We start from the raw sequence: 126038 nt of genomic DNA, 5'->3' as shown, positions 1-126038 counted from the left end.
TGTAAGGTGCAGACCATATGTAACATTAGAATAAGAGAAGTTAATGCAAATACTCCGAGTAAACAAGCTGTGTAAGCACGGAAGACTTAGATTCGCATCCTTGTGGACTAATTCTGGTGTAGGTCTGGAGACACTCTGAGGTCATCAGCAAGGAGTCCTTCTGGAAGCCTGGCAGGTGTCTCACTGCCTGAACTGTACACAGGACATAGCAGAGCCCTTGTGAATATACCAGTCAGTGATAAACTAAGAAACTGCTAATCTAAAGGAGTTTGCTAGTTAACATGGTCCTGTCCACATTTAAGTATGCTGAGGTGAGACATTTAAGTGTACTTCTTGAGAGAGAAGTTATATTAATGCCCAAAATACTAGTATTTTTCCATTTTAATAAATTTCTCCTTCCTCAGCTGTCACTGCAGCTAAGGTGAAGAATGAAGGTGAAGGAATCAATGTGATGATGAACTGCTGTATGATAAATTTCCATGTAGAAGCTTCCTTCTGTGTAGGACTGCTTCAGAGCCTGAAGATCTGAATAGTGCAGGTTATTAGGATGAAGTAATCTGGGAACAGATGGAGCAGGCTTTGGGACCCTACACCTGCAGTATTAGGGGAAAGACCCTCTCAGATGCTCAGAGTGCTTTTTGAGCTTGTCTGCTCCTTCTGAAGTATGCCTCGCCCTCCCCTTGGTTGTCCGTGGCTGCTCCAGAGTCTAAAAAGCCCCAGTGAGAAGCAAAGACAATATTCATATAGTCTCGGGCATTTGCACAGCTCAGTACTGGAGTTCACGTAGGCAGCTTTGTGTGGGGGTAAAACAGTGCACCATCTCCATGCGGTGAGTCATTTTATGCACTCATTGAGCATACATCCAACCCCAAGTTAGTAACACAAGGCTGCGTTCAGTTTATATGCTGTACCCAGAGGCGGCATTGTCTCTTTGTCCTCACACCCACTACCCCCTACCACCCCTGTCCTAACTAGCTCCATTACTGGTGCGTTACACTACAGGTGCTGTGCCGCTAGTTACTGACTATCCTGCTTCTGGCTAGGATATTGTTAATAAACTGTTTCAGCTAAAACCAGCACATTTAGCTACTGTCTCTTTACACCCTCTGGGATTTTAGTGGCAGAGCTATGCTTTTACACCTGCTTTTAATGTTAGTTTCTCACCTGGCTGACCAGCCTGTAAGTTTCTGATAGATTTGTTACCTGCTAAGGCTCTTTGAGTATATTTTGTGCTCTGGCTTTGAAAAATGTGCAGAAAGTGTTGGCTGTACACCAGTATCGAACACTTTGAGTTTGCTGAGGTTTGTAATCTGTGAAGTAGTTAGTATAATTAGCAGTGCTAGGAAGCATTAGACCTGCCTGCTCTGTGCAAGTTGTGAATTCACACAAAATGCTGTGTGGTTTTTAACTTCAGTTTTAATGCATTTGGGAGTGGGTTTGAATGGTTTCTCTGCTGTCATGAATGCATGGCACCTCACCAGGGGTGCTTCCAGTGTCTGAATTACATCTTCATGTGGTCTTTCCATTTCAACAGCTGTTGCAAAGGCCTCCCCAGGAGCCCTGCATGCAGTTCTGGGTGCTGTCATAAAAGAAAGATGTGGATTAATTTTAGAGAGACCAAATAAAAGCAAGAACAATGAAATTCTAGAAAAACTGCCTTAAATTAGATGATTCTGGGTAGGAGAAGGCTAAGGAGGGGAACACTTTCAGAAGGTTTCACTGATAAAGAATCTGGGTTTATATGTAGGGAAAATAGGACACCTAAGGGTTTGAGTTGCCTGGAAATTCACTGGAACTCCAGTTTCATTATAAATGCCAAAACCAGGCAGGATGTATCTGTAGAAACCCACCTAATCCTCCCTTGGATGTGGAGATGGAATGCATAATTTTTGGAACCCCATCCAAGATAGAAGAAGAGAAGGCAGCATTGTTAGATGTGTCTTGTGGATTGCTGTGAATTTTATAAACTGGAAAATGAGCATTTGTTACCTAGGGGAAACAGACAACGCTGACATAGTTGAAAAAACTAAGCAGATCTCTTGCATTCCCAAGGCTGTGAAGAATAGGCTCTTTCAAACCATCTCATCTCTGTTTATTCTGTCTCAGCTGTATTTGTTAGGGTTACGAAGTTCAAGTTTACCTGTTTTCATCTCCAGTGTTTTTATGCTACATCATTTTGAAGAACTCTGTCAGAGAACACAGAATCACAGAATTGTTCTGGTTGGAAGGGACCTCTGGGGAAATGCAAGAATGCTCTTTTCCATCCCAAAATGAGTTCCTGTCACCAACATTACCCCTCCCAGACTACTCTTTTCCCATTCTGGTAGACTTTTGTTGCAAAGCTCTCTTGTACGTGTGTCCTTTGTTCTCACAGTTGCTGTGCATCAGGCAAAACTTCGAGAGTCTAGATTCTCATGTGGTGATTGTGTTAGACAAGTGAAGTCAAAAAGAATCATGCAATAAAGGACCCTTACTTTAAATGTTTGTAATGCCTGGAAGCTTCCTTTTGTGTCCATTTGTTCATTGCTGGTATTTTCAGACTGGAAGTCTTGAACAGAGTTGTCCTGCTCTGTGAGGTTAGAACATGGCATGGGCAGGAGAGGCTTCTGACCTGAGTGGACATGTTTCCTGTGTGCTGAGCTGATGCCCTTTCTTGAGAGCTGTTTTGAAGAGAGGCTGAGGTGTAGTTGGAGTTAGCAATACTAGGTGTCTTGTGAACAGCAATGCAAGGTATGTTATTTGCAGCATTCGTAACTACTGTGTGTTATGGTAGGCAGCTAGAAAAGAAGCCTCACTGCACTGAAAACAAATGCGCTGAGAACCTGGGTTAGTATCTTGCCTGGTGGAGACAGGCTCTGTGCATCCTAAGGGGAGTGCAGCACTCACCTTGCATGAAATTCTGATGCCCACAAAGCTAGACCTGATCAGCAGACAGATGGGATAAAAATGAAGTGTCTTCTGCATATCTCAGAGAGCAATGCCAACATGGGCATGTAGGGAAGCTTAGTGGTGCTGGTGGAACCCTTCCAGAGCTGGTCACAGCTTCCACACCCTTGAGAAAGACAGTTGGCAAGCAGGTAGTGTAGATAGTGGCATCTGGGTTTGTCTGATCTGGTATCCATTGGGCTTCTTCAGCCTTAAGTGACTTAGACATTTGTGCCAGTCAGTGGGTGAATTAGGTGGCTCCAAGTGCCCTTTTCACTCCTGCTGGAAGCTGGGATAATGCCAGTGTCCAGAGCTCATATCTGCCAGGCACGCACCGAATCCAGTGCTCAGGAGGGTCCCCATTTGTATCCTTCATTTGGCCCAGCCGTGAGTGGTATTTCCAGGGTTAACCACATATTGTGCTCCAAACACCACTGACAAGGAATCTCAGTGCCAGGCAGGTCAGCAGTATGACAAGCTGTGGAAAAAACCCAAGTACCATCTCATGGAGACCGGGGCCATTTTGGATGAACGGCATTACTGGGCCTGGGAAGTGGGAAGTGTTCATGTGGACTGACAGGTCTGGGACCCTCTCTGCTATTGGTGTGTGGCTGCTGGTGGAGAACAGGCAGCAGGCAGCAGAGAGAAGGAGAAGCTTGGGATTGACGCTTTATGGGAGAGTTATTAAAAAAAGATTATAGGACAAATCCAGGAGGCCTTATGGTTACTGAAAGGTGAGAAAGGGGACAGGACATTTAGCAGCAACGTTGCTAAAACTGTTGACACCATGAGGTTGGAAGGCTGATGGCAGGCTTGGAGTTGCCCTCGTGGGTGGCTGTCACTGAATGTATGAGGCAAACTGACAAGGAGTAAACTAAGATGTGGAATTAGTAGGTGCATTGATACAGGTGGCATCTGTGGGCAAGCAGCTTTATAAAGTGCCTCAGTGCTGCAGCAGCGAGGGTGACTGGGCTTGGTGTGGCTGAGCCCCGAGACCCCAGTGGTGCGAGGAAGGAGCCCCAGGATGCTCGCATCAGCCCCAGGGTGCTCTCAGGAGCCCGTGTCACCACGAACCGAGGCGCGCACGCCCTAAGGCGCTTTGTGAGGCACCTGGCTCGGCGCTCTGAAGGAAGCTGCTGTGGGACAAGGGGCAGGCGGCGGCGTTAGCACGGTTAAGAGCAGCGCAGACCCTCTGGAAGCTGACGCTGCCAGCGCCCTGAGGGGTCGCCTGCGCTCACTGCGCCCTGCGCCGGTCGCTCCGAGCGCGCTGTGCAGGCGCGGGGTCAGCACCCGCTGTGGGGGCCGAGACGGGCACAGCTGTCGGCGGCCGGGAGGGGCGGCGGGGCAGGGCCCCGCTGAGTGACGGCCGGGACGGGGCTGGGGCTGGGGCCGCGGCCGGCCCCCCGCCCCCCGCAGCGGCGCAGGAGGACGCGCCGCCCGGGCTCGGCTCGGCTCGGCTCGGCTCGGCTCACGAGTGCGGTAAGCGCGCGGAGGGGTGGTGGGCCCGTCCCGGCCCGGCCCTTATCTGGGCACGGTTATTTGGCCGGCACCGGGCTGCACCGGCCCGACATAAATAGCGGCCGCCTCCGCGCTGCGAGCGACCGGCAGCGCGCACTGTGCGCGGCTGCCGTGCGTGTCTGTCCGTCTAGCTATGTGTCTGTCTGTCCGCCTGCCTGCCTGCCGGGTGGCCGTGCAGGGTCGGGGCGCTGCGCTCCCCGGGGATGCGCGGAGCCGCCGGTGCGGCTGTGCCCCGGTGCAGCCGCCGGCACCCCGCCGGGACGCGGTCACGCGGAGCGGGTCGGGGATTCCGCGGGCAGTGCCGGGAGCTGCGGGACGTCCCGGAGCCTGTTGCGGAGGGCGCCGGTAGTCGCGTTTTGTCGCTGTTACGTTTGTAACCCTGTGAGCCCTGGTGGGAAGTAGTTCTCCAGGGCATGGATCAGTAGAAAGCTGCTCTGCTTTTGTATGGGAAAGGTGGAAATCAGTGGGGAGGGGAAAAGATTCCTTGAGTCCTTGTGGCGTGTTTTCTATGGGTCGGGCTCTGTCCATCTTGAGTTAGTCACTTACTTGCTTTGGAAGGTGCTGCCTATCTCAAAGATAACTTTCCTTCACTCTGCTGGACGCAGTGTCTGCCCCCAGTCACGAGCCATCCTGATGTACTCATCTGATGGCTTCTGCTTCTGAAGCCATCGTGCATGGTTTGTGGGGCAGAACCCGTTGCCCACTGCCCCCTGCTCTGGACCCCTAGGCAGAGGTCCTGTCTCTTGTTGCTTTACATCTTTCCTTGAGAATTGGGCTTTGAGCCAGAAAGGTGCTCAGCCACGTGGCTGCAGCTATTTTTAGGTCTATGTAAAATCCCTTCTTAGAGTGTGACTCGCCAGCTCACGTGGGAATGCATTCCTCCCTTCTCATCAAAGAGACAAGATCTGTGCTGAGAGGTGGCACCTTCTCTCAGCCTGTCTGATAGAGGAAAAAATAGTGAACAGCCTTCTGAGCAAGCCAGCCCTGCTTCAGGTTATGGTAGTGAGCCCTTCCTCTTTTGTCTGCTTGGAAGGACGAGCTGGGGTACAACATTAAAGCCAAGCACTGCCTTGCCAGCACCGTGGTGCCCGGAGCCAAATGCCTTTAGCAGTGGTGTAGAAGAGCCTGCACCGTTAGCTATTGCACACTTTCTACCTATTGTATCCTAGTGTACATGTATGTGGGCATTCTGACAGATGTGCTGCATTGTATGCTTGCTGCTGCTCATTTCAAGATCTCTGTTTTTCTCCCATCAGGGCTCTCTATTTGTACTATTGTTGCTTTTCCCCTTTCAGCATTGCTTTGTTTTGCAGCCTGGCCCGTCTTGTTCTTTTCTCCACGTTTTTCAGCTGTGGTAGAAGAGTCTGCTAGCTTTTCTCCAGATAACGTGGTTTTGCACAGTATTAGGCATATATTGCTGCCTCCCATCCTGCTTGTTAATTTGGGAAGATCAACCCAGATGTGGAGATAGCCTGGTCTGTCTCATTCCTTATTTCCTTTGCTCATGTTTTACTTTCATTCACTGTAAGGATAGTTTGATTTACCTTTTCAGGAGATCCTGAATGATCTCTTTGTAAGAAGCATCTGTCCCGTTGCCTGGTGTGTAACTGCACCCCTCAGAGCGATGTGCTGCTGAATGTGATGTTTGTAGATGAATTGTTTTTACTTTCCTGTTTTCCAAGCATGTGGAGCTGTTGTGAAAGCCCAAGGGGCAGAGGCTGGCATCTGCTTTCTGGCTTTTTTCCTCTGTAGGTGATGACCATTTGTGAATTGTGAATGAGGAAGACTCTGTCTTCACCTCTCTATTCCAGGCGAGGCTTTGTAGTCAAAGTTTACTTTGACTCTTAGAAGAAACAGGAGATAAAGACTGTGTTCCATAGCTCCATGCTCTTGAGCGGCCACATGTGTTTTGTCACAGAACTGCACTGCTGCTGGTGGCTCAGTAGTTCTCTGGTCCACTCGCAGCTCACAGGAGATCTCTCCTCGGCCATGGAGGTTGTGGCTCCATATGGCCTACGTTTAGAAACCCACAGAGGTGGAAACCCCACTTCCCCAGTGCCCTGTCTAAGAGCTTCATCGCCTTCCTGGGAGGGCATTCTTCCTACTTGTTGATGGTGAATGAGATAAACATATATCAGAGGCTGTCCTGGGTCAGACCAAAGTGGGTCCAATCCAGGATACTCTCTGGCTGGCAGCAGTGGGTAGCAGATGTGCTGGGAGATGTGTGGAAAAGCAGGAATGCCTCTCCAGTGCTCTGCCCCATCACAGCACTGTGCTATTTAATAGCTCTCATAGCTGGAGGTGGTATCTTTGTTTCTTCAAGCATTGAAGGGCTGAGTAAGGGTCTCACCTCTGTTAAATGTCTCATTCAGATTTGGTGCATAGTGTACAGCACGTGCTCATTGCTGCTGGAACCATACTTGTTTTGTTCCAGTGTTCATTAAGCATCAACATGTCTAGGGCATATTAGTGGCACCTTGAGAAAGCATTTAACTTTCAATTCCTCTGCCTCAGCCGCACTAGCAGTGAGGTGGGATCAGGAATATGCAGATGTAGGTGTGTTACTAACACGTCATTGTGCTTTGCTTTGGGTTGTCTGCCAGGGCCTTTGATTTACAGGACATTGCCATCGCCTGTGGAAGTGTCCAACTGCCTGCTCAGTGCAAGACAGAAGCCTTTCTGCTCCTGTGTTCACATGGCATCCTTAGGTTCAGCTGCTCCCTTCAGCTGGAGTGTGCCAAAGAGGCAGGAGTCCATCTGAGGAGTAACAGAAGTTCAGGCAAGGAACCCAAGGATCCCTTTTCAGAGAAGGCTGGCTGTGATGTTTCCAAGTGGAAGGGATCAGTTACAGAGCAAGAACTGGTGTCACTAATGACTCAAGTGTACCCACACCTCTTTTATAGAGATTAGTAGTTAACCAAATAAGTACATCAGAGGTGCATCAGAGAACCTCACACCAAATAGGAGAACCCATAACTGTATTTACAAGTGTGTCCCTTAAAAGTATGCATGTGTTTCTACACGGAAGGTGCAGCTGGGATGGCTTGTGTTTGCACTTAGGCAGGGTTTGATGCCGTTACATGTGGCCTGGTCACCAGACATCCAGGTGGTTTTCTGGATGGCCCTGATAAGATAGGCCATGTGGTAAGAGCAGCACTGAGTTGTGTGACTGCAGGGGCGTTGAGGAGAGGAGGGCCAGGAGAGTGCAACCAGTGTAAGACTTCCCTCAGCATCAGAGGGTGAAGGGAGAGATCACAGAATCATTGGGGTTGGAAGGGACCTCTGGAGATCATTTAGTCCACTCCCCACCAAGGCAGTGCCAAGCCATTGGTCAAGCACAGGGAGCTTTCCCTACTGCATGGATGACCTTGGAGAACAACCTGTTTGCTGTGAGACTGTCAAGTGCAAGGATGGGAATGTCCACACTGGCATGGGAATGAGGCTGCAGCATCAGTAAGTGTTGTCTACAGCATATTGATCTTCATTGTTTCAGGCTTCTGGGTGGTGACAGTGACTCCAGATAGCATTACGTGTTTTGCATGCTGACATGTCATCTAGAGAGGCAGAAGTCACAGTGTGCTTTGATACATCCAAGATGTCTCATTTGAGACGTTTCTTTTCAAATAGAAATTCCATAGTGTCTTAGGTTGCTGGTTGTGAGATTTTTAACAAACCAGAGGAAATCCAGATCTTCCTTGGGAAAGTCGTGAGTTTCCTGAAGGGGCAGCGGATTCCCTGTTAGAATTCACTAGGCAGGAGCCTCTTGCAAGGAGCCAAGATGGCCTCAGTCTTTCTAGTTGATGGCTGGCTTGCCTGGCCCAATGAGGATGAGTGCTGAGCTCTGTTTTCTGCATCTGGTGTCAGAGCTTCTCATTGTTTGGAGCAGTCTTTTCTCTGTCCACTCTTCTCATCCAGGGCATGCATGTGCTGGCACTGCCCAGCTCTGCAGGGGAAAGGCTAAAGGACAAAGGTACACCTGATGGGTGCTGCTTGCTGAGCAGGGGATGCAGACATCAGCCACCTCCTGTGCTCTGTTGTATTGATGCTTGTCTATTCCACAAACTGCACAAGGGCTTCTCAGTGTGAGAAAACTGCAGAGCAAAGTATTATTGTGGTCTGGAGGTTGAGTGACTCACTCTCATGCTGAAAAAGCCAGGGGCTTAGCCAAGGTGACCTTCAGCCGTGTCTGAGCTCATGATGGTTTAACAACAGTTTGCTTCAGGGGAAGGCAGTTAAAACCCCTTGTGTTGAACTAGAATTGGGATTCAAACTTGAATCACAGCAGTGAGGACTTTGCTTCAGTTGGGTAAATGAAGTGAGTGCAGAAACCAAGTGTTTGAGAAATGCAGGGGATCAGCTTGGAGCCAGTTCCCATCCTGTGAGATCACCTCCGGGCATCCAGAGGAGGAGCCTGCAGTTGGACAGACCTGTGCATTCTTCTGGTACCACATCACAGAAAGTTTAGATGGGCAAGGACTTCTGGAAGCTTGTGGTCCAGTGCTCTCCTCTGAGCAGGAGGAGAACCTGACCCAGCCCCAGAGCTAGGTCAGGTTGCCCAGTGCATTTCCCAGTTGAGCATCAAATACAAAGGATGGAGATTCCACCACCACTGTGGCCCCTGTACCAGGGTTACACCACTCTCACAAAAGGCAGTTTTCCTCTTGCCACAGCTTGCTCTCATTGCTCATTCCCTTCTCCAGTGCACCTCTGAGGAAAGCCTGATTCTGTCTTCTCTCAAAATCCTTTCCCTTTAGGCAGTGGATGATTGCAATTAGATCCCACTGCATCCTTCTTCAGGCTGAAGAAGTCCAGTTGCCTCCATTTCTCCTTGCAACTTCTGTGTCCCTGCCTCCTTGCCCATCCTGACAGCCCTGCACTGGAGCCTCTTCAGCATTGTCAAGACCTATCTTCTTCTGGGGGGCATCAAACTGGACTTCAGTGGCGCTAAGCAGAGGAGCATGCCCTATGTGGACCTCCTGACTGTATGCCTTCCAGTGCAGCTTGGACTGCGAATCCAGTGCAGAGTGTAGGATGTCTCTTGTAGCTTTAACAAGACATTTCAACATCTTGTACATTCAAGGTGGTGATGCAGAGTGCAAGTAGACCACTGGTGCTTGACACTGCAGCCTGGTCTGCATTTATGGCTTGTTAAAAAGACTATTTCCTCTCTGGCTGAGAAAATGAGATCAGCCTAACAAATAATCTACAAAAAAATGAGAAGGACGCCATTCCCTTAAAAGTACTGTGTTTAGGTATTTATCTTCCTCTTATTTCTCCAAGCTGAAGATTCGACATTCACCAAGAGCAAAGTGTGTCAATGTGCAGTGGGGTAAACTTCTGAATGCCTGTACTGCAGGTATGCAGTATGTGGTCACCTGGAAGGCTTGTGCTGGGCTCTGGTTGTGTCTTCAGAGAAGGAATCTGTGTGCTGGGGGGGGGAGCATTCCTGTACCAGCACACCTGCATTCGCTTCCCTTGTGACCAGGGAAACTAGCGGTAAGAAGCACCAGCGGTTAAGCCTTTGTATGTGTAAGGCTGTGTGATGACACTGGGGACAGATTTAGGTCTTCCTGTACCCTGCTCTGGTTTCCTACTGGGTTTTGCAGAATTGGCGTAGACTCACATGTTTAGATATGGCTGCAGAAGGGACCAATGTGCAGCTTTCCCTCTGTTGTCATTGGATCTGGCTGTAGTTTGTTGGTCCCTTCTTGGAACTCCTGGGAGCTGGGGATGTTGGAGTGCTCAATGACTCAAACAGCAGGGCAGCTGTGGAGAGCTCAGACTCTTGCACACCAGCACACAAATATGCTGGGGTGCAAGCCCAGGGTTTGCAAGTTGTCCCATGAGCAGCAGAACCACCAGAGACTCACTTTTTGGTGCATTAATGTCCTTCCTCCCTACATCCCCACTGTATCTGCCCCAGCACCAACACTTGCGATGAATCTCCCTTCCCCAGGTGCTTCTTGTACTCCCTGCCCACACAGCTCCCTGCAAATGGGCCAGCTCCCTCCATTCACTGTCAGATAAAGGAGGTGCTTAGGCTTGCTCCACATCACACCTCTGCTGATGGACCCTTTGCACACATGTGCACCTTGACAAGAAATCATGGTTTGAGTCCTGCATCAGATATTATTGGAGTTAGCCGATGGCTTTGAGGTTTATGAGAGGACTGAAAGGCCATGTAAAAATACAGTCTGCATTCAAGAAACCAGCTGCAGCTGATTTGCTTCTCCTACCTGCACAGCATGTGTCTTGGATTTACACCGGGGTGATTCACTGTGGTATAAGTGTACACACAGACAGTACTTAACTTCTCTTGAGCTAACAGGAGATGGTCACTTGGGGGATGTGTAGTTTCTCAAAAAAAGCCCTGATGTTTGTCTTAGAAGTAAAAAAAATAAAGAAAAAATAAAAAGTAGAAAGAAATTATGGAGCTGCAGAGGGGTTGATAGAAGTTAGTTTGTTATTTTCATCCTGTAAAATAATAGCTCTGAAATTTGATTGAGATTTATACTTCAGCTATGAAAAAATCTCATACATAAATCTCATAAATCAAAACCCTGCATGAGTCAAATAGGAGCTCTTCTTGAGCTGGTATATTCTCACAAGATTAACTCCTGCATCTGAGGCTGCTGAAGGAGAGCTTCCATCCTGAATGCACTTTTGTCTTCAGACTCGGCAGAAGAATCATTGATACCTGTGCTGGTGATGCTGCTTGGCTGCCTCCTTGTCTGAGACACCAAGCCCTCAGCTTGCTTTCCAAATTCAAAGCACTTAAAAAGCTTCCCAGTGGATTTGAGGGTTGGCTGGCGATGTGCATTTCTTTAGCTGTGGCTTTCACTGGGGGCAGAGTACCCAGGGTTCCCATCCTTTATGCCTTTTGCTGGCAATTCAGTGTGGCTGGTGTCTTGTGATGCACCAAGCCCTCCTCCTGATGCTGAAGCCTGCTACAAAACACTGAAGCTAGGGCTTGGCTTGGACTGATAACAGAATTTATTGCCAAAAAGCCCTGTATCTTGGCTGAGATTTGTTGCTCTTCTTCCCTCTGCATATATGGAAAAGGGTTTCTGTAGTTTCCGTGCTGGTGCACATTGGAGATTGTGCAGGTAGAGGCTGGGCTTCCCAGCAGGAACACATGTGAGCCCATCATCACATTACACAGCACCCAGGGGAAATCAGGCTTCATGTTTCCTCTGTGACACCTTTGTGTTTCCTTGGACTCTGCCTTGCTTGCTGCTTGTACCTATTGCTTTACCCAGTTCTGCTTTCTCATTTGTTCTTTTCCCTGGGGTTACCAGAGCACTGGGGGATGATCCTGCCCATCTCCTGACCTGGCAATACCTGTGCAGCTCTGCAGCCTCCCCCCACAGCCTGTTGCAGCCTGAGCCTGTTGCTGCCCTGTGCTGGCCCTCCCTGCATGCACACCTGAGAACTGTGAGCATGGATGTGAGGAAAAACTCCTTATGACAAGGGTGGTGAAACACGGTCACAGGCTGCCCAGAGAGGTGGTGGATGTGCCATCCCTGGAGACATTCAGGGCCAGGCTGGATGTGGTTCTGGGTAACCTTATCTAGTGTACAATGTCCCTGCTCATTGCAGGGGAGTTGGACTAGATGAGCTTTGAAGGTCTTTTCCAGACCAAACCGTTCCATGATTCTCTGACCATGTCCCTGTGCCTGTTCTGTGCTGTGGATGGGACACTCTGATCCCATGTGGATCACCTTCCCACGTCTCCACTGGTTCCCTACAGGGGGGTCGGTGCTACTCTCAGTGTCCCAGAAAGGCATATTGCTGTAGGGGGTTGTACAGCTGTAGAGCAGTGAAAGGAGTATTTCCAGTGTCATATGGGATGCTTTTCATTTTCACTTGTTCTACAACACCCATTTGTTCAGTGGGTTTGGATCATTCAGAAAGAAACTGTCCCACACCCATCATAATCCCAAATGTTGTCTTTTTTTTTTTTTTTTTGCTGTTGTTGATTTATTTTGTCTTCCTATATTCATTATAGGAACAGTCTTCCGTGTAGATGACCTATGGTGTATGTTCATCTCCCACATGATTTAATTTTCCTCCTTGAGCCTTTTTATTGATCTTCATGTGTACCAACTTGTGTTCTCTTCAGTCTTACCAAGTGCAAGTGTTTGGGCTGTCTTCTCATGTGTCTGATGAAAACTTTGGACAATGAGACCAAATACATTGTTGTCTTTGTAGTCAATATGAATTTCAATTTTTGGAGGAGTTAAAGTTGTAATAACATCAGTTCTGTGCAGCTCCTGTGTGCTACATATATATTTTGCTGTGCTGCTTCCCTCATTGATTGAATCAAAAGTGTTGAGGTAGGTTTAATGAAAATAGCAAGAAATACAAGCTGCTGTCTTAGGAAGGCATTGATAGTAGACTTGATGGAACAGATTTGTCGTGACAGGGTTAACTCTTATGGATGTGCTGGATTTCACATTTGGGTGTGATATTGAGTTGTGCTGCAGGTTTTGGGTTGCTTTGGAGTGCAAGTGGGGGCAACCTTTGTTAAACAATGTCTGAAGCCTAGCAGGGGTCAGGAAGAGCTGTTTGTGGCGGTGGCTGTTCCAGCACATTGTATAAGTGAAAACAGTTATGCTCAGGCAGAATTTACCCACTTTATTATTTCTGGCAGTACAAAGCCCTCTGGCCATTTACAGCAGATCATAGAATTGCAGAATACCAAGTTGGAAGGGACCTCAAGGATCCTTGGCAAAAGCACAGCCTGGACAAGATAGCCCAGCACCCTTTCCCACTAAATCTTAGAAGCACTCAACAATGAGGAGTCCACCACTTCCCTGTGGAGATTATTCCAATGGCTGATTGTTCTCATTGTGACACATTTCCAAGATAAAGACTCTGGACTATTTTGCTGACAAAAACTAGAAGAGGAATAAAACTGTCACATGAAAGATGGGCTATTTTGTGTTTTATCCCAGGACTCCTTAGCATGAGAGGGTAGGAGAGGCCAGGGATGTGGAGGTAAGGGGGAGCAAGTAAACCTGCTGATGCTGGAGGCTGCAGCCAGCAGGTTTGGTCCAGTGGCATGGAGCGGTACCCAGTACCCTGCACCATGGCGTGATGTGCTCGCTGCAGCAGCTCTGGGGTTGTTGGTACTGTGTGGCTGCACCAGTGAGTCTGAGAACCCTGTCCCATCCCAACAGCTCTGCTTGGGGTACATAGGGAACAGAACTCTCCCCATGGGGATTTGGGCCATGCTTCAACAGGCTCTGCACCTGTCCTCACCCCTCAGGGCCTTTGCTATATGCAGCCCGGGCTTCATATCTCTGCAGGATGCTTTGAAACCCGAAGCGCTTTCCAGAAGCGTTCCCTGTGCGCACTGACATCCGACGTCTGTCCTGCCTTTCGCCTCTCGGTGCTGAAAGTCTCCGTCCTTCTGGCAGGAGGCAACAAGGTCAGTACTGCTGAGCTCCATCCCAGCTGAGCCGCCATGGCTAGAAAGGGGCTGGGACTTCCTCAGGAGTGGTTGTCCACACGTCACCAAGATGGAGGTTGCCATGTGCGTGGCAGCTGTGGGTATTTTAAGCTGTTAGAGGGAATTTATCAGCACAGGGTGGGTTATCCACTGCCATCCTGCCTGCTCTTAGCTCTGTCTGCTTCCACAGCAAGGGAGTCAAAACTAAGACTTGAATATGAACTACAGGCTAGTAGTGGTTTGTGTGCTTTAAGCTAAGGTTGCAGTGGGATGGCACACCTCCAAATCCAAGTCCAGGCTGCTTTTCTAGGGTCTCTCTCATCAGAATAATAAATTGCTGTAATGACAAGCATTTGTTCCATTTGTTCTTCATAGAATCAGAGAATGATTTGGGCTGGAAAGGACCTTAAGATCATCCAGTTCCAACACCCCTGCCATTGGCAGGGACACCTTCCACTCGACTATGTTGCTCAAAGCCCCATCTAACCTGGCCTGGCCTCGCTGGATGATCGTGATAAAGGTTCTGTTTCTCTCTGTGCCCACCAGAAGGGTAGCCCTGCTGGGGCTGAGCTGCTGGAAGTGACTCCTAGCCTGACCCATGCACGGTTACATGGCTGCTGCACATCAGTCCTGCGGCTCAAGGTGCCTTGCACTACCTGCTGCAGGGATTGGTAAAGCGCAGGAGTGCTGGAGTCCCCGCTGCCTTGCTTATCCAAACCCACCATTGCTTCTGCTTCCTCCTTCACCCTCTGCTACCCTTGACCCTGGTGCCTGCAGGTTGACTGTATGGAGCAAATCATCCACAAAAAGCTGGTTTTTACCCTCTGCAGCAGCCTCGGGGACTGTTCCTCCCATCCAGGAGGCAATGTTTCCTGGTGCTCCACCTCCTAAGCGGTGAGTGGTAGGAATGTGAGTGATGCAAGAATTGCCATCAGACCAGCAGGACACCAAAGGTCTGACCAAATGACAGCTCTAAATTTAAGGGCTTGCTGGGAGGCCATGTGTGTGTTAGTGTGCCCTTTTGTGACCAAGCTAAAGATAATTCTCCTATCTGGATCAGCAGCTGCACATAAAGAGACTTCTCCGCTAATGAAGAGTGATCATGAAAACATGGAACTGTCCTAAGAGTATGGGCAAAGCTGGAGAGATGTGACTTGGGGTAGGGCCCTGAAACTCTGCAGAAGCTGAAAAGAGGCCATTTATTGAAACTCAGTTTGGCTCCTTGAGAAAATGAGCAGGCCTTGCTGTTATCTTAATGTAAATGCCACTTGAGAGAATAACAGGACTTCTGTAACCTGTAGGAAAAGCCAGTTTAAATTACCCAGAGTTCAATACCCTCTGCAAAAATGGAGTCAAAGACCCCTATATGTGCAGACTGTTTATGGAAATTTCAGCAAAAAAGCAGGATCGAACACATTTTTGTGTGTTGTAGTGAGTGTATGTTTAACCCATTTGCGTATTTTAAACACATTGACCTTTGTAGATCTACTACAGTCTTTCAGAGCTGGCAGAGGTCCAGTTTCATGCATGTGATTGTGTATGGCATTTTATAGTAGGAGACATGGGATGAACCCCTGGGTCAGAAGGGCTTATCCAGATAGGTCAGTTAGTACATTACTCCTGCTACTCGTCTTGAAGGGTTGGTTTAGATGTGCAGTAACGCTCGGGTCAGCTGCTTAGCTTACAGCAGCACAAACACGTGTTCTCTTGGGGAAGGTGGGTCACTAAACAGCATGTTCAACTGGCAGCTTCCTGAACACAAGTGGATAATACTTCCTGATCTCCTTCTGGCCTTAAAACATGAGGAGGAGTGCTGCACTGCAGCCTTGTGGAGGCTTGCAGGGCTCAGAGGTACTCAGTGATGCCACTGAGTACGATATGTTTTCACATCTGGTGACTAGTTATCTCTAGTGCCATGTGCAGAGAGTTGTTTCTGGGGGCTTGTGAAGGCATGAGAGCTGCAGTCTATGGTTTTTCATTTATTGTCTTTCAAGGAAATAAATGCCCAGGACACTTTGTTAATATTTGGTATCATTTGACAACTGTAGCCAGGATCCTGTACAAAGTACTTCCTAAGTGCTGCCCTGTAAGCCTGTGGTGGGGCAATGTGCTAGTGAAGTTGTGCCACTCTCAGGAGCATGGGCTGTTACTTGCATGTAGGATATGGACGGGGGGGGTCTGAGCAATCTTGGCTTTGAAGTCAGCCACGCTTTAGGCATAAATCTTCTGCAACTCTGTGGTATTTGGCATTCCCCAGCCAGACGGGCCACCGTGTCGTGTTTCGTGTGCTCAGTGTTATGCTTCTTGATGTCTTTTCAGGTCCTCTTTCAGCGTAAAAGTGAGATTCACGAGACTCCTCTAAGATGTCGTACAGAAAGGAGCTAGAAAAATACCGAGACCTGGATGAGGACAAGATCCTTGGAGCTTTGACAGAGGAGGAGCTCAGGAAGTTAGAAGATGAACTGGAAGAGCTGGATCCTGATGTAAGTAATCTTTACATGGGATTTCTAGGTGATACATCTCTGTATTTGCAGGGGAATGGGCTGAACTAGTAATCTGTATCTAAGTGGGATCCTGTGCAAAGCCTGTACTCAGTGCAAGGGTGGAGGAGACTGGCCACGGGTGAGCAGCAGTTTTGCTACCACAAGCACGTGCGACTTTGTTTCTGTGATACTCCTCTGCCTTTGCCCCAGTGTGCACACTCCGCTGTGATTTACAGCACCAGTGTAAGCCAGTACTGGTGCAGCATGGTAAACTTGCAGAAACAGGATCTCTTGCTTCTGATCAGGCCACCTTGGAAGGAATGTTTTGAGATTTGTGGATTGTTTGGAGGTTATTTTCATAGCAAACTTCAAACAGTCTGTATTTTTCTCCATTTAGGCAGAAATCCAAATCCCAGAGTTTTACTTAAAGGAACAATTGCTTTTTATCAATCTCCCAATATTAGCAAGAGCTACACATGTGCAAACACTGGGGCTGCTGATGCCAAGCAATGAAAGCCGTTTGGAGGCAGCAGTCCTGTGGCCCCAGCAGGGGATGCGCAGAGCCAACTGGCAGGCCGCTGCATTACGGCAGCATTAGATGATGAGGCTGAGCACTGCCAAGTGAGAGATTGTTCCTGCCACAAGCAGTTAGTGTTCCTGGGGGAAATGATGGGCAGTGGTGATTGCATGATCAGTATTTTTAATTGCAGTGCAGGAAAATAATTAAGGGGAGCAGGCTGGCTCCCAGGACGAAGCATATGTGTGGGCTGATGGGTTGGTTACAGCTGACGTGGGAGACGCAGTCAGGCAGTGTGCAGTGAAGGGTGCATAAAGGTAAAAACATCTGCCACTGTAGGTGTAGCTTGAATACAGGAGTTAGAGTACAGATATTGCATGTTCATCCCTCGCAGCATGAAGCCTGAGGAAGCAAGCTGTTTCCTACACCTCCTTCCTTGTGCATTAGCGCAGTTCTCCTCTCTTGCCTCCCAAGGTTGCGCAAGCCTAATTGCTTCCTATTAGTCATTGTCCTTCCCAGGATTTTCACTGATAAAAATTTTAATTATAATGAATTACTTTTATTAGGCAGGCATGGAAATATCAGTGTGGTGTTCAAAATCACCTTGGATGTCTTAAAAAGTAAATGTTGACTTCTATCCAGCAAAGCTTTAAAGAACATACTTAGTGCCAAATCTGGGAATAGTCTTACTTACTGCATTAAGGCTGTTCTATATTTACACATAAGCAGGTGCTTACGTGCCGCATGTGTCAAGAACAAAGTAACTTCCCATGGTGGCTAATGTGACTGAATAATGAGGCAGTTTTCAGAAGGGCTGAGGTTTGCAGGGGGTTTATTCTGAATGGAGGTACCTTCTCTGTAGTTTTGTGATGGACATGGAGGAGAACACCTCAGCTCTCCGCTTTGCTCTGTGAAAGACCATGGATTTCCCTGAACTGTTTTTTGTTTGGACACATGGGGCATGTGGGCTCTTTGGCATGCACATATAGGGAGAAGATCACTTGAGTTTAGCAGCTTGGTTCTGATGCTGTAACTGTTGTGAAGAGGCAGCAGAAATGGTGAGGGTGGGGAAGAGGCTAGGAATAGCAGGAGGTGATGACTGAGAGCTCCCAGAGAAAGCTGCTGTTGTGGAGAAACGCCCACTTGGCAGCATGGAGATCTTGCAGAGGAGCCAGAATTTGAAATGGTAGGGGGAAGGAGCATTACATGTCGTACATTAAGTGGGAATTGGTTAGATCAAGTTAACATTCCACAGAAAGACAAGGAAATTGGAGAGGGGAGAGGTTTGATGGATGAAGCCTGCAGAGATAACCTGTGTTTCTCCCCTTTCTGCCCAGAACGCACTGCTGCCAGCAGGGCTCAGGCAGCGGGATCAGACACGAAAGCCACCAACTGGCCCATTCAAAAGGGAGGAACTCATGGCCCACCTAGAAAAGCAGGCAAAGGACGTTAAAGACAGAGAAGACTTGGTTCCTTTCACGGGTGAAAAGAGAGGTACGGTCAACCTTTGCACCACACTCTGTGTGTTGTGATGAAGGGACAGCACATGCACAACAAAAGGGCTGTGCCTGACCAGCATGGCTAAGCACGACTTCATTTTGACAGCACTGGGGTGGTGGATCTGCTGTCTAGCTCCAGCCCACGCTGGCTGATAAACTGGGGTGTGCCCAAGAGGTTGATATGCTTGCTGATTTGGGTACCATCTGGTAAGTGAAGGACAAAGGCTGTACCACTGTGCAGCCTCTTTCCATCCCCATCCCACTGCAGCTGTATCAAACTCTGGGGTAGACATCGTCTTCTGTCCTCTCTTGTTCCTCCTTTGCCCTGTGAGCTCTGGAGGCTGCACTCTGTCTTCCAACACTACCTTTCATCCCCCATCCTTACATTCTGAACTTCATCTTGTTATAGAGACACCCCACAGTTCCCCTCAGCTGTGAGGATCTCAACAGTTCCTATCTAGTCTTCATCACCTCTTGACAAACCCAGCCCCATTTCCCAGTCTTTTGCAGTTTGTGTGTTTCTGTCTCCCTGCATCATATGCTGTACCTCTACTCTGTGGTCCTGGGGCTTTTGAGAAAATGGTTTGCTCTGCCTCTTCTCTTGCCTCTCCTTCTGGCATCTTTTTCTGTTCTCCTGGGACGTGTTGTATTATCCAAAGGACTTTCCTGCTCCTGTTAGCCCTCTGAATATCACCTGATGTGAGACATGGTCCAGTCTAACCCTTGCCTCTGGATTTCAGCTGCTTCTCAGCAGCTTTTTTCTGGTGTTGTCTCCCCCTGTACCATGATCCCCCTGCAGCAGATTTGGTTGCGTGCTGCTCTCACTACTGGTTGCCTCATGTCAAAAAGAGGTGTATGAAAATTTTAGCATGTGAACATGCTTCCCAGTTGTGGTGTTTCTCAAAGCTGCCTCCTTACTGATCCACATAGCTTGCTGTGAAAGACCTTGTGTTAAATCTGTCCATTTAATAAAACTGGAGGTAGTAATTGTACAAAAAAAGGCAAGAATAAAAAAAAAGTGCTTTCCTTGAAAGAAGTAATTGAAAAGAGTAAATTGGGTGCTATCAGGAAGAGTGATTTAGCAACTTGAAGTGTACCCTAGCCCAGCAGGTAATAGCAGCGTTCAGCAGGAGGTGAAAGTATTTCATGCATTTTCAGCCTTCAGCTGCTGGTCTGAGCTAATCATATTTCAATCTGATGTGATCTCAAACACATTAAATATATTTTACTTGTAACACACAGCTAAGTGAAGACATTACTTACAGTGACTGTGAGACAGAGGTACTAAATTATATATTCACAGGTGTGGAAATAAATCACTGCATTTGCAGTTCAGAGGGTGATTTACTAGCTTGTGGGAGGTGATCTCCCTGGCCATGCTGCTGGACAGAGTAGGGGTTGATGCGTGCATACACGCTGCGATATGATATATAATTCTATGTTTGAAGGCACCTATCAATTTAAAGTTCAAACTAGTAATGAAGCATGACTGAGATATGAAACTTTCTACAGTTAAACACCGTAAGTTTCAATGGCACTGAGATGTCAAGAGGAGTTGCTGCGTGATGGCAGAATTAAGCTGCCCTGTTTTTCCTGTTCCCTGCTGAACTGACCAGATGGTGTGCAGTTTGCTGAGCCACATGTCCAGTGGGACAGTGGCTCCAGGTTCCCACACCACAGCAGAGCTGCGGGTAGCAGCCCTCCACAGGCAGGGTACCAAGAAGGTGCCTGGCGGTGCAGGCACACATGACACTGCCTATTTTTGTGAGAGCAGCTATGTCCCAGGAGACAGATTCCTGCCCTCTTCATCAGGGTGGCAGTGCGCAGGCAGGAGATGGGCTGTTTTGAATAAGGCTGTTTATAGCAGCCTCTATTTCAAACCAGGGGAGCCTGAAGCGCAGTTGCTTTTTCCTTGAGTCTAAATTTAGCCCCTTCTGCTTCTGCACATCCCTGAGCAGCAGGATCTTTTTTTCTCCCTTTTGGTGCTGCTGACTCTGGTTTCAGAGGGTGACAGAAATAGTCCTGGCTGGTATGCCAGGCTGAGAGCTTTGCACTCGCTATCTCCCTGCACTGATCCTGGATTATCTCAGGGGAGGGGACTGCTCTGGGATCCCTCCTCCCACCCTGCAGCAGCAATGGGTTTACCCAGCAGACTGCTCCCTGCTGTGGTGGTATGAAACACCACAAGCTTCATCCTGTGTGTTCTTCAGTGGCAGCACGGGCAGCACAGGTAGGTGCCCTGCTGTGAAATCCCAGACCTTCACAAATAGATCTGCCCACCCCCTGGCGCTGCGAGCAGTGGGAGCTGGGAGCATTGCATTCAGTGCTGTGAACCCTTCCCGATGCCCACTGCTCATTGGGATGCAGCCAGCTTTGGCAGAGAAGGCATTGTGGCTTGCCTGGTGATCATCCTGGGCCTGGGGTCTGACAGGAGCCTACGGCATTCAGAGATGGACTGGAGCTGTGCCACTTGCTGCACAGCCCCTTATCCATATGGGCAGGCCTTCATAGGAAAGGGCCTCAAACAAGCATCTGAGTTGGCAACTTTAAGTTACAAGCTGTACCTGTTGCTTTGCACCTCTGACCTGTTACTGTCCTGGAAGATAGAGCATTGAGGTCTCCATCTGGCATGCCCTCTGTGTTTCTCTCCCTCCCAGCCCTAATGTTGAGCTCAATGAGCTGCCCCAAACCTGCTTCTCTTTGGACCCCATGTAGCAGCAGGAGCTGTCTCCCTGGCAGCTGCACAGTGCTGGACCCAGGATCCTGGCCCCTCTGGTCCATGTGAGTGCTGGCAAATCTCCATCCCTTTCATGCAGCCTTCAAAGAAGTGAAGTCCAGGGTCCAGCATAGCTTTCTGACTGCTGTGTGTTGGACCATCATTGTCCTGTACAAACAGGCTTTTGTAGGTGCAGCCTCTGTGCTGGTGAAAGAGCCCAGCTCCACAGTTGGAGGTATCTGGCATGTGCTTCCTGGCTCACACCACAGCATAACTCAGGCCAGCCTAATGGGAAGGGATTCAGCATCTGCTCCAGTTTTTCTCTAGATCTTTGTGTCCCCATGTCCTTTCCACTGTACAGATCTCACCCATGGAAATGCATCTGCACCACTAATTGTAAGTCAGGTGCTATAGCTATACTGAGAGTGACCTTGTTTTGCATTTATAGGAAAAGCTTGGATCCCCAAGCAGAAGCCGATGGATCCTGTTTTGGAAAGTGTGACTCTGGAGCCAGAACTGGAGGAAGCCCTTGCTAATGCCTCTGATGCAGAGCTCTGTGACATTGCTGGTAAAATAGTTTCACCTGAATCGAAAAGTTGTTTGACTACTAGTTTCTTTTTGTTTGTTCTTTCATGGTAAATGGGCTGTTCAACGTTTTGCCATTAATCTGGATGCTGGCAAGTTTGGACAGGATTTGTTTCTTCATTAAAAATGAGAAGTGTATGTTTAAAGTTACTCTCAGCTCTTGTAATTTAATCAGCAGCATAGACCAAAGCTGAGGAGAGAGAAGAATCGTAGAATCAGCTAGGTTGGAAAAGACCTTTAATGTCATCCAGTCCAACCTTTAACCCAGGACTGCCAAGTCACTAAACCATATCACTGAGGGCCTCATCTACACGGTTTTTGAACACTTCCAGGGAGAGTGATTCCACCCCTGCCCTGGGCAGCCTGTTCCAGTGCCCGATCAACCTCTCTGTGAGGAAATGTTTCCTAATATCCAATCTAAACCTTCCCTGGCACAGCTTGAGGCTGTTACCTCTTGTCCTATCAACATCCTTTCAGGCAGGTGTAGAGAACAATAAGGTCCCCCGTGAGTCTTCTCCAGACAGGCCATCCAACCAGTTTCCAACCCAGTAAAGTTTGGAAAGAGTTCTCCTATCCAGGCCATGAGCAGCCAGTTTCTCCAGGAGACTGCTGTGGGAGGCAGTGTCAAATGTGCTATTAAAGTCCAAACAGACAATGTCCACAGCCTTCCCCTAATCAACCAGGCATTTATCAAGGGAGCAGAGTGTGCTCTTTAATCGCTTTTGCTGACTGTGTCACTGAATCTTGCAAATTGCAGCCTGTCACCTTCAGGAGTGTAGGTTTTTTCAAGTCAAATCTCTGGAAACAATCAAGCAGACCAAGTGAGAATGTGGATTTCTTGTGTAATATAACAGCTGTCTCGTTAGAGTCAACTTGCAATGGATGTGCAGGGATGTGATTTGTTAAGAAGCTTTTCCAGCTCGTTGTAAAGCCATGGTTTCATAGCAATTTGTGCGGTCAGTCAGTTTTGTGAGTGTTAGTTCACAGCTGGGAGAATCCAGCACTGAAAGGTTGGTGCACTTGATGACTGAGAAGCAGGTTGCAAGCTGGAGATGGTGGCAGAGCAATTTCAGGTGCCCCGTTCAAGCCCTGACAGTGAGCTCTCCACCAGGAGGCTCAGTGAGCCGAGGATGGGCATGGTCCCTACCTACGTGAGGGGCTTACACCTCCATGCTAGGCAGGTTTAAGCAGTGTCCCATTGCTGCTTTTCTGGCACTGTTGTCTGAATGGATGTGACCTGCAAGCCTCTTTGCTCTGCCACTTCAGAGGTGACAGTATTGATATCTTGCCGAAGCCAGTAACGTGGACTTAGCTCTGTGACTGGGATCATATATATCTTGGCCAAAGGAGCATGTGAACATCCCTGTCATTGTTCAGTGTTATTCTCAGACTAACACCGAAGCACAGCACTGTACCAGCTGCTAGGGAGAAAATTAACTCTGTCCCAGCTGAGACCAGGACAACCTCTTGGTAATTTACTGAGCTCACACATCCTTTCTGGTGCAGCAGTCAATGAGTATTTCAGTGCTACTGGTTCTTCTTCCAGTTCCATTTCCTTCAGACTTCCATACTCCCTAGCAGTATCCTCCTTGCCGGAAGTCTGTAAGATAGCCTGTACAGTAACCACCCCAACTAGACATCTTCTGCATAATAATACCATATTCCGCCTTAGAAATGTGTTTCTGCATTAAGGACTCCAGCATACATACCCTGGCCACGCACTGCATCCCTGGGTTTTGCTCTGTACTTCTAGAGCCCTATGAAGCCCTGTCCTATAAAATTTGCCTTTCTAAATTCCAGATCTGTGCAGCACTTATTTTCACAGAGAAATGCTGTTTTGGGGCACCTTGTTCTACAGTTGTTGGAAGAATGCACTTGAAGTGGCAGCAGGAGAACTGATGAGATACGAGCTGTGCTGAAACCTCAATATTGACAGTGGCAGTGTTGCTTCTGCCTGTTTAGCAAGGCTCACTTATAGGAACTCCTTTTGCTCCTGCCCATTTAGCAGGGCTCATTGTCAGCCATGATGTATTGGATCCCTTCCTTGGCAAGGCCAGTTGGCTAGCTCTTGTGGGTGGCTCCCATTAGGACCTGGAAGGTCTCCTGGGTCTTTGGTCAGCTGGGGGAGGCAGAAATTCTTCTTGAGCTCTTTTGGATAATACACAGCAAGCACCAGATTTTCAAACAGCAGGTCCCTTTTGTCTACCAGCACAGGCTCTAGCCCACAAAACCCTGCATGGTCGTAACAGCAGATCCTTCCCTCTGTTCACAGCCCTGGCTGGTGGAGAGATTCTGTTGTCAGAGTAAGCTGTGTTTGGGGCATATGTGTGTCCCCAAAATGCTGAGCCTGCAATTTATTCCTGTGAACTGTTTTGTACTTCTGAAAGTTCCAACTGTGAGTACATGGCAGAGAAGGGGTCCAGCTAAAATACAAACAGCAAACCCAGAGTGCCCAGCCTCACTCAGACTTTGAGATGGAGGCTGCTGGACTCTATGAAATCCAGTTAGGGATGTGCTAAGGAGTGGATGGTGGTGTTTGTTCACATCCTTTGCTGCAGGCTGTTCTGCTTGTGCAACCCAGACCTGGAGTTACAGTGAGCTGACACCATAGTAGATGTTATTCATGTTATGGACCTCAAGAATAGCCTTCTCCTGCAACTCCTGGCCCTTCTTGGCCAAGCACTGAGAAAATGGTGGTAGACTGATGTCAACCAAGCATCAGAGGAGCCGCTCATAGGAAAGCAAAGTGCCTTTGTGGTGGCATGTTTGAATTTTGGGGAGTTATGTCCTTTATTTATTTTAGCCACTGTGCACATCTGGAGGCCAAGATTTCTTCAAATGTGTCTGTTTATAGCAAGTGTTCACATGTCTGCATTTTTCTTTAGAAAGTCACATAATTGTAAAAGAAAGGTTGATTAAAAAGCCAGTTTATTTTCAAACACAAGCTTCCTGTGAGTAGCAGAATTATTTTTAAAACAGAACCTTTGCCCAAATGTTTCTAAGCCATTGGCTTCCCACTGCTCATTTGCAGCTGGCACGAATGTCAGCAGATCCCCTTGGGCATGTTTCAGTGTGCATTTGCATATTGGTTTTGCAGCTATGAGCCTGAGGTACACAAACTGGCAGAAGTTCAGCTTTCAGTCTCCTACAATCTTTGACTTTTGTTCATACCATCACTTTCTGCATTTTGTCTGAGCCAGCAGAGCTCTAGCTTCTTTAGCTTCTTACACTGTCAGCTTCCAAGCTTACACAGATCAATTCAAAGCACACCACCACCACTGCCCTGCTCATTGTTGAGTAAAAACATAGAGTGCATTGCTCTGCTTCAGGTGGCAGTCACCACCTTGTATGTTGCTGCCTGAGGGGTCAGTTTGGCTCTGCATGGGAAGCAGCACATCTCACACACTGACTGTCACAGTGAGTGGCACGTGCCCAAAGGGGACAAGGATGTGCGGGCTCCTGCTGGACTGGACCCTTTAGGTTAAATCCTGCCAATGGCAATTTTAGTGTTTTATTGTCTTCCCCTCACTATTTTTGTGTGACACTGAATCAAGTTGGCTGCTAAGAAGCCTTGGCTGTTTGTCTGTTGTTCACAAGATCCTCTTCTCCTATGAATTGTGCTACATTGGAATAAACAAGGGAGCATTTCTGAGCCCTGTTGTGTATCTATGACAGCTGGAAGGCTTGGTTGCTCCTTTGTATGTTGGTCTGTGCTTGTCCAGGGAAAGGTGATGTGCTAAAGACCCTCATCCCAGGAAGCACAGCGTGTATGCATCTTTTTCTGGCTTTGGAGCCTGTAGTAACTCATGTTCTTCTCTTTTTCTGTAGCCATCCTTGGTATGCACACCTTGATGAGTAATCAGCAGTACTATGAGGCACTGGGGAGCACCACCATTGTGAACAAAGAGGGGCTCAACAGTAAGTGATTTAGAGTGTCAGCAGCTACAGCATTTGGCTTTGAAGCTGCTAGCAGAGGCAAAGTGGGAATTATTTTTAGGCTGAATGCCCTCCATCACCCTGGTTTGGAGCCGGAGAGCACTTAGCAGCAGGCACCCTGTCCTGTGCCAGCTGGCCCCAGTGATAGGCAGCATTAGTGTATATACATGAGCACAGGTGGAGGTGATGAATGCTTGTTCAGTCTCTCATTTTGAACCTGTGTGTCCAGTCATGCTTCCCTCTCCCAACACTGCTTCTGGAAGAGACCATACTGCTGCTCAGGGTGCTTTCTGTTTCACATGTCTTGCTTGTCACTTGCAGGTGTTATTAAGCCCACACAGTACAAACCAGTTCCTGATGAGGAACCAAACTCAACGGATGTGGAAGAAACTCTGAAGCGAATACAAAGCAATGATCCTGACCTTGAGGAAGTCAACCTTAATAATATTATGGTATTTGCTCCTTTCTACTCTCCTTAGTAACAGAACCAAATATTTGATACACAGAAGGCAGAAACCAAGTCTATTTTGCTGCACAGTGATACCGTAACATTGTGTGTAGCCAGACAAGGAATGCCAGTGCCTTCTATCTCTGTTTTGGGCGACAGGGATTGTTACCTGCTGTGGAGCAATGGTGTGGGGTTGGTAGCAGGAGGACTTCTATAGGTGCCTGAAAGAGACGAGCTGTGTTTAGGGTAGTGTGGGAGACCCATCTCCAGCCTATCTGGCTAAAAGCATTCTAGGTTGCTTTAAGGGTTTAGTCAGGCACATTTTGGGGGCAGGGGGCTCTTTCTGTTCAGATAAAATGGTGTGAGGAAGAAGGAAAAATCCCAACACTTCCAATGACAATATGAAGAAACCTCCTTTCTTGCAGATAGCCCCCTCTGCCTCCCACCCATCCCTTCTCTGGGACACCTTTACCTCCTGTAGAAAGCAAATCAGGGCACCAGTTCTCAGTTGGCTGTGGGACACATACACTTATTTCCATCTGTCCCCCTGACTCCAGGATCACCATCCCATGGGCTCTGTTGAATGGTGATCACATATTCAAATAGCAAGAATGCGATTAATTGCACATGCACGTTAAAAACACTTGTGCCATGCCACCTGCACCTTTCTGTAAGGAAAAGATTTTTACTGTTGTGTACTTGATTCTGGCTAGTGACCCTGTAGGTCCCTTGAGGACAGCAGGCTGAGGATCTGGCAGGCAGGCACTTCTGTGTATGTTGGACTCCTGACTTTGGGACATGGTTTGGAGAACTGGGTAGCAGTGGAAATGGTAAACTGCTGGCCTCTGTGTTATGGCTTTGACTATAGGTGACTCCACACAGTGAGATCCCGATGGTGTGGCAAGAACTCCAAGGTGAGGATGCCACTTAAAATTTTAGTCAGGGAAAAACCTCTGCATCTGAAAAGGGCATCTGGAGTGCTGGATAAGTGAAAAATACTCACTTTGCAGGAACCAAAATAAGCAGCGTAGATACATTAGCCTGAAAGAAGTTGTGTAAAGCAATCAACCAGAGTTGTCTGTGGTTTGTACTACAAGGAGATGGTTTCATATCTTTCTGGATCAAGCCCCATAAGTGGAAATTTTCCTGAACATGACATTAATATTGCTCAGTGCTGTCATTTGTATTAAAAAGTGCAGGAGCAGCACTTTGTAGGCTCATGGATCTTAGTTACATACATCCCTGCAGCACCTGTGCTCCTAAGTAGATGAGTTTCTGGGAAATTAAATTAAACAGCAGGGACACTGTAGCTTCAGATCAAAGCAGTGAGCTATCAGCAGAGTGGGAAATTGAATTGTAGAATCACAGACTGGTTTGGGTTGGAAAGGACCTTAAATCTCACCCAGTTCCAACCCCCTGCCATGGGCAGGGACACCTTGCACTACACCAGGTTGCTCCAAGCCCCATCCAACCCGGCCTTGAACACTGCCAGGGATGAAGCAGCCACAGCTTCTCTGGGCACCCTGTGCCAGCGCCTCAGCACCCTCACAGGGAAGAGCTTCTGCCTGAGAGCTCAGTCTCCCCTCTGTCAGTTAAAAGTCATCCCCCTTGTGCTGTCACTACCTACCCTTGTAAAAAGTCCCTCGTCAGATTTCTTGTCAGCCCCTTTAGGCACTGGGAGCTGCTCTAAGGTATCCCTGGATCCTTCTCCTCTCCTGGCTGAACAAGCCCAGCTCTCTCAGCCTTTTTTTGTTGGAGAGGGGAAGAAGTTGCCATGCTCCTTAAGCAACACTGAATATAGGAATAGAATTTGCAAGAACATTTATCAACCCCTTCTTAAATTACTTCTGTGCATTTGGTGATTTGACTTGGGTAAGAAATTTAAGTATCACCTAAGCGTATCACATGTTTCTTCCTATGGCTAATGGCCTAACAGGTTTTCTGCACTGCTTTTCACAGAATATTCCCATACCAACTCTAAAAGCTTTTGCGGAAGCTCTGAAAAATAACACCTATGTGAAGAAGTTCACTATAGTTGGGACACGGAGCAACGATCCTGTTGCTTTTGTAAGTACTGTTGGCTCATTGCCTTGACGTTGTGACAGTATCTTTGGAGTGACTGAGTGACTGCTTTTGCACCTCATGTCACGTCTGGCATACTCTGTGCCTCTGGTGTTTGGTGCTAGTGAAAGCCAGCAACAGACAGGACATTTGTGGAGATTTGGGACAGATGTGTGGAGGTTTCAGGGCGCAATTCTTTAATCCCATTTGGTCTCGTATTTGTCCTCAAGGATCTCCCAGAAAGCAGGTGGGAGACAAAAACTGACTTTCTAGCAGCACTTTGTAAAAGCAGTACGTCTCTTATCCTACCCTCTTAGCCACCCCTATGGTTTCTGTTGGTACAAAGACATGCACTGCTGTGTGCACACCATCTTTACCCTCACATGCGTCTGCTCCAGCTCTTTCATATATTCCTTTGTGCAGACCCATGCAAAAGCAGGACTGCATTTCTTTTGTGGGTAATAAAGGGTCTTTCTGGCTGCTGCAAGTTGTCTTTCTAAAATATCAGTAGGGATGCAGGGAGGTGCTCAGCCTGTCCCTCTTACTGCCATCCAAGCTGCATCCTTGCACACGCCTCCAGCACCACCGCAACTGATTTTTGCTCTTCTTCACCCTGCCTACCTACACACACACACGTGCACACATGTTGCCTGTTAGGAAAAACCCTTCGTTTTGGAGGGCAGGTGTAACCCTCACAGTATTTCAGGCACTCTGGACTGGGGAAGATGCTTGTGCAGGCAGCACTGGTGCTGTTTGAGGGCCCTTGGAACACTGTGCAGGAGCCAAGTGCTGTGTGAACATGTACGGGCCAGCCCAGCTACTTGGACATTGCCTGCTGGTCCTTCTGCTTCATGGCATAGATGGGTGCTCCCATGCAGCTTATGAAATGAGATTGTCAGATCAGAACAGGGTGGGCTGGGAGTGTGCCAGCCCTCTTCTGATCTTACTTGCTGAGGGAAGCAGAAGTGATTAATATGGTTGTGATGCTACTTGGGAAGATACCTTGGATGTGGGGAATCCCTTGTTGTTCAAGACAGATGCTCTTCTCTGTGCCTGCTGTGATAGAAAGTATCTCAGCCCATGCAGAAGGAGCAGTGCAGAAAGGAGGCAGTGATGAAGCTGGACAGCATCCCTGCCATCACCATACTGGCTTTAGAGGTGAAGCTGTCACAGGGCATTCATAGGTGTGGACTGCTTCTTTTTGGGGTGGCCCTAAGGGTTTGTCCATACAAGGTTTCGCTGTGGCCTCCCACATGCTCATGTTCAGGAATCCCTTTCACCCTACACAGAGCTCTCCCATCTGGTGGTGGTGAAACTGCACAGCACGCGGGGTCCTCACAATGCCCTCTGGAGGCAAGGTGAGCTGAACCCCTGCTGCTGAACCCCTGAACTCTCACTGCCAGCTCTTCCTGCTCCCCTCTGCCCGCAGGCACTGGCAGAAATGCTGAAGGTCAACAACACGCTGAAGAGCCTGAACGTGGAGTCCAACTTCATTTCTGGGTCCGGGATCCTGGCTGTTGTGGAAGCACTCCAGGGCAACACCTCTCTGGTAGAGCTGCGCATCGACAACCAGGTAAAGCCTGTGCCAGCAGGAGCTGTGACCAAATGAACGTGTCCTGGGTACAGCAAACTGAGTGGCTGGTCAAGGTGGAGGGTGGCAGCCCACCACCACTGCCAGGCTGCACTGAAGATGTTTCAGCCCCTTGTTCCTGCTGCAGTTCCTCAGCAGCATCTGCTACTACACAGTTATTAGCTTCCTGTGGTGCTTGCGTTGCCCTGGAGGGTGTTAATGCAGCTGTCCACACCTCTCCATTATCACAGCTTGTTCTGAGCTCTTGCAGAGACTTAACTAATAATATCTGTTTAATAAAACTGGAAAGTACAATGGAAAGGAAAGAGCTCCAGTGTGTTGCAGTGAGCAGGTGCTGTGGCAGGTTTAGGTCCCCCAGGGACTATGGGGTGGTAGCAAACCCATGGTGTGGTAGTAAAGCAGCTGAGCTACAGGGAGCCAAGGGGCAGGTAACAGGGAGTTCAAAATCAGTTTCTCCAGACATCTCTTAGCTGCAGATCTGTCCAAGTCTTTGGGCAAGAGGACTTATGGTAATGTCTGCTGTGGCAGTTGAAGCCACTTGATTGTACAAGGAATAGGCCAGTGGTTTGTTTCACCAGCTCCAAGTCAAGAATGCCAGATGGACCATCAGGTCTAAAGAGGGAGGAAAAGGATGGGAGATGGCAGATAAAAGTGCTCATTCTGAATTGCCTTCTGACCTGACCAGCTTGCTTTTCTGTTTTCAAAAGAGCCAGCCTTTGGGCAACAAAGTAGAAATGGAGATTGCAAGCATGTTGGAAAAGAACACCTCCCTGCTGAAGTTTGGGTACCATTTCACTCAGCAAGGTCCCCGGCTCCGCGCCTCCAATGCCATGATGAATAACAATGACCTAGGTGAGTTGGGCTGCAAGCCAGGGGCCACAGGAAGGTCCTGTGGGCAGTTCCTGGCAGGACAAGGGCAAAACTGCTTGCTTGAAAGCTCTGGTGGATGCGCTTGAATTAGGAACCATCTCTTGAAGGTGTGACAATGCCTTGCCTCTCAACAAGGGAAGCAGCCTTCACTGACTGGTTCCCTAATGCAGCTGCTGTTGGAAAGGGTTGTAGTCCAAACCTGGAGACACTGGACAGCTAGACCTCCCAGAGGCAGTGTTTTTGGCAGTAACAGTGGGTCTTGTTGGGAAGGAGTGAGAGCTGCTAACATGCTTCGGCACAGCACGTGATACAGCATATGGCACATGGATTATGAGCTGCCAGCACTTGTGATTCCTGCCAACTGCTTGTCTTCCTGTAGCTTCATTCCCACTTTAACAAGGAGATGAAAAGTAATAGAGCTGAACTTTGAAGGTAGCGGGCCTTGGCCCGCCCCCTTCGGCAAAACAAATTGGAAGTGTTTCTAAGGAGAGGTGGGAAGCCACATGGCTTTGAATTATCTTTATACCCTCAATGAAGTGATGGGAACTGCTTATGAAGCAAAATGTGGGCAAGTCTGCAAACTGCCATTTCAGCCGATGCATGCAGCAGGGGCTTTCCACGAGCTGCTGTAGAGCACTGGGAATCAGTCCCGCAGAGCAGTACTGAATGAAGCCAATATTCAGTACCAGCCATGCTGTTTACAGACTTGACAGCACCAAACTCCTTCTCAGCAGTGGCAGACAATGTATTTGGGAGAAATCAGCAGAAGTTTGCAGATACCCTTTTTGTACATGGGGAAGAATTGTGCTCCTAGGAAGCATGGCCAAACATAGGAGTATGTGCCAATTCTTCAGGGACCACACTGAATACTCAGAATTATGGTTCACTGCACATTTATTCTGCCTGTGGCTGCATTCCTGATCACTAGAGAGCTGCACCAGGAAAGGATGGCTATTTTTTGTCCTTTTGAAGAGAGCGAGGTTTTTAATGACCATGCAGCACCTGGCATTCAAAGTAATCAGCTGGATGATTTGAATCCAGTTCCTGCTGTTTATTGTTTTATTGCTCCTGCTGTTAAAGGGAAGAATTCACAAGTTGCCTTCCAGGTAAGAGTTGTGAAATTTGTCTTTATTTTTATTAAGATCTGCATTTTTTTGTCTGATCTGGTTCTTGTTTGCAGCTTGTACTCATTGGTCTGATGGTCTCTGGCAATAGCATCTCAGCTCCACACCTGAACAATGTATAAGTATAGAAAAACTTTATTTTCCTCCCTATCATCAATAGCTCCCTGCTTGTGTTCCACTCCAGTGCTCTTGCCTACTGTCACCTGATACTGGCAGAACTTGGTTTTGGTCTCACAGCTTCTGTTCTCTAAGATGCTCTGTATGAACCAACTGCGAAGGCTTTGACATTCATCCTCATGAGCTAACTTCTCCATCCCTTTATACCTTTTTTCCCCTTTTCCTTACACATTTCTTGAAAAGTAATGAGTGTAGCTCTCAGAGCTGTACATCAGCTTTAGAAGTACATATGAGGCTGCAGTGACTGTATTAACTGTGATCAAAGGGCTGGAGGCTGAAGGCTTAGGATAAGAAAAGAGGATACTTTTAATTTTTTTTTATTATTTGAAAAGGCAATTGAGAAAAACTAGCGATGGAAGAACTGTGACATCCATCTCTTGGTTTTACATCAGTTACCATCAGGTGATGCTTTGGCCAAAGTCACATTACAAACTTTGTGAACTATAATTGACTGTAGAATAAGGGAGGTAAGGCTGAAAGTAGCTTCTGGCCCTAAGAATTCATAGGGATGGAAACTTCATCTTACCTTCCTTGATTTTAAACTGTGTGAGGCTGTGTCTGCTGCTTAATGCAGGAATTCAGAAGCTGATGCTATCCTGTTTCTTTCCTGGCAGAAAGTAGGTCTCTCGGCTCCTTTCCACAGCGGGTAAGCCAAGCCTGCCATCCACGTCTTCCTGTCACTGTGACTGATTCCTCTTCTTCTTTTTCAGTGAGGAAGCGAAGACTTGAAGAGTTGAACGGGCCTATTTTTCCCAAGTGCAGAACTGGAGTGTAATTCCTGGCTGTGGAGGTCATTCCCGGTGATCTGTTCTACACTGTGGAAATCTAAAGGCAATAAGTGCCTTGACAGAGTATTTGTGGTGCCTCAGTTCTGTTTTATGCACTATCAATCAGTTTAAATTAACTAGTGGCTGTAGTTGAAGATTTTACCCAGTAGGACTGTTGATGTTTTCTGTAGAGTTGGAAACTATTCAAGCCAATTTTATGCAGTCTCAGTTTTGAGTACATCCCAGTGTAAAAGTTATTCTTAATTAACCTAGGACCTAATTTTCCTATAAACTTCCTGCACAGTGTTTCATACAGTCAGGATGCGGTATGCATGAGTGAAACAAACAACTGCTCCACACTAATTACAGAAGTGTTAAAAAAATACTTTATTTTTTCCCCCCCAAATTGATCTCAACCAACTATGGAGGAACAATTAGTTTAACAAGCACTTCTACTACCTGGAAACATGGCTAATTTAAAGAATTGTGAATTACAGGTTTTTACTGACCTTTGCTGAGGCAATTTGTTGGAGGTGCTGTTTCAAGCACATCCTCATGTTTCATTTTCTCCACCCCCTTATTATAAGGAACTTAAGGCCACCAATTATAAAAAGAAAAGTCTCAAAATTGAGTGGTTTAGGATTGGCTAATAACCCTTCTACCCTATCAATGTCTTCTACCCTATCCATGCCTGAAGAAAACAGTCACCTTTAGAGAAGTGACGCAAATCCTAAGCCCACAGAGATGGCCAAACTAATTATCTAATTCTTACTTGTTCAGTTTCCTCATGTTAAAAGTGTGTGTCTAAATACTCACTGGAAACAAGTCACATTCTTTCTCTTCGCTGTTTTGTCTGAATGACCATGTCCACTAAATTTTGTTCTGATGGGGATTTTCTTTTACTGCCATTCCTAATGTCTGCCTAAGTGCAACAATAAATGTACCCTAGAAGAGCTGGTCAATGAAATAGCCCAACTCTGAACTTACACTGCATACAGTCTGATAGCTTTCTGTCAGACAGTCTACCACCCACCATCTAGCCTGGGAGGAATTCACCAGACATGCAGTGGACCCAGCCCTATCCCATCCAAAACTCCTGCTATTAACCTGGGTGGGATCCTGCTCTGTAGGAAGAGTCTCCTGTTAGAAGCACTGCCATACTAAAGCCTTATTCCTGGTCTGATGACATGTCCTAGAAAATGTTTTCACTTGCTAGGTATCTGTCTGTATGCATCTGCTAAGAGTGAAGTTTTGCAGCCTTTGACGCATACCCCTGCAAAGTCCCACAGATTCCTTTAGGCCTTGTGCACAAATACCACCTGTGATTTAGCTCTGACCAGTGAAACAGAGCAACACTATACCTTCAGCAGTGTGGGAAACGTGTTTGTTGCTCTTCAAAGCTTAATAAATGCACCCATGGTGTCAAATAAAGTGCTTCACCGTAGCTTTTTCCCCCTACCCTGAAAGTTCCTATCAGAAAATGAAAAGAATACAAGAGAAAAATACTTGAAAACATATTGAAGATTAAAGAAAAATAAACTAAACTGGTGGACAGCCTCTTTCTTCCATATGCACTGCAAAGACTTCAAAATGGTCAACTAATTCATCAAACCTGAGCCACAATTTCAGTGGAGCCATCTACTTAGATCTGCATGGTACAGGCTCAGTTCTTCCATGGGCTTCTGACAAATATAAATGCTATCTTATCCTGGGAAATCCTGACAGTGCTAAGACATGCAAGGAGACTCATCTGCAGAGCAAGGAGCACTACATGGATACTACAATAGCATTTTTTCCCTAAGTGAAAAAACCCTTGAGGAGGAAAAAAAAAGCAAGAACCTTGTCCTGTGTTTCACAATAGTAGCACCTAAATTAACCATGCAGCCCAAACCTATAGTAAGGTGGCAGGAATCCTGAGCTGATTAATTCCTATAGAGCCACTTTGCTGAAAAATGCATGCGAGAGCTGTGTGGAGATGAGCTGTGCTGAGAAGCATCAGGTTTTGTGGTGAAAGGCATCAAGCTGTGCAGTGATGGAGCTACAAAATGGTGATGCTTGGGAGCAAATGGGTCACTGAGCCAGGAGCTCTCCAAGAAAAGGGAAAAGAAGCATCCTGCTGACTGCAGTATCTGGCAGTCACAGCCAATGCTGCTTAACTCTCACCTCTCCTGGAGCTAATGTGCCTTCTCTCAGGCACTACCCCTGAGTTGCTTGGCATCCACCACACAGCATTTCGTATGGCAAGTTCTTATTTGTATTAATCTGACAAAACTAATTCAAAAGCATGATAGAGAAGCTGCTCATGGGCTCACAAGAGGGAAGCTAGGGATTTCTCTTACCCCACTTCTTCCCTCTCTGCAACAGATGGAACCTGGCTTTACGAGCCTCCATCTGTACACCTCAGACCCTTCCCCCCCCTTGCCTTAAGTGCAGCAAGGACCAGAAGAGGCCCCATGGTTCCCCTCTGACTTTGAGGTAGACTCGGCAGCTGCCAGGAACTCTCAGAATTGTACCTTATAGCCAGGTCTACCAAATGGCAGACAGCTAGGTAGGTTTCAGCATTTATTTCTGCAAAATCAAGCACCTCCAACATACCAGTTGAAATATATTTGTGCAGTACTTTAAAAATTACAGTGGAAGCACTAAAGGTTATTTAGCATCACAGGAGTTTACATATAAAATATAGTTGTTGCCATTCTGTACTGACAAAAGGTATACAAACAGCCTTCCAAACAGATTACAGTGTTCCAGCCTTGCTGACAGACTGAGTTATAATCTTGTGTTCTTTTCAGCTTACTATACGAAGAGAGTACAGTATGCAAGCCAGGCACTCCCAGCAGTGCTCTAGACCAGGCCTGCATGTACAGTTTGCATATTTTCCCACAAGTATTCCAGTCCTCAAAAACACAGAGGTTAACTGGCCAGCAAAGCTTGGCAAGGAAGATCCAAGGAGACCTGCTTAGACTTCTGCTGAAGGTGTCGACTAAGGGAATTTTCCAGTTTCTTCTCCAGTATGGCTTGTGCACACATTTACTATTAAATACCACCCTAGAAAGCTCTCCAGAGGAGATATTCATAAGTTTCAGCTTTGCTTCATGAAGGGAAGGGTCATAAAAGCAGTTGCTGAACCACTGATTTCTTGGTAACAATACTGGAAGTCAGAAGAAATGCTTGCTATGGCTTTAATGGAACCAATGGCCCTGCCTGTAAGTTGCCAGCTGAGACAACAACAAGGCTGAATTAATAGCACTGAGGGAAAGGTTACAATCTGCATGAAAATAACCTTGCCCTAATTGTGATTAAGGAACTGCAGAAACCTGAGTAAACTGTTTTCTTGCTTTGAAAAGCAGTTGCAAGTAAAAAACCCCCCAAAAAACCCAGCAGTGTGATTTCACTTCCTAACGACTAACTACTATTCAGTACCATGAATGACAGTAAGTTTCTAAGAAATTTTTCAGTCCAGACATATCTTCTAAACTATTAATAAAACCTTTCTGTACATTCTACGGCATGAGGCACACAAAGCAGCAGCTGGACAAGTACTTTGAGCTCATATGCTGTGGATCCCTTCAAAGACAATTTCTTCACTCATAGGAGCTGGAAATCGCAGACATCTCTATAGGTTGTGTTTTTCAAAAGCTTAATTACAAAGCACAGATGCTCCCCAAATCTTGAATTATTTAACTCGAATAAAGGATCCTGTATTCTCCTTATAGTCGCTAGTGACATTTATGCACACGTCAGCATCACTGCTAGTGTCACAGTGCTGGTATTTTGACAGTCTCTGTGCTCCTTTCTTTGTGTGTCTCGGTTCCAACATGCTTCAAGCTGTTGTTTTTTTCTAGTGCAAGCAGAGCTGTGCCCTGGATATTTGATGTACAGACAAATTGAGGAAAACAACAATTCCTGGAGAAACAGAACACTGGAATGAGGATTGCTTTTGCTGCTCATCCTACAGATCACACCCAAGAAGTATGATGGGACAAGACATGTGGGCCTTTGCTCCAGCTACCAGAAGGATCCTTACTCTGCCTTCAGCCAGTTTTAGGCGGGAGTTAAGTCAGACTTCGTGTAACTACTCCTTGCTTCTCACTGGTATAAAGCAAGGGAGGCAGGCAGATGGTGTGTACATGGAAATATCTTCAGCTCCAATCCAGTCATGTACCCACACCAAACTGACACATCTGCTGTTTTCACACCCTAACTACTGAAGCAAATGCATGATCAATGGAGAGGTGGGACAGATCAATCTCCATGCAGGAGGAAAAGAATAGAATTCTTCTCATGTCCTTTCAGTTTCTTTTGAATTGTGAGCATCTGTGTCCCATCACACAAACTCCACTCCAAAATCCCCGTGATAGAGGCCACACTACAAGGCCCAAGAAAGGGAATCTTGTAGTGCTAGTGGTGGGTTGGGCACACTGGTAATTTATGGTCAAGTAATGGATGGTTTCAGCACATACTCTAAGTTTAAAGGCAGCACATGAACAAGACTTTCCAAGCCAACATATTTTCATGATTTCCAAACCTAACTGAGTAACAGGGATCTGGTTATTGAAGCCCTTTGCATTAACACGTGTCAGATTAGCTAATGAAATGGCTTAATTTTTTCCTGCCACCAGTGTCCTTTGAGAGACGTCTTCAATAGGCACCCTTAGCCTTCTCCTTGTACAATCACATTCCTCTTTAAGTATCTGTCCTGAAGCTTTTGAAGTCAATTTGAGCTCTTTCTCTTGACAAACAGGACAGCAGGCTGTAAGACCTTTGTTTCGACAACTTGGACATGCCAGGACAAGCTGCCGGCAGTGCTGGCTGGAACAAAGTTTATACTGGTCCCACAGCTCCCCACAGTATCTGCATGCTGGAAGGAGGAGGAAAAGAAGAAGTTAACACCCATACTGCCCTATCTGTCCCCCTTGCAGAGGGTTCTCCATGGCACACAGGGCTGCCAACTCTCATCTGAGTGGTTATCTATTATCTTCCAGGCTTTTAATTCCTGGTTAGCTTGATCTGCTAGAACCTAGCTCATTTTTAGACTTCTGATTTTCTGGTAAGGTCCTTGTTGCCAAGAAGAAGAAAAATATATTGGTGGTAATTAAGCCAGCATGCAGGAATGTTGACTGCTTGGGAAGGCGATACCATGGGACTTTCTTCCACCTAAAAGCAATGACTTGTGCAAATGTGGTGTCATTTGGAGTCCTGGTAGTATCCTTCCAAAACATCCCAGGTTTTAAGCCTTTCACTGAAAGCTGCAGCCCAGTTTAGCTGTACCATCAAGAAGGTGCCTACCCCAACACTTCCCCTTGAAATTTTCGTAGGGATGGCTGTGATGTATGCAGAGAGCATTCTGTTTCTACACCAAGCCAGGCACCTTCAAGATATATACGGTAACTGCAGAGGAGGAATGGGAGGTTAGGCTCAAGAAGCTACCCACTCAAAAGAAAAACAGCACTGCTTTATAAAAGGGGTTGGGGCAAATTCCATCTACATGTACATAGCAACTGAGAAGAAAAAAAAAACAGGTAATTCATCTGCAGTATCTGAAAAGTGATCCCAGCCAGAAGTCCAGGCAAAGATCTTAACAGCTTCAACTAGAGGTCACTAATTCTACAGGGTACAGAAACCTTTAAGACATGAAAAAAAAAGTGCTGTAGAGCTTAGTGCCCCCACTCTTGAAGTGCCTGGCAATCAGTGCTGATGTTCAGTAAGATTACAGAGAACAGAGGAGCAGAAAACAGCTGACACCAGGAGAACTACTTAATGCTTCAGTCCCTTGGCCAACCACAGGCTGATCAGCACCGTGGGGATCAAGTGGGTAACAACAGTAGTAGTGCTTGATGTACGCCTCCATTGCTGCAGGTGGCTTGTTACAGCATCTGTTCTACAGGGGATGCTCCTTTTTACTGCTCCAGTTTTAGGGAACTCTGTTTAGTGAACCCCTTTTCTCTCATTTCTGTTTTATGTGTTAAAGCCATAGAGTTGGTAGTTATCATGAAAAGAGATAGCACTAAAACAAGAAATCAAGTATCAAGAAGAACTACACAGGCTACTACTACAGGCTGTCCCATCCTGCACATCTCTGTGGGAACCACTGACATAGCTTCCCTGCCTTCTGCACTTACATTATCTAGTCCTACCTGAGATGATATCTTCATTGGAACAAATGGCATAACGATCATCAAATACAAACAGCTTCCCCCTGTAGAATCCATCTGGGAACTCTTCCAGGTATTTGTGAATTCCACCTTTTAGCTGGTAAACCTCTCTGCACACTGCCTGTTTAAAGCATATTAGCAGAAAAGCTGAAGGACAGATCACTGATGGTGTGGCACCATTCCCAAAGCAAATGTTTTAAATGCCAGGGATCAACCAATAGCAGCAGCTTCTCAGTCATCATCAGATGATCCGTACCACATGCACCCACAGCTCTAGGCAGTGCCACCAGAGATTACATGGCAGCTCCACAATGCTGAATTGTTCACATGAACCCAAATGTGCATTTAAAGTTCCAGTTAAAAAAAGACCTGTAACCTCCTCAGTTGAAGGAGGTTTAATGCATCACAGATCAAATACTTTTGAAACTCTGAATCTCTGCTTATTCTGCTTTTACGTGGCAAGCTGTCAGCTGGAGCAGTATTTCTCAGAGTTCACACTGATGCAGCAGAATTAAAAAAAAAAAAAAAAAAAGGAAAAAAGTCAAGGTTTAAATCTCCAGAGAACACTGGAACAATCTCTGGAGCTGTTCCCTTGCTCCTTGAGGGAAGGATCCAGGAGAAGAGTGGGATGTAAAGTGCAATTAGAACAATGTAATGTGCTGGATTTAGTTCCACAGCACTGCAAAAGCCCTGACGGGCAGATTTTCACCACTCTGAGGTGCCCAAGCTGTGCAGTAATGACCACAGAACATAACCACGTAAGACAGAGCTTGTGGAAGCTCTGCAGAATGCTCTTAAGCTCTCCTTAAACACCGCTACAATGGTTAGGGCAGACTTAACATCTTCTCACCAAATGGGTTATATAATTATTTTCACAGATCAATCACTGCCGTGACACTAGTCCATGCAAATCATCCTGAGCTGCATTAAGCTACCCATGTCCTTGAGAGACAGCATGAAGCAAATGTGCGTCAGAGGCATTTATCTCCTCACCTGCTCACTGAGCAGTTTGTGCTCATTAAGAATTTACCAGCAAAAGAAAAGACAGCTGCTCTTAAAGCAGTCTCAACTTGACACCTGTGCCCTCAGAACAGCTTCTCACCTTGCTCCGTAGGTAAGCAGAGCCTCTTTCACAACGAATCCCTCCCGTGCAGTACATCAGGACACGCTTGTCTTTGAAAAGCTCCAGGTTTTCATCTACATAGCTGGGAAAATAGCTGAACTTCCTGATATCTGGAGCCAGGCAGCCCTGGAAATGCCCCTGCAATAACACCCAATGGCCATGTGACTTGTTATAAAGCAGACTTGCATGGTAAGGTCTATGCCTTGAACTAGAGAAGTAACATACATCTGGGCCACAACATTTGGCTCCCTGCAGGTGCTTTAGGTTGCATTCATGTAGAAAAATACCTGTTGAATCTGTAAGAAGATTCCAGGGACAGCATGTCTCTTCATTCAAACATGAAAGAGGGTGCTAAGCAGAGCAGAACTGTCAGAGAGAGGATAAGCCACAACACTGCAAGAGGGTTGGTGGGTGTGACAGGATGCCCCTATTTTTTTTGATGTATGGGGCAAGACAAAATTGCTGAGAAGCATCTTTACATGTTATTCTAGTTTTAGTTCAAACTGTATGATATTCACTGCTAATGTTGTATATACTGCTTTGTCTTCTTCCAGCTCCAAGCTGTATAAGCACTTAGCCAGGCAATCTCTGTAAGTGGCTGAGCAGGTCCTCTGCTGCTTGTTTCAAATACTCATTAGTGAACTGAACTTTGCACATATTACAGCCAATCCGGAATCCAGTGATTCCCCGACAATGTGAAATGCTTCTCACCAGTTGCTGTAACACACTCCAAGAAGCAGGCAAACAATACTTACTATTTTACTTTCATAGAAGTTCCTACAGTCCAGCAAGATGGTATCACTTTGTCCTAGACTGGCCTGAGACAAATAATGTTCAACTTCTTTATGAAATTCCTGAGGGGATAAATGGATTCCTTAAAAAAGGAAAGGAAAAAAAGGGGGAGAAAGGAAGGAAGAGAAAAGGATGTGAGAAGCGGAACTACGAAACACTGTTATGTACAATCTTGCTGATACATACTCTCCTCAGATTTCCAAACAAAAATTTTCTATGACAGTTTACAGGCTTTTCATCCCAACTCAACCAGCCAAGGTTACCCGTATTTGGCTTCCTATTGGCAAATGAAAGAAAACACAACACTGTTCCACATTACAGAAGCAGCAGCAGACAGGCTCCTGTCTTTATGATCTTTGTTACATCCCCCTGGCAACTCTTACAGTTGCAAGAGTGAAAAATGTCTCCCTTCCCTTTGCTCATCTTTTGTTACATTTGGAGGCACAGAAGCATACAGAAATGCATTTTTTTCAAATAAACTCTGTTGATAAAAATAGAAAATTTTCATAAGAATGTATTAAGGTTTCTCAGCTTTCAGGATGCTTAGACTTAAAACTCCCAACCTACTGAAAACCAAAAAACCTCACCCACCAAATCCTTTATTAAAAAAAACCCTACAAGCAACCTGACAAAGTAGGGAACCATCTCCATAAACCACTCTAAAATATGAAGAAAAAAAGGGAAAAAAGAAAAAAAAAGAAATATGCAAACATACATCCCACAAACTGCCAAAAAAGGGGAAAAATAATCTTCTGCTAAAACCAAAGAAAGACACTGTTGAAATTTACCACCAACAAAACCTGTTGGTGGAAAAAAGGCCAAATCTGCTCTGTTAATTGCTATTTACTGTGCTCACGCTTACCACCTACGTAAGTGCCCTCATACCATAGCCCTCATGCTTACCACCTCATAGCTTACCACCTATGTAAGTGCCCTCATACATAGATGTTACTACATCTTACTGGGCGTAATCCATACTAAGCAGCTACAAGTAGCAGAAAACAAATGTGGCTTCTGTTAGGGGGATGGCATGAACCTGACACAGGAGATCAAGTTCCTTTTTACTCTAACAGGCAGGAATATGGCTGTTAACTCTAACTCAAGTAAAGCAGTCAAGTCAGCCGTAACATAACATATGTTATGTCCTTAGCATAGGAACATGGATCCACTATAAGACTCCAAGGAGACCTCTTCCTATACAACTTGGTTCTCACTGCAACCTAACTACAATGAAAGAAGCATTGAGGCTCTTTATATGGTGTCAATTCTGAGCAGCCTAAGCACCCACAGAACGTTTAAAATAAACATAAATATATTCAAGCATTGAAATGTCTTTCCTAAGCATCACATAGCTTCACTTTACACCTTGCCTTTAGGAAGAGCCCAATTACTTATTCCCTGACTAAAGTACAAGGTATGTCTCTATCCCAAAACGAAGTAACTGCTTGACATGCATTAAAACTATTACTTTTTTCAACAAAAAAGAAAGTTAATTCCAACATTCTTCATGGCAGCTCACCTGGCAAACCAAAACCTGGGCCAGCAAATTCCCTGGACCAGTAACTTTTGACTACTAGTAAGAAATCCACTTCTTTATTTGCTTCTCCTGTGTCCTGACCACTGCAGAAGGCAATGTCTCTGATGAAGGTATTTTATTCTTCATTTACCTCTCACTTGGATGAGAGGGTTTATTTTTCAATAAATGAACTTACCAGTTTCTTTGTAAGACACTATCTTTGGATCAATGCCCATAGGTACAATTTCTTTGAATACTCCAACTCGAAGGTCCGTGAAACAGTGAGCTCCTCCTGCACTGCTCTAGGAAATTAAACACAAAAATAAACCACCAAACCTTGTCAGGTGTTAAGATTAAAATTGCCCATTCATTTAAGTTCTACAACTCACTAGAATACGAGTGTGTCTTGGTGGCTGAGGGCAAGAAAAGTCTCTCCTACTGAAATCCACACTCTAAATCCTGAGGTTTAGGCAATGGACCCCTATCACGGACTGCAGACAGGTGTCTTAGGCTATACCGCAGGTGAGACAGGCACCATTTGGCATGAGGTGCAGACTTACTGTGGAGTTGGAAGTAGAAGACATCTTAGTCAGAAATAATGTCACAAGCACTGTTACAAGACAGTCAAGGCCCTTGCAGAGCATGCTGCAAATAGAACTGTGTGGAGAAGAAAAATGCTGTACGAGCAGAGACCAGTACCTACAGTGCTGAGGCAGCAAAAGCCTACCAGAATGCCGTCTGGTGCCAGCCACAGCTGCCATCACCATCTGAAGACAGCAGTATGCACATATGCTTAGGCTTAAGCAGAAGTTAGCACTTCTCCCTCCAGTCAGGCACTAACTGAGAAACTCTTGACTCTGCCTGTGTATTTTCTCTAGAAGACATCCAATTCATGGAACACCTAAGTGTACATAAAGGCCTGCATGACCTTAAAGCAGTAGGCTTCTAGGCAAGCATCTCAAAATAGGGCAAAGAGGAAAGTGTGGAAATACTTTGTGCAGATAAGCATACATTGTGATGGTTTTGGTAGTCAAGCTGGAGTAAATGCTTGTTGAAGGATGATGGAGATGAAGGACACTCCCTCATGCACCTGTACGGGGTCTTTGCAGCTGCACCCACAGCTGCCAAAGCTTGTAGCTGGTTCTATCACTGCTCATGCTAACTGCTACTGCTGGTGAAAACTGGCAAAGATACCTAAACTAAACAAGGTTAGGAACCCTAAACTTAGATCAATGCTGGGAGATATAAGTAGAAGTAAGGCTATCATGAAGCAATGTGCTTATTCATCAAAAATTAAATGTCCTACATTAACAGTGCCTACGTAGGAATTATTTTTTCATACCTTGAAATCCTCTTGGCACAAAATGTCTCTGAACAGAGGATGAGAAAGCATAGCTTCAACGTAGAGATTAGTAGCTGCTTTGCTTCCACCAACTGTCCCATTAATCCCTTCCGAAGCAACTCGTACCTGGGAGGCAAGAGGAGAAGCGGCAGCTAAGGCTTGGTAACAGCAAAAAAGAGATCACAGTGAAATTAGCAAAATCTGCCTGGGTGACGAAAGGCAGACACAGAAGTATGCTCTGAAAAGAGACTACTGAGGAGGGGGGAAAAAAAGATGGTTATACTGGAGCTGAACATTAAAAAAGACAGTAAATAAAACAAGAATAGAAACTTATCAATCACTTTTGAGTCATTTCAAAAGAATCACGTTAAGACAGCCAGATGACCTTGTGCAATAAACAGCTAAATGCTAACTGGTTGATAGGCAAACCCTGCAGTCAGCATTAAAATCCCCACTGGAGGTCTGTCTCAGGAAGAACAATAGGACTGTGCCCAATGACTCACACAGTTCACAGGAAAATGTGAATACGCATAATATTGCATGTAATATTAAATTTCAGTGAGTCATTTTATCTCCTGCACTGACAAATGAACAAAAACTCCAAATTGGTAAAAAACCCAAAAAGGTTGAATATAAAAGACAAGCTAAAAACCAACTGATTGATAAGGCAAATGCTGTACCAGTCTTGGAGATGAGAAAAAAAAAAGCCCACTGATATTGAGAAAAATACCAACCACCAGATAGCATAGCTGAGCAAAAATACAGAAGTGAATGAGTCAAGACACTTCACCCTCAGACCTGTGCTGGTATAGAGCAGGGTATGTGCCTGCTCTTGGCAAAGAATAAAGAAAACTACTTAGGAAGACAAGACACAGATAAAACTAATCTCCTGCTTTGAGTTGCCCCTGAAAAAAAATTCTCCTTTCCACTGACAGTTTTGTGAGGCTGAAATTCACCTTTGCACACATCTTCAAAATGCCAGCTAGATGGAGCCAACTACCTTCTTTAGTCTGCCAGAAAAGAACAGACTGTGAGGGAGGAGCACTGCTATACTACAATGTGGTCTTAGGTGTCAGCTGCTTTTCTCTCGCTCCTGAGAGTATGGATTACAGCTTGGTGTAGCGATTCTGACTGGAAGACGCACTGAGGAGTTAGTGATACACATAACATGCAGCCAGCACAGACCTGTGCTGTATGGCACTGCACCTTCAGCTTGACCTTCAGGCTGCATTGTGCTGCACGTATACTTTAGCCACAGGACAAACACAGCCCAATAATCCTAACGAAGACACACACATGCAGCTCCCTGTTGATACACTGGTGATTATGCCACCTGTGTGTCCTTGCTTTTATCTGAAAGTGCATCAAGAAGTTATCTTGTGTTTGTCCTTTCTGTTTTGACAGTATGAGTGATGTTTAAAAAGTCTTTGACAGTTTAAACTATGGAAATGGGATAACACTTGCACGGAGAGGTCTGCACAATGTCCTGTATGTGGATCAGAGGTTCACTCAGTGCTGCACAACCTGGGGCTCTCAGCATCAAAAGGTATCATAGAATTATTTATGTTGTTAAAGCTCATCCAGTTCCAGCCCTCCTGTCACAGGCAGGGAAACCTTCCACAGGCAGGTACACCTTACACTAGAACAGGTTGCTCCAAGCCCTGTCCAACCTGGCCTTGAACACTGTCAGCGATGGGCCAGCCACAGCTTCTCTGGGCACCCTGTGCCAGTGTCTCACCACCCTCACAGGGTAGGATTTTTTCTTAACACCTCATCTAAATCTCCCTTGTCAGTTTAAAGCCATTTCCCCTTGTCCTGTCACTACAAGCTTTTGTAAAAAATCCTTCTCCAGATTTCTTGTAGGTCCCTTTAGGCACTGGAAGCTGCTCTAAGGTCTCCCCTGAGCCTTCTCCAGGCAGAACAAGCCCAACTCTCTCAGCCTGTCTCCATAGGAGACATGCTTCAGTCCTCTGGTCATCTTCATGGTCCCCCTCTGGGATCGCTCTTACAGGTCCATATTCCCTCTTGTGTCAAGAAGCCCAGAGCTAGACACAGTAAGACTGTTTGCATTACTTTCTTTATCTTTGTAGCATTAGCTCTTAAATAGTTAATAATAGTGTAATTTCAAATTATACTTTACAGAGCCTGAGTGCCTTTCTTAATGGATTATAACAGACCAACACCTTCTACTGCAAAATACTTGGTTCTCCACATCACATTGCCCTGAACTCAGCAAAGAAGATGTTTCTTTAATAAGAACACAACGGTTGCTTAAAACATTACCTTGCCAGTGAGATGCAGATGCTGGCACAGAGCCTTTTGCCAAGCACAGAGTTCCTCTGGATCCTTCACCTCACAGTAACAGTAGTACAGAAGTACTTCTCCCACCTTGCTGTCCACAGCATGGCAAAAATGAACGAATAGAAAAAATAATGTTAGGGTTGAAAACCAGGAAAATATACTATTAGCAGCAACCATTCAAAAAAAACAGTTTTCTTCTAGCAGACGGAGAGAGAGAAACAAAGCACTAAGTAAACATTAGAGGAATTAGCTCTGCTGGGTTTGATTTCAGGACTGCTTACAAAATTAACTCATCATGGCCAGTGGCCTACTCAAGTTTCTCTCAACACAGGAAACAGAAACTGCTTGTTTTCTGTGTACACAAGTGTCCCATTAAATGCTCAATTTGCAAACTTGCAACTGACAATTTAAGCCCTTGCACTACCTGACTTTAAAACCCCAAAACTTTTCGTGCTCATGATTCTGAGTATCAGAAACTGAATTCTCTCCCAGTCCGAAACATCTTTGTGAACCTACTTATCAGTAATAAATGAGCTCTTAAAGCACGTCAATGAAGGACCCGCAATTCTGCTCTTTTCTGTTACGGTCTTTCCTTACTGGTAGACCCTAAGCCATCAAGTAACCTGCACAAGTTTGCTTTAACAACCCGGGATGATATGGCTCTGATAGCTCACTCTTCTGAAGCTCCTGCCTTTACCCCTTTCCCATGAAAAGAAAAATGCAGTGTATCTACTTCTTTATGAGCACAGCAGTAATTTGTATGTTTTGTATAGGACTGAGCAGTTGTTGCGGTTTAAGCCCAGCTGATAACTCAGCACCACGCTGCTGCTCCTTCCCTATCCTCCCCCCTACTCCAGGTGGGATGTGGAGGAGAATCAAAAGAATGTAAACTCCACAGGTTGAGATAAGAACAGTCCAGTAGCTAAAGTATAATACAAAACTACTACTGCTACTACTAGTAAGGGAAATAACAAGGAGAATATAAAACTGGAAAGGAAAAAAAAAAACAACAAAATAAAAATAAACACAAGTGACGGATACACAATACAATTGCGCACTACCCAGCCCGACCTGAGCAGCAATCTGCCCTTCTGGGTGACTCCCCCCAGTTTATATACTGAGCATGGTGTGCTGTGGTATGGAATAGCCCTTTGGCTAGTCTGGGTCAGGTGTCCTATCTCTGCTCCCTCACGGCTTCTTGTGCTTCTCATTGGCAGAGTGTGAGACTAACAAGTCCTTGATCAGAGTAAACATCATTTAGCAAAAACCAAACCATCTGCATGTTATCAGCAAAAACACTGTGCCACCTACTAAGGAGAAAAAATACTGTTACAGCTGAATCCAGGACAGCAGTTGTGAAATGAATTCAAGTCAAGTGACTCCTAGAGTCACCTACACCTGCTGATTTAACGAACTATCTCAGGAAGGTATCCAAAACATATGTTGATCTGAAAAAGTATCAGGGAAGACTCTGTATCTTATACTGAACTTCATAAAAAGTAGTACTGGCAGAAGAGCACATAAAGGTCTTTACAGCTGCCTGAAAGGAGGTTGTAATGAGATGGGGACTGTTCTCTCAGGTAACAAGTGACAGAACAAGAGGTAAAACTCAAGCTGCATCACGGGAGGTTTAGACTAGACATCAGGAACAATCTCTTCACAGAGAGGGGATCAGGCACTGGAACACGCTGCCCGGGGAAGTGGCAGAGTCACTGTCCCTGGAAGTGCTTCATACCCCGTGTAGATGAGGCCCCTCAGTGACATGGTTTAATGGTGGTCTCGGCAGTCCTGGGTTTGACTTGATCATCTTAAAGCTCTTTTCCAACCTAGCTCATTCTACGACTAACTCTCTGATTTTAAACCGTAAGCAGCCCAACACCCCGCTCCCGGCCAGTCTCCAAACGGCGGCGGGCTTTTTTACCTCGTCAGATCATCGTGGCCAACGTGGCTGGTGTCTGGCAGCGCCCAGGAGATCTCGGGCGCTCCCCGGCAGTGCCCCTGTGTCCCGTCCGCGCTGTCAGCGGGGCTCCCTTCAGCCGCTGCGCGCTGCCCGACGTCCCCGCCATGCTGCAGAGCCACATGTCGGTGAATACCGGACAGCTCCTCAAAGCCCTGCCGGCAGCACCGCCACCGCACGCCCTCTCCGCCGGGAGCATACCGGGCTGCGACCGGCACCTCCTTCGCTTTGACGAACAGGGAGAACGCCTGGAAGGCACGGCAAGCGGAGACCACCCGTTAACAGCGCTGCCCAGCGCCAGGCCCCCAGCCCCGGTCCCTCCGAGCATGACCCACCTTCCTGCGGGCGAACGCGCGCTGCTTCCTGGCGGCGGCGCCGTCGGGCGGAGGGGCAGCGCCGGCAGCGGAGCCCTCGAGCGGCACCATCTCCGCCTCGGGACGGGGGGGGCGGCGCCCCGCCGAACGGGAGGCGCCCGCGAAGTTTCTGGTTCGCACCGCCCCAACCCCCCCGGAAGTCCCGCGGCCCGGCGCGCGCACCGCCGCGCGGGCCTGGTCCCGGAAGAAGAGGGGCGGTGGGCCGGAAGCGGGCGGTGCGAGGGGAGCGTGCTGGAAGCCGCCCGCGCGTGGTGTCCCGCGCCGCTCCTCCCGTCCGGTCTCCTCGCGTCCCCCGCCCGCCGCCATGTCGCGGCGGCGGCACAGCGATGATAGCGATGGTGAGCGCCGCCGCAGTGCCGCCGGCCCCGTCTGAGGCGGCGCGGGTTGGGCAGGGCCGTCCCGCCTTGGGAGCGGGCTTTTGGGCGGGATGGAGGGCGGCCGGGAACGGGGGCTCTCCGGCCATAATGGTGTGTTCGGTGTGTTGGAGCAGGGCAGCCGCACAAAAGGCGGAGGACGTCTGAGCCGTCAGAGATCGAGGAGAGGCTCGAGTCACTCATCTGCAGGGTCGGGGAGAAGGTAGGTGGTTGGTAGGGGCCAGGAGGCAGGCAGAGTTAAAGCGGTTTTGGGGTGGGGATATCGGCGGGGAGGTACGGCTGGTGGTGCGTCGCAGTCGTCGTCATGCTGTGTGTCTGTGCTTCCCCCCCTCCGCCCCGTGTGTTCCGTGCGAGCGGTTTGAGTGCTCACCCCCCAGAATTAAAAGAATTGTTTTATAAGATCGTTGGAACGTTGTGAACTCTTGCAAAAACGTGCTTTAAAACGGACGCTCATCTGCCGAACAGCGATAAAAAGCCAGCGAATAGTTAATTGTTTCGCGTCTGCGGTATGTTGGAGCTCCTTTTAGCGTACCAGAGACATGGAGGAGTTAAACTTGGACTCCATGGGCTTCGCGGTTCAAGCGCTGGCGGGATCTGAGGGTAGTACAAAGGGCATTAAACGCATGATGACAAAAATGATGGAGTGCTGAAAAACAAACGGCAAAAGTGCTTTGTTTCGTGCTGTATTGTTCGTTGAGTCTCGGTCACCTTACCGTGGTGACCCTAAGGTATGTTAGATCTTGATTCCCGGGAGCGCCCTGGGAGCGTGGGGAGCTGGGTGATCGGGTGCAGCCCGTCACAGGAGTGGCTGTTCCTTCTTTCTGGCACGGCAGCACAGTTCTTCCCTGCTAACAGACTGAATCGTCGCTCTGAAAAAAGTGACATAAAAGAATGCTCTTGCTCAACAACCTTATTTTCCACGTGAGAGTCAGGGGCTGTGTTTTATTGCCGGGGGGATGATGAAAATTCGTTTTAATACTTTTTTTATTTTATTATTTTAGAGTAATTCATCTTTGGAGAGCAACTTGGAGGGTCTAGCTGGTGTTTTGGAAGCTGATCTGCCAAATTACAAAAGCAAGATACTAAGAATACTATGTACTGTGTACGTATGCAGGGTCTGGGCATGTGGGAGGTCCCTTTTTGGTTGTGCATAAGTTTGAGTGTTTAAGGTAGTTTAAATGCCAGGAGTGGCTTTAGTTCCTGAGTGTTATTATAGGGTAGAGTTTGTTTTACTACAAACGAAAAAAAATAGAAGAAAAAGTTTATTATGTAGCATATGTAATTGAATAAAATGCCTCTTTGCATCATTTTGACTTGACATGTATACAAAGGCTCAAAGCAGGTAGAAGAAATGTAGAGCTGCTCTTCAGTAACAGTGAGAGTGCAGTGGTGCTGGGCAATGTCCTGTTTCCCAACGAAATGCATAAGAACACCAAAGCTGTTGCTGCTAACATTTAGTCTTATATGTGCTATTTTCCTTGCCTATTTCTCTTCTCTGGCATTGAGATGATCTTGTCTTATGAGCCCACTGGCTCAGGAAGGGGAGCTGGGAACACAAAGAACTAAAAGCAGGTTCTCTGGCAGCTGACAGCTGATAGCTTTCCTTCCTCCTTAGCAAAGTGCAGAAGCAGAGATGCCCTGTGTCAGGGTCACTGAGCAGTGTCTGAGGGAGAAATTATGCAGGTAGTAGGGAAGAGAGGTCTGAAGTAGTGGTGTGAAGAGAGAGAGTGTTCCAGCCTTGTCCTGTGTTATGGTTTTGCACATTCCTTAAATCTGTTTTGTAGCAATGTTTACTATAACACAGTGTGGGGTTTTTTCCTATTACAGTAAGACACTTCTGAAATTTTAGGGTTAGCTTATATACATGCAGAAATGGTAGTGGAATATGAGGGGTTTATAGCAGGACCTGGCCTTTCCTATGCTGTGCTTAAAATTGGTTACTTTGACTTGAGAAACTTGGAATCAAAATTAGTAGTCTAAAATGTGTGCGCCTTTTGTGTAATTTGTTGATGCTGTATAATAAATGCATTTCCAAATTACAGACTTAAAGCAACTTTTTACATCCTTGCCTAAGTTCTGTCAGTTACTATTTGGTCAACCCTCTGAAATACTCAGCAATTAGTTATAAATAAAAAGCAAATACCTTAAATGTACTTGAAAGTGGCACCTGCCACTTCTACATTACTGTAGTTAGCAAAATACTGTAACATATTAACCACTTGGCAGAATTTCAAGATCACATTAGCAATTTTTTTCTTAACTTCCTCATGAGGCAAGTTTAACTTAGTAGAATTGTAGAATGGTTTGGGTTGGAAGGGCCTTTAAAGTTCACCCAGTTCCAGCCCCCTGTCTAGGGCAGGGACACCTTCCACTAGAGCAGGTTGCTTAAAGCCCCATCCAACCTGGCCTTGAGCACTGCCAGGGATGGGGCAGCCAAAGCTTCTCTGGGCAACCTGTGTCAGCGCCTCAGCACCCTCACAGGGAAGAATTTCTTCTTCATATCTGGTCTTAATCTGTCCTTTTTCAGCTTAAAGGCATTTCCCCATGTCCTATCAGTCCATGCTCTTGTAAGAAGTCCGTCTCCAGATCTCTTGTAGCCCTCCTTTAGGTGCTGGTGGCTGCTCTAAGGTCTCCCTGGAGCCTTCTCCAGGTTTAACAATCCCAGATCTCTCAGCTTGCCTTCATAGCAGAGGTGCTTTAGCTCTCTGACCATCTTTGTGCCTTTGTATATGCTTTTGGTATATATATCTATATCTATATCTATATATATATATATATATATGTATATGCTGTGTAAACTAGCACATTCTTTTCTTTTCTCTCCTGCAAAGTAAACTCTTTATTTCAGATGCTAGTTATGCTGTCACTTATTATGACCTAGGGATTTTCCTTAAAATTTTGGCAATTTTGGCCACTACACTGTTACAGCAACTGGCTTGATAGAACTGTCTTGCTGTTCAACTTCATTAAGACTTACCAACAGAAACACAATTGCTCTCTAACTGAAGTACACCCCACACCCCCTCCAATGCAGCACAGGCTTCATTCCCCCACTTAGGGAATTCTTTTTTCCTTAAATAGCTTACACACTTTTAATATTTCCTTCATATCACTAAAACTCCTTGTTGCAGATTTTTTCAGGAAAGCTAATGCAAGCTGCCTCGTAATCTAGAAATATTACCTATATTTTATTCACTGTGTTTGCATTGTAGATGGGATTTTTTCTGGCTGAGGGCTGGGGAGATGGGGTGTGGAATATTGAATTTATTTGGAAAATTTTACCATTCCTTTGGTTCCTTGTCAGTCTGGCTTCTACCACAGAAAAAAATACCTTCTTTTTCCTTACTTTTTTTTGTTTGATTGATTGGTTTTGTTTTTTTTATAAACAAAAGATACTACTGGGTTTCCTACTGGTACTGCTGTCTCCCTAAAATTATTTAAAACAGTACTGTTAGTTCAGCTCTATTACAAATCATAGGATAGAATCACAGAATGGTTTGGGTTGGAAAGGGCATTAAGATCATCTAGCTCCAAACCCCTGCCATGGGCAGGGACACCTCACCCTAAACCATATCACACAAGGCTCTGTCCAACCTGGCCTTGAACACTGCCAGGGATGGAGCATTCACTACCTCCCTGGGCAACCCATTCCAGTGCCTCACCACACTAACAGGAAAGAATTTCTTCCTTATATCCAGTCTAAACTTCCCCTGTTTCAGTTTGAACCCGTTACCCCTTGTCCTACTGCTACAGTCCCTGATGAAGAGTCCTTCCCCAGTATCCTTATAGGCCCCCTTCAGATACTGGAAGGCTGCTATGGGGTCTCCACGCAGCCTTCTCTTCTCCAGGCTGAACAGCCCCAGCTTTCTCAGCCTGTCTTCATACGGGAGGTGCTCCAGTCCCCTGATCATCCTCGTGGCCCTCCTCTGGACTTGTTCCAACAGTTCCATGTCCTTTTTATGTTGAGGACACCAGAACTGCACACAATGCTCCAAGTGAGGTCTCACGAGAGCAGAGTAGAGGGGCAGGATCACCTCCTTTGACCTGCTGGTCACGCTCCTTTTGATGCAGCCCAGAATACGGTTGGCTATCTGGGCTGTGAGTGCACACTGCAGCCAGCTCATGTTCATTTTCTCATCAACCAACACCCCCAAGTGCTTATCCTCAGGGCTGCTCTGAATCTCTTCTCTGCCCAACCTGTAGCTGTGCCTGGGATTGCTCTGACCCAGGTGTAGGACACACTTGGCTTGGTTGAACTTAAAGTACGCAGATTCAAAGATGCCAATTAATGTGATGAAAAAACTAACACCGTATCTTTTTCTTTCTGTGTCAGCGCACGTCTGTTACCAGAAAAGCTTACTGTTTACACAACACTGGTTGGGTTGCTGAATGCCAGGAACTACAATTTTGGTGGAGAGTTTGTAGAAGCCATGATTCGTCAGCTTAAAGAATGTCTGAAAGTCAATATGTATAACCAAGCTGTGCATTTGGTAAGTGTTTTTTTGTTTCTTTGATTATTTTGCATTTTTCCTTTTTTCTCTCTCTTACTCCTTTTCATCACTTGTTTCATCTTTTTGTTCTGGAAGAGCTGGGCCTGTCAGTATGTATTACAACCCCTTTTGGCATCAACTTGCACTGCACTGTAGATATACCAAGAGGAAATGTATGTTATGTGAGCAGTATTTATTTCCTCAGGGGAGAGAAATCATATTACAGTTGCAGAATTGACTTCCAATGGTGTGTTTTCCCAATGATGAATTAAATCTGCAGTAAACTGACTGTCCTACAGTCATGTAAAAGACAGATGAAAGTCCTGCACTTCTGTTGTGTTCAGAGGCTCCCTTGGAAAAATATAAAATAATATTAAAAAAAGAACAATCTGGTTCTTAAAAGCTGATTTTGATGGCTCTTATCAGGTCTGTGTTTTCAGTCTGCTAAGGAGGGATGGAGATCAAGCAGGGAGTTTTTAAGTGCTGTTTGAAACCATTATTACAGCTCTTGCTGCTTACAGATTTTGTTTGTAAAAATATAGTAAGACTTCAGAGGTGTCTGATTTGGAAGCCCAGTCCCAACCTCCCCAGCTTCTTTTGAAGCCCACTGGTGAAAATAAAGATTGTAACATTTCAGTGTATTTTGTCAAGAGAATGCTGTTCAGCTGTGGGATGCTTTTACTATTAAAATCCTCAGTAGAACTCTTGAGTGTGCTGTCCCTTGTCTTTAGTTTCACCTTTGGTCACGCTTATATACTCTCACATGACTTGTGAGAGTAACAGCTAAGGGAGTGGCAGTGGAAATCTTTCCTCAGCTTTGTCAAAGACTTTTCAAAGGCTCTTCACAGCAATGAACATCTGAAGTCTTTTGCTGTTCTCTGCTACAGTTGCTGTTTAGTACTGAGCTGTCTGCTTAGCCCAAATTGCTTTACCAAGACTTCTTCCCAATGATCTGCCTTCAGATCAAAATACCTTTTTTGGTTTTTTGAAACACTTTTGATGAATGTACCCTTAAAAAGAAAAGAGCCTTTAAGAAACAATATGCAGTATTTTAATTGCTCAAATTTCAGCCTATGTTGTCTGTTAAGGTTTTGGTGATACTGGGAAAGCTTGGGTCCTACTAGAGCCTTGTTTTAAGTCTGCAGGCAGAATATAAATCAAAACAGAGGGGAGAGGGAAAAAGAAAAAAAAGGGCATCTGCTTTTCCTCAGGTGTTTTCTACTTAAATTCCCATTTCTGTCAGCCTGCATTTCTTACTAGAGTGTGGCCAAATCAAAGATGTATTCCTGTCATGGAGATTCTTCCCAGGTGATTAAGTCCATTTGATTCCCAGCATGCCATCAGTCTGTCACATTTCTGAAACCTGAAAAAGCCAGCAGTTTTTAGATAAACTCTCTGTATAAATAAGTATTTATGAATAAATAATTACAGAAATTAATCATCTGTAATTGCATGCAGATTTGGCACCACTGTTTCCTGGTGCACATCTGGACTCATGAAGCAATGGATCAGTCCATCTTCAGCTTTTAGGAAGTTTTTTCCACCCACTTCTGTACTTTTAGTGTAGATAGAAGCACAAGGGTTTTTTTCTGTAGTATCAGTTCACATGTCTTTGAATCCATACTGGTGTTTCCCACCCTTCCTTAATTAGAAATATTAATCCTTTCAGTGTTAATGCAAGGAAACAGACTACAGGCATTATAACTAGTATGTTAGGCAGCACTTACGATACTTGTTTCCCAGGGTTGGAAAGTGGATCTGTACCAGTGTCCAATATTTCTCCCTTTGTAGTACTGAATGAATATCATGCTTATATTGATGATTAGTTTTAGTTATTAAAGTAATGCTTATTTGTTCATGTGCTGTCAGTTTAAGAAGTATTCATTTAAACTTTTTTTTCTTGGCCTTTTTAGGTTCGTTTTCTATCTGATCTTGTGAACTGTCATGTAATAGCTGCACCTTCAATGGTGGCTATGTTTGAGAACTTTGTGAGTGTGACACAGGAGGAAGATGTACCCCAAGTAAGCTGAAGAGCTATAGACTTTTCTAGTGCTGTTTTCACTGTTGTTCACATCATTGCTCCTGTATTTATGCCTAGAACAGGGAAGCTTCAGAGAGAGCCCAACTAAATGGACTGCCATGTGCGGTTTCCTTAATGACAGTAAAAGTAGCCTGTGGCAGTTAGAAAAAAACATGCATACACCAAGAAAATGCCATCTTTTTATACTGAGGTAGCTGAAGTGGATATATTTACTTTGGCAAGTGCATAATGCCTGGTTTGTTCTGCTGTATCAACAATCTGCAGAAGAACTGTGAAAGTGATTCTGTTATTTAAGTCTGCTTGTCACTGTCCAAGTTAAAAATGATACATTTCAAGCAAGATTTTTTTTTTCTGGCTTGTCAGTTAGTCTTTAACTTTTGGTATTTACATCCCCGAAATAATAATTTTGCTAATGTTATAATATAAATTAAAATAGGGTCTGTGTTCAGAAACTTTAGGAACTTTCTTGTCTACTTAGATTTCAGTGTATTTCTTCCCTGTAGGTACGATGTGACTGGTATGTATTTGCATTTCTGTCGTCTTTGCCATGGGTTGGAAAGGAGTTATATGAGAAAAAGGATTCTGAAATGGATCGTCTCCTGTCTCAGACTGAAAGCTATTTGAAGTAAGTTGTAATCCATTAAAAGTACTCTAAGTGGTATCTATTCAATTAGGGACTAATAGGTTTGATTATTGCTCACTTAAAAGTATTCCAAAGTCTTAGGACTGAACCATCCTGTGGGGGTTAAAGTCCTTGAAAACAGAATAGGTGGAGAGAGTTTTGAAAAGTTTCATTGACTTGTCTAGTTCTAGAGTATGTTGATGGTCTTGTTCTGCTCATGCTGGAGCAGGTACAGTTGTAAGTGTGCTGTGAATACAGATAGGTTGTTGCATCACCACTCTGCAGTGTGACTGTTTTCTATCTAGATGCTTCAGTTTAACAAGGCTGTCCAGATATGATAATAGATATATCTTAAGTAATCACAAACCTGATTTTTCTATGCTGCAGTCTTCATCATCTGAAGAGATCAAATAGTATGCTTGTAGTAAAGAAAAAAAATGTTCCCCTAAATTAGTCTTTTAAAAGTCAGGTTTTCTTTCCTGTGTAAACAGGCGCCGGCTGAAGACTCACGTACCCATGCTACAAGTTTGGACTGCTGACAAGCCACATCCACAAGAGGAAGTGAGTGGACTTTGCATTCTTTATGGAAATTTGAAAGTTTTTGTTAAGATGTTCTTTTACTGTGAAATTAAAAAGAAGTCCTGCATGAGAAATTCTCTTTTAACTTTTGGGTCTAAATATAAGCTTGTAAGGGGTGAGTATTTTGTTATTTGGTGAAAAACCCTTGAGGAAATCTTTTGACATGAGGAATGGTTGTAGATAGTACTGTTTATTTTGGAGCTGCAGATACAGAGCTTCATATTAAAAAGACCTTTGTGAGAAGCAAAATGTAATTCCTTACTTATCCCTCAGTGTTCTCCCTCTTCAAGAAAGAGGGCTTTGTAGTGGCTTTGGTTTCTCAGCTCTGGGAAGTGCTAAACAAACACATAGAAACTGTGTACAGTAGTCACTCTACCGCTGTTCACAACTGAGCCAAAAAAATGGAGGGGAGAGGTGGCATCTGGCTGATTTGGGGGGGAATTTGCCTTTTCAGATATTCCTGTTTTTTTTTTCTTTCCCCTAAGTTTGAGGACGAACTTAGTTGCAAAGTGAGATCTAAATTGATCTGAAAGTTTTGGAACATGGCCCTTTGTGTTGTTCACTGTTCACATTAAATCACAGTCTTAACAATTGTCTTGTTAATCATAATTTGGGGAGATTTTGCCTGATTTGTCAACATGGGTATTCTGCCTGCCCAATATCTGAATTTCCTTATTTCGTTTAGTAGAGATTAGCAGAGTGCATTTGAGACCATGTGTTACCCAGAGTACTGCGAGGATGACTGTTCACTTCAGGTGCCAGTTGCAACTAGTTTTGTTCCCATCTTGTAGAGCAATAATTTCAGTAGATGCAAAGCAGTTCTTGTGTCAGTTATAACTTGAAACTTGTGTGCAGTAAAGGCCACGGGCCTCCAGAGTTCTTGGACTGCCTCTAGTGAGAGAGTAATTAAACAGAGCAAAACCATTGCCAGTTTTCACAGGTGTCTGTGCCATCTCTGGGAGAATGCCGGGACTCAGAATTGTGTAGAAAACCATGGCAAATATATTTGTTAGCATTATATGTGGCTTGAATATGCTGGTAGTTTTGTTTGTTCTGGGAAAAGCATATCAGTCCTGTGGAATAACTTTCCAATGTAGATGTTGGTATTATGTCTGTTTTAACACCACCTATGAGCAGTGATTGAAGTGATGTTCACTGCTGCAGTTTCGCTGGAAGATTCAAAGGATGGCCATCATGCTAGAACTCCTGGGTGCTTGGTGTTTAAAAACCTGCCAGTGGTTGCGTGGAACTCGAAGCAGCTATAGTGTTTAGAGTCCTTAAGTTATTGGTTTACTTAATCAGCAGCTTAAGACTTGAGCTTTTTTCTGAATAGAATACTGAATTTAAGAAAAACGTTTCTGATAGTTCATGAGGCTCCCAGCTTGGTTACACAATTCGTCACATCTGATGTTTCTCACCTTTCTCCTTCAGTATTTAGACTGCCTTTGGTCTCAGATCCAGAAGTTGAAAAAAGACCGCTGGCAAGAGCGACACATTCTGAGGCCCTACTTGGCTTTTGACAGTATTCTTTGTGAAGCGCTGCAGCACAATCTGCCTCCGTTTACCCCTCCGCCTCACACCGAAGATTCAGTGTATCCCATGCCACGGGTTATTTTTAGAATGTTTGACTACACAGATGACCCTGAGGTATATGATTGCTGTGGGGTTGGTGAGTGGATCTCACAGTCAGGTTCCTAGGCTGATACTGGTCAAAATGTGACGTCCTGTCTCCCAGGATAGTGAGTTGTTTGAAGACATGCAGCTGTTCTGCTTTAATACTTCTGCGGAAGTGAACTAAGAGACCAAGTTACTGTACAAAGTAAATCTGTGGGGAGCAGAATTTAGGGAGTGGGGTGCTTTGATGCTTTCATTTAGAATGACAACGTTGATTGAATTCTCTAATGTCTGTAGTAAAACTATTGAGTGAGACTTTCCTTCCGTACAAATTGCTGCCTTTTCCAGGCTTGGTATTTATTGTAATGTTTAAAGATTGCTGTTTACTCATCTGTTAAAATTTGTTGATGCATACTGTGGAACAAAGTAGTGCTTAATTGGGATGGGTGAAAGATCTATCTTGTCAGTCTGTCTCCAGCATTGGTCAGGGCAGATACATAGAAGTGTACAGGAACAGGAGAAGAATATATGCTGCTTTCCCTGAGTGCTTTTATACCTCCCTTTAAGTCTGTTGCCTTTTACCTTCATTTATTTGCCTGTTTTTTGGTTTGTTGGGGGGGGTTTGTTGTTTTTGGTCTTTTTTTGGGGGGGGGGGGGGGCGTGTTTGTTTTGGGTTTTTTTTGCAATGAACAAAACTATGACTGTTTATTCTTTCCACTCTGTTCTGGCCATTCCTAGCTTTATGTCGCCATCGTACTCAACTGTGATTTTGTTCTTTTTCAGGCTGCATTGTGGTAGCCTTCTTGATGGCTCTACAGAACAAACAAAAGAGTGGATTATCCATGAACTTATGTTCTCTAATTTTGACACATTCCTTTTTGTAATGAGTCCTAGTAGTCATTTTATTTTAAACAACAGTCTGAGGTTTGTGTAGGTTTCAGTCCTCAGCTGAGACCTCACTGTATTTATGTGGGGCTGTTTTTAATACCTTTAGATGTATGTAGGATAGCTTGCTACCTGTAGTACCACTGTATTTGCAGTGATCTTCCTTGAGTTTTAATTCTTTCTTACCAGGGCCCTGTCATGCCTGGCAGCCACTCTGTTGAACGATTTGTGATAGAAGAGAACCTTCACTGCATCATCAAATCCCACTGGAAAGAGAGAAAGACTTGGTATGAACAGCTTAGTGCTATGGGGCCTTGGCACTTTTCATATGCTACCATGGATTTGGTGCCATCAGGGATATGCAGAATCCTGCACTGGTTAGACAGGGGCTCAAGCGTAAAAGTTTTCTGGAACATTTGATGAATCTTGATTCACTGCATTCAACTATATTAAAAATGTTATCTGTAATATCCAGTAATATCCAGATAATGGGAAGTTTGTATGATGACAGTGGCTGCTTGAGAAGGGGTTCCTTGACAATACAGGTTGTGCTGAAAAAAATACGCAGACATACCTTATTCATGGGAGCACTGTGGAGAGTGTGACTGTATTATGCTTCATGGAATTGTGAATCAGCTCATCTGTTGGGGCACAGCAAGCCTTGAGGTGGTGCCTTGCAGCTGACTGCACTGGTGTTTATGAACACACTTCTGCTTCCTACTCTTCCTCTTTCATTCATCAGTTTGGGGTTACACAGCAGACATAATTGAGTGCTCTCTAGGGAGTCATTGCAGGACCAGCAAATTTTGTTAGTTTAAATTCAGCCATGTCAGGGACCAGGCAGGGCACTTCATTTCTGCCTCAGCAATATCTGGTTTGGGTAATCAATAACTGAGGTGGTTTGCCATAGGTAATTGGCAGGGTCATGCTTCCAAATAAAAACCACCAGACTTCTTGTAGTATAACAAAAAATGGGCAGAAACAATGATTTTGGTCATGGCATATGATAGGGTTTTTGTTATAGCTGGCTGATTTGGCAGAAATGAGAAATTGAGGATTGTTGAAGTTACTGGGATAGCCTTTGTTAGTTCTCAGAAGAGAGTAGAAGTCTAGAAGAAGATTTGCCAGAGGTAGCAGTAAAATCAAGGAAGTAACATTTGTTTGCTTTGTAATAATGATAGGTGATAATGAGCTGATTAAAAAGGTGAATCACTTGAAGCCTGTGAATTTCTTTTATAATCTATTAGCTTAATTGTGCTTTCAAGTCATTCAGAGCATCAGTTGTTTGGGGTTTGTTTTATTTTTCCTTTTAATATATCCATGTCATGATTGCAGATCACCATGACAATGCAAAACTATTTTGCATAGCAGAACAGTGTTCAAGTGATGTAACTGCACAGAGATAAAATACATCATTACAAATCATACTTAAGGCGATGCTCATTGTGCTACTTGTAGTGTTCTTATGTTGCTTCTAAGTGTTCTGTGGATTGATGAATAGAAAGATTTGAATTTGTGCTGCTTTTGTCTCGCCTTTTGCCCAGGATTATGCATTTTATGTAACTTTGTTACTCCATCTTTACATCACATTGCTGCATTATGTTCTGAGCTAACTTAGTATCTATGGTTTTGCAGTGCTGCACAGCTGTTGAGCTATCCAGGCAATAACAAGATCCCCTTGAACTACCACATCGTAGAGGTATGGGTTTTATACATAACCTCTTCTGTAGCTCAGTTATTTCACAAGTAATGTGTCCCAGTTAGTTCCTTGATAAGTCCCTTAAATTGCAGTTTGACTTGGGAGTCAACAGAACCTTTGTTAAATTCAACAAATGTGGGCTGTATGCAGTTGAAAGTTGGAAGTCTTTTGTTGCAGCTTTAACTCAGTGCATGGGAGATTTGGTCGAGTACAAGGTTGTGACATTTCTCATACTTGTAAAGCTTTACATGTGATGGTTCTAATGTATGGTGCAATCTAAGAGATGGCTACATTTAATTCACTTTAGTTAAAAAAAAAAGAAACAAAACCACAGTTAAAATACAAGAGAAAATGGACACAAATCAAAATACTCGAAACTCCATTTAAACCTAGTGTTGTGGTTTAAGCCAAGCTGGTAACTCAGAACCACGCAGATGCTTGCTCACTTCCCCACTTCTTTACCCCCAGCCTCTGGGGGGATGGTGAGGAGAAGCAGAAAAATGTAAACCCCACAGGCTGAGATAAGAGCTGTCCAGTAACTAAGGTACAACACAAAACCACTACTACCACCAACAATAATAATAATGATAAGGGAAAGGACAAGGGGAAAGGAAAAGAAAAACAATAACCAGCAGTGATGCACAATGCAATTGCTCCCCACCCACCAACTGATACCAGGCGTGACCCACGCAGTGATCTGGGACTACTGGGTAACTTCCCCCAGTTTATATACTGGGCATGACGTGCTGTGGTATAGAATACCCCTTTGGCTAGTTTGGGCCAGGTGTCCTGTCTCTGCTTCCTCCCAGCTTGCTGTGCTCCTCCTCACTGGCAGAGCATAAGAGACTGAAAAGTCCTCGACTGGGGTAAGCATTATTTAGCAACAACTAAAGCATTGGTGTGTTATCAGCATTGGTCTCAAACTAAAGCCACAGCACTGCACTAGCTACTAGGGAGGAGAAGAGTAACCGTTACGGCTGAACCCAGGACACACAGGAAAAATCTTTTTTTACTGAGATGATTAAACACTGGAAGAGTTTTGCTGGAGAAGTTGTAGAGACTCTACCTGTGGAGAAGTTCAGAACTCAAGAGGACAGAGCCCTGAACAGCCTACGCTTGGTGATGCTGCTTTATGTGGGAGCTGTTGACTAAATGATCTCCAGCCAGACTCAGCAGTTCTCCATGGTTTTATGTTTGGATCTTCTAAATTATATTGTTCTGCTGACCCTGAAAAGAACCTGCTGTGAAATATTGGTGTTTCCTCTCAGGCATTTTCCATATTAGAGAGTTTTAGATACCTGTAATGTGTATCAGAATTGCAGCATAGGTGTTCCTTTGCTGCCTCCTTTGAAGGGGCTTGTTTCTAGCATGCAGAGCTGTACAAAATTTCATTAATTTCCATCAAAAGTTGAAAGGGATAAGAGATTTCAGTGATGATGACAGCTTGTCATATAAATGCTTTTTGAAGAAGTAACTAAGTAGGTATTTCAGAGCTAATAATAACAAGAAATAACCTTATGTGGAAGATTTATCTTGATAAAAGTGGAATTGAGAATGCCTCTTGGCACCAAAATGTCAAATATTCTGAACGCTGTAAAGTTTTGTTACCTCGGATCAACTTGTTCTTTTTGTGCTTTCAGAGCAGAGGAATCTTAAGATTAACAAAAAAAATCTGCTTTAAGATTGAAGTATATTCATTGGTCTTATCTTCAGTATCTTAAGGTGCTGTGTATTCCTATGTGTCTGTGTGCTTTATGCTCAGCTGTACACTAATACCAACAAACAGTTGCTGCAATTCCTGATTAAATAAATTACCTGGGGCCCCTGGAAATTCTTTAGAAACTTGAAGGATGTAAAATAGCAAAGGTTTGTATAGGTGAAATTACTGTAAAGAAGGGCAAGATGGTCTCTACCTATGGTTTCCAACCCAAACCATTCTATGATACTATGGCCGTACAAGTTCTTTGACTATTAATGGAATGATTTCCCTTTTCTTGCAATTTTGAGGTATTTTAGAATATTAATTTCGTTACTTGTCTATGACTGCTTACTTTTAATGAAGCTCCACAGTTTTTTAGGCTTAGCATGCTTTCTTCCGGCTTCTGTTCATGTTACTTCTCTTAACAGACAAGTTGGTGATATGTTGCTTTCAACCAGTTTATCAGTTTAATCTGAAATTTCATGAGCTTTTCAGTAAGTCTAGAACTGTGGAAACAATATGGTCTAACAAATAAATGATACGTAAAGTGTTACATAAGGTTCAGAACCATACCACTTAGGTAGAAGTAATGTAGCCTGAAAGTGATTGTCAGTCCCTTCCCAAGGGTGCCTACTTTTAAGGTCCCTGAGGCTCCACATTGTAGTTTGTCAAGCTGAGCACAGAATACTCCATTGTGACCTGGAACCTGTGTGAAACACTGAAATGCGGTGCCTTCCCCTCCGTTGCTTCTTGTCAGTGGGAATGTGGTTATTTCTGGTAGCTGTGAACAAAGAATGTCTGGGCAGAACCATTGGGTTGTTGTGCTCCTACAGCTTTTGGTACAACTTGCATTTATCAGAGCTCAAACATTCAGCTCACCAGTGTTACAGTCTTTCTTTGGCCTTGTTCTTTTCACAAACTATGGTGTGCCAGTTTGAATACTTAGTCTGAACATTAGATAATGAATGTGATGAATATCATAAATACACTTTTATGATATACATAGATACATTTTTATGTATCTCAAACAGATAATGACTACTCAACCAGTTGTTATTTCTTATCTTGAGAAAAGGAGCAGGTTTCTACCTAGTATTCTACTTAAGAGGCCCTCCCCTGTTTGTCTTAATGGTATGTCATACTGTCATGGAAAGGTTCTCCATCTTCTTATAGTCTCTTCATGCTTGTAAGTCCTTCCTTAAAATAACAAGTTCCAGTCAATATGTTTTCATGTGCTGTTTGTCAAGTCTATAAATGCCAAGTAATACTGTCATGGAAAGGTTCTCCAGCTTCTTATAGTCCCTTCATGCTTGTAAGTCTTTCCTTAAAATAACAACTTCCAGTCAATGTGTTTCCATGTGCTTTTTGTGGAGTCTATAAATGGATGTCGATTTCTTACAGTAAGATCTACTGAAGCTTACTTATTTAAACGTCAGTTCTTCTGTGTTTATTTAGAAGTTTAAGGAGAAAATTGACCAACCATAATGAAATCCTTTGTTGTATTTTAAATCTAGTTAAGAATGGCATGCAAAATAAAATGAACTCAGAGATGGATGTTGTACAGTGATATTGAGGGCTATTTCCATAGCCCTCAAAGATTGGCATGCTGTTATTACAGGCAAACTTGAAAATAAAACCACAAATGCTGACTGCAGGATTGTTTTCAGTTTTCTTAGAAGGATCCTCTACCAAAGGGTACTGAGCATAAATTTTTGTTGTGCGAAATGCTGGTTGTAGTTTACAGTTGAGAGTTGTGGCTTTATTTATATAAGGTTTTATGTAGGAGAAAAGAGAATATGATAGAAAAGGTAGAGATGTAATTTCAATGTAAACAGTCTTTCATACTACATGCTTAGCTTCATTTGATATGCTTGTATTTGTTACTTACTGAGATCAGATGATTTCTGCTTTTCTCAGATAGTGGTAGCACTGCAGTAGGTCATATTATAACTGCCCATTTCTACAGTTACGTGGTTTATTTGTTAGACATATGTATAATGCTAGTGTTGTGTTAGTATGAAATGATAAGGGCCATTAGAGTGGATGGCATTAGTACAGTGAAGGGTTACCACTATGTTTACAAGTTTCTCTCCCTTCTTCCTGGAACATGCATTTGACAGAATATATTGGGGGTATGTAATTGTTTGATGGCCAAAGTTGATGGTTGTGCTAGCTGCATTGAGCCATGTTATGATTCTATGCCTTTCTCTCCTACAGGTGATATTTGCAGAGTTGTTTCAACTTCCATCTCCACCACACATTGAAGTCATGTACACAACGCTCCTGATTGAACTTTGCAAGCTTCAGCCTGGCTCTTTGCCACAGGTTGTATCCTTTCTGTGCTGCTGGAGAGCATTTATGAAATGCAGTCTTTTGTTTGTTCCGTAGATGATGGGATAGCAACAAATACTGGCAGTGTTAATATTTTACAGCAGCAGCATGAAACTCTGCCTGTAACACCCAGGTGAAAGAATAGCACATCCCACATAGCATAGGACTAGACTTGCCAAGTGGGCAAGACTCTTCAGCTTTCTGGATGGTGTTCTGGTACTTCTGAGATTTCTAAGAAGTGCTATCTTGGTCAGGGGATAAAATACAATACAATACTCCTGTTCATCCCTGCGGCCTAGATAGGTCTGGGCAGTGTATGGCATGGTCACAGACACATGAAAATCTGAGAAAGAAGGGAAGTGACCAGCTTGATCTTTTGTTCTAAAAACTATGTGAATATTTGTCTTCTTTTAGTAAGAAGAGTAGCAGGTGACTTAAAGGAACTTGCCAAGTTCCCACTCAAGTGTTCTTGCTAGGGAGTATTCAAAAGGTCAGTAATCATCTGTCAGCTTAGGGTGGCCAAATGCTGAGGAAGGAGGCATGACTCTCATTTATTTCTGGCTATTACATTGTCTCTACTTTGCTGCCATTTTAGATCATGTCAGATCATTGTCTTGGATCAAGTGGCAGACGGAGAATGGAGGGCAGTTAACAGATGCCTGTCCACTGGTAGTTTCTTGCCTAAATTTCATTCTACTTCATAATACCACTCACAAAATCTCAGTGATTAGAGTAAGTCTCTTTGCAGAGTTGGGCAGACATCCATGCAGCAAGTTTTTTATCTTAATAGGGACACCATAAGAAAGGTAAAGGCCTTGCTGGATAAAGTCATTGTAGATGTACTCTCTGAAGCCTTTAGTGATGATCACAATTGTCTGTGGATAAGCATCAACAGCAGCCCGTGAAGATGAGATCACAGAAGTACTCCATAAGGACATTGATGTCTTTTTGTATCTGTGTGGTGCAAATTCTGGCTTTCTGTGGAAAAAGCCAACAGTCTCATTGCAATAATGGAATTAAAGCAGACTGGGATTAGAGGGTGGAACTCACAATATGCTGCTTCCCTCTTTTTCCACCACTGTGGATTTACTGTGACTTACCTGATTTTGGAGTTGACACAGGAAGCTTCCAGTAAAATAAAAAAAAAGTATTTAAAAAACGAACATCTGTCTCATCTGCTTCTTTTCTGTGAACCTTAATAAGAAATTTCCAGCTTGCACAAGCCACTGAAATGCTGTACATGCGTTTGGATACGATGAATACAACATGTGTGGACAGGTAAGTGTGTTCTGGAGACAGTGGAATCAATATCCAATATTCAGGGTATTGAAAGGCTAGGAAAAGATTAGTCAGAAATTCTTGTTTGATTGGTCCTATTCAGAATTATTTCCTGGCTCTGGCTTTGAGAAATCTGAAGAGAAGGGTGGAGGACTGAGTGCTTGCCTCTCCTTCCCAGCAGCGCAGCCCCAAGAGGTCGCAAGTCTAGCTGTCTGTACAGGACAGTTTTGATTAGTGACACCTTCTCTGTGTTCAAGGTTGTTTATAGTTCCATAGTACTCCTGTCTGGTAGTATGCCTCCTCTGTAGTGATCTGGGAGGAGCTTTGGAGTGCAGTTAATGGTGCATGTGCCACCAGAAGAGGAGAGTAGTGATAATTTTTCCCTTTAAGTGAGGTCAGCATTGTGTAGGAAGGCTGCTAATTACTCATTAAAAAAGTGAAAGTAGCATGTTCACAGTAGGTTTACCCTTTAATTGTTAGTTTAATAGGTCATATTTTTGTATGAAACAGGACATGACAGGCTATTTACCCATAAAAGCTGCTTTCTGACTCTCTGAACCCAGTTTTTTGATTCTGCCAACATAAATGCTTGTTTAATGTTGTAATAGCTTTAGAGTTTATGTTTGCCTTTGAAAAGTAGAATGCATTTGTAAGAAAATCTCGAAAGGCTTTCTTGCTCTTCTTAAGTTTAATAGGGCTTTCTTTTTTTCTTTTAATGAAGATTTATTAACTGGTTTTCTCACCACTTGAGCAACTTTCAGTTCCGTTGGAGCTGGGAAGATTGGTAAGTTTCTCTTCTTTTGATTCGAACCTAATACTGCAAAAACCTTGAAATGTTAAGCTTATTCAGGAAGTCTCCCAGCACAGTGGCCCTGTTGCTTTCCTGCAGCTCTTCAGCAGATACCTTTCTTAATCTGCTCACCACTGCTCAGTGGTAGAGTATCTTGATAATGTCTTTAGTCACTGTATTGTCCCTGGTGAACTTTGTGATAAATCATATAAAAGTTCCCTAAGTAGGGGAGGCAGGAATGTTATTTCTCTAATTTGTCCTACAACCTTAGTCAGTTGCCAACAATTCTAAAATGACTCCCCAGCTTACATTCAATAGTTTGCCCAAACTCCTGTTTCCTATATTCATACTGTAATCTTGCTCCCTGTCCTACCCTAAATCTTCATTATAATTTTTATCCTTGAGACCTTGTGATCTCTTTCCCTCCTGCCAAATTCTAGCACCTGAAATTCTGTCAGAGCTGGCCCTACCATCCATTCTTACCATACCAGATCATGAACTTGCATCTCTAGCAGGAGCTCCCTGGACTCCATCACTGTCTAACCAGAGGTTCCCCTGAGCTTTCCATTGCAGGCACCATGTAGAAAGAAATGTCACCTTGGAGTTAAGTACTTCCTACTTCCGCAGCCTGCTACCATTCATGCTTTCTGTAGCTTATCTGCCAAAGTGTCCTGCTGGAGGGGGAGTGTAACTCTTCATGATAACATTTTTGTGGCTTTACTTCAGTTTCTTGTCTTGTCTTCTTGTGGAGTTAAGTGCTTGCTGGCTGTCCTAGTATATATCCATGTTGACTGACCAGGCAGCAGTCTTCAAAGAACTGAATTTTCTTTGCCTGGATGTTCCTTGGTGGCAGTGCTTCTGTAGGTCTCACTCGCTCACAAGCTGCCATTTTCCACAAATCTCACAAGTGACTGTATTTGAGACTTTTCTTCATCTGAAATGTGTTTGCAATCATCCATAAGTTCAAAAACTCTTGTGAGGGAGAAACAGGGTATGAAATCACATGAGCTTTCTTTCCTAAGAAGAGGGGAAGCCAGGTAACCATAAGTGCAAATTATTTTTTAGATTAAGGGAGAAGGGAAGCCATTTAAAAATCCTTCCACAGAGATGAGATTCCAAGAATGCTAACAGCCAATAGGAAAATAGTGATAAACTTACCTCATTGTCTTAAAATTGCCTATGCTTTAAAACTGTCAAGCACTGCAGTTGGCCTTACACCATGATTGGATTGTACCTATTGGAAAATTACTAGCCAAAAAGAGATGAAAGTAGAATTGTTTTGCTAAAAGCGATCACATTCTGTCTTTCGATAGGTCAGATTGTCTTACTCAGGACCTTGAGAAGCCCAAACCCAAATTTGTGAGAGAGGTTTTGGAAAAATGCATGCGGTAAGTAAGATGTCTTGATATTTGGATTCAAGGCAGATTGATTTTTATTGTTTGTTTATTTCTGAATAGTGAGAGGACAAGGGGTAACAGTTTCAAACTTAAACAGGGTAAGTACAGGTTAGATATAAGTTAGAAGTTCTTTACTGTGAGGCTGGTGAGGCACTGGAACAAGCTGCCCAAGGAAGTGGTAAATGCTCCATCCCTGGCAGTGTTCAAGTGTTGGATAGGGGTTTGAGCAACATGTTCAAGAAAACCTATGCTGTTCAGCATTGTACATGAAAATATTAATCCAGTTCTCAGTGAATTCAGCATAGAAAGTGTGAAAGTCTTGTGCTGCAAAACAAATGCATTTTTTCTGTGGCACTCTTCCATTAAAGATCCTGGTAGCAAAATTAAGCCTTTGTGGAAGTGAAATAATCTGAAAAGTAAAATGAAGATATCCAGTTTAGTATTTTTCTGCCTTGAATACCAATGTCTTACTAAGTTTTCTGCATCGCATCTTCGACTTTTGCATAAAGCATCCTACCAGGCAGCCTCTAAATCTTTTCACAAGCGAAATTAAGTGTATGAGGTTGAAACTCTAGCATCACAGGCTTAAAATAGAAAGCATCTACTCGTAAGTTTGGTTTACCTAAGCTCCTGCTACCCAGCAGAATCTACCATTCTGTTACTGATCTATGAAAGTGAGATACAGGGAAAGTATTTTAACAGTCACTTTAGAATTAGCCCTGATGTTATTCCCATTTTAATTCTACTGCTGTGGAACTTGTTATTTTCAGACTCTCCTACCACCAGCGAATAATAGACCTTGTTCCTGCAAGTTTTTCTGTCCTCAGTCCTGCTAATCCAGTGTGCATGTACAAATATGCAGATGAAAGTAATAGTAAGTATGAAGGTTATTGAGGGATCAAGTTGAAAATAGTGTTTCAGAGCAAGATAGTGCACTATGTTGACACTAGTATCAATTGCCATAAGGAAGGATACAGCTGAAGTAAATATGCATGATTTCTATATGGGTAAATATGCTTCACATGAGCAATTAATATATATTAAGCCTGAATCTCTGTAATAAAATCATCCTGGTTACTTCGTGAAGAAAAGAAAATCCAGATACATGAAGTTACTGTGGCTGAGGTGGTTGTGTTTAGTGTACAGCATTGTTTGTGAGAAGTCTAAAACTGGAAAATCGATCTGTTTCCCCTGTTTGGGCACAATGCAGAAGTCAGCATATGAAGTAGTAATGTGAGTTTATTTTTTGAACTTTGTGTAATAGTAGAAGATTTTACCAGTAAACTTGGTTTAATGAAGTATACAGAGGCAGTAGATGATGTTAAGCTTGAGGTAGATACCTTATTACTTCTTTTATTACTCAGTGTAAAGACAATCCTAAGTGTTACCAAAGATACAGTGAGAACAACCAAGAAAGTATTGTATTTTTAGGAAATAGGTGACATATGGAGTAGAGATTTAGAGTGATTAGCTGAGCTCAGCTGTAAATACTCTGCTCAAGGTTATGTATTAAATGTGAATTAAATTGTGCAGACAAGGAAATGTGTTGAGTGATGTGGACAATGATACTGAACACAGCTAATCTTAGGTGTAGGTGGGAAGTGTACTTGTTTCTCTGAGGTGCAAGCTGATGTTAAAAACAGTCGCTTGCCTTCTACATGTTTTTGACCTCTTTGCTTTTGTTTAGGGTCTCTTCCTGGATATACTGTGGCACTCTGTCTAACAATTGCCATAAAAAATAAGGCCAGTAATGATGAAATCTTCGGCATTTTAAAAGATGTGCCTAATCCAAACCAGGAGGATGATGATGGTAAGGTATATGCTGCTAGGCTTTGGCAGGTTGTAATTTATTTTGTGTGTAGACTCTCTGCCATCCTTTGGGGAGCTATGTATGTGGTAGTTAACAGAACTGTATGCTTTTACTTCTAATAGTTTGTTTAAATTTATCAGTAAATAGAAATAATGCACAATTGTTAGGGGGTTTTGTATAAATCTTGCACCTAGGGTCAGCCCTGTTTTTTCTTAACATAGGCAACATGATGATTGAGGTGTGTTTTCTTGTGATCATTTACAGAGATAGCATGAAAGAATTTTAATGTTTCCTTTGCCTTCAGCAGCAGAGGGCAGTTTATGCTGTTATCCCAGATTCAGTGCTTGTACCCCATCCTAAGAGCTTCCCTCCCTTGGTGTAGACCCACAATGGATAAGATAGCCAACCTGCTGGCTGTAGCCTTCTGTGGATATAAACTTACAATGGGACTCCACTCATGTCCTTTCTAGCTTTGCAGCCACAGGCAGCACTGATGCCTAAAACCCATGTGGTTTAGGGAGTGGGGAGTGCAGAATGTAGAATTCTGAGGTGACTGGAACGGATTACCCAAAGAAGTGGTAAATTCTCCATCCCTGGTAGTGTTGAAGGCCAGGTTGGTTTAGAGTGAGGGGTCCCTGTCCATGGCAGGGGAGTTGAAACTGGATGATCTTAAGGTCCTTTCCAAGCCAAACCATTTTGTGATTCTGTGGTCTATATAATGGGGATGGCTTAGATATTTCTGTAATATTTGCACGTGTTCTGTTAATGCAAGCAGAAAGCAGCAACAGTCTGGGTTTGTTGGTTTTTTTTTTTTTCCCCTGGGATCCACTGTCACATTTCCTGATTTGCTTTAGACATTGCCCACTAAAGCATGCTATCCCTCCTGCCAGGTAGCTGCAGCTATGGAAGGGGACTTGCCACCACTCACCCTAGTATCCATATTTGCTATTCACGCTTGCTGGACCCTTCTCCGATGTCATAAATAGACAAACCTCTGTATTCTAATCATCCTTACCTTCCCCTCTCCTCACCCACTCTCCCTTTTATATGGTTTGCCAGGCCTTCAGCTTGATGCAAAACTCTGCAGTTTCCTTTTCTGTCTTTTCTCTGCTGCTGTCCATCAGTGCTATTACACCTTGATAGGCTAGCTGCATCTCTGATAGTTTCTTCACTGACCTGGAATTCTTTCTGTGTGTTTTCTCCATGGCAAAATAGGAGCCTGAACATCTGCACATTTTGGAATCTGTACTAGCCTCCTGCTCAGGGTTGCAAAACCCTGCTGATGAAACTTTTTTGTAAAATGAGTTAAAGCCGTAAGTTATCTCTACAGGTAACTTATGCTTTCCTTGAAGTACTTAAAGTTTTAATTTTAATTTGCAGATGAAGGATTTTCCTTCAACCCTCTGAAAATAGAAGTTTTTGTTCAGACGCTACTCCATCTAGCTGCAAAGTCTTTCAGCCATTCTTTCAGTGCCCTGGCAAAGTAAGTGTAATATGTACTTTATTTTGGGGCTGTTTAATTCTGACAGCATGAGAAAAGAACTGGAATGCAGCCTTCAGCAATGTTTTAGGTGCTCCACAATGCAAATGATTAGGAGAAGAATGATACTGCGTACTGAAGGATGGTAGTATAACTCCTAAGTCGTAGATGTGAATGGAATCAACAGAAATGCATGCCTTACAGACACATGATGTAAATCAAACAAATGAGACAGGTTTGGAACATTACTTCATTTTAGAATTACTTATTTGCTGATTATGGTGAGGAACAAAGGTTTCTCCTTACATTCAAATGACTGGGTAGCTCCCACCACAATACCTTGTACTGTGAATATGACTCTAGAACCATTACTTCTGTATAAAGAATTAAGAAAGAACAAGGAAACGTAAAACTTTAAAGCAGTCTGCTGTAAACTTCTGTCTACCAAAGCACAGAGAGTGCATCCCTTAAAGCCTATCTTTAACTTCTAAAGAATTTACTGCAAGAATTTTGCTACCCTTTTTTAGCAAAATGGCATTAATACATGAAAGGTAGTCACATGCATCTTAATTATTTTTCTGTCTCTCCTTAAAGATACATAAAACTATTACAAAACTTGTATTTGGGAGCTTTATAGAGGCCATGTTGATAAAAAGCTGTAGGTAGTAAGCTTCAATCAGTAGAATAAGAGGCAGGGTAATATGAATACTTAAAGCCACAGTATTTTCACCGTTGCATGCCAACAGTAGCAGCCCTGAGATCAAAAAGAGCCTCTTGCACTTTGTATGACAGTAATCTGGGTTATGAATGCTGTATAGCAGTCAGTGTAACTGCTAAAATAGAGGCTTTTAGAAGCATTTCCTTCAGAAAGAGGCAGACTGGATAAGTGTATAAAGTTACAGAAACACATATCAAGAGGAAGGTCTAAGGCTGAAAAGGCAGCAAATTTTGCTCCAGCTGTGTATAGATAAGCACACGGAGCATGAAAGTGCATCCTGCTTCTAAGAGTATGAGAAATGTAGCCCAGCCTCAGGGAGTAGGTTCACCACTTAGATTTATTTAAGTTGCCTTTAGGAGTGGAGCTGTCACATCTTTGTACCCTGTTTTAGCTCATGGTAGTTAAATTTTCAAGGAATAGTTGTTCAAGAATTGCTGCAGGTAGCCCAGGATAAGTTTTGTTTGCTGTCTGAACCACTTGGGTTGTGTCTGCTGCTCTTCTGACCTGATCCCAACCCCTCCACTGACTACTTGCATCTATTAAAAGGTTTCATGAAGTCTTCAAAACACTTGCAGAAAGTGATGAGGGCAAACTCCATGTACTGAGGGTTGTATATGAGGTTTGGAAGAATCATCCACAGGTAAGAAGTTACAGTGTCAAGAATCTTGGTAAGTTCCAACTGACAGTGGTCATATTTAATAAAACCCATTACGTTTTGCTTAATAGCCTTTAAAAATAACTAGTCTGTTGTCACCCTATTTGAGGGAAAGTTCAGATTTTATTTAAATAGACAAACTGGGTTGCCCGAGGAAGCTGTGAATGCTCCATCCCTGGCGGTGCTCAAGGCCAGGTTAGACAGAGCCTTGGGTGACATGGTTTAGTCTGAGGTGTCCTGCCCATGGCAAGGGGGTTGGAACTTGGTGATCTTAAGGTCATTTCCAACCCAACTATTCTGTGATTCTATGAACTGTATTTACTGTTGTTTCTGGTGCCTGAAATGAAGGCTGGACATAAAGTACACCCATCACTGAGGCCACCTTGTCCTCAGAGTTCATTGTGGGAGGGCAAAGGCTGTCAGTCTAACTTGGATTTTTATGGCACTGTTACTGTTTGTCATACAAGAGTATAACTTCTGCTAAAATCATGTTTCTGTTCAAGATTGGGAAACAGTGTAGATGCGTAGATCGAAATAAGATGTAGATCTCATATCAAAAGTAGGTAACATTCTTAGAAATGTGGAAAGCTGGGGAGGGTGTAGGGATTTTATGGTGGGGTTTTTTTGTCCTTTTAATTGCTGGTGAAAGCCATACAGTTACTGCACAAAGCTCATGTTGGAGTCACTGTTGTGTGTGAGCAGGGGGAGTGGAGCTGCAGTCATTGGCTGTTCAGAACAGATCTGTCTGACAGTGCCATGATTATGTTCATTCTTGAGCCAGAAGAAATAATGCCCTGAAAGGCTGGTGAAAAATGCGTCGATTGTTTAAGCTGTTCAGCTTCTTCACAGCATTTGTTTTCTGCCTCAGCTGTCATTCTTCTATAAATAGAAATCGATAAGGCACTCAAGATGAATTTGACTGCATTCATTATTTCATGTATTCCTTACTGGTGTGTTGTGTTGCACGTTACTGTGCTTGAAAGTGGCCTGTACCTCACAGATACCTATGTGAGGCTTTTGCAGGTGATGCTGCTGAGGACAGGGGGTAGTCCTTGCATCTGCTACTGGACCTATGATTCATTCCCTATGGGAAAAAAATGAGCACTAGAATATAGCTATATAAGATGTCACCTCTCTTCTAAGTACACTGAAAATACTGAAAAAGCGGGATTTTTTAAAATACGTTAAACTTTCTGCCCAATTTACTGACCTTGAAAATGTGACAGTTACAGTCTGGCCTACTTTTTACTGCCATTTAACTGGATCAGAAGAAATTACATTACTGCAATCAGATATCCATATCATCTTCCTTTTTGTTCCTTTGTATTGCAGCATGACCAAACAGATGGAGGTTTCAAACTCAGATAAACAGCCATATTAGATTTTTATGAATAAATGAAGATAGCTTTAAAAAATACCAAGTGCAGAAGTTGTGAAGGCTGTTCCACTTGATCATGGAACTTAAAATTTTCCTCCCTTTCATTTATTGCAGTTCAGTCTTTTGCTTCTGCTCAAGCCTTTTACTTTTGAGTCCACAACCTCCCTAGCACACAGAAAAAATGGTGCCTGGACAGCAGGACACTTGTCCAGAGCCTGCTTTCATGCTACTCATCTTGCTGCCATGTCTGTGGGAATGTCCTCTGATGTGGTTCAGAGTATCAGAAGTATTCACATGGCATATAGTGCTAATGCATGATGTATGTTGCAGGTAGTGATTTAGCAATAGGAGTTGCTAGTCCCTGGACCAGCAAGGTTGTGAGGGTGACTTCATAAAGAGAAGCTTTTAACATTGAGGTGTTTTCTCAGAATCCTGGGTCTGTGTGTGTTGGAAGATGAGGATAGGTAATCAGAAAATCTTCCTGGCAATACAGAAAGAAAAATAGAGCATAGGATGCTATCCTGGGACTTGAAAGTCGAGTGCTGAGTCTTCTGTATGATTCATTCAGTTATTTTAATTTTCTTTCCTTAAAAGGAGCTTTGTTACACTTCCTTATTTGACAATGGGTGGTTGTAAGGATAAATACAGTGCAGGCTGTGGTTCTTAGATACCGTGGCATTCAATCCCATCAGTAACCAAGATAAGCCTTTTTCTTGAACAGCTTGCAACAGCTTTAGTCAGTAACTCCCCTCTGCAGTTACCTGCTAGATGGCTTGCAAGCCCCAGCATCACGACAGTGCCTGTATCAAGTAAGAGCTTCCATTGACTGCACAGCACTGGCTCTGTGCTGGAATGAATGGGTACTGTAGAGAAGAGCTTACTGTTACATTTGAAGGCTGTTGCACTTCAAGAAGAGCAGGCTAACGGTAGCTCCTTCAATACCACGATCTGACAGGTAGATATGATCTGGTTTGAGTACTTTGATGTCAAGGACTAGGACTGTGTCTCGAAGATGTCACTTCCCATTGATGCTTGTACTTTGCTTTTGTATGGAAGTATGTATGTTAACAAAAAGTGATTGATAACTTTCCCAAGAAGTAGAAGAGGTTGTTAAAATCAGAATGCTTTATGTAAATTGATAGAGATTCCCTAATTTGAGCACTTTCAGGCTAAACTGTCCAGCTTCCTAAAGTGTTTGAAATCACCCAGTAATATTACCTATGTGGAGTTGCATCAAACTATCTCTGGTTTTATCAGAGTCTGGAATACTGTCTGTATACTGTGTGTGTGATGTCTTTCTCAAAATATAGATGATTGCTGTGCTTGTGGACAAGATGATTCGGACACAAATTGTTGACTGCGCTGCAGTTGCAAACTGGATCTTCTCTTCAGAGCTTGCACATGATTTCACTAGGTAACAAGAATTTGTCTTGGATTGTTACTTGTCTCTGAATTACTATTTTAAGTGGCCAGTACATAGTTTCATCTATGAAAGCTGAGCAGTAGAAGGAAAAGATACAAATAAAGCTTTTGCTCCTTCTGCAAGATACATACTTTAGCATTTTCCTTTCTGAGTTGGGATATGAATGTTTATGTGACAGTTCTAGGGTTGTTCTGCTTTGGCAGGCTTAGAGACTACTTGCAAAATCACATGCTAACAACATTTTTGCACTATTTCCAGGCAAAGTCTGTTGCTGTGTGTTACAGAGCTGCTAGCTTAGTGTGGTGTCCTGGTCTTTGGTGGAGGTGTGTAGCTCGTACCACCATTGCGAATGGCAGAATTTGATGTTGGTAGTCTTGCAGCATATGAAATACAATGCTGGTTTGGAAGTGTACTGCAAAAAAATGGATAAAAAAATTACAGTTAAGCTTTCTTACATTGCACACATTCCTGTGTGTTCAGTGTTCACTTAGTGTAATAGATGCTTAAGTATCATCTGAATTTTTTAAATTCCCCCACTACATTCTTCTCTGAGAATCTACTTTCAGTTTTCTTTCTCAGAGTAGGGGTTTGAGTGTAGTGTTTTGAGCTTTATGTCTTTCCTAGGTTTTATATCTGGGAGATCTTGCATTCCACGATTCGTAAGATGAATAAGCATGTTTTGAAGATTCACAAAGAACTGGAGGACACTAAGGCAAGATTGGCCAGGCAGCACAAAAGAGTGAGTAATTTGTTTGTAATTTTTAATTACGTAAAGCTATGTTACACAAACCTGCCTGCTGTGTCAGACTGATGAATATAGTTGGGTTTGGGAAGGACTGAACATACATGTTTATCAGGAAGCATGTTGGCAGACGGAGTCACCTGTAGTGCTAAGACATTGAAAACTGGATGCATTTTTGATGGTAGTAGTAACCTGGTAAAATCTTCAGTGGAATTCATTTGCTCTGCTCAAGTGCTCTCTTGCAAGTGCTCTTTGAATACAAGCATGTTTTCCACTTGCCTTATAATGTCGATTCCAATTACCCTATTAGATAACAATAAGAACAGTTACAAATAATAGTTGAAGAGTACTCTCGTGGCTTCTACGCAGAAGTGCACTGAAATAGCTATTTGCTATTGAAAAGTTGGCTGTTCCTGTGCTCAGGGATGCTGCTGTATTCTGACACTGGCAACTGTCACTTCCTTCTTCCACCTTAATTTTCTGAATGCCGTTGAGTGATCTGGGTTACTATATACAATAAATAGATGAGCAAGTAGCTGCTATGGTATGCTGTTCTCCCAAGCAGGGCAGTAGAATGGGGTGAGAGAGTACCTTCTGTGGCAGCTGCAAAAGGCAGGGCTCAAGGAAGCTTGGCTGAATGCAGTCCTTAGTTATGATAGAAGGAAGTCACTTTACAAACATGTCGAGATTTGCAGAGAGCGAGAGAGAATTTCCATGTTTGCATATGGTCTGTGGGAATGATTCCCTGCATAAAACCCTCAGCTAGCTCCAGAACTTTGAACAAAGAAGGTGGCACATGGCGTTGAGGCTGCTGATGGTTTTTGAAGAAATATGCACCAAAGTCGGCCTTTCTCCTGGAAGTTTCTATTGAGAGATCACTAATACCTCAAAGTTTGCCAGTGCCAGTTCATCCCAGCCTCTTCATTCCTTCAATCCCAGCAACAGCCTTGTTGCTTTTATCCTCAGTCCACATTGATCAGTAGTTAATAAATGCCTGTGATTATTGAAGACTTAGATGCAGTCATTGATCTTACAGTGAGGCAAAATGCTTCCCTGGCATCTCCAAACAAATACACCAGTGTTTTCATTTCTGTACTTGTCTCTTGCTGCAGCTCTTTATTACTCAGTACTCTAAATTACTGTTGTGCCAGGAAGAAGCATTTGTATGCAACAGTGAGTAGTTCTGCAGCATGACCATTCCTTCTAGAGGAAGTAAGCTGTCAAGTTTTGATGTCCCCAGCATGAATTGGATTGCCCTACTATGGAATGAGTCCAAGGCTTTCTCTTAGGTCCTATTGATCCTTTAGCATTTTGAGTTTAGGAAATCCTTCTAGATGGAGAAAAAGCAAGTTTCTATAGAGAATGCAATTAAATTCTCACTTGCTCTGGTAGGTCATTTCTATTTTTCATGCTGATTCAGAGCTGTAACTAGGTTTTGATAGCAAGTTTTATGTGTTGTGCATAGGCAAGTTAAGATGTGGCCATATACTTGTGACATGTTACACATGTGACAAATATTTGAACTTTTGAGCTGCTAACTTATGGGGACTTTTGCACAGAAACAATTCTATGAGACTGAATTGCTGTTATGTACTGTAACTCATAAGATTCTGCCTTTCCTTCTGTATCCCTTGTAATCTTGTGGAAGACAGTGTTACCTGAGCTCCCAAGTCTGGTACTGCTGTGTATTTTGTATTTTTGTTGTAGTTTTGGTTTGGTTTCGAGGCAGTGAGAGCATGCCATGTTCCTAGCTAGTAGTTCAGTTTCCATGCTGACCCTTCGTAGTCTGAAAGCATCTCTTTCGATGATGCATATAGGGAGTCCCCACTTGAACACAATGGGCTGCATTTTCTCCTCTTCCTTCTGTGATAACCATCCAGATTCATCTGAGTTCTTGCACAGAGTGTTTCACGTTTTGGAGCCTTGAGATCTCAGAATTGTTCATTGAATGAATTATATGCCCTGCTGCAGTAGACACAATTTAAAAAATCTATGCCAGATTTCTTTTTAAAAGCTGTTCATTATCTGATAATGATGAAGTCAGCAGTGTTTCCACTAAATAAAGGACTGATCAATCTTTTAAGCTTTGTTACTGTTAGTTTTTTTTTTCCCCAGGGCTTTCCCAAATTGGCATTTTTCCTTCTAGATTTCTTCTCTGAATTGCATTCAAAGTACCTGTCCTTCAAAATACAGTACTTACCCAAGCTGCAGAGCAGCTTCAGTTGCTGCTCTTAAGTTGCTTTGCAGACCGTTCCTTGTTCCACGTGGAACCGTAGGGCATTAACAGTTCCCACAGGTAGCCAGGTTGCTTAGTTAATCCTGTGTTGTTGTCCCTTACAGCGAGACAGTGATGATGATGATGATGATGATGACCGCAGCACTGATCGGGAGGATGGGCCACTGGAAGAGCAGATAGAGCGCCTGCAGGAAAAAGTAGAGTCAGCCCAGAGCGAGCAGAAGAATCTCTTCCTTGTTATCTTCCAGGTGATGGGCACTCTTTTTCTCCCTCTCAAGCTTTAATGTGATGGGATTTATAAGCTTTCAGTGTCACTGGAATCTTGGGTGTCTTCTTGGAGTAAAAACACGGGAAAAGGTTGAAGGGTTTACTATGGGTTAGACTTAGTCCAGATCATCCCCTTGCAAAGACTGCTTCTGAGCCAGGACTAGCTCAGTTTTGAGTGCTCGGGACCAGGTGAGTTCTGCTAGCTTACAGTTTCCGGAACAGTCAGAAGGTAACTGTATTGTTGTTGCTTACTAAAGTCAGTGTTATCCAAACAAAACAATTAAAGATAATCATTCTCACATTGCTGTCAAAGCTGCTGTCCCTTGGATCTTCTCAGCTGAGGTTAGAGTCCCTCATTTTAGAGGACTTAAGGTTTGTTTTTCTTCTTTTGTTTTCCCTCTGCTGCAGCGTTTCATTATGCTGTTAACTGAGCACTTAGTGCGCTGCGAGACGGGTGGAATTGATGTATTCACACCCTGGTACAAGAGCTGTATAGAGAGGCTGCAGCAGATCTTCCTACAGGTAGGTGTGTGGAGGGCTGCGGGCAGGGGATGCCGACGGGAAGCGCCGTGCCTGGAGCAGTGCGCGGCGCTCGGAAACAGCAGTAGGTGGCAGTAGCACGCTGCTGTGGGGGCTGGTATGAGGCAAGGCCGTGACTCTGCCGCTGGCCACGTCTCTGCCACAGATTGGTGGAGAAACTGGTTCTTGCTCAGTTCCCACACTGTGAGCACGCTGCAGAAAGATACCGAGGTGTGATTAGGAATTTTGCCGAGCTCCTCTTAACTGTGTGTTCATAGTGCGGGTAAAATGGAGAGCAAACTAGGATAGCAAAACAGATGTCTTTAAAATAAGTGGATTAAGGTATTGCAGAATTCCTTCTAATAAGATGCATAAATAGATATTAAAGGTCATTTTTGAATTCTTGGCTCTGTATTAAATCAGGTAACAAGCACAGATGGCTGCATGAAGGTGACAGGAATGTAAAATTACACCTGTATCAGCAGTGGAACTGTAGAGGAATGGAACTGGTAGTGTAGGCCCCCTCTGAGCTGAACCCTTCATGGGTAGTAGGTCTGTTTCCAGAGGAAAGCAAGTGTTGTGGTTCTCGTAGGAATCTCTGTAGTTGCATGGGATCCTGCGCACAATTCAAGATCCAGGAGTGAGGAGCTACCGGGAGCTCTTCAAACAGGAGTTCTGCACTTGCTTTCTTCTTGCAGTCAGTGTGGCTCAGCATCACACTTTGCCTTGTCAGTGGCTACTGTGTTGTGGAAAGGAGATATGCTTAGCAATTTCAACGAAAACATTTGACTTGTGATTTTTGCATGTCTTGACTTCTCTGCTTTTCTTGCACAAATACAAATGAAATGTGTTTTGTTTGTTTTATTTGCCAGCATCACCAGATCATCCAGCAATACATGGTTACCCTAGAGAACCTCCTGTTTACAGCTGAACTGGACCACCATATACTGGCCGTGTTTCAGCAGTTCTGTGCTCTGCAGGCTTGAGGATTATTCACGGGCAAAGTCTTGCCTGCAGGACTTTAGTGAATTTAATGTTTGGTTTTTTTACATTATAAAACTCGATATGGGGATAGAAAAAATTTTTGACTAAAACTGGCTTTCGTGTGCTCCAATATAAAACAATACAATACTCTAACCAACAGCAAACTGTGTAAGCATCATAAGCCTTATAAGAGATGGCTGACAGGGGATAGACGTGAAGTAAGAACTATTTTCTTCATCTTTTAACTTGGTTTGACTTTTGACTTTTATGATAGTATTTTCGTTTCTTGTTTTTTATTTGTATAAAAATCAGGAGAAAAAGAAAAGCCAAAAAAAAGCCCCAGCATAAAAGCCCTCGAACAATAGAATTTGTTAGCCTGGCCTTTGAATCATAGGAATTACAGAAATGAGAAACAATTGATACTGGTTTGTGAGTATGAAAGGGATGCACCTTCTCGGTGAAGTGTGGTAAATTCTCTAGTATGGCATAGAAAAAGTGTCTTAACTTTGGGGATGTGAAGCACTTGAGCTTAAGCTTTCAAAGTAGTATAGAGCATTTGGGTTTGTTACCAAGCCAGCTAGATTTTCAGTTTGAAAGAACATGATTGTAATACAGTTGGAATATTCGTGTTTTTAAATTTATTATGTAGTGTCTTGTTACAGCAGCTACAGACAAGTGGTAGAGGAACTTCATGGGCAGCATCTGAAAAACTCAGCCCTCCTCACAGTGTGATCGAAGAGTCATAAATTGCTCCTGTCAGGAGTCTTTACTGGTACACAGAGACAGCAAACCAGGGCCGGAGCAGAACAGACCAAGGATGTCCATACTTCGGCCCCTACCTGGGTGTTGGAAGCTCCAGCACCTGGTGCCAGGGCAGCTTCTGGCAGGACCTGCTTCAGCTTCTTCCTGTATTTCAGCCTCTCGGGCTGCCACACTTGCACTAGGCTGGACTGCAGGGATGCCAGAAATCTTCCCAGTAATGGTGCTGGATGAACCAAGTGCTCTCGCTTTATCTAGCTCAGTAGCTTTGCAGTATCTGCATCTGCTGCCGTGCCCTTGGTTTAAACATGTGATAACAGCACACAGTTCCCGTGTCTTCAGAAAACATTTTAGCCCTGAATTAGGTGATATCTCACAGTGGAGGCAAAACAACCCGAGAATAGAGTAGCCTCAGTTTTGAGTTACACAGATAACATTACGTACATAAAAAGCAAGCCAGTGTGGTTGTCTATTAGGGTAAGCAGTGACAGATGGTAAGGCGCTGCCTTAGGTGCTCCAGTTTGCTAGCATACAGGGCATTTCCAGGCTGCTCTTAGCCTCTTGATTTTTCAGGTGAATATCTAAAGGGTTGCCATAGCCATTGCTGTTAAGTTTACACTTAGAAAGAGACAAGCTTTGAGCAAGTCTGTTCCTGTATGATTTATTTGCTTTCTAAGCACTGTACCTATTAAGGTATTTTAGCAATACTTCAGGATCAGCTGATCTCCTGATCAACCAAGGGGGTTAGAAATGGAGCTTCCTATTTTTACCTAAGTTTGTAAGTGGCCAATAGCATTCTCATATATCCTCATAGACTTAGATTTGTTACTTCTTTCTCTGCTTTACCTTTTCTGGTTTGGTTCTTCCTTCCATTACTTCAGGGTATACTGTTACTTGTAAATTTGCTTTATGCAGGGGTTTTGCCAGCCATGCACAGACTAATACTTCAGATATTTTTTGTTACTGTTCTTGAATAATCAAATAGCTATTTGGGTCTTTTTTAAAGAAACATTTAATACTGTAGAGATTTTAATTGGGTTTTGATAGTTTTTTCACTGGCTTGGACCAGTGTCAGGGTTCTGATACTAGCTGATACTAGCTAATGGTGGGGGTCTGACTATAAATGTGACTTCCATAAAACTGATAATGGAGTTAGTTAAAACTTGCAAACCTGTAACTTCCTCTGAGCCTTGACAAATACGGGTGCTTGAGATCCAGTTGCATATGCCTGAGCGCATAACCCTACAATTTAAAACCACCTAGCACTGTCTTTCAGAATCGATTTGATTTACAGGGCGTTCATGGGCTGTGATGACATTTCCTGCCACCTTCCCCTCTCTGTGGGTCCAGCGCTGTACACCTGACATGGCCGGCACACTGGGGACGCTCACAAAGCAATACCAGCAGCTGACTGGACAACCCTGCAACTGCCCAAGCATGGGGGGGTGGCAGGTAGTGTAAAGATGCTGTAGAAATGTGGTGCGGTTGGGGGAAAAAATGCACAATTAAAAATAAATGAAGGTGAACCAGGTTGTTACTGCAGTGTTTGTCCTGCTGCTCCTGGGGGCTCTGACACAACGATGATGGGGGGGGGGGGGGGGAGGGTTCTGGTTTGGGGTTCATGCGGCCGGGGTGGAGCAGTTTCGTTTCCGCAGGGCCGTGGCCGGTCCCTTGACTAATGCACCGCCAGCGCTTCTCGTCCTGGCACCACGGGCTGCTCCAGCAGGCTCCCTTGTCCTCCTGCGGGCCGGGCGAGGCAAGCGTGGTGCTGCCAGTGCCGCGGGGGCTGGCGGGGAAACCCTCCTCTGCTTTCCGCCTCCCGGCTGTGGGGCGGCCGGGCAGGGCAGGGCCGGGCGCCGGTGCTGCGGCATGCCCGGCGGCCGTGAGTCAGCGCCCAGCGCAGCGCCGGGACCGGCCTTCTCTCGAGGTGCCCCGGTCCCAGTGGTGGGGGGAGGCGGTCACCGGGCGCTGCCTGCCCGGAGAGGGCAATGAAGGCTCGTCCAGGGAGCATCGCCGCCTGCCCACCCCCCGCTCTGGCACCTCCACCTTTACCGTTTCAATTCACAGCCGCGGGGGCCCGGGCTCCCCCCGAGCCTCCAGAGACTTATCAGGTTTTTGCTATGTGCATAATGGCAAACAAACGCAGAGCGTGTTCCTTTACTTCAGTCACTTCCACCAGCATTCCACAACAGCTGTTAAGATCCGAAATTTGCACCTGAAAGCAAATCCACCCTCTATTGAAAGCAAACAGTTGGGTGCACTTAAGAGATCTACCTTGGAATGCCACTTCCCTCCTGCCCCCAAAGAAAGGCATTTACCCTTTTCAGTTGCAAATTTCGGACAGAGCTGCTGTGTGAGAGTAGCCTTGGTCTCTGGCCCGAAACTTGGGGGGTGAAACGCTGTAGAGGATACTGCTAACAACTCTCCCTTATGAATCACGCCGAGACGTGTCAGAACCTCCCCAGAGCAGGCGCCGTTCCTCTCGGGAACGCTCTCCTTTAATGGAGCCGAATCTCCCAGCCCAGGTCTCCCACCAGCAGGGAAGCTGCTGTATCAGCCAGATGCCCCCTCCCCCAGTAACAGCAAACCGGGCCAGCCAGATCGAGCGTAAAAACCAACGCGTATTGTTCTGTACTGAGCTTCTTACAACCAACAAACCCCACTCCTCAGAGAATTCGGCAACAGCTTGTTCATAATTAGCATTTATTTGACTTCGATACAAAATAACATTAAAAAGATAATTAAAGGGTGTGGGGGGGGAATGGTTATCACTACATCTTCTCATAAGTTAATTCATGGCCACATACAGTACATGTCTTTTTATAGGTAGATTCGTCAATGTTTTCTTCTGGTCCATACTCATGTTCGTGGATACTGGTTTTTTTCTTCCAGAGACTACTCCTCACAGCACGGCGGAGTTCTGATGGGAAATACAAGAAAATTTTAAGGTTTTGGTAAATCTTAAGCAATAGTTAATAACACTCAAGCTAACCAGGACTAGAGATGCCAATCTGCCTGTTGCCTGTCTTTCATACATGCTGGTGAGAATCAGCTACTGCAGGAACAAGCTCTGACTCGCCTGGCAACCTTTGCCTTGTTTGCATCTTTTAAAGGAGGAGAACTAGCCTGACAACGCTGTCTCAGAGGGGAAGATTTTTCCATACGAAATACATACTCGTTGCTGCTGCCTTTTTACACAGAGCCAATCCAAGGTATCCAAGAGGGGTCAGTGCAACGCACGGTTTTCGCAAGAACACCCCATTTGTTTTACCCGGGCAGGGCAGAGCACTTCTCATTCTGGTCACAGCAAGTCTCCTGGATGAGCTGGTACTCTCAGCTCCAGGCCCAATGCTGTGAGTTGCGTCGCAGCAGCCGCAGTGAAGCCGGCGGGCTCCAGGCAAGCAGGGCCTGCCGAGCCCGGGATGCTTCTCCGGATGTTGCAAGCACACAGCACAGCACAATGCCGCCACGTTGGAGCCAAGCTGCTCGGGCTGTGCATCCCGTCATGTTTAGGCCTGTGCTTGTCCTCTGCTCCAGCATCTTGGCTGCACCAGGGCCCGGTCCCCCCATGCGCCACAGCCAGCACCGCACAGCACAGAGCACAGCACGGCAGAGCACAGCACAGCCGGGTTACTTGCTCAGCCTCACGCTGGGCCCCTGCCAGACAATACCAGTACAGCCAGTCTGAGCTCTGCCCTGAGACTGCCGACCCAGAGAGAAGCACAGATGGGCGGCACAGACACCATGGTAAGCCACAGCTCTTATGAAGGAGCACGTGGTCTTCCTTAAGATTTCAGCACGTCCGTGTTCCAAGTATTTTTAAGAAGTCCCACCCTCCTAAATACTAATTTTTCAGGGAAAAGCAAGGATAGTGAGCAGTAAAACCAGCAGCTGGGGATGCTATGAACAGTGGGAAAGGCATTTTCTACATTCATTTACATTTACTCCACCTGAAAGCACATGCATGACAGAATTATAAACCACTGCCACAAAAAAATCCAGTCTCCCCGAGTCAGAAAATATAACAATCTATGGCACATTCTGGGTCATAAGAAAAAAACATTTAAAGCATCATAATGAACCATTGTTGTTTATTTCTCTCACACCATGTCCACAGGACAACAGGGTAATTCAGGTTGGAAAGGACCTCAGCTCCCTACCAGAGGTCCAACCCTCTGCCCAAAATAGTCAGCTATGAAGTCAGACCAGGCTGCTCTGGGCTTACCCACACAGCTCCTGAAAGCCTCCATTTTGCCACACTGAAAGTATTCTGAACAGTCACCAGATGTAGAAACAAATTCAAGCAGAACTGTACTTCACTTCAGGTACTGCAATATGTAAGTTTATCTCCTTACCTTTAACTTTCTTATCAAACTTCTTCTGTTTCATCTTCTCTCTGTTATCACGGCGCAGTTCCTTTGCTTCTTGCAATGATTCTTCACTACCCCAGACTTCAAGGGAACGCTTGATTACCTACAGGATGGACATAAACGTTTCTTTTTGCCCTGAAATTATAAGAGTAAACTATTCTAACTCACAAAAGTAATTCTTTTCACCTACACAAGCCAACCCAATAGTGCCTCAGCCTCCCATCTGTCTCCCAGCTTTTGACTGCAAACATGCCTTCCACAGTAAGAGGCAACACTGATTTTTAGTATTAGTAGATACAACAAATAAAACCCAGCTCTAATTTTGCACATATTCCACTAAAGCAGAAGCACACCTACAAAAGCAGGAAACAAGACAAGAGCCCTGGAAAACCTACTTGCCTTTCCTGCTGCCTCTGAGGGGAGAGCTGCAAACACGAGGCCACAGCTACAAAGGACTGCACACAGCAGCAGCTGCCCCCCACACCATTTCAGTGTCACTGAAAGGCCATGTGCTTCATGACCTGCAGCTGTGCACACCACCGAGTTGTGGGCCATGAACATCTTTACAATGCTCCTAAATCATAGACACTTCCATGAGCTTAGACCACAGCTCTTTAACTATACAGAAAATTTACCCCAGCTACCCAGAATATACTTAATTTTGACAAAGTCATTCAGAAATCAGAATCAAAGCAACAATATTTTGGCTAACAAAGTTGTAAGAAGGTAAAAAGAGTTCTGAAATATACCAAGTTTCTGTACCTGTGGTTTTAAATAAAGTTTCATGTCACCCCAACGTGAATTATGAGGGTTTTTCTTCACAATGAATCTGAGCACTGGTTCCCTCTTATCCAAATCACAGTCTTTAAGAAGATACTCTTCTTTTGCTTCCGTCCTTGTTATAAGCTTATGCTTATCTTCAGTGTCTCTGGAAGGCAAAAGGCTGCACCTGAAAGCCCTGTTATTAACATCTAAGTCCCCACCATTTCTAACATTCCTGAAATACAGGCTGCCCTCATCCTCTCAGTTTTTTATGTATGCAAGAACTTCGGATTCTGACAATCTACAGCTAAACTCCAGGCTGGGTTTACAGAAATTAAAAGTTCTCCCATTTGAGTACACATAGGCCGAGAAGCCTGTTTTTCTAGAAGTGCTTTTCTTACATATTCTTACAGGAGGGAGTAGCAAAAACTTAAGCATGAATAATTTTAGGTATTCGCCTAACCCAGATGCGACTCAAGAGGAAAAAACCACAAGCCTGACACATGGTCAAAAGAGAAAGAATACATAATGCAAGACAGGTCAGATCACCTGAGAATATACACACTCCATATGCTTCTAGATCCCAGAATCAGATTAGCAACAGTCACTGCACTCACTTCCAAATGCAAATAGGCGGAGGAATCGTGCAATAAAGACTTTAGATTTTACCAGTGAAAAACTGCAGCCACAGCAGCGTTTATGAGTTAATGAAAAAAAACCCTACATTTACGCAACCCTGACTGAAGTGTAACTTGAATTGCTCGAGCCGGAACAATATGCCAAACAGTAATTGCTAGCAACGGCCATCAAGGAAGCACCGCTGCCAGTGCAGCTTTACTAGAATTCAAAGTTCACCGTAAAAGCTAATGCAGCAAAGAATCGCTAGTACTCAGCTGCAAGAGCTCCGACAGAAAACCACTCCTCAGCCTCGGAGCCCCCTGCTTGACAAGCTCCATCCACCCACTTTATCTTGGAGACAGCACTTTGCCTCTAATGACTGAGCTGCCCACACCATGTGCACACCCTGGCCGCTCCCTGTAGTAAGCAGGGAAGCTCTCAGAACAAACTCCCAGCTGCTATCTTTGTTTTTTTTTCCTCCCCCATTCATTGACACTAATGGCTGGTTGGCTGTTGCTTCAGAGTCCGTTTCACTACCCCGGTTATCTCTGCGGCTTTTGGAGCATTTTCTGTTTGAGATAAGTGCCTTCTGCCCAAGGTCGACCTCCTGCTTACCGTGCAGCACAACCCGTTAACATCGCACATGGATTCTGCCCTTTGGCTCCCTGTTCTCTTGTGCTGGTCAAAGTACTAACTTTACTCAGGTTAATTCCCGAGGACTGCAAATACTCTTCTAATCCCCGCACTGCTTCAAAAAGCGGGTACTCTGCCTTCTATCAGCATTTCGCATAGCCGTGGTCTGCCACACCGAACACATTTCCATACCAAGCACACTTTATCGCCCTCTAAGACACCATGTTTCCACCACGTTAATGCCAAAAACCCACGGATGTTCCTTAACCCCGACACAGGCTCACGAGACAATGCGCTGTTTTTCACTCCCATAAGGGGAAATACAGGTAATCCCACAACCCCCATTTACTCTTTCAGTAAGTAAAGTTACTGATAAACGTCTCTGCCGACAGCTTCTTTGATTAATCAGCACATTCGTAATTAACTCTATCACAGCCAGCAATCTTTACATAAAGCTTTCTTCTGCTGATTATTTGCAATACCTGCAGTTATCACATGTTGCCCAATCAAAGTGCTGCATAAGGTACGAATCCATGAAGTCTTTGCCACAGTCTCCACAGATGAGATAGTCAAATTCTAGCACAGGTGCTAATGGAAAAAGAATTTTTTTTTGTTTTTAGGAACTGCAACATTAAAAGCCAAACATCTGGAATTGGTATTACAGGCGACTTTACTAAAATTCACATTATAAAGGTACTTGTTACAGACTAGTTTCAGTCCTCTACTTAAATTTTCCCCAACAGATACAAGTTCAAATTCAAACCCATTATTATTTAATCCCATCTCTGCCGGTGTATTTTTGTTCTTGCTGGAAGGTTAACTGTACAAAGTATTCTATTTCAACACTGAAATGCAGACATTTGTTTCGACTTAGCCATTGTTAAAAACTAAAATTAAAAAAATAAAAGAAAACCCCTCCCCATTTCCTCATGAAATGCTTCACGTCCGCTCCTACAGCTTCCTCCATTCTGGCCCTCCAAAATACGCCCCGATTTAGAGAGGACGTGCAGGCAGTAATAGGAGGAAGCTGAGAAAGGGATGTAGTTTGAAGAGGGTGGCGTGAGCAGGAAGTGGCACTGGAGCAGTACTGGTATCATAGTCCTCTCAGTCTGCTTCAGTTTTTTTCCTAACTCAGCCACACCTGCCTCTCCTCTAAACGAGCTCAATGGAGGCATGGGATGGTTGCAAAAGCTTTTTCTTGTCTGTTCCGGGTGGCAGAAACGGAGGAGGATGGCCAGAGAGCTGCTAGGAGTGGAATGGGGATGGAGCTCCACTACAATCCTCTCCCCAAGCCCTCTCAGCACTGCTCCAAGCCCAGACTCATTTCACTGCCGGCTACCGCTGCTGGATGCATCGTCGCGGGGCACATCACCTCCAGCGTCATCGCCATCTGCTTTACGTTCCGTGGGACACCGAGAAACACCGCAGCTACAAGAATCGCTCCTCTAGCAGTAACATTGTAATTCTAACAAAAATTCTAACATTTTTATACAATTTCGCAAGCTAGAAGTGATGCAATACCACAGAATCTTAACAATACCTGAAAGATAAGATTAATACTTGATATGCAGCACCATACATTTTTAATTACGGTTGCATTTATAGCAGATTCGATCTAGCAAACGCGACATTTTATGCCCATTCAGCCCCGCAAGCGACAGGGGGGGATGCTCAGTACTTCACATAGTCATGCTCTTACATCACATTTCATCATTTCAGGCAGTACTCCCGACCGTAGAGGCATTTTATTAAGACAATGACATCAAGAATTACACAGCAAAAAACACCTCCCCCCGTGCAAAGGCATCCCAGATCCACTTAATTTATTGTTAAACATTTATACCTCAAAAGAAGTAAAACTGCTCATAATTTACAAGCTTAATGAATCTGGTGGCGATTTCTAACAAAGAGATACTGCACCAATAGCCCCGCAGCCGATTCAGAGCAGAACAAAGCAAGACAAAGGCAATCCCAGAAAAGAAACTGGATCTATTTTGAGATCCTTACTTCTGCATTTGCTTTTTGGAGGGAGAATATCACTAGACAATGTGCTGAAATCCTCCACCAACCGATCAGCAATTTGGCGTCAGAGTAGGTTTTATAACGCTAAAAGCTGGCACTGCAGCAGTGCTCTCATTTCAGCATAAACGCCATCAACCTCTAAATTCCCAAAACCAACGAAATCCCGCGGATTCACACTTACTTTGCTCTCAAAATTCCAATTCTCGAAAGAAATCGTAGAAATAAGGTTTATCGAAGGAAAAAAAAAAAAGAAGAAACGTGCTATATATACCCAAGGGCACTGGCTGTGTCCCACTTCCGCGGCTTAAAATTCTCCATTTTTAATTACCGCGTGCTTAATGCTGAAAGAATTCGGACGCGCCAGGAATTCAGCACATCCAGAAAGGGGAAACGAAAAAAAGGAAAATGGAGGGGGGAAAGAAGCGGAAAAAAAACCGAGGAAAAAAAAAAGAGGGAGAAGAAAGGAGTGGAAAAAGCCCGGGAAAAAGAGAAAGGCGCCCTCTCTCCCGCGCCCTCCCGCCCATGCCGCCGCTCGTTGCTGCCCCCGCTCCTTCCTGCCCTCCCGCGCCAGCCCCGCGCACTCGGCGCCGCCTCTTTCCTGCTCCGCTCCCTCCCCCGAGGGTCTCTGGCTTTTTTTACCGGGGGGATGCACGATTTTCCCGGCGCCGCCGCCGGGCCCTTCCTCCAGCTCCTCCTCCTCCTCCTCCTCCAGGAAGAAGCCCCCTCCCGTATCCACGACCTTGGCGGGGGCCCTCACCCGCTGGCCGCCTGCGAAAGACAAACGAGACACCGCGTTAAGTGCCGCGGCTAGAGCCGCCGCCAGCAGGGGGCGCGCCTGCGCATCCCCCTTCTTCCCCCACACCATTCCTCTCTTCTCCCCCCCCCACCTCCCTCCCAACCCCCCCCCGCGCGCGCGCGCGCGAAGCCGGGGGCCCGGCGCGCGCGCTCTCTAGACCTCCTTTTCCCCCCCTCCCCCCCATTCAGCAACGTGGGGGAAGGGAGGGGGCCCTCGCGCCTCGCGGTTTACCTCCCTCCCCCCCCTCCCGCGCTCTGCTTCCCCCCCCACCCGTTCCCTCTCCCGCCGCCCCGAGGAGCCCCCCCCCCCCCCCCTTCGCCCCCAAGGAAAGAGAGAAGGGCGCTGGGAGCTGCCCGGCGAAACCGGGACACTCCAGCGCCGTCCGACCTGCGGCAGGATAGGGCCGAGCCGCCAGCCGCGCCTGCCGCAGTGCCAGCGCTCGTTGCCGGTTCCGTTCCATCTTCGCCAGCGCGGCCGTCGAAAGTGACGGTCGCTCGACCGATGCCGCCGAGGTCTCCACTTTCTCAGACGCCGGGACGGGTGCGGGTGCGGGTGCCGGTGCCGCGCCCGCCATGGCGGCGGAGGAGGCGCGGAGCGCCGCGGATGCCCCCCTTGCTCCGACAGCCGCGACTCGCCCTTCCCCTCGCACGAGTCGCGCCGCACTGCGCCGGCGCACAGCGCGAGGCGGGGGAGGGGGCGAGAGGGGCGAGGCCCCCACGCATGCGCGCAGCAGCCGCCTCGCCTCCCCGCACCGCCACGGCGGACCCCGCCTCTCCGCCGCGCGGGGCGTGCCGGGATCCGCGGCGGGCGGAGGGGGGTGCAAAGGAGGGGGGGAAGGGGTGCGCAGGGCCTGGCGGGGCGGGGGCCTGCGTGGCGTGAGGCCACGAGGGGCTGCGGGGGGGGTCCGGGAAACGGACGGGGCGTCCGAGGCAAGGGGACGAGGAGCGGGGACCGCCGCAGCGGCGGACCCGGTTTTGGGTCCCAGTGCGGGTATCGGGGTGGGGTGGGGAGGGGGAGGGGAGCCATGACCCTGCGATTTCCGCGCTGGGCCGCGTGTGCCGCTTCGAGCGCTTTCTGCAGCACCCCCCGCTGCGGGCTTGGGCAACCCTGTGGAGAGAAAAAAAGCAGACACCGCACCGCCCGTTCCTCCCTTCCCCTTCCCCCCGCCCGGCGGCAGGAATTCCTGAGCAGCGTCACGCGCCAGATCCCCCCTTTGTCCGCCTCCCCGCGCCCTCCGCACCGACCCCGCAGCGCGCCGCGTCCCAGCGCCGTGCCGGCCGGGACGCCCCGGTTTTCCACACGCGCGCCATTCCCCGTTCCGCTGTCCGCAGACAGCGCGGCCCCAGTTCCCCGGGCGCGGCCGCGGCAGCGCCTCGCCGGGCCTGCCCCAGCGGCTCCCGAGCACGTTTTTCCGCCCCGAAATGAAAGACACTGAACTGGTTCGGCGGCTGCTCGGGGTACGGGGTTACCCGCGCCACGCTCAGCATGGCACCGGCGGACTCGCTTACCGTCATTCCCGCCGCTACCTTTAATGGTTGCGCGTGATGCGAGAGCCCGGAGAGAACAAATGCAGCCTGTAGCCTTCCTTATTGATGAGATACACGTAAATGGCTTTGTCATGCAAATGTGGCTCTAAGCCACTTTCATATAAAGCCAGCTTAATGCCCAACAGCCACTGACCCTCCCTCGTCCGTTAGGCAGCGTCTGCCCCGTCCTTGAAGAAACAGGGACGGTGGCGCTGGGGCAGATGTTGGCTCCGGCCACCATGCCGAAGTGGTGTGACCTTACAGCGCTGAAAGGAGTCGTGTCCCTGTAGTCCTCCCCACCCCACCCCCCAAAATAAGGCCTCTCTCTTTCACGAAACGAGATTTCCTGCCAATCCGTCCCCGTTGCCCTCAGAAAACATCCCCAGTACTTCTCGGTCCCGGTCCTCCCTGCTCGCAGCTACTACGCGGCATAAGCCGGGTTTCTGCTGTGCCGAAAAACACATTTTGGTTTTCTTTGCAGGCTGGTACTAACTTTAGGTAGCAGCCGGCAGAGTGTGCTGTGAACGCTACGAAAAGGACACCCCACTGCTGGGAATTTTTAAGATATACGTACATACAGAGATACAGATACATATATTTAATCGCGGATGAAGACATCTTAAGTGGTTCAAATATCTGCATGAGCAGTTGGTAGTTCCTCCTGTCAATTACAATACTGGTCTCGTCACAGATCACAGAACCTCCTCCTTAAAAATTAATAGCCGAGTCATACTAAACTGCCCGCTTCCAGCAAGATTGCTTTTCAGTGTTTGTGCAAAGTTGGAAACTCGCCACAATGAACGTGTCCGGACACCTTTCACGGTCACAGAAAAGGGTCTGCAGCACGAGGTGTTTAATAGATGAAAATTCAAATTGTAATCCTGGCCTACCGGAAGCAGCTTACGAAACGGAGCAGCATGAGCATACATTTCTGCAGCCTCATTACGCTCTCCTTTGGACTTACCGACGGTAGAGTTACAGAGAGATTAATAAATGCATTAGAAGTAAGTAAAATAGAAGTAGTTTTAAGCAAAATGTTTACTACGTGGCTTGGAAAGTTTCTGCTTGAAAAGTAAACACAACTTATCTGTGGATTCCTGATTTTATTCTGGTGTCAGTCTTTTCTCCCTGGCTCTCTATGAGTGGAAATTTCGGGAATAATGAACTTTTGAGTTGTGCCTGGGGGTTAACAAGCAGTTCATTCACAAACCAAAAACCGAAACTGCATTAAATTGAAGTCAAGTTTGGGACACTCTATGAGGGGTTTAAGTGCATAAGGTCATTATTAATTACGCAAGCAAACTGAAAATGAGAATTAGAAGGAAATCAGAAGACATAAACAAAAGCAGATTCAGAGGCAAAGCACTCAGAACTGGCGGTGGGCAGCAGCTCTCTGTGCAGTGCACTAGTGCTTTATTGAGTGAAACCGTTTTAGAAACATATGCTGAAGGGCCTCTTTTTTTTTTTTTGGCTTTTTCTCAGGGTCAGTATGACTGAGCAATCACAGCAGAATATTCTCCCCATCTCTGGTTCAACCAGAATGAATCAAATGCAGCGCTTCTAATTTTCATGGTCATGAGAAGGTAATAATAATTATGCATTAGCGAGGGGTAACAGACTATCTCCCATGCACTCCTCTGCTCATGGAATAATACCCATATTTAATGCTAAACACACATCGCTCAGTGGGTGCACATGGTTTAATAATCTTAATGTTACCTGTGTTTTCAGTAGCTTTTCAGGTGCTGCATGCCAAGTAATACTTGATATTACTTGGCTGCTGGTAGCCATGAATTAAAAAGTAGCTTTCATTAATTGGCAAGTGGAGAAATTAATTATTTCATAGCCACAGAGAACAGCATCAGTGTGAGTAGTTGAGTGCAGGGAGGCAGCTTAGCAGTGCTTGGCAACTCATCTCTCCCTTGGAGAAAATGGCGAGCAGCAAGACAAGAATGTTTGCTGACTACACAAAACTTTCTCAAGTTAGCAGGGGTGAGGGTCATCTTTAAAGAATGTGGGTGACTTGGCAGTAAAAGCGTAGATTAAATACAGGGTAGATAAATGCAAGATGACGTATGTGCGGAAACCTAGACCTAACTTTACAGAAACAATAGCGATATCTGAAATGGCTCCTTGCCCCTCAGGAGGGGGACTCTCTGTGGCCCACAGAAACACTAGCTTGGTGTTTGGAAAAGCAAGGCACGTTTTAAGGAAGGGGACAGAGAACAAAACAGGGAACATATTTATGGCATTCTACAGATCAGTGGTGAGCTCGCACTATTAGCGCTGTGCCTGGTTGTGCTTCCTGCTTCTTAGAAAGGAAACACTGGAACAGGATAACAAGGATGCTCGGCTATCTGGCTTTGTGTCCCTTGAAAGGAACAATTAAGTAGGCTCAGAGTTCTCACTCAGAAGAAATTGCTGAGGCAGGATATGCCTAAGTAACTTGGAGAGGGTGGGCAGCAACTGGCTTTTTTGAGTACAAACCATCAGATCTTGTGGTAGTGGGAGAACAAGAGGTGATGGTTCTTCAAGCAGTCACATGGGAGTGGATGTGAATGGTGCCTTTCCAAATGTCACACTGGGTACAGGGTGCTTCGCTGGGGTGCAGGGGAGATTGGCCATGTATTTGGGAGAGGGCTGTATTGAGAGTTAGGGAGCCAACACCCCCCTCAGGCTCAGGAAATCCCCAGAGCTAAGAGCAGTTGGATGCTGTGGGAGTGCTGCAGAGGAGGTATCTCCTGTATTTCCCTTGTATTCCTTCTTCCCTTGGTGTTCCCTTGTGGAGGAAACAGGAAGTTGGACTGAAGCAGTTCACCATCTCCGGCAGTACACCTCTTCCTCTGTATTCACACAGGGTCATGCTGTAACTGATCCTTAAACACCTGGAGCCACATAATGTTTAAGTAAGCATGTGTGATGGGGTCTTTCAAACCAGATTCAGTGTTCATCTGTACCAGGAGTTACTTACAGAGCAGCTGCAGGGCTGTGTATTTTTTCCATTTGGCCTCATGATACACTTATTTCCCTGTGTCCACAAAGTCTTAACAGCAATCTGCATACAGTTGCATTGCCTACAACCAAACCATCTTTGGCCTTCCTCAGTAAAAATATTTGTTCCATGGGAAACAGATCTAACAAAGTCTGTCTTTTCTATAGGTTTGTCTTCTGCAGGGAGTGGCTGTGGAGAAAAATCTCTTTACTGCTCTCCTTCCCCACCCACCCCTTTCCTCTCCTTTTCCCTCTCCCTCTCCTTCTCCCCCTGATGGCTCAGATGGTAGCATCAATTTTAGCTGCATTTGAATTCTGTAGCCAGCAACTGACCATCCAATACACTCAGGCTGTTGGCTGCTGCCTCTCAGCATGACTAAGACATTGGATTTTGCCCAGGGATTTCAAATGCTTTTATGGGAGAGAAAAGTTCAGTTGCATCCTTAAAGATGCAAAGCAAAAGACACCGTGTCCTTTGTGATTGTATTCCCATCAGGTTTTTAGTTTGATACACCCATTTCTTACATTACCTTAAATAGATTGCAAAGTATTGCTGGCTTCTTGGTCAAAAAGAAGCATGTGACCTGGGAAAGATGAGGGAAACTTGTTAAAACCAGAAAGTGCACCTGCTTGGATTTGTATGTCCTCCTCCTAAATTCACCTATGCCGTAGCTCATGGATCAGAGGTACAAGTGAGTCATCCTGGAGGGCAGAATGGGACATGCAGAGTAAATTAAGTTTGCCATCTCTCTGAGATTTTCTCCTTTGCTTACTACCTGTAGGAGGGGATTTTCATGGTAATGTGACCTGTCTTCACGCTCCATTTATCATCTCCCAATTGATGTATATAATCTTGGTTGAGCAGATAGATAATGGAGGAAACATGTAACGTGTTGAATGCTTGAGCAACAGATCTGAAAAGAACAGGTAGGCAAAAATTGAAGTGCAAATGATAAAGACAAAAATTGGCATTCTTCCCTGACAGAAGGTCTTAATGCAAGTTTGTTATTATTTTTTTTGTTACAAGAGATGTCAGAATGTGAAATTACAATGTAAATATCTTTTCTTTGCTAGCATCGTACATGCCTTTTGTGTTTTATTGCTTTTACTGAATAGTACTTTAATATGTTTTCTTTTAATATAAATAGCAAACACTGGTTTCACATCTGTGAACAGGAAAATGTCAAGGCATGATGAAAAAAACGCTGTTTTTTACTGTTTCAGAGATTGCCACAAAGCTGCAGGCTTTTGTTGTTGATTGCCAATACAAAAAGAGAAATCCTCTTTCGCTGTTTCACCAGGAAAATGATCTTCCTCTTCCTTGTGCATAAAGAGTGGCAAACTGTCGCAAAATGGCAAACAAGTTCTGTAACTGTGGCATAGCAGCCTTTGATGGTTCAGTATCTTCAATGCAAGGAATAAAAACACTGTAGGAAAGTAGGAGTATATGTATTTTATTCTGAAACTTAAGATGGAGGCGGGGGTTGCGGGAGGGGGGTGGCCTTCTTGCCCCACCAGTGGCTGGTATAGGAGGTGTAATAGAAGTGGCTTTGAAGACTTGTCTCAATTGTCATGAAGCTGAGCTTTTCAGGCTTTGGGGCTTTTTCTTCCAAATGGGCTAGGCTTGTCATGTGTAGGGATATTTGCATGTCAATAAAAGAGATGTGTGTATTGGCATTTTTTTCTTCAATATTGCGGTCTGGCCAGTTACTTAACCCATGCAGGAACCTTTCCTGTAGCAACTCAGAAAAACTAAGAAACTGATTAATGCTTTAGTCAGTTTTTTTTTCTATTAAGAGGATCTTGGGCATTTCTGAGACAGAAAACTTGTACATCATAGAATCACAGAATGGTTTGGGTTCCAAAGGACTTTAAGAGGTTCTAGCCCCTCTGCCATGGGCAGGGGCACCTCACACTAACCCATGTCACCCAAGGCTCTGTTCCGCCTAGCCTTGAACACTGGGGATGGAGTATTCACTGCTTTTCTGGACAACCCATTCCAGCACCTCACCATCCTCACAGTAAAAGACTTCTTCCTTATATCCAGTCTGAACTTCCCATGTTTAAGTTTTGACCCATTACCTCTTTTCTACCACTACAGTCCCTAATGAAGAGTCCCTCTCCAGCATCCTTGTATGCCCCCTTCAGATACTGGAAGGCTGCTGTATTTATCATACTCATCTCCAAGACATGAGATATAGCTGCTATTGATGGTAAAAGGCTGAGCATTCTGGAGAAAAGTGTAAAATCCTGGTCTTCTTGAAGTATTTAAGGATCTAGGGAGTGTAGGTATTGAAAAAAAATTCTTCATATTTCTGCTTTACATCATTCAGTGTATTATACTTTTTTCTCTTTTTCTTCTTCTTTTTTCTTTTTGATTTTGTTTAAGCAATACCATAAAGAGAAATTGTTTCCAAGTCAGCTTGAGTACTCAGTGCAGAGTAATTGGAATGGAAAACTGTAAAACTGCTGGCCAGGTCTGCTGTAGCAAGAAAGTCATGTCCCATTTACCAGCATTTAAGCAAGATGTATCTCTTCCAGTACTTGCAAATCTCTGCAAAACATTTTGGTGCCGGTGTCCACAGGTTTGGTCAGATATCTCTACAGAATTTGTTTTCCTTATGTTAGCTGCAAACATGTGATGAGAAATTAATCTCACAGTGTTGGCTATGTGCTCCTCCAGGCTCCAGTCCTGCTCCTCAGGGCCACCAGGAAGGGAACTGCATCTGGTTCAGTGCATTGAAGCACAGGAGGAGGAGGATGTGGAATTGATATTAATGACTGGACTATGCATTTTAGCTTCACACCATCCTACCTGTGAGAGAAATACAGGGCAAACTTATGGCTTAAGCCTCCTAGGAATGCAGGACCAGCGGGAGGTACTTCTGAGGCAAATGCCATCCGCAGCATTTGAATCTTGTACGTGATCTGAATGTATCCTCTCAGCATGACCAGAAAATAGTTTCTCATCAGGGTCTTCACTTACCTGGATTCCTTCAGTTAGCAGATTTTGTTGTCTTAGTTTCACGGGTTTTTTTTCTCCTTAGGGAAAAACTTGGCTGTGCTGTGCCGGAAAGGTACCAGTGACCATAGCAATTTAATACACGATATGAATAAATTTCTCTCTTTGAACAGGAAAAAATGTATTCCAAAGGTTTTAATACCCCTCATTTAGTTGAAACCATTTATGAGAGAAGGAAAATGAAAAAAGTTCCTGATGTCCCTGTCTCTCACAGGTGTGAGACACGTACTAAATTCCTGTGTTACTACACCTTCATCCAAGTGGTTAATCTGTTAAATTCAGACTTTTTCATAGCAGCGGCAAGGTAAAGCCAGATCCGTTTAAGATTGGTTTGCTCTATCAGAATTGTTTCTCGTTGTGGTACACGTATGCTGAGCTTTGCCGTTTGCTGAAACCCTTCTGAAGAGCATGGTATGTCCAGTTACTGCCTAGAGCCTGGTAAGTAATTTGTGAAGAAAAATTAAAAAGAGAGGTGAAAAAATGTGTTTTCTTTTCCTGACCAGATTCAGGATCCAGTTAGTGAATGATTTAGTGACGCGGCGCTTTTGTTGCAGGAGACCGCGCTTCCTCAGGTTTTGCTCAGACAGAGTTTTAATTACAAGGAGGTCAAATGAATTAGAAGGTAATGAAGTAGTTTTTAAGGAAAGCATCCTTACCTGTGCAGGAAACGTCCTGTCCAGCATCTGTCCATTCCCTGGTTGGAGCTCCGACACGTACCGCACCAGTTAGTTCAGCCGATCCACCGCGGGTGCTGTCCCGTGCTGGAACATCAGAGCTGTGTGTCTCCTGACTCTGGTCCTTCTCTGTCTCTCCATGGGGTATTGGCAAAGATAGTGTTAAACTTAACCGGCTTGGATTTTGACCTGTCAAAGTTTGGATCTTCCCGACGTCACTTTTTTTTTCCCACGTCTCATTTTTCCTGTTTTGGAAGAGTATTTGGTGGTTTGGGTTTTGTTGGTTGGGTGGTTGTTTTCCTTGTTTGTTTGTTGTTAGTTTGTTTTTCCTGGAGATTTTCAGGAAGTTCTAAATGTTGCACATTTTCCTGGGCTACAGTTGAGGCTTTTGTAGGAGTTTCACCTCTCCTTTCTACCCCCCCACTTCCTCCGCGCTTTTTAGAGAAAGCAGGAAAAAAAAAACCTGGTGAAGTTCCGGCAATGTCTCATCGAATACATTAACATTTAGGTAGACTTGGTGTCTACCAAAGTCTGAAAGCACCTCAAACATCCATTGATGAGGACCATTTATCTGCAGTAGCCACCCCAGCTCTTCCCTGAGCAATGTAATTCCTCATGGACATTCAAAGGCACTGGAATGCTTTGTCCCAGCTTCTTTGTTTTCTGAGCCTGTCCCTCCTGTGGTCCATAGGAGTGGTCTCCAGGAACATTTAAGTGCTGTGATGCTGCAACCTGAGCTTCTGCCCTAATGCTATAGTAATTTAAATACTTCCCTTTTTTTCTGTTGTAATTTCATTAATTCACTTGATAGTGTGAAACTTGCTTTCTTGCCACTTCCTAAAGTGGTCGCTGAGGATTAGACACTGCAGTAAACCGCTCCACAGCACAAAATCATCTTAATAACCACTCCACAGCACAAAATCATCTTAATTGAGGCAGAATCCTGGTTGCAAAGTTCCTCACACAGGACATCAGCTCTCTTGATTCGTACGTTTACATGGCAAATCCCAGAGGACGCACCCGGTAAGTAGTATACTTTCATGGCAGCACATAGTAACAACTTTCTAATTTAATCACGCAATATAACAATTAAATGAAGACTGGTGTGATACTAATATGATATGTCTAATTCTTGCGCTGTGGTACATGCCTAGGAGGTGTGATTGGAAATTTAATGCAAACAAAGCATGCTTGCTAGCCACTTGACATTCAAGATACCCTTTCTAATCTTTTGCTCCTGGAAAGACTTAATTCATGTGTCCCGTACATTAGACAATTTCTGATGTTCTAACTTCCGCTAACTAAAGCTAACTTGACTGAATCGGCCCGAAGTTATCATACATTCCAACATGTACTTGTGCTCTGATTCTGGTTTTTATGTTTAATGATAATCAGATACTAATTTCGGTATTATCTTACGGTAAATTCTATACTTAAGCATCTTTCAAAAGTTGTGATTAAATGTTTCATGATTGCTTGAGAGTACTGCAATGGATCTGTAAAGTAATGATTTACTCCCTCTTATGGTAGCTGCATTGCTTTCCTCTTAACAGATCATTTTTATGCTGGTGTACATTAATTCCGCTTTCTGTTATAATTTTTACTAAGCTTTCCTTCATACTAAGGTACAGATACCAAACTTGCTGCTCTGTCAATTTTTTTTAACCCTTCCTGAGAGCTTCTGTGACAGTTTTGAAAATTGCAGATAAAATAATTGTTTTTAACGAAGCTACTGAAAGTTTTAAAACGTTTTCACTGAATGCATAGCATTTTTGATGACTGAACAAGATAAAACCTTGGAGTTGTGTCTTTTGGACTGATATAGCGTGAATAACACGCAGCGTGTTCACTTGGAAATGTTAATAAACTTTATGGGTACCCTGTTTGCATGAGAAAGTGGATACGCTAACGGCTTGCTTATAACGGTTTAATTAGTGTCTGCGATAATGACCACAAGAGGGTGCTCTTATTACTGTTCCACGACCGCCGTTGGACTTTCCCTCCTCCCAGCTAATGGGACAATCTATTTTAGCACTGCGAAAATCCAAGTGGATTCTTAGTGGAATCATGCTAAGTTATTTGAAATAAGCAACCATACTTGTCTGTATAATCCCCACCCAAATACGCTCTCCTCCATCTTAATGCTGATCCAGACAGTATTTTCAGTTGCGCAGCTTCATTTCATGCACTGTGTTTTTTTTACCTCGACACAGCTGCAAGGACGGCAAGAATCTTTGTCTACCATAGTGACAAGTGTCACACCTACAAAGCGCATATTAGAGCGTTTCATATTTGATGCGAAAGTTAATACCTGTTTACCAAAAAGAGAAGAATTTCTATGCGTGGCACTGCAAATACTGCAGTCAAGCTTTTGCACTGCATAACCTACAGAAAAGGACTTGATTTTGCTTTCCATCTTGTTAACAATTTATCCAGTGCAGCTGGACAAATAACTTACTGCACTGTTTGCAAAGGCACCTTATTTACCACCTCCCAGAACTGACAACTTCGGGTGAGTTGTATGCTGCTCTGTGTGTAGAATGAGTGTGTCCATCTTGGTTTTACAGCACCGCTTACATTCCTAGCAGAGAGTGGATGCCGTATTCGCTCGGCACTTCCCACTTGACTGCCAGTTGGTGAAGTATGTGTGCTAAACACTATTCCATTCGTGGGTAAGCCACTTGGCTAACCTGTTTTCAGATGCAGTGGTCAGACTGCTGTATTTGCACACACATCACTGATCTTTTGTGGCGGTTTGTGCTGACACCATAACAGCTTCCAAGCAGACCACCCACCCTGCAGTGCAGGAATGCTTTTTACACGATTGACAGACCTTTGGGTTCTTTCCTTTCTTTCATATTTTTAAATCCCGTTCCTCTGAATCTGTCGTTTATCAAACAACAGATGCAAACAGTGGCAGCAGCGTTCAGTTTTCTGTGCGCTCGCGCTGCTGACAAAAGAGCATCGAGGCTAGAGGAGGGAATTTTGACTCTGTACAAGCTGAAGCCGATGAGATTTACTCCCTCTGTAAGTCACATTGTGCAGTTTTGAATGAAGCAGCCAGCTTCTGGCTGATTCTTTTTTCTCTCTCAGAAACTGAAAGGAGGTGGTCCTGAGAGGCACAGCAACTGAGGCAAAAGCTGCTGAACTACTGAATCAACCCAAACCACAGCTATGCCACTCTGGAGGCAGAAGTCCAGGGGCTTGTCTGCATGCTAGGGCTGCCACCCAGCATGGCAGTGCAGTGAAGCCCCTGTCCCATCCTTGCGAGAGGACCTGCCGGCAGTGCGTGGGCTAGGGCTAACAGTGTGGAGTTGCTCTGCTGTGTTAGAAATGGACCTCCTGACCCCATGCTACCTCAAAATGTCCATTCACTGAAATCAGTACTTTCTGATCTTTCCAGCTGTAGTTTGTCTTAAGTGCATTTCCTAAACTTTCCTAACTAGTTTCCTATTTCCTAACTGTTTCCTGACTTCCCTAAACTAATGATTAAAGATACAAGTCTCTAAGGCAAACAGCTAAGAAAAGTGCATCCTTTCCTTTGCACAGGGCAAACAGTGATGTACTTCTCTGTATTTAATATGACTTTCAGACAGCATAAAAATCGTGTGTCTAAATCATGGGCACATGTTGCAGTGTCCTCAAGCCCCCAGTGATATGTCTTCAATGAACTCTTTAGGGAGCATGACTTGTGAAGACAGCTGCTAGCAAGATGGTACAAGCTCACATAAAAGGTTAGGATGGCTGTTGTAGTAAAACTTTCTGGACACTTACCAGAAGCAAGGAACCAATGAATTAAACAGAGCCTGCTCCAGGTGTCCTCCTGCTGGTGCACAGGGTCTTACAGCACTTGGAATGCTTACATTAAGAATCACTGACAGAAAGAGGCTCCCTGGTGGACTGTCAGGCATGGTTTGTTTCTCTTCATACCCCAGCTCTGCTGATTGGCAGGGTGTAGTCCAGCTAGGGAGAAGACAAGAACCACTCAGGGTGAGCTAAGTAATTATAGCTGTTCTTCAGTTTGAGAGACCTCAGTGTCAAGGGAGTGGCTCTGGAACCAGGATTCCTGAGCCTTTTTTCCCTTTTTTCCCCATGCAGAAATTTTGTCCGAGACAAACAACAGAATCTCGTTTTTCAGTGTTTTTGAAGGTCTGGTAAATCTATTCACAATAGAGAGCAGTGTTGTATAATGTGGCAATAAGCATCTCTGAATGCACAGTTACTATCCAGTCATCCTGAATGGCATCCCCAATACATGTGCAGACCTACATCTTCTGTGTACAACCAGGGAGTCCAAAACAACCTGAAAGCTTCAAAACCTTGTTCTTCCATGATTTCTGGGGTAAGCCTGCTTGTGCCTAACCAATCTGGGGTATTCCAGGCACACCTGCAGAATCATCCTCTGTGTGTGCTCAGCAGATCCAGCACATATACGTAGTGCTCGCTGTGGAACTCCTGCGCAACACACGTGTTGAGATGTCATCTGGTAGAAATATGGGAGCCTGGTACAGAAGTGTTAGTGATTATTGTGTCATCCTAACATATTATTATGCCATTATCCCAGCTGAGAGTCTGATTCAGGGTGAGAATTCCTCTGTCAAATTTCTGCTTGAGATCTTTTGGCTCCAGCCACAAATGTGTGAAGAATCTTTCACAAGATAACAGCATTTTATCACCGTTGTAAGACATTGCTGGGTCAGTTTTTATTACTTTTAGGCCCTCCAGCTCACAAAAAGAGTGAATGATTTTAAGTTCCTTGGTTGCAAAAGGAACAAGGCAAACATTCATTAGAGTTTGCCTGATTGAGTAGTTAGATCTGGCCCATCTCAGTGCATTCAGTACTGAACAACTGTGAATTTGCTTGGTAAATACTGAGATGTGGCAGAAACTGGAGAAACAACTGAGATAAAAGAGGGACATGCTTTGAATTGCTTTCATGCCTGTATGCCTGTATTTTCAGCCAGTAAACAAACATGTGGGGAGTGTTTCCAGGTTCTGCAAAGTTCTTCCATCAGATGCGTGTTCTGCTTCCTAAGGTTTGCTGTTAGTGACAGAAGATGCTGTTCAGGCCTTGTGGGTGTTGCAATAATTTGCGCTTCCATTCCCTTCCAACAGGAAGAGCGAATTACAAACAGAAGGGAGACAGAAAGAGATAAAACTGGTATTGATGTTATTACTGAATTCTTATGAAGGAATTCAGCTAGGGCTGCAGATCTGAGCTCTCATGTGTGTACTGTACCTCATTTGCTAGTTCCGGCAAGTGTCTCTCTGAGTGGTGACTTTCTTCATCTCTTACAGCCATGAAACTGTCTGTGACATTAACTGGGTCCACAGGAGACTGCTCCAGAGACTTGGACTTTGAGTCCTAAGGCTCAAAGTGAACCACTCCCAGTGTCCACCTGACTCTGCTTAGGACAACAAGGTGTAGTGCATTGCCTCTTCCCATCTTTTCCATCTGGGCAGTGGAGCTGGTGCTGTAGAACCTGGCGTGCCAGGCTTAAGGCAGCATTGAGCTTGGGTAGAGCTGGTAGATGATACTTTTGTTTAAAGAGTAGTTAAGAACAAAAGAGATACTGCTTCTGTTTTCTTTAAGACCTTCAAGTATTCCCCAGAGGGCACCATGTGAAGGCTGCTGCATGCAGGATCCCAAGGATGACTTTTGATGGCTTCCTACCCTTATCAGGAACAAGGTGACACTTGTGAGATTTGTGGGAATTGCTATTACACATAATCCTTCAATGAGATAGTTGGAGAAGTGGCTGAAGGTGCTTTGGCATGTGTACATCTCCTCCCTCACATAAATCCTTCCCAGTCCTGCAGGGCAGGTTGCAGTGCAGAGGTGTAGTGTGACTCAGAAGGCTGGTGGCTGGGCACCGAACCACCCAAGAAGTCTGTGGGTTGGTGTCTGAATTGTGCATGGAGGATGTAGCTCCTCTGTCAAAAAGACGTATTTGTTTAAACGTGGATGATCAGTCCTGGCTTGCAAGGCTGATCACACCGGGTGAGATATGGTTCCCAGAATCTGACAAAGGTGTGTGTCAGAAGGCATCTCTGGAAGTTTCTTTTCCGACCCCGTGCACCCAGCAGGACTCATCACAGTGCTAGGTCAGGCAGCTCAGGCCCTCATCTTGAGTGCTTGCTGTCTTCAAGGCTAGCGATCCCACCTCCTTTTGGTGCCTGTCCCAGGGCTGCACTGCTCTCACCACAAACGTCCAACTCTTGCAACTTGTGCCCCCAAAGCCTTCTGCCCCGTCACTGAGTGCCTCAAGAAGAGCCTGGCTCTGTCTTCTCTGTAATGCCCTTTAGGCAGTGGAAGACTGCAGTTAGGACCCCCTCAGCCATCTCCTTTCCGCACTAAGCAAATCTTCCTTCGTACAAGGCATATATTGAATTTTGCTGAATGGCTTCAGCCGAGAATGTCTAACACAGTCAAGAACACATTAAGTCAGGAGCTGACAACAGGCAGCATGAAGGGCACATTTTCTTTAGATGGCACGAGACAATACACTGACAGTCAGGACAAGCAGCTGTGGCCAGTTCCAAATGACAATAGTAATAATTTAATGATGCAAGGGGATGAGGCAGGGCAACAGAGAGATGCAATTCCCTCTGTGTGACATGGTTCCCAACACTTGGCTGCCCTCAGAGAGGGTCTCATGTTCCTCCTTACTCAGCATCGCAGCTTGTCCCTGTTTGCTGGATCAGGGCATGTTCCTCCTGACCACAGGACTGTTTGCTTTGGTGGCTTTTCTCTTCTGCTGTTACTTTGTCCATCCACTTCTGTGAGCTTGCCTTGTGGGGTTTTGTGCCATGGAAAACTGCTGGGTCTACTGTAATGAACAGTAGTGTGTCACACAGCTGGATTGTGTATGGTAAGAAGAATACCTCCTCTGGCTGAGTGTGAAGCTGCTGTCTGCTAGTTTCATTTGTTGTCTCTTTGTTCTTGTAGTTATTGCCTATAGACCTTCTTACCTCTCACCATTGATGGGATCTACTTTCCCCCTCTTTTCTAGACAAGTGTGCCTTGATATAGTTGGCCGATGAATAAACTAATCCTTACTTCTCAGTATCTTCCCAATATCTTTATTTCCCTTCCCAGTTCTTCTTTCTAAGCCAAGGAGGTTAAATATCACCTTCGTGGCATTGTAAGAGGTGTGTGAAAGAGGAGACTTAAAAGGAGATGTTTGGCTGTGTTTAGCAAGGAGAGAATTGGCCAGTTGCTTCTTGTTTATCTGTTGTTTTCTCTGGTTGTCTGGATGTTTCTCAGTGGTGTAGGCAAAAATTATGAACTGGACAAACTCTTAGCAGCATTATTGTTTGTCCTTTGTCCAGGCCTTGGTTCTTTCGGCATCTCCAGTAAAGGTCCCAGTGGTGCTGTAACCATTTCCATGCTGCGTAATTTGCTGCCTGCCAAGAGACACTTGAAAACAGAGACAGTCCCTTCCCTTGCCCTGAAGGCAAGAACTGTATTGTTATGAGAGCACTCTTGGAAAAACCCCCAAAACTGCTCCTTTTATTCCTCTCCTTCCTGTCTGCAGTGGTCAAATGGTACTGTTTCAAGATGGCACCTGAAAACATCCTCTCACTCATTTGCCACTGGGAGGCTAACACAGATTGTAGCATGGCTGCTCCACTGATGTTATCTAGAGATGGTTTCCATACTTGTTGCCTGGGCTGGTTTCACAATCCAGACCAACCTGGTGTGTGGAAATGGCTTTGTCAGGTCCAGGCTGGGATGAGACAGGGTGTTTCAGTGACAGCCTCTAAGGCAGAGGCACCCACAAGAGTGACTCTGTGATGGAACTAGGAAGACTGGAAAATGGTGATGAGAGATGATGTGACCCATGGAGTAAGGCCTGTGGAGAAACATCTGACAGGAGGGGAGAGCTCTTGCAGTGACCTGCAATGGACCCTGGAGGCCCCTCAGCAGGTAACACTGGAGTTATTCCCCTTGTTTCTTGCGTGACAGTCACAGCAGAATCATCAAGCTCTGAAAGCAATGCAGGTCAAGCTAATACCATAGTTATTAAAGCAGCTGAACCCATTGGTTTTACTGTGAGAAAATGGCTTCTCAGACATGCCTTGAAGAAATGGAGCTATTTTCTCCTCTCAGTTGCCTTATTCAGAGGAAATAGCCATGGGAGCAGGGTGTGTGTGTGTGTGTTTGCAGAGAGGAGTGTTAAAGCTCAACTCAGGAAAAGCACTCGCGATTGCAGATGGGGTAAGGCTGGCAGGATTTTCTGTCTGCTTTCAGCCTTACTAAATATTTATAAATACATGGGTCTGGATTTGGCCTAGAAGTCAGCCCCCACTCTTGCTGGCACAGCCCAGTTCTCAGAAGCTTATTGTGCAGGGTTTGTGTCACCCAGAGCAAAAGCTGCTGTTTGTGCAAATGTGGCTGACTAAAAATTCACAAGAAAAAAGAGGCTTATAAAAGGTGGAAGCAAGGACAGGTGACCTGGGATGAATACAGGGATGTTGTCAGGGTAGTTAGGGACCAAATTAGGAAAGCTAAGGCCCAATTGGAGCTAAACTTGGCAAGGGATGTTAAAGATAATAGGAAGGGATTTTATAGGTATGTAGCGGCTAAAAAACAGACTAAGGACAATGTAGGCCCCCTCCGGAAACTTTCAGGAGAACTGGCTACACAGGACTTGGAGAAGGCTGAGGTTCTGAATGGCTTCTTTGCCTCAGTCTTCACTGGCAAAGGCTCTGACCGCAGCACCCGAGTCTTGGAAGGCGGATGCAGGGACTGTGAAAACCTAGACCTTGGGCCCACTGTAGGAGAGGATCTGGTTCGAGACCATCTTAAGAACCTGAATGTACACAAGTCCATGGGACCTGATGTAATCCATCTGTGGGTCCTGAAGGAGCTGGGGAATGAAGTTGCAAAGCCACTGGCCATCATATTTGAAAAATCATGGCAGTCAGGTGAAGTTCCTGATGACTGGAAGAAGGGAAATATAACCCCCATTTTCAAGAAGGGGAATATGGATGACCTGGGGAATTACAGACCAGTCAGTCTCACCTCTGTGCCTGGCAAAATCTGGGAGCAGATTCTCTTGGAAGGCATGCTAGGGCACATGAAAAACAACAAGGTGCTTGGTGACAGCCAGCATGGCTTCACTAGGGGAAAATCCTGCCTGACCTATTTGGTGGCCTTCTATGATGGGGCTACAAAAGTGATGGACAGGGGTAGAGCAGTTGACGTCATCTACCTGGACGTTTGACACTGTCCCACATGACATCCTTGTCTCTAAATTGGAGTGTCATCAATTTGATAGGTGGACCACTCGGTGGATAAAGAACTGGCTGGATGGTAGCACTCAAAGAGTTGTGGTCAACGGTTCAATGTCCAGCTGGAGACCAGTAACGAGTGGTGTCCCTCAGGGATTGGTGTTGGGACCGGTCTTGTTTAATATCTTTGTCGCTGACATGGACAGTGGGATTGAGTGTGCCCTCAGCAAGTTTGCTGATGACACCAAGCTGTGTGGTTCTGTTGATACACTGGAGGGAAGGAATGCCATCCAGAGGGACCTTGACACACTTGTGAGGTGGGCTGATGCCAACCTCATGAAGTTTAACCATGCCAAGTGCAAGGTACTACACCTGGGTCAGAGCAATCCCAGGCACAGCTACAGGTTGGGCAAAAAGGAAATTCATGGTAGTCCTGCGGAGAAGGACTTGGGGGTGTTGGTCAATGAGAAACTGAACATGAGCCATCTGCAGTGTGCACTCACAGCCCAGAAAGCCAACCGTATCCTGGGCTGCATCATGAGGAGCGTGACCAGCAGGTCGAAGGAGGTGATCCTGCCCCTCTACTCTGCTCTTGTGAGACCTCACTTGGAGTATTTTGTGCAGTTCTGGTGTCCTCAACATAAAAAGGACATGGAACTGTTAAAACAAATCCAGAGGAGGCCACGAGGATGATCAGGGGACTGGAGCACCTCCCATACAAAGGCTGAGAAAGTTGGGGCTGTTCAGCCTGGAGAAGAGAAGGCTGCATGGAGACCTCATAGCAGCCTTCCAGTATCTGAAGGGGGCCTACAGGGATGCTGGGGAGGGACTATTCATTAGGGTCTGTAGTGATAGGACAAGGGGTAACGGATTGAAACTTAAACAGCAGAGGTTTAGACTGGATCTAAGGAAGAAATTCTTTACTGTTAGGGTGGTGAGGCACTGGAATGGATTTCCCAGGGAGGTTGTGAATGCTCCACCCCTGGCAGTGTTCAAGACCAGGTTGGATGAAGCCTTGGGTGACATGGTTTAGTGTGAGTTGTCCCTGCCCATGGCAGGGAGGTTGGAACTGGATGATCTTGAGGTCCTTTCCAATCCTAACCTATGATTCTATAAAGTTAGCAATGGGCACACAGGAGGGCAGCAGAAGAATTGATGAAGCAGTAATTTTCTTCTAGGAATGATATGCTAGTTAGATACCCTTTGCTTTTTACAGGTATTGTCTCTTGTTGTTGGAATATAAAACTTGAAAAAAAAAACAAAAAAAAAAGCTGCTTTAAGAATAGGCCAAAAAGTAGCAAAGAGTGGACTTTTGCAAAGCATTTTTTCAGACCATTGTTCCTGGTCTCCTTGCCCACAAGCCATCCCCACAGTTCAAGACACAAGTTCTTATGTGATAAGAGAAAACATAATATGTATGCTGTTTTGATCTTAAATCCTGTGGCATCTACCATTCCACATCCCCCCAGTTCTGCTTCTTGATCCAGATCTTCACCTAAGTATCACTTCTGTGCTCTCCTTTAGCTTCCACCAAATACTGCAGGAGATCTTGTACATGTGAGAGCTTCCTCCTCTGGGTGCATACCTAAGAAAGGGTTTTAACAAACGTAGAAGATGGACAGAGGTATTGTTCCCACTTTTTTTATTCCTCACAGTAAATGCATGCCCACTGGGGGAATCAGAGTGCTTTCTTTTCAAGAAGTCTTTAGAGATGATGGGAGTCCTGGCAGGATGAAGCTGCTTTTCCTGGCAGCAACTGAAACACAAGGGAAACACTGCGGTATGTGACATCCAGACTCCCAGGGGTGGAGGAGAGCTGGCTGATGTGGGGAGACACATACAGAGGTTCACTGCAGCATTTGCATGGATGTCTATCTAACCATGTGTTGTAGCACATTTGCCAGCTTTTTTCAGTCTGTGGAGATTGCTGGGGTGGAGGAAGGGAGAAGAAGCCCCACTCTCCAGGGTACAGATGTTTTACACTGTGGGTACAGTGCTGCTGGGGAAGTGTCATGGTTTAAGCCCAGTTTTAAAGCACCACACATCTGCTCACTAACTCCTTCCCTTCTCTCCCTACTGCCAGTGGGATAGGGAGGAGAATCGAAAGAACATCATCTCCATGGGTTGAGATAAGCACAGTCCAGTAACTAAAGTAAAACGTAAAACCACTACCGCTACTACTACTGATAATAATGATAAGGGAAATAACGAGGAGAGAATGTAAAACTAAAAAGGGAAGGGAAAAACCCAGTGAACAGTAGTGCTGCACAACTGGTCACCACCTGTCAACTGATCCCCAGCCCAACCCAAGCAGGGCCTTCAGGGTAACTCTCCCCAGTTTATATGCTGGGAATGATGTTCTGTGGTATGGAATACCCCTTTGTCTAGTTTGGATCAGGTATCCTGTCTCTGCTCCCTCCTGGCTTCTTGTGTCCCTCCTCACTGGCACAGCATGAGATACTGAAAAGTCCTTGATTGGAGTAAGCATCACCTAGCAACAACTAAAACATCAGTATGTTATAAGCATTGTTCTCAGACTGAAGCTGAATCACAGCCCTGTGCCAGCTAATACGAAGGAGAAGAATAACTGTTACAGCTGAACCCAGGACAGGAAGATGAACAGGAAGATGCACAGGCTTTGGCAAGGCCAAGCCATGTCTGCACTTGTCACTGCAACAAGATCAGGGTGCTGCTTTAAGCACAGTACCACCATCCCTTTTGTTCCTCACTGTCCTTGCTGCTGCTTTGGCTCAGGCACCCCCAACCAATGCCACAGTAAGGACCTGGCCATATGGTGTGGTGCAGGAAAAGGGAGATGTAGCCTCACAGACATAGGTGGAGCTGCAGCAGCTGGCCTCCAAGGTGTGGAATGGTCTTGGATCCTTTGGGAAACTCCCGTAACCATCCTCACCTGCATCCCATCAAAGTCAGTCCAAGCTCAAGCACATAGGTATCTGACAACACTACCTGCACTTCTGGCCTTGGGCACTGTTTTTCCTTCACCCTTCATTCCACTGTATGAAGGCAGCCCCAGGTTCCCAAGCAGCAACACTGGCAAAGTAGACAGTATGAATGTCTATACATATTTAGGTGACACATCACTTGGAGGGGTGCCCTGCAGCCAGCATCACACAGGAGATAGGACATATTCCTGCCAGGGCTGTGGGTAACAGACCTACACCAGTGTGCAAAACACAGAAGCATGTGGCCTGCTGCAGTGCATCCTCTGTGGGTATCCCTTGGAGCTGGCTGAGTGCCTCTTGCCCTGCTGTCCATCACAGCAGGTGCAGCCACCAAAGGGAAGGGAGTCTGGAGCCTCTATGCCCTTGCCCAGGTAGGGACAGCTTTGGTGCCTTCTGTTGGCATAAGGGTTGCCAACAAATGATCCAGCTCCCAGATGGTTTTTGCTCTTCTGCCATGCACTCCAGCTTTTGGAGTGCATGGGAAACGTCAGGAAAAGTTAATGATGTGAGAAGAGGCTTGTTCAGCTGGAAGGCCCCAACAACCCCTTAAACTGCAGAAACAGTGCTGTGCAGAGCTGGCCCAGGGCAGGTGCTGGCTGGCTGCTTGGGCAGGCAGAGATGCTCTTCAGCTGTGCCCAGCAAAGAGAATGGAGCTGGAAACCAAAGAGAGAGGGAGTTTGGGCCAGCAAGGGAGAAGAAGGGCCAAGGTAGATACATATTTCTTTGATACTGTACTCTTTGCTCCTGGTGAGAGAAACAGTCACGGGAGTCCTTCTGCCGTGCTGGTGCAGCCGAGTCTGTCACAGTGTTCATGAAGGAGAAGCAGACAGTTCTCAACCTGTCTGATTGCTGCTGTGGGCATAGTTTGTACTTGCTTCATTTCTGCCTGTCTCGTTGCTTCACGGTTCATTTGGCCGAATTCTCCATACAAAATAATGTGTTAGACAAGCTCTGTGCAGGGAACATTGCAGGAAGGCACTAGCTGTCTGGGGAAGAGATGGGCAAAGGGGCTCTGATTTCAGCATCCATACTGACCTCCTACAAAGCAGTTGTGCTTGTTTGCTTTGTCAACCCGTCTAAAATAATAATAATAGTAATAATAATAGCAGTAGTACTAATATGTTTCAAGTCAAAGAAACACACCTACAAAACTAAACCTTTCTGACCCTGAGTCTGCTGCAGTGCGTGCTACCAGATGGTTCCAACTCTTTGCTTTGTGTTAAGCAAGGAGGAGCGAGACTAGCACGTGCCTGATGTTTCAGCTGAAAAAACTTCAGTTGCGAATGAGTGGAAGAGGTATTTCCTTTCCAGGCCTTCAGTTTTGGTCCCTTTTCAGCAGTGCCCTTAAGTGGGTTAACAAGCTTACCAGACCAAAGGGTCAGTTGCTGCCTTGTTCGTTCTGAAAACAGCATAAAGGGGTGCTTCTGCCACAGCAGGGCACAGAAATGCATGAGTGGGTTTGAGGGAAGAGAGAGAGTAAGGCCTGGGTAAAGGCATGAAGCACAAACACTAGCAGAGATACAGGGAAGGATGGTGCTGCTTCACACTGCTGTGGTGCACCTTGTCCTGCCTCACTGCTGAGCGTCTGGGGTGGGGGGCACTGGGGTCCCTGTCCTGGTTTGGGCCAAGGCTCTGGGTCTGGTGGCAGGCTGATGTGCAGACAGCCACTGCAGAAGGCAGGGACGGCAGCCAGAGGTCAGAGGAGGACAAACAACTTGGTTTTTTTTAGTGCTGTTAGAGGAAGGAGTGAGCTGAGGTCTTTTAAACTTGTGTGTCATGTCCGGTATCACTTGTTAAGTTCTGGTTCTGAAAGCCTTATAGCAAACTGTGATGGTGGCTGAGTGAGAGGTACCTCACAGGGGATGCTTAGTCCCCAGCTGAGTTCAGGCATGTTAAAGCAAACCGTGTTTCAATTACTCCAAAAGCTATGATGCTGAATACCTCCTTTCATCCCCAAATCCAAAAACTGTAAAATCCACACCTGAGGATCGTAAAAATAATGGAAATGATTAAAAAAGGAACACATGGAAGAGGGGCACAGTCTCTTTCCACAGGGTCTGGGTATGCTTCATGATAGCCAGTTCTCATGACACGTGCTGACATTGTCTTTTGTTGCTTGGTCTAGAAGATGTGCAGAAAGGAAGGTGATGGCACATCCACACAGTGTATGTGTGCCTTTGCTGCTGGAAACTGTCTAGATGACTTGGGGACAGTGGAGTATGCTTGAGACTGTGCACTAGCATAAGACTGTCTCAGAGCTCTCACTGTTTGCGGTCTAGCTGCATACGCCTACATTGCTCTCCCTATTAATCTGTTCCATCCTACAGACTAATACATTAACTAATACTGTTTTTAAATACCCTCTGTGGAAGTTCAATACGCTTGACATAATCCCTCTGTCCTGGTGTTTAGAAGCATTCCTTAAAGGCTTTGTATCATTTGATATTTATATCACTTCACTCTCTGTTCCTGCAATTTCTAACTGGTGTTTATTTACAGAACAGAGTGCAAGAAGTACTGTTGACAAGCACATGTAGTGACTGGTTTCAGAGAGATGGGGTAGGGCTCACCTTACAGACATTTTTAGACTTAATTAGGAAAGGTTATGGGGAAGAAATAGCTGCACCTACATTCTTTTGTTCCCCACCGGTTTTAGCTGCCCTAGTGTGGGATACACTTTCCTGTGTACATGGTCAGCTTGAGGGATTCTTCACAGGCACAGAGGTCCAACACACTGGAGTCTGCTCCCAGCTTTCAACTGGGCTGCTGTTCCTCAGAAGAGCACAGTGTGAGGAAGAGGAGCACCCCAAGCAGTTGTGCATTCGCCGCACTGTTAAAGCAACAGATGCGGTACCAGAGTCACTGATTTTAGCACACAGGTTTTACACAGGCACAGTGGCCTCCTTTACCTCTGCCTGGGAAAAATGGTCTTTGTGCTTCACTGTGTTGTGACAAATGGGTTGTATGAAGAGATAAAAACAGCCTTTGAACAGGGGTCTTGCCTTTTCATACAGATTTCAGTTAATTTGCTCCTGTTCCTGCAGCAGTACAGGGCATGGAAAAGACAAAGTTCCAAAAGATTCAGCTGTCTCTGAGAGGTGAAATGTTGTTCATCTGAGCAGAAACAAAAAAGAACAAAAAGGCTCCAGTCACTTTTACAGCCTTCCTGCTCCCTTCATCTACCAGAAAGATTGTGTTGTTTTTTAATGCAGAAAACTATTTATTGTCTAGCAGAAACAGCTTAGAGATTTGACTCATCACTTGCACTCCTCCAAAACCAGAAGCCACTCCTGTAAGCTGCTGGCTGACTGAACTCTGTGCACTGCAAAGAGAGTTTGCATTTCCCCAGAGGTGACTGGAAGGGATCTTGCTGAGCTCTCCAGTATCAGTTTTGATGTGTACTTCCCTGCATCCAAGTTTTTTCTCCAGGATTGCACAAAGCAGGCAGAGTTTAGGAGCAGCTTTATTTCACCTTTTGGAAATGAACAACTTCTGGGTTATTTTTAAGCTCCTTGGTAGTCAGAATAGCACAGTACTCATCTGTTCTTGTTAAGCAGATTTCAGGAATGGCTGAAATCCCAGGAGCTCATGTATTAAGAATATATAACAAGTTGATTCTTTTACTTCCTTATGCTTTGACAGTGCATTGTATCTCTGAATGGCTTTAAAATGGTAGAAACAGATCAGATGTCCAGAAGACAGGCATGTCAATCTGTGCATGTGTATTTGAGGTACTTAATTTCTATAGAGGCAGGCTTCAGAAATAAGCAGCAAAGGCATTTAGGGTGAACTTCAGAGCTATGCATCTTCCCAGCAGAGTGGCCACTTACACATAATGTAATTGCTTGTAGTTAAATTGGATGTGTGTGTCTTTACTTTGTAACGTAATACATAGCCATATCTGATGGTGGCATTATGCCCAGTAATGCCTTCTATGAAGTATTAACAGATTGAAAGGCAAGGTGTTGTCTTATAATACTGAAATTTTAATGAATAATGAAAGTCAAATTCCTTTTTCCCCAAAACTTTGGGTTCAAATGTCACATATTTTCCCTGCTGCCATTACTGCCATTGTTCTGGTTGACAGCTGAGATCCTCCTGTAATCTATATAATCTATATAACCCTGTCTGTGGAAGCAGAGGCTTTTAGAAAAGAGTGGAGCAGATGCAAGCCTGAGATATCCAAGGGAGCCTGTGGCAGCACCACCACCCCATGCTGGCTGCCCCAGCACTGCAGCACATTTTGGTGGTTGGGTGCTAAAATGATCTGATCCCCACTGAGAGTCACTGAGCTCACAAGAGATGTGCCAGTGCACAAGGAGATATCATTTGCAAGTGACCTGGCCCAAGCCATAACTATCAAGATGCAGAAATCTCTTTGGGCAGGGAACAGACACATGCTGCTGGTGTCTCAGGTGTGCAGCAGGAAAGGGGCTGACCTGCAGCCCCAATCTCTTACTGAGAAAGCAAAGGCGCTTCTTGTGCTGAGTTTTGCATGTTGGGTGCTGCACACTAAACAAAACCTTGCTGCTGTTTGGATTGGACATTCCAGATCGCGGTTAAAATCCCATGAGGCTTTATCCCAAAGACAATGGTTGCCTTAGGGTCAAGAAATTCCTTTCCTCATGCCTTTCTGCCATGGTGGTCTGGTGATACTACTCTAATGATATTATCAAGTGGACCTTAGTAGAGGCATGTGGGCTCTTCAGGACCTAAAGATTACTTCTCAATCCAGGAGCATGTCTCTGCCTCTGGGGTATGATGCTTGCATCTAGCAATATTGCAGGCACGCTGTAAGAAAATATTCAACATGGTTTTTGTATTAATTTTTGCCTGGAGACAGAGAGGAAGGTAGTGCTTGGCTCGTGCCTGTAACTATTCAATAACCACTAGGTCTTTGTGACATTTTTGTGTCATTTTATTGTGAAAGTGCTCACATCTACATGCCTGAGGAGACAGATACATAAGCAGGCAAAAGCTAAATTCCACCTGTTTGATTACAAGTATTTAGCTCCTGGTGTTGCTCACCTGGCTCCTTACGCATTTTGGTTGCAAAACTGAGTGAGGATTGAATCCCCTGATGCTTGAAATCCTTGCTGTGTTCGCACCCAAAAGAGCCTTCCCAGAAGTGCTGAGCCTCAGAGCTATTGCTCATTTTGCAGAATGTGGGGTTTTTTTGGTGATACACCAAAACCACCACATTTATTAGGCAGAGAAAGCATGAAGGAGTAAAACTCCTAAGCTCACAGACCATATTAGCATCTTGTCCTGAAGACTGCCCAAGGAAAACACCATTTCAGCTCAAACGTTGTTCACTTGAAGAATAGATTTAGTTACTCCAGGGTGGGTTGTTTGTTTTTCAATACATATCTAGCTTAAATACCTGTTATTTTATGCACCTCTTAATAGAAGTGGGTTATAGGTACACCAGAAAGGCACTAACACATTTTCCATCATTGCTAATCCTGTTACAGAGTAAGATGGGCTACCTGTAGTTCCGGACTCACCAGGAGTGCAGGGCAAGTTGTAACTGCCTGTCTGCCTAAGTAATCCTCTCTATTCTCGTATTTGATTGGTATGTTCTGGGCTGTTTTGTTTATGAGACATATATAGTATCTCAAATAGAAAAGGCTGTCAAGAGGGAGTGGTAAAATTGCCATGGAATTACAGTCCTTCAAAATTCTAATAGTTAATGTGACTGCTCAATGTTTTGGAAATGGCTTGGGCGTGATAAAGCTTTATGTGCACATGTTAAGTGCGTATAAAAGATAGAATCTGGATGAGGGGAAAAGGGTGCAGCTCCCTCGTTTTTGGCATAGGGTGTCCAGGACATGACAGGGCATGTCCTGCTATTTTCTGTTCTGATAGATGTGAACTTGAAACCAAAGCCTTCAAGCTGGGGGGGAGGGGGAGGGCAGGGAGAGAAGGAGGAGGAGGAAGAGGAATGCTTCCAAAGATAAGCAAAAGAGATATTTCCACTACAACAATTAAACCTGTTGAATGTGGTAAGCTTAATGTACCCTTAAAAGTCATCACAGCCCAAGTGCAGGGTCTGGCTGGGATATGAACTCCTTTGTGGTCTCTGGCCACTTTTGTGGCCATGAATCACTTCCCTGATAGACCCTCACACACAGAGGATTACTAAAGCCAGTAAGCTTTGTGTTTTATATCTCCAGCTCTTGAATGTCTGAGGTGGGATTCCTTGCTTCTATCACCAGGCACATGGGAGAGCCCACACCTCACCTGAAACCAGCAGGAGCTGCAGCCCATTGATCTGCAAGGGGCCAACAACTGAATGACTTGTCTGTCCTTGGGCAGAGGAGCTGCCTACCTGGCTACCAGCAGCACCAAGGAATACCACGGCTGCCGAGCACAGGCAGGGCAGTTCAGTGCTCTTCCCTGCAATAGGGTTGAGCTTGGGGCCTAGAAGAGAGAAACAAGTCGAAGCTTAGCCAGGATGTTGGCTGGTTCCTGGAAGATGGGGATAAAGCTTATCTGCTTTGTAGCCCAAGGGTGTCTGCCTTTGCAGCTGCAGCTCTCTTGAGGTGAAGGAGCTAAGTTCCTTGTAGCTCCTGGAGGACTGAGTAGCAGGGAGCCTGGAGGGACTTTCTTGTCCTTCCCGCTGGCCAGCACACCACAGCCACAGCTTTTAGGTGCTTACACGGCTTTTCATCAGCAGAGTGGTTATCACCTGGAGATTCAACATCACAGTCACTCCACATGAGCTCCACCTTAAATCATCACAAAAGTTTAAGTTGGGGCAGGATATGGCAGCTCCTTGCTAAGTTGGGTATTTTCCTGTGTGCACATGACACCATAGCGTGCTTCTGGTTTCAGGGTGGAGCTGGAAATGTGGCTTCTGATCAGCAAAGCCTTTGCACTCTCCCGTCTCAGATCTATTAAGTAGTGTTCAACAGAGAGGTAGGTCTTTTGGTTTGGTAGGGATAAGCTGCTCAAGGTCTGTGTCCTGCAGACCTCCTGACTTCACACCTCTCACAGCTCTGGGATCTGAACCAGCAGAGCTCAAATCCTTGACCCCAAAAGCATAATACAGAATTGGGGTTGTGATGGCCCCACTGAAATGTGGGGCTGGCTGTGGAGCAAAGCAAGTCAGGAAGGCCCATCCACTGCCAGGTGCAATGTTCCTGCCGAATCCTTTCACCAGAATGTTTTGCACTGAGATAGCATATACACTGCATTGATTTGATGGTAAAACGGACTCCATTTAAAACACATTCCTGAGCACACCAGATTCTGTCCTGTACATGACAGTAAGTGAATGATCCAAGCAATCCAGGTCCTACCACTGTAGGCAGTGGAAGAAGCAGAGATCCAAAGTTGACTCTGCCCTAGAATTACTTCTTTTCTGAAGGTGATTGCAAGGAAGTTCCCCGTTTGCTATCGAGTGGATTTGAAATGTGTCCTACCCAAGCAGTGACTGAGCCAATGGTTTCACTTTATCAGTCTGTGAGCACTTCTTCAAAATTAGAATGTGTTTCTTTTCTGAGCTGTGAGGATGGTATGACAGCACCGTATCTATGGTGACATAACTCGTTAAGTTCCCACAGGCAGGAGCTTACATTTGCTGTTTAGCTAGAAGTGAAGTCATTCTAGGTATGATTAGATGTGTTTGTCTTTTAAAATAGGTGAAGTTCACAGCCTTTAGCTACTAGCAGAGATTCCTAGCTATTAATGTAGCTCACACAGTGCCAACAGCTTGTTAAGGGAATAAAGGTGACAGAAGTGAGAAACTAGTAGGAAAAACCCAGCAGAAGGACCCCTCCAGGAGGGAGGTGGTGCTGGATATTCTTAAGATCTCCTGCGAAGGATTCTCTGAATGCTGATGGAGAGGGTCCCCTGCCCAGTAAGCACCAGTATGCACCAGTAAGCACCTACAGAAAGAACCAGGTGCAGAGGTAACCTCTTCTCTTAACCTTTATTGTGCTGTAAGAACAATTCTGGGTACATTTCCTTAAAGGAAGCTAAAGTAACGTTTTCATATATCTCACTCGGAAAAGCATTTCTTGGTCCACATCTAGTAACTTACAGTGCTCACTAGTTATTTGAGATACAACGGGATTTGCCAGTATAATGCTTTTTGCTCAGAAAACAGCAAAGCACCGAAACCCGAGCTTTTAAAGAAATGTGCACAGAAACAGTGTCTGAATTTCTCCCTTAATATTTCATCAGGGCAAAAAACCCCTCTTAGTAATACAGGGAGGTGTGGGGTCATTCTGAGAAAGATGAATCAGCTTCTGTTCTGAAACTCCATGGTGGGCAGTGAACAGCAAGTGCCCCGGGAGTTTAAGCATGTTAGCTTCTATATCAGATCTTTAGCTAATCCCAAGCAAAGAGCAGCCACCTCTTTGTCTGCATGTGTGTGAGCTCCACACCTGTAGTAATAGGGAAGGAAGCATCAACTGCTCCCCACTGTAGCAGCCAGATGCAGCAGGCTGTGTGGTGCCCTAGGGATTAGTGTCCTGCTATTCATTTGGGCCTCTTTGGAGTGACAGGTAGAGTTGTGCTTTGGCTGCAGAGCTTTGGCAGGCATACTCCAGGTATTACTCACCATATGGCTTTGTTAGGATGTCAGATTAAAGCACACCCAGACTAAGCACAAAACCATGTTTCTTTGCTGCATGTAACTCATTCCAGTAGCTCACTTTTTGTCCCAAGATAAGAGCATCAATGGTCCTTTTTTCTAATTAGTAAGATTATGTTTACAAGACACTGTCAGTCCATTTCCTTCATGCTATCTCTTTTATTGTCCAATCAACAATACATGAACTTTCTAACTCTAGGGGTTTACAAAAGATGGATTTCCCTGCTAGTTTTCACATATGACAAAACCTTTTTGCTGGTGCCAGTATGAAATTACAAGTGGATGTTCTTTCTTACAATAACAGGGTATTCAGAACTGCTGATTCCCAGGCTGGACCAACAGCAAAGCATCAAACTGGTAAAAAAGAAAAGCTCCTGTCTGCAGATTGTGATGTTTTAGGAAGGGAAATAATTTTGCAAGTTATTTTTGTATTTTCAAGCATTACTTTTGTTGCTAAACTGATGAAATTATGTATTTCAAAGGTGAACTACAAAGTGGGTGGAGAACGGGATGGACCAACAGGTTCAATGGTAGTGGTCCATCAGCCACAGTGTAGATAGCCTACCGTTACAATTGCCATTTCTCAATGGTCAATACCAGGCCATATCAAGGATGTGGAAGAGGGGATGTAGAGCACTGAGGGTGGTACTACACGGGGGAGCAGATGGAGGGGAGCACAGACCTTCAGAGGGGCCTCAGCAGGTTGCAGAAATGGGCTGCCAGGAGCCTCCAAGAGCACAGCCCAGGCAAATGAGCCCAGCAATGGTGCAGGATGAGACCCTAGTCTGGAGAGCAGCTCTGAAGACATAGAGGGACAACATGGGGCACAGGCATCAGCTAGAGGCCCTGTGGCTTTAGTGGCTGACCAGGGCCTGGGTGGTCCTTGGAAGCCAGTGAAGGGAAGGGCTTCCCCACTGCTACATGTCGCTCATCAAGCAGCATCCAGAATTAAGAGCAATTCTGGGACATCCAGTCCAAGAGAAGCTTTGAGAGACAGAACTTCCCCACAAGCATGGTGCAGCCCTGGGACAGGGCTTTTACTGTGAGGGTGGTGAGGCACTGGCACAGGTTGGCCAAAGAAATGGTAAATGCTCCATCCCTGGTGGTGTTCAAGGCCAGGTGGGACAGAGCCTTGGGTGACATGGGTTAGTGTGAGGTGTCTCTGCCCATGGCAGAGGGGTTGGAACTGGATGATGTTAAGGTCCTTTCCAACCCTAACTATTCTATTCTATGATTCTATGACAGAGCCTAGAGAGGGGATAGGATCTCCATCCTTAGAGATAACCCAGTACAGCTTTGTGATGAGCCCTAGGTCATTGGACAAGGGACCCCCAGAGATGCCTTCTATTCTACATTTTTCTGAGCTCCTTTAGTTACATTTCACAAGACTTTTGTAGCAGAACTGAAGTTGGGATGGAGAATTTGACTGAATACAGCTTCTTATGCCATACCCAGGAGGCCTGTGCTTATACTAGATGGTGACTTACCAACAAGAGACTACATGTCTAAAAACAGGAGCATGGTAACAAGGTCTCACAATGCACTTGTGCGTTTCCTCTTTCTGTTACCTTAAGAATCCCAAATCAAAGAGAACCACTGAAGTAAGCAGAGTTCTGGGGCAAAACTATCACCCTGCATTAATCCCCGGATCCCAGAGAGTACACAAGGCTTGCCCAGAAACCAGCTTACCATCAGCAATCAAGAGGGGCCCAGGAGGCTCAGTAGGAATTTGGTAGCTTGCGTCCCTCATTCACTGTGTCACCCCAAGTGATCCTGGCCAGATGACACCTCTCTGTGCCTGTGAGCCCATAGCTGTGAGGGGGTAGGAGAAATCTGTGAATGAGTAAGAGCAAGTGAAACCAGCTTTGCTTAAAATTAAAGTGGCTTTCCTGCTCCTGAAGACCTGTGGCAGGTCAACCGCTTGCAGAGGTGCTGAGAAGATCCACTCCCAAGAAACTGCAGAGCTGAACTGAGGATTCGACATCTTGATGATACAGGGATCTGCAGGAGGTCCCCAGTGTGAAACTTAATTTCTAGCACTCCTCTGACCTGGAAGAAGTGAAATGAAACTGAAATACACTTTGCAGATAGACCTGAAGACCTTTCTTCCTACAGAAACACATGGATAATTGCCTGCCTAATTGAATCATTCTCCTACATAGCTACACGGTGTTGGAGAAAGTGCTGTTTCAGAGCAGAGGAAGGAATGGATGAAAAGCATGCATGCCCATCTGCCAGACACTGTTGCAGTCTGAATAATCCCACTGGGCTGTTGACTTAGTTTAGCTCTTCAGTTATGGGCAAGTCCTACACTCAGTACTCATGTGAGTAAGCCCCAGGGTCACATAAATAATCCTCAGGATTACTCAGAAATTAATTTTTAAGACGCAATTAACACATGACTGGGAGCTGCAGGCTTTGTGCACAGGATCACAGAAACACTCAGGTGAGAAGTCACACAGAATCATAGAACCACAGAATGGTTTGGGTTGGAAGGGACCTTAAGGTCATCCAGCTCCACCCCTGCCCATGGCACCTCACACTAAACCATGTCACCCAAGGCTTCATCCAACCTGGTCTTGAACACTGCCAGGGATGGAGCATTTACCACTTCCATGGGCAACCCATTCCAGTGCCTCACCACCCTAACAGTAAAGAATTTCTTCCTTATATCTAACCTGAGCTTCCCCTTTTTAAGTTTAAACCCACTGCCCCTTGTCCTATCACTATAGCCCCGGATGAAGAGGCCATCTACATCTGGAAGTCTTTGCTCCAACACCCCTCTACAGGCAAACCTGACTTCAAAGCAGGATCAGGTTGATCAGGGCCTTGTCCAGCTAAATTTTGGACAAGTCCAGAAGTGGAGTTCCAGCTACCTCTCTTGGCCCTGTCCCAGGGCTGCCCTGCTCTCGTGGGAAGGAGTTTTTCTCCTTATGTGCAACTGGAATTTCCCATGCTGCAATGTGTCCCTTTTGTCCCTTATGACAAGGACTAAACAACATGTTTTAAGACAAGATGTCTCTGTGCGCATCCAAGAGGTGGTTGGTAGCCACCTGTGAGGCAGTGGATATCTGCAATGAGATCTACCCTGAGACATCTCTCCTGCAAGCTAACAAAGCACTGTTCCCTCCATCTCTCCTCAGTACATCAGATGCTCCAGCCTCACCAAGCCACCTCCATGGCTTCACACTGAGATCTCTCAAATCTGCCGGCAAGTGATGTTCACCTCTACCCCTGCCATATACACAGGAACTGTGGCTGCCCTGAGAAGACAAATGCTCATCTGATGTTTTAATGCTCATATGGCTGAACCACTCTGTTCCCTGCAATGATGCTGCAGCCTGTGTCCTCTCCCATGTAAGATGGAAAGAGGGAACAGCATGAGACCACATGGGAAAGAGGTGCTGTTTGCCATGCAAGATGTTGAGCAACACAGTGCTGTCAGCACAGGACCTTTTGATCAGCTGGTGATGGCCCTCTGGACTCTGGCTGGATTAGAGGATGCTTAGAGGCAGGATTTCACCCAGCACTTTGGTATTATCTTTGGCTGAGAGCCCAGGCTTTTTCCACGTCAGTGCTGAACAAATGTGTAAATAAAGCACGTTACATTTCTGTTACGCATGTCCTGCTATCTCCTTTATTTGGCTTTTTATCTTTTTGCTTTACTTTCTTTTTCCTTACAAAATGTCTTGCCTATTTTTCTTTGGTAAGCATTGACTAGGGGTCATGATGCTCTGGCTACAAGTACTGCTCAGCCACACAGAGACCTGCCTGGCTCAGACAAATGGCTATTTGCCTGCAGTATTGCTGTGTATCTGGGACTTTCCAGTACAGGTACAAGCTCCAGACAATTACTGTTAAGCAATGCTGCAAAATCCATGGGCCAGATCTCTCCTACTCCAGCCATGCCAACAGCACAGTCATTGTATCAGATATGAATCCACATTACCATTTGAGCAAGAGTACACTGTGACACTCTGAAATATATTAATACTACTTTAGTGTCTGAGGCATGAAATACACTGAATTGCTAATGGAGAAAAACATTTAGCATAAGCCTTTGAAATGCCACATAAACTCTTGCCTATTCATGAAGCTCTTTGTGCTCATCCCAGCGCATTCACTGCTGGGGGTTCACTAGCTGGGGTATGGACGGTTTTAACACTAACGTGCTGGTTTCAGCCCTCACTCTCAATATCGCAGTTTAAGTTCACCACACTGCAGCCGTGTGCTCCACACAGCACATAACTGCAAGTTATTTACTCCTGTTCAGTGCTGCATCTTCAAGCCTTTTTGTTAGGCTCAGGACATTGTGACTGGAGCAATGCAGACTGCCCTGGGGTTACTGCTCCTTCCCCTGAGGCTTTGACAGGAGCAGTCCAGCCTGCAAGTGGAATGATTTGCACTTCACAGCACGGTTGTGACTTCCCAGTTAACCCAGTGGCCTCTTGGAGAGATGCAGCTGAAGTTCTTTGGCCTTAAATACCTGCTCTTAAAGACGTGTGAGCCCACACAGTCTGATCTGGGGTTACAAGCAGCTCTTTGCAGTACCCAGCTGTGCTTTATGTAAAAGGACAAGCCTGAAGCAGGGTGTAAGAGTAAGGTGAAGTACGTGTTAAAAAACACACCAGCATTTCTGGTTTTGAGGTGAGGTGCTGGGGAGCATGCGGGTGTTGGTGGTTAACCCAGAGTTTACAGGAATCAAACAGAAATGTGTGTCTGAAAACCAGGGCTAGCATGGCTGAACCCCCAGGAATGCTCTGGCATTTGTTTCTCAGCCGTACCTGTTTAGGCAAACCAGACAAAAAGTACCTGGTTTAGTCTGAAGAGGGAAGCTGGAGTCCAAGGTAAACATGTATGGGCAGCGCTTCTGAGTAGCTTGACTTTCAAGTTTCCTGAAAGCAGTCATGCTTATGGACTCAGTAATGAGAAGGAATGTGTTTGCTGAAGGATCTCTGGGGCTCAGTGCTTCTTTTCCAGGTGGGGGCATTCAGACAATTGATGAATGAAGCGTTTTCTGTCTGGGACAGCAAATATTTAACTGGAAAGTTTAGAAAGATCTGTGCTTCCGTGTTTTCAGGCCTCCTATAAAAGTTGTCTTACCTGCAGCCACAAAACAAAAAACACAAACAGGAGGACAGAGGCTGGGAAATGCAGGCAAATCAGAAGAGCTGTGCCCCTCTGTAGTGCACTGAAGTCCTGCATTGCATTCTCTGCAGCATGTGCAAGAAACCTGCTGCAGATGCTTCTCTCAGAAGTCTGCAGTGTGCTGCAGATCATTTCTGCTTCTTTATTAATTTTATTTAAGCACCCCCAAATCCCATTCATCATATTATATCTGATCACTGACTGTTCAGTGCTTTTCTTTCCTTGGACACAAAACATGACCTGCCTAGAAATCCTAAAGTGACGAGAAAAGTTTTTACGTGGAAGTGTCTTTCTCAGGTTTTTCCAGTGTTGTGTTTGGCAGCTTTTGGACATGAGAGTGGCATCAGCAAGTACCCAGAATATTTTGACATGCAACCTTTAGTGGCAATGTAGGCAGACTGCTGGGATGCATCTGGATGGTTTGTTATTGCATCTTAGCATGGACAATGGCAGGCTGTGTGTGGAGGCCTGATCCAGGTGACAGCACAGTTCCAATGATTTCAGCAGAAACTGGAGTTGGTCTCCAACAACAAACCCAGCTAAATCTTCCCATTTGCTACTTAGGTTATATTTTGTAGTTCACCCTGGAAACATAGTTCCAGACAAAGGGTCTTAAGAGTTGTTCTGTGACTGACTTCACTGGCTAAGAGCTGGGTCTGCCATTGCATTCTAAGATGTGACAGATGTGAGCCATGTGCGCTTGAGGCTGCGGCACATTTGGTAGTCAAGCCCAGTGTAAAAGAGCGGTCCCTGAGCTCTGCACGATCCAGAGCTGCTGCAACTGACTCAAGGGCTTCTCCTCTCCAGCAGGATGCACATGATGTGGCAGGTGAAATGCCTGCCCAGCAGAGCTATGACAAGGAGGCTTGAACCCACACTTAACCACTCCATGGCTCACCCAGCTGGAGACTGCAAAGAGCATCCACCGGGGACAAAGTGTTCTTAGCCTGCAACCCAGTCGGCTGCCCTGAGAGCAGTGTGTCTCGGCAGAGCTAAGCACCGGCAAGAAGAGTGTGGGCAAGGAGCAGAGAGGAAAGGAGCAGAGAAGAGGTCTAACAGAGAGGTGAAATGGGCTTTCTCTTGGGATTAGCACTTCTCTGGAGCACATCTGCCAGTCTTGATGGCAGGATGTTAGCTGGTTCTCTGAGCTGCTTCTGCAAGATGGTACACTTTCTCATTGGAAGTAGTCAGAAGTGGGTTTCTGCACCACCAGATCTTGAGTGGCCCATGATGGGAGAGACATTTAGGAGAAAGCTGTACAAGGAAGTGGTGGCAAAAAAAGAGAATACTTTGGTGTAACAGAAGGTATGTATGCCCAACTTAGTAAACAGTAAGGGGCAGAAGAGAAAGATGCTTATTCAGCCTGGGGATAAGAACCTAGCTGATGTCATCCACTGCCACACAGAGTTACAGGAGTAGAGACTCAGACTCTTCTCACATGTCCACAGGGAAAAGACAAGAGGCAATGAGCGCAGGTTGCAGTAGGGAAAATTTTGATTGGTTCTATGGAAAAAATCCTTCCACAAAAGTGATGCCAGTGATGCACCGGAAAGGTGGTGAGATCTTTGTCCTTGGGGAGTCTCCAGAGTGTCAGGACAAGGCCCTGAGCAACATGGCCAAGCTTTGGTGAGCCTTGCTTTGAGAAAGGAATTGGGCTGAAGATCATCAGATGT

The 126038-nt window shown here is 45.2% G+C and overlaps 4 protein-coding genes across 6 annotated transcripts; 2 read left to right on the top strand and 2 right to left on the bottom strand.

Annotated features, from left to right (window-relative positions):
• The first annotated feature begins 4386 nt into the window (after nt 1-4386).
• Nucleotides 4387-34215, top strand: TMOD1 (tropomodulin 1). 2 transcript variants are annotated; one of them, XM_034072608.1, is made up of 10 exons: nt 4387-4404; nt 16217-16380; nt 18235-18391; nt 21561-21680; nt 25526-25615; nt 25955-26085; nt 28041-28148; nt 29572-29715; nt 30441-30585; nt 32615-34215. In XM_034072608.1, the coding sequence occupies exons 2-10, from the start codon at nt 16261-16263 to the stop codon at nt 32677-32679; spliced, it is 1080 nt and encodes a 359-aa protein (XP_033928499.1). In that variant the 5' UTR covers nt 4387-4404; nt 16217-16260; the 3' UTR covers nt 32680-34215. The 2 variants fall into 2 exon arrangements, with proteins under 2 accessions (XP_033928499.1, XP_005141535.2); XM_005141478.4 differs by lacking the exon at nt 4387-4404 and adding an exon at nt 13768-13876.
• On the bottom strand, nt 33049-48349 carry TSTD2 (thiosulfate sulfurtransferase like domain containing 2). 2 transcript variants are annotated; one of them, XM_005141489.3, is made up of 9 exons: nt 48193-48349; nt 47822-48105; nt 45883-45991; nt 43600-43725; nt 42454-42559; nt 40705-40823; nt 39929-40087; nt 38809-38947; nt 33049-37532 (listed from the first exon to the last, which is right to left on the bottom strand). In XM_005141489.3, exons 1-9 carry the CDS (start codon nt 48280-48282, stop codon nt 37273-37275), a joined length of 1392 nt encoding a protein of 463 aa, XP_005141546.1. In that variant the 5' UTR covers nt 48283-48349; the 3' UTR covers nt 33049-37272. The 2 variants fall into 2 exon arrangements, with proteins under 2 accessions (XP_005141546.1, XP_030898117.1); XM_031042257.2 differs by having other exon boundaries at nt 37410-37532; nt 38794-38947.
• An 89-nt stretch (nt 48350-48438) lies between these two features.
• Nucleotides 48439-82531, top strand: NCBP1 (nuclear cap binding protein subunit 1). The gene is made up of 23 exons (XM_034072640.1): nt 48439-48569; nt 48722-48807; nt 49607-49707; nt 52939-53095; nt 55009-55116; nt 55640-55761; nt 56250-56319; nt 57769-57984; nt 59026-59123; nt 60472-60535; nt 64452-64562; nt 65779-65843; nt 66565-66627; nt 67947-68021; nt 68801-68904; nt 69718-69840; nt 71221-71323; nt 72585-72678; nt 75382-75485; nt 76119-76233; nt 78577-78720; nt 79148-79261; nt 80131-82531. Exons 1-23 carry the CDS (start codon nt 48536-48538, stop codon nt 80242-80244), a joined length of 2385 nt encoding a protein of 794 aa, XP_033928531.1. The 5' UTR covers nt 48439-48535; the 3' UTR covers nt 80245-82531.
• Nucleotides 82532-83670: 1139 nt separating this feature from the next.
• On the bottom strand, nt 83671-91009 carry XPA (XPA, DNA damage recognition and repair factor). The gene is made up of 6 exons (XM_034072641.1): nt 90590-91009; nt 90046-90174; nt 87867-87972; nt 86134-86299; nt 85357-85474; nt 83671-83921 (listed from the first exon to the last, which is right to left on the bottom strand). Exons 1-6 carry the CDS (start codon nt 90774-90776, stop codon nt 83773-83775), a joined length of 855 nt encoding a protein of 284 aa, XP_033928532.1. The 5' UTR covers nt 90777-91009; the 3' UTR covers nt 83671-83772.
• Nucleotides 91010-126038: the final 35029 nt, after the last annotated feature.

Source organism: Melopsittacus undulatus, chromosome Z (genome assembly GCF_012275295.1).
Source record: "Melopsittacus undulatus isolate bMelUnd1 chromosome Z, bMelUnd1.mat.Z, whole genome shotgun sequence".
Classification (NCBI taxonomy): domain Eukaryota; kingdom Metazoa; phylum Chordata; class Aves; order Psittaciformes; family Psittaculidae; genus Melopsittacus; species Melopsittacus undulatus.
Note: the sequence above shows the minus strand (reverse complement) of the source record. Positions and strands in the feature narration are given on the sequence as shown.

Bases quoted from the DNA above. Each gene is read 5' to 3' on its own strand.
- TMOD1 (XM_034072608.1), top strand. From the start codon at position 16,261: ATGTCGTACAGAAAGGAGCTAGAAAAATACCGAGACCTGGATGAGGAC. The intron at 21,681-25,525 runs GTAAAATAGTTT...CTTTTTCTGTAG, and splicing joins AGAGCTCTGTGACATTGCTG to CCATCCTTGGTATGCACACC. The intron at 29,716-30,440 runs GTAAAGCCTGTG...TGTTTTCAAAAG, and splicing joins AGCTGCGCATCGACAACCAG to AGCCAGCCTTTGGGCAACAA.
- TSTD2 (XM_005141489.3), bottom strand. From the start codon at position 48,282: ATGGTGCCGCTCGAGGGCTCCGCTGCCGGCGCTGCCCCTCCGCCCGAC. The intron at 45,992-47,821 runs GTAAAAAAGCCC...TGCTGTGGACAG, and splicing joins GGCCACGATGATCTGACGAG to CAAGGTGGGAGAAGTACTTC. The intron at 38,948-39,928 runs GTGAGAAGCTGT...TGCTTTAAACAG, and splicing joins CTGCTTACCTACGGAGCAAG to GCAGTGTGCAGAGAGGTTTA.
- NCBP1 (XM_034072640.1), top strand. From the start codon at position 48,536: ATGTCGCGGCGGCGGCACAGCGATGATAGCGATG. The intron at 55,762-56,249 runs GTAAGTTGTAAT...CTGTGTAAACAG, and splicing joins CAGACTGAAAGCTATTTGAA to GCGCCGGCTGAAGACTCACG. The intron at 76,234-78,576 runs GTGAGTAATTTG...TGTCCCTTACAG, and splicing joins TGGCCAGGCAGCACAAAAGA to CGAGACAGTGATGATGATGA.
- XPA (XM_034072641.1), bottom strand. From the start codon at position 90,776: ATGGCGGGCGCGGCACCGGCACCCGCACCCGCACCCGTCCCGGCGTCT. The intron at 86,300-87,866 runs GTATTGCAAATA...TTTGCCTTCCAG, and splicing joins GCAACATGTGATAACTGCAG to AGACACTGAAGATAAGCATA. The intron at 85,475-86,133 runs GTACAGAAACTT...TCCATCCTGTAG, and splicing joins AACTTTATTTAAAACCACAG to GTAATCAAGCGTTCCCTTGA.